The following is a 127,779-nucleotide window of genomic DNA, read 5'->3' as shown; positions in this document are numbered from 1 at the left end:
GCAATTACAATAGTGTTGTGGTATCAATAACAAGTAACATTGTTTTACTTTATCAAATCTGAGCTCTTGGAAGTTTGCGTATTTAATCCAACAGCGTCCCAAAAGATTGGTCAGTTTCTCCTTATGCTGTTCATTCAATCCTTCTACTGGTTTCAAGGAAGCTCTTCAAAGCAAAGTTTTCTTTGTAAAAAACAAGATTTTCCAGTGTTTAAAATGAAAACCCAAGAAATCTCATTGGATGAAAAGTTGATAAGGCTTTGCTAGTTTGTAGCATAGCTATTTCTACAATATGCTGCAGAACAAAGTGAGGGTTTTGCATTTATAAGCAAAATGGTCTTCAGGTCTTTATAGAATTCATAAATGCCAGTATCCTTAATACATTATTAAAATTCAGAAGTCATATGTAGAATAATTAATTAAAAATTCAACGTTCATGAATGTTTTTCACCACCTTTCTGCATCATGTAAGGTGGCCACAGCAGACACAGATTCAGGACTGCATTGCCATAACTTTGTACTAAAGAGAGAAAAAATATTAGAAACAAGTGTCCAAGGCCATAAGCCTATTCAATCCTTCATCTGGAATTATCAAATATAGATTTCATTTTCACAGTCATGAATTGTATAAAATGTCCTTCTCTCTCCTGTGTAGTACTGGAGAAAAATTATAACTGTGTTAAATAACCATATTTCAACCTCTGCATCTATCAGGAGGAAAGCAATTATGCGGTAATGGAGTATTCTTGCCTGATGTGGAATTCTGGTCTCTGAATTCAAACTAACCCCTTTATTCACATCCATCAGGACATACTCTTATCTACACCACATAAAACAAAGCTACTTTTCATGTGAAAGTAATGGAGATTCACCTGAAATGCAGTTCCTCTTAAAGATTTTATAATATAGCCTCATTCAGGAAAAAGCTGTGCCTTTGCATTAACTTCACAGCAACTTTGTCGCTAGAACGGCTGATCCCAAGTGGCATGTGAGTGTAAACATTTTCAGCACAGCCCTGCATCTGGCAATCTGGTGAGATTTTATGACCTGCAGGGTTCTTTTCTTTACAATTTTTTAAATAATAGATGGCAAACATTATTATTTCTGCAAAGAAAAATTGCTATTGTCAGCCACCAGCATGACAGCAACACAACTGCTCAAATATGACATTTTTTTCTATTGCTTTACTTGCTAGCACTTAACTGATTTATAAGCTGCTTTGCTTTGCTTTTGAAAAGAAAGGCATGAGTCACAGAACGAAAATAATAGGCTCTTGGGGGTAATTAGTACCAGTCTGGTTTTGCCACTGCTGCCATGACCTCTAGGAGTTTTTAGAAGGATTTTTTAATACAAAATTACTGTAAGTTTTGGTATCTCAAGAGATGAAAGAAATACACAGGTAGAAAGGACGAAATATCAGCATTATCTGCATTTCTGAGGGCTTAAAAAAAAGCAGCAACTGTATCTGTATGGAAAGCCCAAAGGAAGACCACCCTATTAAAGAAGTAGAAAATGCTAGCGTCTACAACAGTGTCCCTGTTTTACTGCATCAAACACTTAATGGTAAATAAATCATACTGACATCAGGCCATGTAAAATGCAGGTTTCTTCACCGTTCCTTCACACAGACACTAAGCAGACAAAGAATATTTTCTTCTCAAAATCTGGGCTGACAAAACTGGGAGGGGTTACACCAAGCTAAATAAGGAATTTTGGTTCCCTTCCACAGTAAATCTACAGGGGAAAAAGAGAATTACTCTTCAGACACATACAGCACATTACTCAAAAACATTGCAGAAGATTATCTGGAAAGCAGGCAACAATACAGTGAGCTTTTCTTGTGCAAGCACATTTGGGATTTGCAGCATTTTACCATGACTTTGTCCAATATAAAGCATAACCAGTGTACTAGTCGGGGATATAAATCCTCACACAAATACAGACACACACCCCCCTACGTAGCACAGCTGAGGAAGAGTGGGACTCCCACTCATCAGTACTATTCTAGATCTAAAATCACGTGTGCTGGCCACTCCAAGGTTCATCTCCACGCAGCCCCAGTTTGTCTTTTGTGTGAGAAAATCACATGCAAAAATCCAGAACTGAGGCTCTTCCGATAATGTTCAAAAAAATGAGCCAAACGTGTCCGCTTTCTAATTGTGAGACATGTTATGAACGTGGGAACGAATTAGCTCACATGAATCAGTGCCTCACCTTAGCTGCAAAACAAACCCAGTGGTTTGTTTGAGATTTTCACAGTACATTCCTCTGCTACAGATGTTTCAACATTAGCAGCTGGATGCAATCACCGATCAGCATCTAGATCAGAATTCCTGCAGCAGTCAATGGGGAAGATGAAAAAAAACTTATACAACCGACCAAGAAAATGACTCAGTTTGGAGGGCTCTTACATAAACACTCAGCCAGCAGAAGTTATTAGGTCGAAGCTTTAAGAACCAGGGGCATATAATTTCATCTTGGATTGCACATGTTTCTTCCACAGTTTGTTTTCCCATTGATGTTAATGTCATCTGGCTTTCTTTTCTTTAATCTTTTACTACGTTTCTTTGAAAATTAGGCCCTTTTATGATTAGTTTAGTTTAGTTGGGCCAAATCGTAACAGGCAAAACTCCTATCGACTTTAAAATTGAGCAACAGCTTTAGGATTATTTTTCCAGAAGATTAGATCAAATTTGGCTCTAGTCATGCACATCTTTTTTCCTTAATTCCTTTTTCAAATCTTCAACATCTGTACAGAACATGGGTGGACCTCCTCCATCATTTTCAATGGGACTGAAGCCTATTGCTTCTGTTTATGGGATTCATTTTTGATGTAAAGGGTTCTGAGAAAACTACACTGAGGCTGTACAGAAAATAAAATGGTTGTTCTGTGTGGGGACAGATTTTGGACCATGCTCACAGCAAAGCAGGGAATTCCACCAGGTACACACATATGTGTATATGCAATGAATCAGCTTCAGACATACAGCTAAAGACAAATCTTGCCATCTCCTATTCTGCTAAGGACTCCAATTTAAAACCTTGGAAAAATCAGAATTGTAACATCTTCCGGGTGCCAGAGAGCAGTGCCACACAGCCACTGACTCACAGCAAACTAGGTGCTCTCTGGGCGGTGAAGACAGGCTTGATGAGGTAAAAAGAAATGGAGGGACTGCAGGAAGAAGTCTGTTACAATCAATTCTTTTGCTGAAACAGAGAAGCCACATCTCATTACATGTGCTACTCTGCTAGAACTCTCTTCCAAAACACAAATTGCTATTTCACCCTTGGCATCTCGATCCACAGCTATTTGTTGGCTGGCAAACACAGAATGATTGTCTGGGACTCCCAGGGCAGCAAGTATGTGACTTTAGACACTTGTGAGATGATTGTTGCAACAGTAATATTGGCTTGAAGTAACAGAATGCCTTACAGTCAAATAGAGGACACCTGACTAGATCAAAGATAACCATCAAATCCTACATTTCTCAATTTCAATAAATGTTTCTGAGGCTGCTCTTTCCTCTCAGGAAATGTCGACTGGACTCACTGCAAATTACATATCAGCACTGTCTTTTGGATATTACAGTATCAACTGTTATTTCATTTATTGATTCAGCTAAAGAAAAGCACTCTGTAGTTTGCTTTAGATCTGTGAGAAATTAGTTTGGGGATGCGCTGCTTAGACAACTCCAAGCTGGCATGCCTACATGGAGACTCAGTTAAGAGAGGATTGTTGGAGTGACAACACATGTAAGGATACAACTGAGTAAGAGTGCAGCAAAAGCCATGTAAGCATGCATTTCTCTTTGGTGAAAGGAATGTCTTTGAAGGAAGATCACTTTCTGGGCTCATCTCCCATCACTGTCCTTAATGACATCAGAAAGAGACTGATCACCTCAACTCAGAGACATAAGGACTCTCTGCACTATATCTTTCCCCATGCAGAACCACACAGTATCCTGCCCTCATTTTGTTTTCCTGATACACTTGCCTGACTGATGGCAAGAGGGTCATGTTCTTTGACAGCATCTGCTTCCCAGTGCCCCAGACACGCAACGTGCGTCTTCTGCCTCAAACGGGATCCTTCTGGCAGCCAAGTAAACTAAGTATCAACTCTTAACATTTCAATCAAAGAAAGGAGATGGCCTATGACTAAATATCTATGTCGTGGTCAACTTTGCTCTTTCAGTAGTGAACCCTTGATTATTTCTCTATATTCTTACAGCCTAAGAATTTTTATTGCAGAAAAACTTAAATAAGTCCAAATCAATGATAAGGAGATCCCACATACTTCTAAACAGAAGAGGTGGTTGCTGGTATGTCAACAAAAAGAGTATGTGAATGTCAGAAAGCAATGATGTTAGCCCTATTGCTACCACTAAAAATACTTTATTTCTAGATATAATAAAATCAGGAAAGCTGACTGGATTGTGCTACAGTATAGTTCAATTTGGACAGGTTTTTTTTTTAAACTGCTGCCTTTGAATGGAGTTACTTGATGTCCCTGTGAAAAAAAAAATAGTATAATGCTTTGTCTACGAGGAATGCAACACAGGATTAAACAACAGTAAAAATTAAAGTTAATCTAACAAGATTTGATTATCATATATTAAGTAAAAGTTTCTAATTAATCAAAGGTCTTTATATATGTCTCTTTTTTGGTATACATTGGTACTAAAGCTTTTTGGATTGACATACCATATAGATCTGTATTTCTTACCTCTATAGTGTTTGTTCTCACAGCAGCCAATCAACCAGAAATGCAAAAATGGAATCCAAAACATTTTCTTATGGATTTTTCAAATTAGCTTTTGGGACTTTTGTGTGAGCAGATACCACATGCTTCCTTATAATCAGCGTATTTTATTCATTCATGTTTAAAGACTGAATGTTTTATCAAACTTTGTTTAAAACATTCTGATAAAAAAAAAACCATGAAAAATCATGGTAGTCCTTGCCTTAATAATAAATGCAGCTTTTAAAGCATGTCCTTTTGGAATTACTACATAGCTAGGAATGTTAATGTAACACATAAATGTCTTCACAGAATTAAAATGCTGAATACTCAGTAGGATTAGAGGAAAAAACAGGGAGTCTGAACTTAATACTATGCAAACTACTGCTGGGTGAAATTTTCAATTCTAGACTGGAATCCACTCTCCAAAAGAAAAGCTGCCAAAACTTGCTAAGGGTTCAAGAAGTCTGAAATACATGCATTATCATGACAGGCTTTAAAAGTTTAATCTTAATTTATCAAAAAAAAAAAGTGATTGAGAGGTGACTTTAAAGTGATTTTCTTGTATTTAATTAGGAAAAAAGGATTTCTGACAACAGAAGGAATTTTACCGTATCAGGGAAACATGTAAGAAGGTATCATTGCTGGGAACTGGAGTCAGGCAAACTGATGAAAAATAAGACACATTTTATTCTGACTGTGAACAGTGAACTCTTTGGAATAGTCTGTCTATAGATGTAATAGATTAATACTCATTTGATATCTGTTAAATGTAAAGTTGATGCCTTCCCGTAAGATAATCATCACTCTTACAGGGTTTAAAATCATGACTACTGAGCGGATTATGTCGCCTGTATTATTCAACAGTGCAGACCAGATGGCCATAGCCATCTCTCTGGCCTCGAAATTACTGAAATGCTAGTAAGTACACTCAGAAAAGTTTGGAAAATGGGGATGAAGAAGAGAGAGGAGATACCGGTGCTTGGGAGCAGGCCAAAAGGTTAACGAGCCACTGGGAACATTTCAGTCCCATATTTCTACAGGGGTTAGTGCGGGGAGAGACACAGAGATTTGTTTAGGGACTGTTTGTTCTAGTTAAATTGTTTCCAGGATCTAGTTAGAAGTATTTAGAAAACCCTTTCAATAGCTAAGAATAGAAAGTAATCTACACAACTACAATAAGCAACATTTTTTCAGGTCCATGTAAGACAGCTCTGGGTTTTCCCATCTTCATCTGGCCTCTTGCTTAAGGAATCAGTTATACCTGGCCTCTTGACTACAGTCCCTTTGTAACCAGACCAGGACTTATCACAAAGCACGGTGAAAAAAATCTGACAGTTAAGAAGGAGCTTAGGTTTGTGGACAGTAGTAGATTTTACATATTCAGATGCTATTGCTAAACATTAACAATAAATATGTATATTATTATATGTTATTATATATTTTATATAATACAGAAATATTTTATATATATGTTTATGTGTGTGTATATAAAAAATAACAGAAATATTACGCAATAAGAATAAAAAGCTTTCTACAATTTCCAGTCTTCTGGTGAATTAAAAGTCTATTTGCTTTTGTTAATTCCTCACATAGTTTTCACCCACACTTCAGTCTCTGCTTGTTCACTTGCCATGTACCATAATTTCCTGTCATTGAAACCACTCAGTTGCAGTTTCATCTTCAGAGCTCCCTCTGAATAGCCTAAAAGCATCAGCAAAACTGTGAACAGCTGATCCCCTCCTCTTATGTCAATGAATGTCTCCAGCTGTTTTCTGAAGGTTTTACCTTTCTTGTAAGGTATTTCTGGTTGTCCCTCATATTCTGGTGTCCAAGCATGAACCATTGAAACCCACAGTGTCTAAATGACTTAAAACACTTTAAAATCCCACTTGGATCCCTCATCATATTCAAGCTTTCAAATACCTTTGGGCAATCTGACCCAGAGTATTTGTATTCTAATTTCTGTATGAATCCTCACAGAAAAATGTAAAAACTAATAGGGAAACCTACTCCTGATAGTGCTTCTGTAAAATTTTACCTGAAATTTTATGGTTTACATGTGATCGGTATATATTTCCAGCACGACCAAGATCAGCTTATACTGGTTTCCAGTACCAGCTGCCACACAAGAGCCTCATCTGTTTAAAATCAGTCAAAAGGCTGTTTTTGAAAGAACACGACTCTGTTAAGAATAAAGTTAAGAAATAATTAATGGAGCTGTCAGAAAATCTCACGGTATAATTAAGTTACAGCAAATTGAAGTCACTGAAATCTCTCCCACGACTGTTTGGCCAAACAGTGAAGGAAAGCAGATAATTGCTATTTACAATCCCATAACCAAGGACAACCATTTACCGTGAAGAGCTGAAACTCCTCCATAAAACTAAGAGTTTAGAAAAGAAGCAGATTTCCATAAAGGATTACATTTTGATATAAGATACAAAGACAAATTTTGCAAGATCTCTGTAAATGAAAAACGCCGTGCAGAAATTACTGTATAAAGAAATAGTTTCCTTCATACAAAGCTCACAGTTTTAACCCACTATCTGATCCAGGTTGACTAATTTTTACTGCTGGAAGCTAGATGTAAAATCAGGGTAACTAATACTAACAGGTTTAAATATTGGAATTTTAAGTGATTATGGCTAGAAATACCATTTTTTCATTAATTTCTCAGAATACTCCAAATAAAGAAGTGTTTCAGTCCCATCCATCAGGGTTCCTCCAATGAGCTGCAAGAAATTAGCCTATATGCATCTTGTATAAAGCATGATGTCAAATTACAATGTGTGTTCTCCGAAGAGTAAAATTCTTAAAGGTTGATGTAAATGTGCTGTTTCTTCAGTGCAATGAACCCTTAAGATAATTTTGTAATCAGACAGATAATGCTTGATTAATACTTGATTCAGGAAATAAATTCCAAACCAAATTCTTGCCTCTACTCTCTCCTAAGCTAGAACTTGAAATAGAAGTGATAGAAGGAAGTTTATAAAACTGTATATTATTTTAAAAGGTAAAAGATTTTTCTTTGGAAGAGGCTGAATTCTTCTGGTACTGAATATGGGGAAAATGAGCAAAGCCTCAGACTGCCTGATTTCTTCAGACAAAACAATCTCCAGAGATAGGCAGGAATTTCCTTGTACAGGGAATGAAAGTGACACCAAATGGGAAGTGCAATTGGAAAGCATAAAAGCAAGGTGGATTCTTAACTCCAAGTGAAAGTCAGGAGAATTCAGAGACTTCAGCCACCTCCAAACCTTGGAAAAACCTTGCACCAAGATATTTAAACTCTTGAAGAAATTTTAGCACAAGGCTTGCAAAAAGCAGCCTGCTTCTTCACCTGCATTAACAAAGGCAGAGTCTTTGCTGGTGAAGGGTCTAGAGCACAAGTCTTATGAGGAGTGGCTGAGGGAACTGTGATTGTTTAGCCTGGAGAAAAGGAGGCTGAGGGGAGACCTGATCACTCTCTACAACTACCTGAAAGGAGGTTGTAGCCAGGTGGGTGTTGGTCTCTTTTCGCAAGTAACAAGCAATAGGACAAGAGGAAACAGTCTGAAGTTGTGCCAGGGGAGGTTTAGATTGGATGTTAGGAAAAAATTCTTCACCGAAAGGGTTGTCAAGCACCAGAACAGGCTGCCCAGGGAAGTGGTTGAGTCACCATCCCTGGAGGTATTTAAAAGGTATATAGATGGGGTGCTTAGGGACATGGTTTAGTGGTTGGACTTGGCAGTGCTAGGTTAATGGTTGGAATTGATGATCTTAAAGGTCTTTTCCAACCTAAATGATGCTATGACCTTATGATATTTTGACACCTGTAGGTACCTTTCTCTACTGCAAGTAGTCCCACGAGTTGAGGACACTTATCAATATGAACAAGATATTAGCAAAGAACTCGGTTTTGTGATTATAATGCAACTGTACCAAAGATCAAATGGAGCAAAATTATAGTGCTTCCTTCAAAATAAGTAAAACAATTTGTACCAAGATGAGTTGCAAAATTAAAATTATTGCCCCACAACGTACAGATATTTGTTATATAAATTTAGCAGTACCTTCATTGCAAGGATTTTCTTTTCCTTTGTATACACACATTTCTTTGTCAGATTTTAATGCAATTTCTGCCAGCTGGATAAGAAGGGCTTACCTCCTCTTGCTCTTCTTACATGCCATAAGTTTTAATAATCTACCTTTTAAAAGGTTGTGAGGTTGTAAAGTCATCTATGGCATGCAAATAAAAGTGCTAAGAAGGAACAGCATCTAAGTTGTTATTATGCTGTTAGATTATGAAACATTATCAACAGGTGGGACAACTCAACACAGGTGTCAGCGGTAAGAGAAACATGAGGAACTGCTGCAACATAGCACAGCATTCCAACATTTTGTTATCTGTTGTGTCTATTGGTGATCAGCTAGTCAAAATCTTGCATAAGGTGATTGCAAAATCTTGCATCACATGAAGTGACACTAAATAGGAGACAAGACCAAAGATCACGAGACAAGAACGTATGTAGGGCTAAATGACGCTTTGACAGATGTGGTAACAGCTAACTTGTGGCTATCCTGCCAGCCCCCAAAACAGCACCAGCACAGTTTCAAATCCAGGAAGATGTTCTGCTTCAGGCTGGCTTGCACCATACCAGAGCTAATTCCCTTGAGTCTTGTTTTCTGAAGTGCTGAACACCTGCAGTTTCCTCTGATTTCAGTTGGTGTAGAGGGTACTCAGTGCTTCCGAAAACCAAGCATTATGCATGAACAGACCTGCTCTGAAGAAGCAGATGCTCCACAAAGCCAAAAAATGCCACCAATTACACGAGCTCTGTGAGTTTCCTTCAGAGCAGAGTTTGAAGTGTGCAGCTTTACAGAGATGTTTAAATACCTCCAGCAACGACAGAACAGGAATAGAGATAAGAAAATAAAAATGCCACCCTCACTACTGTCAGTCTTGCAGTATTTTAGTCATCCAAACAAAATGAGTGGTGCTCATTCTCTCCATGCTATTTGGCAGGTAAAGAAACAAACTGCAGCAGTTTCAACAGAACGAAACATTTTACATTTGGACAAGACTATTTCACACAAGAGGTGGATTTCTGAAACTGTGTCTGAGGAAATGGTCCGTCTTCTTACTGAAAAAAAAGAAAAATCAGAGGAGGGAACTGCACTGCTACCAACAGAGGAAACAGAATAGTGTGATGCTAAAAGCACATTGCTTTAGTGGTTTCACAGGAAAAAAAATTATTTAAGTAACATTTGCCTAAAATTCACAGAAATATAGATTAAATATAAACACAACTGTGTGAGGTAAAATCAATAGCAGCTACTATTGATTAGCCCACTAGTTAATTTTTATTAAAGTAAGTGCTCTGTTTTGTGCACTCTTAGAGTTAAGAGCTGGGTCTCTGTGAGCATGTGGCCATATTGCAGGGACTTAAGAGCTACAGCTTAGCCCTCTGAAACTGGCAACCAAATACAGGAGGATTTCAATTTATCTGGAACACAAACATTTTACATGTATTAGGGGTGTATTAGAGACGTAGGCATTACAGTGTTCTTGGTATTTCAGGTGATCCTTTTTTTAAAGGACAAACACCATTGTAAAGTCAGAATTACCAAAATCAAAACTAACTCTTACGTGATAAATTCTGTCAGGTTGCACCACTTTTTAGAGTCCACTTTCTTCATCATCTCTTCAAAGGATTTTCCACAGGCAGGCAACTTTTCTAACATGAGAGATTCATTGCAGAGATTAGTCTGTTGACGTGCACCTAGGTAAAATCAGAAAGCACCTTAAGTCTCAAACATTGAAACAGAAGTACATTACTCAAACTCCTTCACATAATTCTGCCTGCCACTTACATGGTTGTAAACCTAACATTCAACTTTCTAAAGAATTTTAGAAAATAGATTAAATATACCTTCATGTAAATTTATTAAAAACATAACAGTATAAAATACTATAGGTTACCATATATAGGATCATCTTTTAGACCTAGCATAGAGGAACCTACCTAGTCACTTTTCTAATCTTACTTACCTTCTACTCATACTAACTTACTACTGCCCATTTGCATTTTTAGTTAAACGCTAACTGGAGTTACTGATCATATACTTCAGTGTAGAAAGCACTTCTCAAGCTTACACAGATGCATCCCGTTCAACTAACTATATGACGGTAAATGTACTTCAACATCAGAAACATTTGTATATCTTATCAGTTAAATGGCCTGAATTCCCACAGTCACAATTAAGCTTTTTCTATATCCACTAAAGAAACTATTACCATTATCAGATGCTGAAGTTACAGCTACTTGCAAAGAAAGAGTTAACCGTGACTTGAGTAAGCCTGTATCTTTTGCAATCTGTAATGGCAACTCCACGATATTTAGAGTCAAAAGTCAAAGGTTTTTGTCATCCAGCCCAAGCCTGCACTGGAATACAAAGGTAGTATTTTGGTATTTCTTATAAAATTAAAATTCTGGAAAAAAAATCTATTCAGACTAACTAAAGCATTTGATTTTGATAAGGCTGAAACATTTTGATTAAGTAGTTAAATATGTCTTGCTTTATCTTTATAATTGCCACTATTTTGATTATTCTTCTGTATAGAAAATGCATACCTTTTGTAGAACATTAAAAATTATCTGTAAGTATATGTATGTCAACATATTTAATACAAATGCCTACATTAAATTAGTCAGGAAAAAACCCAGTGTGATTTCTTCTCTTTACGGCAGCACAAATCTGAGAAAAGGATTTACCTGAACAAAACTACAACCCTAACAAACCTGTGTGTCAGGCAACCCTCCTGAGAACTCTGGAGGAACAGCTTTTTTTAATAATAAAGCCAAGAAGAACAGACCACTTTGTCCTTTTCTATACATAGAAAAGGGAAATTGTTGCTGAAAAGAGCCAGTGGTTCCAATTTTGTACAGCAACAGCCAAACACACTGTCAGGTGAAGGGAGGTCAAAGGCGTGCAAGCCTTCGCTTGATGCGAAGTCAGGCGCAGCCCTCGCTCTCAACTGTTCCTTACTATTTAGTCCAAAAAAGAAAAACCCAAGTCAAGATGACTGGTTTCAGGCTTCACATCACGACCCAGCCGTCAATCAGAAACTTGAACGTCTCCATTCAAAATGGGGCGTGTGATTGTAAGACAGGCTCAAGTGCACATAAAGTGTCTTGCCCACCAAGGAGATGGCTCCGTTGGAGGCCGGGCAGGAGCCCTTGCAATTTAACTCCAGCTATCACCGCCGACTCCTTGGCTGGGGAAGTCACTGACTCAGTGATCCCATGTGCCAAACAAGAGACAGCCATTGCATCTGACCAAAGAAATACTTTGCTTTCACATACTTTCCAAGAGCAGCAGGTCCATTAACTGGACAGCCTGTGCCGCCCCTGAGACCCTAAGCCTACTATTTCATACAGGCCACAGACCTCTCCAGGCATATGGCTGACTCACCGGGACCTGACCCTACCTCCTTCGTCATGTCTGATTCTCAGAGCACTTAGAGCTGGTGCTAAGCCTTTACCCATGTCAGAAAAAAATCAGAACTACAATTAATAATAGAAATGGTAAAAGTTGCAAAACAGGGCTAGCGTACTTTTGTGTTTGGGAAGTTAACACGATAGCATGGACCCTGCCTATTTAAGCATTCTCGCCAATTCATCTGGCAGCGGCAGCAGCCGTAAGTTGTACTTTCCACAGCTATATCTGCAGAGGAACACTAAAGCTGGGCAGAACTCAAAACCAGATATGAAAATTGCATAGCTGGCAACTTAAATCCTGCATTGATGCTTTGACAAAAGTTAAGCAAAGCTGCCTTCCCTGGCAGGATATTCTAAACAGCCAGCTATCACTTGATTTATAACCCTGAAAATCCAACAGAATACAAGTTTCTCCTCCATTACATCATGTGCACTGACAATGTACTCCAGCCCCTTCCCAGCAGGGTGCTTAAATGAATTTTCCATGACCTTGGTGTTTTTGGTTGTCTCTCTTTAGAACTTCAATATTTTGCAGGGTTATAGAAAAAGCTCTGATAGAGTCATTTGACAGGAACAATCTGACTACACAAGAGTTTCTGTCTAAATCCCTGGCCAAAAGGGTTCAAAAATATGAATAATTCTACAATTTTACCGTCACTATTGAGACTGACTTTTACAAAACACTACAACACTCTCTGTTCATACAGTCAATGGACAAGACTAGTTGTAAAAAATGCATGATGGTTAACTAACTGAAATGAGATAGGATGGAAGTGCTTCTCAAATGGCTGTCATTAACAAAATAGAAATAGAAGTTTGAATTTTAGAAGTAAAGCTCACCTGCAAATCCAAGCGTCATTAGGCCATTAACTGGGGTGGGGGGAAAAGAGAGAGATGAGTTAGTTATCTCCATACTATTATATCAAATAATTAGTGCAGATACAAGGAAACTTGAGCATAATTTAGGTTTCAACAGAATACTCAAAATGTTCATTCGAACATTAGTTTCAGTTTTATTAAAGAGTGTGTCTGAATGGAAAAATGAATTTAGAGAATATTATGTTTTAAAATTCCTTTTTATCTATCTTTTAAATGGCTGAGTCATGCAGACTTGTTATGGGTCTGTCCACACCGCTCTTTCCTGTAGCTGCCAACATTAAGTATTAGGGACAGGGAAATTTTTACTTTAAGCTTCTTGAGGGTGAAGAAGTTGGAGAAGTTAACAAACACATTTGCTCAAAATGTAGGTGAACTGCACATTCTAAATTGTAGAGCAAAAACAAATAAACCTTTTGCTATTAACATTAAACAAGCACAGAATCATAAATAAGCGTATACTCTATTCATTTAGAAACATAATGCTGTGTTTCATGGTATCTACCTTTTGCACAGTGAAGTCATACATTTTGAAAAACATTACGTTTAAAAACTGTAAGCTTCTCACGCAGACGTTACGCTAACACAACTATGTCAGAAGAGCACCCTAATGGAAACACAGACTATGCCAACAGCAGGAGTCTTGTGATCAGCAATTTGCAGTACATCCAGATGGATTAAATTAACAGAAGGCCAGTGTGTTCACACAGCTCCAGCCACACTTAGGATTTTGCAAATACAGCTAAGAGGGATGTGGCTTCAATTATTTTTGATGTCCCACTGAAAAAAATTGCTGGCAAATATTTATAGTATTAAACCTTGCATCAGAAATGAAATTAGTAATTTCACACAGATGGGTGCCTCCTGCTCCTCATTTATACCCTATGCATCACTGCAGTAAAATGAATCAAGATATATGTAGCAGAGTATCAGTCCAAATCATATTGATCTAGATTGTGCATTCACTGAGATGCATCAAGCTCTCCACTGAGTTAACTGCAAATTGTTCCATACATACATCTGAGAAGAATTTAGATCCTTCTAAGGAACATACTTTTCTTCCAGAAAGCATTAATCTCTGTCTTAGTTACTAATGAGCCAGAATGTACTGAAACTGTGAAGAGCAGGAACCCATGTATGAGAAAATTCTGTTGCATCCAAACGCACAGAGCTGAAACTCCATTATACACTTGGATGGCTGTATCTCCTTCACAAATAGAGCACTTTTCTTTCCAGGTTATAAGCTGTTATACTAGTAAATATACTTGAGACCCTGGGTTGGTTTTTCTTTAATTCTCACTTGAAAATGTGCCTTATCGACTGCAGAAAACTGAAGATGAAATTAAAAGCACACACTTTCTGAGGAAGCCCAACCCACCCATTCTAAGGAAACAGTCTAGACGTACGTAAGTGCCCTAGATACTCCCCTTGAGGATGACAGACTGCACCTCCAATTCTTATTCTATCAATTCCTATCACTGATCCCTAGATCCTTCATAGATATTGCTGCAGTAAGCCTCACAAGACCATGGTGAGGCACATAAAACAGGATTTACGGCAAGACAGAACCAGGAAGCGAAAACAACACGTCCATGTTTTATAGATGAGAGGTTGAGTGACTATCCCAGTGTCAGGCAAGGAAGCTGTGATAAACCACGTACCAAATAAAGGCTCGTAGGTTTGTGCTCACAAATCCCTCTGCTCACAGGAAAATATGCTTTTTGCATTTTCTGATCTGCTCATAACAAAGTAACAGAGCATGTTTTGCACCTAGCCTCAATCGAAAGATCCGGATACCTTCAGAGAAGGATAAAACAACAATCCAGACCACCACATGCTATCATGCCCACCACTCTCTTTTCTTTGCTCCTAGATATCCAACTCATAACAAAGATGTAACCAGGAGACTACAGCTTGTTGGCCGTGATAGTTTACACAAAAAGTATGACCTCTCCAGCAGCTCTTTTAAGAAGGGGCAAGTTCAGCTTATTTCTTCAAAGGTCAATGCCATCACAACTCATTAGAAGACACATAGAGGAAGCAAAGTGGGTCACAGTGTTGGAAGATGTTGCCATGATCCCAAAACAAACAGTTGCCGTGCGCTCCTACCTGAACCAACATTGACGGAGGGCAAAGGAGGTTCAATTTAACTGTACCAGTTGCCTGCAGGTAAAATCATGTTAATAATGGACCACAGCAATGGCCTTTAAGTTTTATTTTCTCCATACACTGTTGCAGCATGTAAATCACCCCTAGCATTAGTGCAATCAGATGCGAAGGGATCAACCAGCTTGGAGCCAGAGTAAGAGGTGAAGAAAAGTACCGTCAACTGAAAGATGGGGGTAAATAGGTTTGAAGAGCCTTTGGAAAGAAAAAGAAAAGAAGCGCAAAATAGGATAAAGGAATAGAAAATAAGAAAACCAAGAAAAAAAACCCCACATTTTTATTAACAACCTACTTCAAAATCTTGTATATCAAAAAGAAAGAAAATGTGATCCTAGACCTTCACTGCAGCCTCTTATGATCTACTCTCTACTCTCCTTTTGTAAACAGATGTTCTTCTGAAAAAAAAAAGGGAATTCAGAATGGCATTCACAACAATACATAAATTCACTTGGGATATGTGAGAGGGTGACTGTCCTATAATATTTCAAGTATATAAACGTCTGTTTTTCTGTGAAATGGATAAATATTTATCAATGTTTATTTTTCTGCTATACTGTTATTATTCACTGGTATTTTTTCCCAGAGGCTTAAAAGTAGCACTGAAAGTCTTTGTATTGCAACTACTTCATAAATCTGAAGCAGCATATGAATTACTGTGTGTTCTTCCTACTGCATGTCCCTCCAGTTTGTAAGAATAATTTTTAAAACCTTGCATAAGTATGTAAGAGGGAAATGTTAGAATATTATTTTCCCTTGCCTGAACATTTCTTCAGGATGCTGCAATTACTGACAGAATAGTGAGATTTTTGGGCAGCTCCAATACTTTCTCAGAATACAGATATCCAATAAATCTTGTTTTACCTGACTGCTGTATGCAGTTTTTCACCAGCAATTACAGCAATGTAATCCTATGTATAGTCTTCAAAATTTGTGATGTCTGATTCAAAACCATATTTTTATCAATGATAATTTTCATAAGAAAAAAAGAACATATAATGACCTCAAGTTAAACCTCCTGTCAAGAACCTACTTCTACACCTCTTTTTAAGACAATCCTGCCAATTACCATCATCTAATCTTTCACTGTATGTCAGGACATCAGATCTATATGGGAAGTTATGCACTAAACAAACACCTGCCTCTCTGCAGAATCTGAAGTTTTATTGATAGCAGCACATAACTGTGCAAGAACTGCTGTGACATACAGTTCATGAAAGCAATTAAAACCGCAGTTTGAAATGGCAACTGCTGCACTGCAGTCATGCACCTGTGATTTGTTGGAAACACAGGAGAGAGATTAATACTCTATTAACATAATTTTGTCATATTGATCAAATTTCATTACCCACATTTCTTTTATAAATCTGATTTTAAATACTGAACAAATTGATTTTACAGAAGTGTACCGATGTTTCTTCAGGTATTTAAATGTTACATAAAGTTACCTGTTGCATAGGTGGTATTAAAGATCATGTTAAATTCACCAATCTTTTATGTAAACCCCAAGTTACACCATTACACAGGCAGGATACACAGACACTTCAGGGTATCAAATGCATAAGAAACTCCCATGGAAATAACTTCACCTATGTTCTGACACAATGTCAAGCAGCATCCTACTGCAGCAGAAAAACACTGGTTACATTTGGGGTGGAGTTTCTTTATTATCTGTATTCCTGGGCATTTAAGAGCCCAAGAGCCTCATTTCACTAGGGTCTGTATGAATACAGAAGGGAAAGATGAGCTAACGCAGACATCATGTGGCTGCCTTCCAAAGACTTCTCTAGAGACCCTCTATGGGGGCAAGTCAAATGTATGTGGCCAAGACACCTCAGACTCTGAAGAGGCTGAGCAATCCTGAAACTTGATGGGAAAGCTCACGAAGGTTCCCACAAAGGTCTGAGCCCTTATGCTTTGAGTAACAGGACTGTAAGATAAAACAGTGTCTTCAAATATATCTCATCAAACCCACTTTTTCCCCCTGCATAATCTCTATACCTAGCTTTAGTCAAACACAGTAAGCGTTTCTTAAAGGTGTATGAAGGTACATCTCTTCCAATTTTACACCACACTAGGACACGCAGTTGTGTATTGCCAGCTTAAGCACAGTGCTGGCAGGAGGCGCAGAGGTGACACCAAGTTAGGATATGGCCACAGAGCCAGGAGTGCAGAAACTGGTCCCCACAGTAAAAGAAACATGTGAAAGAACTTACCATGTCTGTCCTTTCAGCTGAAAGCCAAGGTTTGCTATGCCAGCTGTTAGGAGAAAAGGTACTGATCCTTAGCTAGTATAAAAGAGCAGTAACCGAGTTTTGACGATCTCAGTCCGCTGAGGAGCTGACCGACATACCTTGACTTACCAGACATAAAACTGAGTTACTGAAACAGATTTGGCTTGATACCCACAGTATCAACTGCAACTCAGAGAGAAAAGGCTTAACACAGATAGCTTCCTGTTAAGGAACATGGATAGGCTGTGGAAGCGTGAAGCAATGTATTTCTCAACAGCCACACAAGACACCTTGCTGAAGTGCCATAGGGAGCTGGCTGGTCCTCCCCCTGCTGCAGCCCGTGCTTAAGGATCTCAGCCTTGCTGCCCTTACAGGCCTACTGCGTACCCACACAAACTGCAGCTCCAGGTTATTTTTTACATGACAAATTGCTTCTCTGAGCCCAATCCTTATTCCATCTAATCACACCAGGATGCTAAACCCTCAACAGAGATAACGAAGTGATAATTTAGCATGAAATTCCTATATAGATGGGCAAAGCATAAACTTCTGCTAGGAAAAGTCTGAAACACACTCCAGGAAAAAAAAAAAAAATAGGTGATGACTGGTGATGAGCTGGGGTGACCCTGGCACCGTCCTCCCAGGCAGACAGAGCCACGGTGGGAAACGGGCTCCATTGACAGCTCCGATGTGGAAGGGGATGAACCAGGGAGTGCAGACAGCAGCAGCCGGAGATAGGGCCAGAGACAGGATGGGAGACAAGGTGACCCAGTACATAGGTCCAGAGCACATACAGAAAAAAAGGCCAGTAAGCCAGGACCACTTATGGTGTAGCTCAGGGCATGATGGAGGATCCAGGCCCAAACATGGGGGTGAGGGGGGGCCCAGCGAGCTGTTCAGGGCACTGTTAATGCACTGAGAGTCCTGACAGCACATCAGCAAGCGGACAGCAAAGCACACCCTTCCAGCCGGGCTTAATGAATATGATTCAAAAACTGGTCCAGCTGCATACTTCTACCTGCTACACAGTGAAATGCATGCATATATTTACAGAGAAAATAAAACATATCCTCTCAGGTGGCCTGTCCTCAGAGAGAAAGCTAACATGAATTACCATATCATCTCAAGTTTAGGGGCTGTTGCAAAAGTACAGAAAGGAAACATAATGCTATTGGTACAAAAACTAAAGCCCCACCTGCCTATCTTTAAATAACCCTTGACACAATATATATGGCTCATAAGGTCATCTTTTGTTCTCAGCTACTAACTGTTCCTTTGACACTTTTCTTTATAAGAGGAGCGGGACGGGGAGGGGCAGACAGGGACAGGACACAAGAACGTCATCACATAGAGTGAATGCAGCTGAGGAAATGAGGCAACTGAAGTTCATGGTGCCAGGCAACGACAGGAACCCAACACAAAGGAAGGATGCCAGGAATAAACAGAAGCTTGCAATAAATATAGCAAATGAAAAAAGCATTACACTTGCATTCAAAATTAGCCCAGAAAAACCATGCCTCAGCACATGGAGAGGCAGGAGCATAGTAAACCTGTTGGCAGGGTGGATTGATCTGTCCCTATGTTCAAGAAGTTATCTAGAGAGCTAGTGTAACACAGAAGTCAGCTTTGCATTATGCCCTGCTTTGATGCTGAATCCTTTTTAATACTTTTTTTTTTGTGTGTCAACTATATGGAAGATGTATATTAGCCATGGAAATGCAATATTCAAAACTAAAAGTGCAGTTCAGTGCTGTACTTTATCACAGTTTGAGGCATTACATTATTGCTTTTGAATTGGTAAGGTAATTTCAGACAGTTAACAATTTTGGACATTAGAGTCTTCTTCCTGCAGAGCAGAAAAGCATGAAAGGAAGCAATTTAAGCTTTTCATTTCATCAGTGCAAATCAACAGGGAACATTACTGAGGACATCAACTGTTCAGTCTCATGTTGGTTCAGAGTTCCCCAGCTTTCCAGTGACTGCAAAGAAATGTGACAGTTATTCTGAACTCATACTTCAATTGCGAACTTTTCAGAGCAGGAATACAAATGATTGTCCTTTCAATTCCTTTCTTAAATCACTGCTGGCAGCATAGAAATAATACTTCACAATTTCTGAACCACCTATGTCTACTTCCAGAGGTGTTGGATGGGTTTTCTGCTACTTTGTTTGAAACCAGTATGTTTTATTTAAATAAATATATAACCAGTATGTTCTATTTAAATATTTATTTACTATATGTTATTTATTAATTTATCAAATAAATATTTAAATTAACCACACCAATTCAATTACATAATTCGGGAGGGGATTACTTAGCACTCAACTGAATGCTAAGATCTGTATTGTAATAGAAGTTGCATGACTCAACCTGAAATGCCACATGATGTTTTCTTCACCTCTTTTCTGTCCCGTTATGTTTTTGATGAACCACAGTGTAACTGAAATATAAAACAGTATTTTTCACAGCCACTGACTTTCAGATATTGGATGAACTAACTATTCCAACAGCAGAATCAATTGCTTGGAGTAAATTCTCTTCATGCTCTTTTAGAAGAGTGGTACAGACAAATGCGCTTCTTGACAGAAATCCCAACTCAAGATTCTTCCAGAGAGTAAAACTGAAGAAGAGGAGTGCCTTTGTTTCTGTTTTGCAATAAATATAGCAAATGAAAAAAGCGTTACACTTGCATTCAAAATTAGCCCAGAAAAACCATGTCTCAGCACGTGGAGAGGCAGGAGCATAGTAAACCTGTTGGCAGGGTGGATTGAGCTGTCCCTCTGTTCAAGAAGTTATCTAGAGAGCTGTGTAACACAGAAAGAAATTTGTGGCACTAGCAACTGTTTAAAGATGATAATAACAATGCAGGGACCACAATCTGATTTAAGGTGGCAGGAAGAGAGTTCCAGAGGATTAAGCTACTCAGGAGGTACTACAGCCTACAGCTAGCAAAGACAAGCAGAACAGCCTTCCTAACAAACTCAAACCATTTCTGGTTGAATTCACTTCTGTGCATTTTCCCCAGGATCTTTGGGAAAGATTGTTATTCGGGATGTATCTACAGGCCTTCCAAAGGCTTCATGCTCCTCGTTGTCATCTAACTTCTACCTGGTCTTCTGGGTCTTGGGATACAGTGATTGTCACACAGATGTATAATCTCTAAACCAACAGAACATAGCTCTTAGTAATTTATGATTACAGATAAATACGCTTCTAGCAAGAGGAGATGAACATCTTTTTTTCACCCCCTAAGCATCTGCACTTCTTCAGGTTCATTATAGCCTAGTGATGTACCGCTACTGTGGTCTCCATTTTACATCAACTACAGAAATAATGACAGAACTAGTAAGAAATTTGTCTAAGGTCATAAGCAGGAACCAGCATCACGCTGAGTACAGTGTAACCCCAGTAGTGGTCCTGTGCCAGGACCTCTGTCTCATCACTACCTCCTTCTCAGAAAATGTTATCAAAGTAACTGAAGAACATGACCATCTCTCTCTCTGCCTAAAAGATAACTGTGAAACGTGACTGCTGTGTAAGTCATAGGAAAGGTAGTTCAACAAATGAGGCAGCATAGTTCAGATTTATTCCCCCCAAAGGGTCAGACAGCTTCCAATTACTGTGTAGAGACACACACCCTCAGTCTGCATGTGAACTGTGATCGCCACCGAAGTTGGTCATCCACACCCAGGACCTCAGTCTGACACTGTACCATCTGATCACCTGAAAGCACATATTTGATCTAATGAGTGTTCATTATTGTAACCCAGCTGCCCGTCATTATTCGAAAAGGCAGGGAAACAGAAAAGAAAATGTGATATGACATAAGGTTTCCCTGTAATAAGGAAACATAAGGTCAGCACTATACTGTCTTTATACCTATCCACCTGTGAATGAGTGTAAAAAACCAGTCCCTCAAGGCAAATAAGGACTCTAATCTGCTCCTGTGGAGTAGCCTGAAAGAGAAGCCAAACAACTTTTTTTTTTTTTTTTTTTTTTTTAAATAACTTTGGGAAGGGGAAATGACCTGTGAAGGTTTCACAGATAAGGGTCACAGCACACTCCCTCCTGAGGAAGTGTTTAAAACTATGGGATACTTGAAGACATTAAAAGTTTCTTCTTCCCTTGACAGGCAGAACTTTTAAATCAAGATACTGCCATCACAGAAGGCCTGGGAAAATGTTTTTTTTTCCTTTTCTGACCAGACAGCAAAAACCCCACCCTGCACATCCACCTTCTCTTGATGCTACGTGTACTCCTCTCACAGACTCCTAATGCCATTACATACCATGTCAAGTCATTACATTAGCATAATTTCAGTGGAGTCACACTTTCAGTGAACCTTACATCTACCATGAAATAATAATTCGGTCTGACCATTTAAATGTGGGGGTTTTTTTCTTCAGTAGTCCAGCTCGCCTACTAGTGTTCCAGAGCTCTGGATACTCAACTACATGACCACAGAATATTTTAAATGACATACTGCCATGAAGAACTCACAAGAGCAATAAAACACTAACAAAATCTCAGAGCTTCACATGTCTCCTTATACTGCTATATATGTACCTGCTCATAGTAGATGTGCGTGGCTCTGCACAATAGCATACTTGCTCCGAGGAAAAAACACTGAAAACAAATCCTTGCCAGCACAGCATGATCCCTGCACACCATAATTTTCCCTGGATGGATATCCACACAGGAAACCTTGCACAGCAGCAGACTGGCAGAGGAAATTACTTAGGCTAACCCTGGAGTAAATCATTACTCTCAGTGGATGTGAGGAGCAGAACTGAACCCCAGAGGAGCACAAATTCCCAGGCATCCCCTCTCAAGGCAAGGCACGTCTGGCTGCTCGTGCAGAACCCAGAGCTTCTCAGTTTGCACTTTCTGTATTTTCATTTCGTTTCTTAACACAGTTCTTTTGCTCTCTTTTTCAAATAGCATGTGCCACTAAAGGAGTAAGAGGATATGACAGTGAAAGGTTTAAACTTCTCTTTCTTCTTTCTACAATCTACAGTCTTCATAAATTAACTAACACCGTACTGGAAGTTGATTACAATTACTCCTAATAGAAACAAATCATTTTCTAGTAAGTGTTCCATAAAAAAACCTACAGTAACAAAGGTATACATAAAGTAAAAAGACAGTAAAACCTTTAAATCGAAGTTTTCTTCAGTCATTAATAATTTCTGTCCTGTTTTTCTTTCATGTCAGTATTTTATTAAGAAAATTTAAAGAGGGTAGTATGTCTGATCTTGTTTTCTCAACCAACCCAAGACAAAAACACATTTCAGCAACAGCAGATCAGCAGTGCTTACATTTACACAGGAAAATGAAGACTGTGCTAGGAATATGCCAGTTAACGAGCATGGAAAACCAAAAAAAGCAAACTGTACAGAAAAATGTTACATCATATTTCTTCTTGAGCTAAGAGAATTGCTATGGAGCGCAGAAGAAATCATTCATCGCTATTTGTGGAGCCAGGTTGAAACAGTGAACATGACCAACCCTGAAGAGCGGGTTCCTAAGATCTTCAGATCTGCACATGTTTGAGCTCTGGAACGGTTGATGCATATCCCTGAATCCCCTGCAGCACAGCCACGCTATTGTGGTCACTATCTAAACCTTTGCAGAATCTTTTTCTCAAGCTTTCACCCTATAAATAATAAAAATGTCTTAAATAACTGAAGAATAAAGCGAAAGCACCTTTCGGGGGTTACACAAATAAGCATCTGCGTAAAGCTAACTGCAAAAAAAATTATGTCCCACTACTCAAAAAAACCCCATCAGAGTTAACTCTATTATTGTGTGACTGTCTTCTCAGCTAACACTTCTCTTTTGTAACCAGGAATTTAATTAGTGGCATTAGAGCTGGCTGCTTAGTTTTGCATAAAACCAACCTCCCTGCATTGCTATGGGAGCCTTTTTATAACTCTTTACTGATGCCCTGAGGAGTAAGTGATGTGCTTTAACTCACCCTGGCTTAAAGAAAAGAGCACTCAATACACCTCCAGTCACTTCCCTGCGTATTCCGATCCTTCAACCCAAAAAACCATGAACTAAAAAGCAAGTGTAAACATAACCTGACCAATATTGGTTATTCTCTATTGATCTATAGAACATAGGCGTTTGTTTAACTCAAAAACCATCAGTGAAGCTGCAAAACAGTTCATCTAAACCTGACTGCTTTCACAGTCTCTTCTTGGGCTGAAATCTTCCGTAGTTTTGCTCCCATACTGGGGTGAACATTTTTTTTCAGCCTGAAGTCTGAGGAAAACCCCCTGAGGATTTGAGAGTCATACAAGAAATCAGTAGAAAAGGGACTAGGGAAGAATGAGGACTTCCCTCCCTCTCATTTTGCAAACGTCTCAACAATTGTTTTCCTCACAAACTTACAGTCATCTTTATTTTAAAATGCTGTGGAGTGATACACTCCAAGGCCAGAAGGAATCCCTCATACCATCCAGATCTACCCCTTTTGTAACACAAGGTAAACAAAGGCTTCCAATAATTTCTGCACCAAACCAATAACATCTACTCAAATGACAGGATATTCTTCATAAACATTTTCAGTGTAGATTTCGAGATTGCAAGTGATGGAGAATTCCCCACTTCCTACAGGAGATGTTTATTTTTTATTATTTCTGCCAACACTTTCTATTTCTTTGACAAGGTTTTTTTATATTTCATTGCATGATAAAGTATGAAGTAGCTGGGAGGAAAAGAAAACCCAAATATGTCTAAGGCATACTCAGCATGCAACAGCCAAAATCTTCAGCAGACCAGTATACGATCAAACATCCTTACAGTGTTGTAATGCATATTCTATCTGTTCTATACTACCCTACCAGAAAGGTAAGAAAAAGAGGAGTTTGAACCTACTTTATTTAAAATTCACTGACAATACCAGGTTTAAAATGATACATTACTACACAGAGGGAGATTTTTTTTCCCATTATTAAAAATAATTAATTAAACAGAAGAAAAGAGCATTAACATTTCTTTCCAAAATCCTAAAATGCAGAAAGACATGCAAATACAAATATTTTGAGGAGCTTAATTTTGCTTTGACCTCTTCTTCACACTGCTCTGACTTTCTTTGTGTTTCTGATTTACACTAGAGCTAGTTAAAGAGAAACTGGACCAATTGTTATTCCAGCAACACTACCTCTACTTCTTTGTGCATCACTAAGTATTTTACGGCAGAACACTTTCCACCCCAAATGCACCCCTGGAAATATGTTCAGCAGCAACATCAACTAACACCAAAGGTTGGCTTGCCGGAATGCAAATCCAGCCTAGGTTCACTAGTCAAAAATAAGGAAGGAGATTTCCATGATTTTTTTAATATGATGCAGTAAGTTCTAACTTTGAGTTATTTTGAAGTATGTATTTAGTTTATAACAAAACTATATATTGATCTGCTTTTTTAAAAATAAAATAGGAATAGAGGAGATTTCACACATACTGTATGACAATCAATGTTTTTATGGAAATATTCGTTTTGACTGTCTCCAAATTGAAAGTCAAATTTATTTTTTGTATTTCACTTGAACACATAAGCTTAACGCTGTATCATAGTTAGGTGTACATTTAAAGAAATCTCTTCTAATATTAAATTGGACAAGTTATGTTCTTGATACATGGAGGTCCTTGAGGAGTAAAGCTGGAATAGCTCATGAACTCAAAGGGTGCGGAAGGACAGCGTAACACTTGCAGCAATTCACCAAAAACAAATGTGAAGAAAATCTTTCCACAGACCCATGTGGCTACCAGGCAGCAAAGCTCCAATGCCAAGGCTGATATACCCTTCAAGCAAAGGGCCCCCTCCATTCCAAAGCTGCGGAACGTGTCCAGGTACCCCAGAGACAGCCGAGTCTCTTCAGACTCTCTTTCAGACTGAAAGCGCTCTGTGGGCTTTGCACCACCACATCAGGAGGACACCTTCCTCACAGCCTTGAAGATACTCTTCTGTGTGCAGAGGGTGAGCAAGAGAGCACTACAGACCAAAGATAAAGACCAAGAGCTTAAGTCTTGGAAGAAACCTGGACTTTGTGTCCTTTTGATGAGCACCTGAATGACTTCTACAAGATGCTATTTCTGTACCAGTATCTCCCAGTCTCTTCACAATACCCTATGGCTGTGAATTCTCTTTTCCTTTCTACCGAAGGCCGGAGGGCCATGCAGACAGAGAGTAGCACACCCTGTCAAATCATGAACTATGTATTTTGAGACAAGAAAAATGCAAGAATATTTTCTAAAGATTAGAGTCTTTAGCATTCAATCTCTCTGCACACAAAGGGATACAAAACAAAACCATCAGTTCTAACATTTGGAAGCAAAACTCTGAATTCCCATAGAAGTGACAGTCATCACTGACCAACGTCAATTACAGTATTTCCTCTCACATCACCCGCTGACTTTTTCCCCAAATCATGCTCTCCAAAATAAGGGCAAATTAGTCACATTTATTAGGGTGTGAAAGTAATAAGACAGATGCTTTACTGTAGGGTGCGGTGCCTCTGCATAGTCCTTTGCTTACTCAGCTTAATCTGCTTAGATGTGAACAAGATGTGCTTTTGTCAGCCCAGTGCTGCGCTAGGGCCCCAGCAGTGCCTATCACATTGTCCTCTGCAGATGAATCTCCCTGGCTTGGACCATAGGTGAAGCAAGTGACATCCCACCTGCAGAAAGCCATAAATCTGGCTTCACACAGACAAAATTCTGTATTCCAGGGGATAAATTGAGGCCACCAGCTGTTAGGCAGACATGCCCCTTGTTCAAGCCGATATGGTAGGTCACATCAAGCTGCTCTCAAGATGAAGGCTGTGACCCTCTCTAGCCTTTAGACCATTTCTAACAGCACCAACACATTTCCTTTTAAAGCCTAGAGAGAGAAACAAAGTTGCCTGCTCTTTTCAGACTGGTTTCAGGGAAGCTAGCATATCAACCGAGATCAAGCCTAAAAACTTGTGGAAAAGGCAACTTTCTCCTATTCTGCTTTCCTACTCCTCTCTTTGTTCATACCTGCACATCTTCCTCCCAAATAACCCAAAAGTGCTTCAGGCAGCTTCTTGGGTTGTTCTATTTATTAATTAATTAATTTAATTAATTAATTAAAATAATGTCTTTTTTTTTTCATTTATATTTTCCAGTGTATCTCAATGCAAGTCTGGCTGTGAAGAGACCCTTATTTTAGAAAAAAGCACAGATTGTTTTCATAAAACATGAAATAATACACTTCTACACTTCTATGCTGAAATAAGATGGTTCATGTGACAGCTTTCACCAAAATAAAAAGGTGTGAATTAAACCGGGGTTCATTATGTTTGTGAAAATTAATCTCTTTACGAGCCCTAAATGAAAACACAGTTTGCTTTCTTCATAACTCTCTCTCAAGCACTAATTTCAATAGCAAAGACAGAGATTGGTAGGAAATGTTGTTTTGTAAAGACCTCCTCATTCTATTTCCTTGGTAGAAGAACCTGGAATTTCATTCATTTGCCTCCAATCCAAGCCATGAATCATCTCTGTTATCAGTAGAGAGGTGCGAGAAACTGAAACAACAAACTGTACAAAAACCACCCGTGCTGCAATGTTTAAATACAACTTAATGGGCAAAACCTCCTAGAGTTCCCCTTGAGCCCACCCAGTCGTGCTCAAGACCTTTTCCTCAAAATTTCATGGTTTGCATGTATCTATACAGTACTTGTAGATCTCAGTATATATTTCTAGCTTCAGTTCACAGCCTCTGACAGTTTGCCTTGCAGGTTTGGCTAAAACAAACCTAAAAGCTAAGGCCTCTGACCTCAAAGGTATTTAAAAATCTAACCACTGTGTAGGTAGGAAAATCTTACTAACTTAAGAGATTACTAGCTAAATGGTTTCCAGGATCAGATCTCATTGGTGTAAATCAGGTTCGGAAAGCCCATTTTCTTCCTTCCCACCTTCAATTTGGAGTTACCTTCAAACACGGAGCACCATTCCTCCCGGGTGCTGGGACCAAGTCAGCTGGAGATGGCATTTGATGCTCTGTGCTACCACCTGCAGTCCACTTGCAGTCACCACAGACAACTGAACTCGGACAGAAAATACTGTCGTTCGCCCTGTCAAGTGCGCGTAGTATGAACCTGTCTCCTGTTGTCCCTGCAGACCTCAGGAAAAGGGCAACAGCTTCCCGAAAAAGGAATCAGGAGACACAAAAAGGGTGGGAAGGACGTCTGGATCCAACAGCAAGTTGGAACAGAGGATTGCATTTACACTCAACGCTGTGCTTTCAGGATGGATGCTGATGGGGTCTGCTGACTGTCTTCTTGTTAGCCTGGTGTTGAGAACTGTGTCTTCAGAAAATGAAGCATCGTTTTGGTAGAGAAGCGTTTTTGTTAAAACTCTTTGGTCTGTCTCAAAATCAGATATTCTGCTTTGCAAAGGTTTGTTTCTTTTACACGTGCACCCACCTGGGTCTATTAAATTCAGGATTCCCACAACTGTTTTCCCTTTCTTAGTTCCACCCTTTGCAGCTGCAGAACAGCATGATACATTCATAAGAAAATATGAAAAAACTTTATTTGGTTTTCAAACTTTAACCTAATAAAATTGTTTCCCGTTTGTTTTTTTTTCCTCATTACAGTCCAAACCCGCCAGGCGTTACGGACACTGTGTTCCGTGCAAGGGGAGCTCAGGACCTTACAGAATTCGGACTTTAATACCCAGCTTTTTCATTATTGTTTGCAGGATGAGGAATGGTCTTTAAAATAGAAAGTAAGAACAAGAGCCTGGAGCCAGGCTCTGTTCCCAGATTTCCAACTGTCCAGTTGTTCACCTCTGGCCAAAATGCTAAGCTTCACTAACTACTGTGAAACAGGATTATGAAATGCAAACAACTAGAGACGGTCTTTGAAATCTGCATAGGAAAACTGTTCCAGAGAAGAATCCCACCAACTCTCTCTACGGGTATACATACATATACGGAGAAAGATTCCTCCAGATTTTAAAAAAATATCCAGCTTTACTCTGGTAGAATCTTTCAACTCATATACAAACAGTACCACAGAAAGGTAGGCATTATGTAAAGGATGAAGGAGGAAATGTTTGGACAGGGATGCCGAAACGAAGACTTGTGTAAAAAACCTACTTAGTCTGTTAAAAATCTTGGTCAAGCCCTTAAGTTTCTCCTTGCCTCAGTTTCCATACATAGAAGTGGAATAAAAGAATCTGATATTATGGTAAATACATCATTCCTTCCGAGGCACTTAGATCCTGCAGTAAGTAGATATCTAAGTACCTACAGCGCTGCTAAGCAAAGTACAGAGAATTTCACCTGACAGCTGGCGTTTCCAGCTCTGCATCTCACCCCATTCTGGATGTTATCAGCACTTCACAGGGGAAACAGTACCAATGATGTGCCCATGTACCAGGTACCTCATTTCACACATTCCTTCTGCCCCAATACACACAGCCACACACCCAGAGCAAATCCAACTTCTCTTATAATCACTGAGCTTCCAGCAAGCAAACACACTGCCTTTTTTTCCATCCTCACTAAGGAGGGACAACACAGCAGATGGTTCTACATAGTGATAATGTTTCAAGAGCCCTAGGCAGAAAGATATGCAGAAAGCAGTGGTCTGAGGTTACAGAAGTACAGTCCCGGTCCCCACCCAGCCAGGCTTCACGCTGAATTCAGTGAGAGCTAACACGGACTTACCCTGGCAAGAGTTTTACCTTAACGACAGAGGTCACAGAGCTCTGGTTAATCAGAGGGAGGAAAGCACATTCAATTAAAGCAAAAATCCTCCCAAAATAACCGTTATTAAAAGTGTGTTTGTATTACACAAAAAAGAACTTTAGTTTTTACCACTTAAGGCTTTCCTTATTAAAAACCTCAATTTCACATCATAAAACTTTCAGGGCTTTTATACTACAAAATCAGTCTGATTACATTAGTCCTTGATTATACCTATACTTTCAAATTCCAATAAAAAGTAATGCACTATCAGTTAACAGATAACCTTAAAATCATTTTTTGGTGTTATTCTAGTAAGAAAGCAACTAGCACAGTCAAAAATGTCTAGCACAATTGATTTACCTGTGTCTCTAGCAAAAAATGTCTTTCTGTAGCTTTCTGAGCTATGGGGACATTGTCCCTCACTCCACTCTAAAAATAAATATTCTCTGAAAATAAATCTCCAGTGAAAAATTTTGCTTTGTAAAAGTCAGTAACATCAGGATGACTCCCCATACAAAAAGATTACTGTTTGGTTCCCAAAGTTCAAGACCGCATAAATCCTTCACATGTCAAGACAGGTGTTGGCCATTTTTTTATTCCTTTTCAGCTGGGAAATAACAAAAACATTGAGTGATCAAATAAGATTTCAGCAGTCCTCAAGCCAAAGAGAATCAGAAAATGTATGCATTTGACATGTCATTCTTCTGACAGACCAGATGAAGACAATGCTACTGAACACTGTCAATACAACTATCCATTTATTTGTGGGTCTTTTCATAGAAAGATGTCCAGTGTTTACCAGCTTTGTACTTTGGAAGGGGCATAAAGTTAGCAAACAAAGTTATAAAGTCCTCAGATAAACCTTCTAAACGTACAAGGCCTGATTTTCTTTTCCCCTATCTGTGACTCGAGGGGAATTAACTGCATCTCTGCGTTTACTGTTGAGTGAAGAAAATCAGAACTGACTTCTACCAGCAACTTTTGACCTGACTGCAACATATTAAATCTGGGACTCCTAAAGCAAGTTACCTGAGCAGGAAAAAAACCCATAGTTTTTATAGCAGTAGAGTGACTCTTACATTAAATGAAAGACGTGAAGGATATCTGCACTTCTACAACTGCTTGTTTGTAACTCGACCACTCTAACGGGAATTAGCCCCTCCGCCTGCAGCAGGAATACCCACCGGCCAAACCTGCCTCCCCAGAGTCAGATTTGGGATCCGAGACGGAAAGCCAGACTAATACTAGAAGTTGGTGAGATGGTTTTTCCCGGGGAGCTGCGCGCCCCGTGCCGCGTTTCGGGGCTCCCCTGCCGGCGGGATGCCGGACGGGACCAGCGGCGCAGATGCTGATCCCGGCCCCGCAGCCCGGCCCGCGCTGCCGAAACGCTCCTGCCGCGAAGCCGCCGCTCTGCTCGGGACGGAGAGCGCCGGAGGCAAAGCAGCCCCCCGCAACCCCCCGCGGCGCGGCCAGACCCACCCGCAAGGCCCTGCCTGCCTGCTCGCCGGGCGGCCTCCGCAAGAGACCCCCGAAGAAAATCCCCCTTCCCAAGGGATGCTCTTGCAAAGCGGGGGGGAAGAAGCTCGCACCTCCCCGAACTGCACTCCCACGCCCCGGCAGAAACCGCTGCCCGTGGGGGCCGGGCACACGCCGGGAGGATGCTCGGCCGGTCCCCGCCGCCCCCCGCGAGGCGGCCGCTGGTGTCCCGGGGCGGTAGCGGCGAGCCTGTCCCCACGCTGCCGGGACGCCCCCGGCCAGCTCCCCGCCACTTACCCCACAGCAGCAGGACGGGGAGCTGCCGCCGGCGGCAGCCGGGCGTCTCCATCCCGGCGCGGGCGGCAGCGGCGGCGGGAGGCCGCGGGGGACGGAGCCCGCATGGGGCGGCCGGTCCGCAACCGCGCAGGACCCAGAGCCACCTCAGCGCCCCCACCGAGGAGGCTCCTCTTCATGCCTCGGCGTCCAGCCCCGGGCGGCGGCGGCGGCGGGGGCGGGCGCGGAGGCGAGCAGCTCCCCCGCCCCCGGGGTGCTCCCAGCGCTGGCGGGGGCGGCCCCGCGGCCAGGCCGGGCAGGGCGGGCGGGGGGTGGGCTGCGTGGAGGGCTGCGCTGGGGAGGTGGCTGCCGGGGGAGGGGTGGGGGTGTATGCGCAGGAAGTGTGCATCTGTGAGTGTGTGTGCACGTGTGCGTGTGTGTGCGGGTGAGTGTGCCATGCCTGCGTGTGCCTCTGCATGCGCATGCATGTGTGCGAGTGCGTGTGTATATGCGTGTGAGTGTCCATGTGTGTGCGCGGGAGTGCGCGTGTGTGTGCGTACCAGGGCAGCCGTGCCTCCAGGCCCTCCAAAGGCCACAGCGAGAGGGATGCCTCTCCCAAGCCACGGGGCCGGGTGGGTGTTTGGGGGGGAAGCCCCCCCGGGAAGATTCTGGTCCCAAGTGTCCGAGGGACTCAGGGCCCCCTCACCCCCTGCCCTGGGAGCCAGAGCAGCCTCTCCCCTTCTGCCACAACATCCTGGCAGTGGAGGTGAAGGTGTGAGGGGCTGGAGGGCCACCTGTGTTAGCCCATCTGCAGCCCTTCCAGTTTGCCTTGCGTGGCAGCGACGTTAGCACGCTTAATATTTACAGCTGAACATGGGCAGTGAGCTAGCCTAACCCCACAGTGCGCCAGAGCAGAGCAGCCAGGAGCTCTAAGAAGATGCTTAATGTATTTTTATGTTGCCATTTCACCTCTGCATGGCTCTGTTCAGAGAATGGTACAGCTTGTCATTGTCATCAATATTTAAAGGCTGTGTTCCTGGAGCTCTCTCTCTAGGAATAGCATCTCCAGCAAGAAACACCAGACTGAGAAGCTGCACAAGAAGCCTTTTCTTAACTAAAAATAATTGTGTTGCTCAGTAATAAAGAGCCAGAGGGTGTTTCTAGGTACCTGGACACTCCACATCAGTAACTGCCTTTCAACAGAACATTAAATCACTGCCATTGTTAAAGGCCAAATGTACCATAAAACTTTAAATTTCAAAAAGATTTCCATGCCATACACAAGAACATAGGGTACTTTTATATATATCAGTTGGGTTGTTCCCATTGCCTTTGTACACTTGCATAGGAGGGTGCTTTCAAACACTTTGGAGAGTGGAACACCAACGCAGCAGCAGAATTATCCATTGCATGTGCCTCCAAAAGCAAACTACTCAATACACAAACTGTCAGATTCATGCTGTTATCTAAGCTGAAGGAAATGGAAAACTTGGGAAACCACAGAGAAGGCTGGGAATCCACAATATTGAAATAGCTCTGCAGACACTTGTGTCAATTATAACAAACCTCCTATCATTTGTGTGCCACATTTTCTGTAAGCTGAAAGCAAATCTTGTAAAATACCATAAACTATAAATAAACCATAGCTCAGGGAGATCATCCTTCCGCGGACGGGCTGCCACTTCTGCTTTGCAAGGAGCATTTGCAAGCTGCCCCTGCCAGAAGGAACTACAGTGAAGTGACAAGCATGAAGGTGTGTACACTGCAGACTTACATCCTTCCTAACAGTAAAATCTTTATTTCCTTCGTAAAATCTGTTGCTGACAATATCTGAGGTTACAGTTAGTATTTTCAAGAATTTGGACTGATCTTTAGGAGGTTTAGGACATATTGTGCTTTATATGCAATATTACATATTAAAAATATACAATATATTATATAATATACAGTACACAGGCCAGCATTTTTGTCACATAGGATATGGAGATGATGCTGATAATTTTCCTTTACATCTTTTGTATTTGTTTTCTTCACCTGTTTCAAACGAGAAACTGGCAAATTTTATAAGTTAACATTACTGCTTTCAACTAGCAAGATTCAGCAAGCACTTCCCATTTTATACTTGCAGCAGATAGTATGATGGTGCAAATAGTATCCCTGAGGTAGAACAACAGCCAAAATTTATAAGCAAATGCACTAATTTAGAGTGTTGTATTGAATCACAAGCCAACTATGCTAGGTGATGTCTTCAGCAATGTGATCTAAAATGTGTAAGCCTGATTCACAGGTGTATCTGAACAAAACTGTCATACCGTTAGAACTATCAGCAAGAGGCAACTTGGGCTGTTTGAAGGTTTTCCTTAAGACAGCTTCTCATCCTCCACTGCAGTAATGCCAACAAATTTACTTCAGAAAGGCTGCGAAGCTTTTTATTCTGCAAATCTGCTTTCGTAGCATCATGCCTCTATACCAGCAGTAGAAATCAGATTCACTTTCAGATAAGAAATGCTGTAAATTCCCTTTGCTATGCAGAGCTCTGAATCCTATCGCTGACAACATGCTGTAACGATAACCTCAAAGCCATAGTCGGCTGTAATTTCCAAACGTGCTACCTCCAGAGGCCACACAAACCCCTTTTCAGGTACGCTGCAGATGGTGCTGCAATCACATTACTTCAGGCATTGTTTTAAAATACTTAAATCTGCTAATAAGCCACTGACCAAAAAAATAATGATAGCAAAAGATAGGCAGGTAGTTTTTCAGTATAGAAAGTTCCCAAGGAGTCTGAGTCGAGAAAAGATGGAAGGAGTCAAGCCATCCAGGACAGGGATTATCATGAGCGCTAGAGAGTTCAGGGCAGTGAAGGATAAGGTAATAAACTCTCCTGCTCCAGAGGTTAAATTTTAAATTCACCTTACAAAAACTAAAAAATAAATTGAAAAATAAATTTAAAAAAAAAAAGAAAAGCTGAAGACATTACACTATGGAAAGCAACATTGCCTTTCCTAGTTGCCTCAAGTATCGTCCCAGATAGAGCGGCCAATCGCCTGCGTGGAGAGACCCTGCCCAGTGTTGGATGGAAAGTTTTCTTCTCCTCTTCCTAGTACTGCAATTTTGTATAAAAGATGCATTAAGATTTTAAGACCATGTTTTAATAGGATTGCTTGCTGGAGTGAGGTTTGAAAAAGTAGCTTCAGTTCATCTGTGATTTTAAACTAAAGTAGGTCATCTTTCCCATTCAGTGCTCCTAAGAGCATGCTTTCCCTGCTCCAGAATTTTAAAAAAACTAAAAGGCATCTGCAGGTCATTAAAATAATTTCCTCCTTTATATTCTGCTTGTGTAATTCCACACAGATCTTTTCTCCTGTCTTTTTACCATCAATATAAGAAATGTACAAACATGCTAAAAAAACATAGTTAAAAAAATGGCTTCTTCCTGTGACTCAAAGGCCATACTGTCGTATATTGACCGCACATAAAAGTCAAATTGATTTTAAGTCAGTCAAATTCGATGAGCTGAAACTCCTTATGTCTATATTACCTGAACTGAAGGGGGGAGAAAAAAAGGACATTTTTGTATGTAAAGATCTTCATTTTTTTACATAAGAGCAGACATGGAATAGAGGAACTCACAAATATTTTGCATCTAAAACTGCATTTTTTAAGTGATGTGTGAATGTGCTCCGTGATTTCAGCAGAGTTCCCATGTTCAGAGCAGTGCGTACATGTTCCAAACTGCACTCAATTTCAGAGGTGCCAAGCTGTGAGTGTTCAGCGCTCTAAGACCATTTTATTTTTCATATCCAGCTATGACATGACAGCCTTTCCACTGGCACAACGTGTGGGCTTTCTTTGAGGGAACCAGAACATTCAATTACTTTGCTTCCATACTAGTTTCTAGGAAGGAAAACTTGACAAGGGACATGAGCACGAATCTGTAAGAGCTGGGATGTCTCACTGATTCCCAGTTGTTTTTCTCTTATCAAAAGGAGCATCCCAAGGCTGCTGGTGACTGCATGTCATACATGTCGTGATCTTCTCTTCCTGTTGCGCGCGGCTATTCTTCTTTTTGTACATCAGGCAGAAGCTTTACCGTAACAGAAAGTCTTTGTAATTTGGCTCAGGCATGGGAAACAAGTCATGCCTTCATTTTTAATGTAAACATTAGCAAAATGCACACAACGCTCTATTCCTTCTAGACTAAATAAAGCCAAAATTAATTTATGGGTTTTTAAACACTTCACTGTCAGTTATGTTCTGGAGGCCCTGAATTTTTACTTAGAAAATGCATTTATTTTTTCATGACAGGCTGGCTGAGCAGCCTGGGAAATGCCAGCAAGGGAATATATACATACTGTCTCCATACATGGTTGTGTCTCTGAGAAATAACTCAGCTTGGAAAATCAGGGAGAAAGGTACAAGAAGACAGATGGAAACACACACCTCTATATTTTTCTTTTTAGAAATAATAAAGCTGTTAAGATTTCTCTTGATATAAAATCCTACAGAGCTGAGGTCTGAAATCTTACAGGACTGAGTCATCAATACTCTTGCAGCCATCTGAGGGAATATTCAAGGATCATTTTATAACCCTTGATATTCAGCTGACTCTGCAGAGCTTGGTGAAGCAGCACACAGTACCAACATAAACTTACCTGCAACAGAAAGCAACGCAGCCTATTCGAGTTCAGTCTGAGCCCAGGATTTCTGACTCCACACGTGAGCTCTGATCAGTACAATTATGAACCAGCCAGCATCTCCTTAACATGTAAACAAATTGTCCTTCTTAGGCACATGAAAGACTGGCTTTAGAGCTGAGCAGGACAGATACTAGGACACTTCTTAGGTGGGAAATTCCATACATTTCCATTCCATGGAAAAATGCAGCAGTCTATAAAATGGAAAATATTGCTATAGTAAATAAAGGGTTATTTGGAGGCACAAAATGAGTGCAATACATAACATTGCTAATTTTCTCCAATCCTAATTCCTACTCTAGCTCTCCTTCTAAAGTAAAACAGAAAATAAAAAGAAAACATGGTTTCATTAAGGCTGAGTTCAACTTGCTATTACATTCACACCATTAGATTTCTATCATAATAAATAATCTTATTAATTAAAATAATCAATTTTAATCTTGTCATTTTTACAGCCCAAGGCAACCCCAGTTCATGCACAGACCACTTACACCTCTTTCCACAGACACATCTCACAGCTTTTGCTACAAATTGCATAAAATGTGAACCCAGGCACAAAGATTTCCTCACAGAGTTTTACTTGCCCAGTTTCCCTTGCTGTGCAATGGTGCAGAGCTCCAGCTTCTATTACTTGAGAACAAGACCCAGAGAGCTTCCCCAGTGTCACACACTCACTTTACAAGTACTGCCTCACTCTCCCCTGATTGAGAAGCGATGCACAGTAAATACTTTTGCTTCTTAACGGGAAATTAGGAGAAAATCCACTGGCAGTGTGCCTAAAGCACATCACTGATCAGCACTACCATTGAAAAAGGGGGAGGAAAGAAAGATGATGTGTCAGAGACACATCATTGCTCGTGTTTTCTATCACTGTCATAGATCTTTCCAGAGATCACAAATGTATTCATTCGTGACGATTTTTTCACCCTTTGAACACATAGTTTCATAAGCTTTAGGATTCCCTCCAAATGACTTCAACAAAGGAGACCAATTTCCCTCGCGTAGCAATAAAACTACTGTTTGCATTGATGAGTGCATTAATTAAAAGTTTGAGCAAGTTTATTGCACTTACAGAAAAGACGGCATCTGCTCAGGTTCTGCTGACCCCAAACGACAGAGAGTAGATCAGTGTGCCAAGTGACCGTAACTCTCATTTGAGAAAGTGACGTGTCTCAAACACCTGGAGCAGCACAAAAATAAGAACAGGACATGGGTGGGAACAGTGAGTTGAAGACTGATCTTGGTAGTACTTGCTATCTTCGCTCTACATCAAACAGCACTGTATGCTGCTGAAACAGCTGTGCTCAGTCTCTGATTCACTGAGAATTAACCTACATTTTAAGGAAATTCCAGCTATTATTAAGAAAAGTAAAGTGTGTGCTTATGGATTAGTTAACATGAAATAATACCTATCCTCAAATAAAAGTACAAAATATAAAAGAAAGAAAGAAAAGAAGATTCTCTTTTCTAGCGTTCACTGTTTATGAAGGTTTTATTCTTCATATTTACCTTTAACAGAATATCTATCCCTTCATAGTTAATTGATTTGCTGTAAAAATGTCTCACTGTTTTTAACTCTAGTAGTGCAATGTTGCTGCATCTCATGGAAGTATCAGTGAAATCTTACACAGGATCTCTTCTTACCATCACTCCTTTTGTTTTCAACTTAGAAAAAATGAGAAACAAAATGAGATACCAATAGTCCCTACAACAAGTTGAATTTACCAGACATTAAATTGTTCCATGGAAAGGAAGTGAACAACTAATATAGATGAGTATGAATACTTTAAATAACTTAGATTAACTGAGATAGGCAGCTATTTTGTTGGTAGATACAGATGTGAAATATTCCAAAGGCGAGCTATCTTTACCATTGTCTCCTGAGATTTCTAAATCAGAGGAAGGATGTGAGTAAGTGGATGACAGGCAGAGCAGGTGGCGTACCACCGGCATGCATGCACACTCACCCTCTCCATCTACTGTATCAGCCGGTTGATTAATTAGTTGCAGCTCAATGATTCCAGGTGGAATTTACTGCTTGATGTTGGCAAGGATAACAGGAACACTTGAAGCAAAGCTCAGTGTAAAAAGTACAGCGCTGCACTAGGGGAAGCAAGAGGTATCAGATAATATGAAATCTCCCTTGGCCAAAAAGCCAAGCCAAGATTTAAAGTTTTAAAGTCAAGCGGTGTTGAACACATGCAAGGAGTTGGTTTTTTTACTGGCGTTGCAAGTGTGTTGTTTGCCTCAATCATCCATCAGAGGTTCAAATAAATGGGAGTTTCAAAATCAACCCCAAACAGAATACCCCAAAACAAAAATATAATTATACTTCCCCAAAAGTGCTTAAAGCACATGTTGGGGTGAAAAAAAGCATAAATATTTAACGAAAAACACATACCTGTGCACACCATAAATTAGGCAGCTACTTTTAAAAGACAGTATTATCTCCAAATATTTTTAACTTGTTCTGTCTTCTGCACATATCCCACTGTTCCTCTATTGGAACAATCTCTGTTTATTTTTTGTCCACTCTTCAGAACATTGCTATTCTAATTCTGAATAAAATACATGTCTATGATTGAGCTTGTGAGGAAAGCTGTTGTCATGGGTTGAGACATTTCCGTTAAGAGGTTTCTTGTAACATTTCTTCCTTTCCTCGAAGAAACGAATAAAAAGATCATAATTTCCTCAACAGCATTTATTTCATTTGTCTCTTTTGCTGAGTATGAAATCAGAATTTTGGTAGCATTGTGACAGTTTGTGGGATGGGGTCAGAAAGCCGAAGCATGAGACTGTTCCTCAGGTGAACACTCACATGGATTTAAATTAAATTGGACTGTGTAAGAAATGGGCACAGACGTTCCCTGCAATAATATCATATAGATTTACTTTTCTCCATTCATTCATTCTGGAACCTAGCAAATATTAATTAATTGATAGAAGGGCTTCCATTAAAGTAAACTGCAAAAGACACTGATCTTCCTTAATAGACTATAGAAAAATGTGCTGTCCAAACAGTAACTGAGAAGACTCAAGCAAAGCAGCATTAATATCATTTAGCCATCATATCATATCTAGAGATCAAAGAAATCCTTTGAAGTGAATTACGTTGACCAAATAAGAGAAAGTCATTATCGGCCTGGAGATGACATGGGTTATAACAGATACGATGCCAAACTCTACCAGAGAGAGACACCCTGTGGTAACAGCCTAAACTGTCACTCTTGCAGTAGCCTGCAAAGAAGCAGAAGAATGAATGATTTATGATGATTAAATAATAGATTATAAAGCCATCTCTTTTAATAATGTATGTAACAACAGTACGGATCTGATGTAAAAGTGGCAATTTCTGTTTCCAAACCACTGCTCACAAATTGAAGCTCATCTTTAAGCTCACAAATCAAAGTGTTGATCTTTTTCATGCCTTCCTCTCCCCCTGAGGTGTGACTGTCCATGCAGCTAGGGCTCTCCTTCTGGCTATCATATCCCCTATTAATTGAATTCACAATAGCCACTTTTGCCATCAGTTCATGCACATCCACCAGCTCATCACATTAAGAAAATCCTACTGCTTAAATTTGTTTTTTCAAGCTTCTTGTCTTAATTTACAAGATCCTTCAAAGCCCTCCCCTCCTCTGCCTTTTGCCGACACCTTTGTATGCTTACCTTACCCCTTGACCTCTCTGATCCCCAAAGAAATAAAGGATATGAAGGAAAACAAGGGTCTCCCAACTGTAAGAGCCACAAGGACTCCCATCCACGGAAGTCGCCGTGGCTTTGGTCAGATGTGGTATGATGTGCCCAAGCTGTGTGGTGAGACCTCCTCACCTCCTCTGTTCTCTGATCTACTCTGCTGCTCCCACCCAGGGGAGGCCATGCAGCAGACATGTCCTGAAAGGCATCAGGTTAAGCTGGCCCCTCTCTGCAATTAAGAAAGCAGCTGGGATCCAGCCGAATTGCACAAAAGTTCTGCCCTCAGCAGAGCAGAGAAGCCGCCCTGTGCTCCTCTACATATGTTCAGAGATGCCTCCAAAATGGCAGGATCGGGTAGGGCTGCTCCCAGGTAGGTCATTTTTCTAACCCAGCCAAAGGACAATGAAGAAAATGGGGCATTTTGTTTTTTGGAAGGTTTCTTGATCATTCTCCTGTGTGTTGGAAATAAACACCAATCGAGGGACTTTTCATTAGTGCGTGTGTGGTGCCTGTAGCTCTGGGAAGGCAAGAGATAAGAGTGGTTTATATTTTCTTCCAGATCTACCAGACCAGCTAAATATGCAGCCTCTCCTTTGCCCAGTTTTATCAAAATGGGCTTAGCATAAATAGTTTAATCCTATGCAGGTGGGAGAATGAGAGGTTAACTTGGATCATTTTCAGAAACAGGCTCAGGAACAAGTACATGTGCCTTTATACTGGCAGCTCTGTTGGACTGAATCTCAGCTTTACTGAAACTGGTCTGACAGCAACTAAAATACACAGATGAGAAAAACCCTCAACACTTAAAGAATCTGGAAAGAATATTTAATTCTTAAAGCATAAAAAAGTAACTGAAAAATTTCTCTTATACATATATATCTCATTTAAATTGTTCCCTTAGATGAATATTCCTGAACATAAACATCATCAAGGTAAGCTTAGTTTAATAAAATCAGCTACAAAGCATACAGTTGAGCAGCATGTTGCCTCTACTCTGCTGTCTTAGGTTCTGCATGATAGTGCTCCCAGGTAAGACCATTAACATCACTGACTTAAAATCCTCTGATTCATTTAACTCAATAGCTTGGAATAAATGTCCATCATCCTCCTGAACTGCAACGCTAAAACCTTATGCATTATTCCACCCACATTTTTCGTCTTTATAGGCAACAACATAGTGAATATATTTTTTAAAATTTCAGCTTCCTCTACTGTGCAATCATATTTTAAAAAGGTTAGTGGGTTTTTTATTTTAAAAAATGTAGGATTGAAAAGATTTAGACCAAAAATAATGTGAGAAAATACTTAAAGTTATTTTCTTGTTTTCCCCTGTGTTGAGCAGCTAGGTTTTGAGCTTGTTCTGTGCTGATATCCAGGAATCGGGCATTATGGACCTAATATTACATTACCCTCGAGCACGACATCCCAGTAGAGGAACTGGCCAAGCCTCACTACAGCCTCTGCATACTCTTTTAAAAGCTTAGACAGATGCACTGGGCATCAGTACTTAAAGAACTTCATGCAGCAGTCACGCGGTGATGGAACCACATCAATTTGCTTCAATATAGATGGTGTGTCTGTGAACAGCTGCCTCTATATACACCCTCACAAAATATCAAACGACTGCAGAAAACAAAAAATAAAGAATACATCTCTCACTAAGCATCAATGAAACTTATATTTCTGCTTCATTAGGAGCAGGTTAGCCAATACTCAAAATAAAAGTAAAAATAATGACAAGCATAACCAAGGTTGTCTTTCAGTCTGTAAAAACTCCTACAAATAAATAGCTCTAAGAAGTTAAACCAATTCTGAGTCTTGGATCTCAACCCCAAGAGAAACCTTCAGACCAATGATGAAAATGATGGAAAAAGACAGCAGTTCAGTGAGTGATTTGCCACAGTACACAGCAGAGGCATTAGCAGAAAGAAACAATTTCTAATTTAAAGCATTTAATCTAGAAATGATTAGGGGGGGGGGGGGAATTGCCACCATCTTCTTTTCATTATAATTTCCCAGAGCAGACATGTGCCTTTAGATGTGTGAACAAATATTCTCAGTTCTGCGAACAAATATTCTCAGTTCTGGAATTTAAAATACCTTATAGCTGGGAACAAGGTGAAGATTTGCTTATCTTCCATTCAAAGAGACATAATTAATCTTTGCTCTGGATGGGCAATGGTACTGTACTTACAATCTTGTGATACTACATTGCATAAAGTCTCCACATCCTACCTTGAGATTAGAACTATCTTTAGGATTATTCTGTAAAAATTCTTTGGATAAAATTAAGCAGCATCAGCAGAGTTGTACCTTAGACAGCAAACTATCTTTAACCTCAGGACCTGGAAGACTGCTGGAGAAGATTATGCTGAGTGCTATGGAAAGACTTTTAAAGAACAGTGCAGTCATCAGGGACAGTCAACATGGGTTCATAAATGCAAAGTCCTGTATAACTAATTTGATATCCTTCTACGATAAGGTCACCCACCCAGTGGATGAAGGGACGGTGGTGGATGTAGTTTTTCTGGATTTTAGTAAGACTTTTGATACTGTCCCTCACAGCATCCTTCTGGACAAGTTGTCCAGCGGTGAGATGAGCAGGTAGACGGTGCGCTGGGTGAAGAACTGGCTGAAGGGCAGGGCTCAAAGGGCTTTAGTGAATGGGGCTGCATCTGGCTGGTGACCAAGCACCAATGTTGTTCCCCAGGGCTAGTTCTGTTCAATCTTTATATCAATGATGTGGATACAGGAGTTGAATGCAAGGTTAGGAAGTCTACAGATGCTACTAAACTGGGAAGTGCTGTTGACTCTCTTGAGGGACAAAGGGCTTTGCAGAGGAATCTGGATAGATTGGAGCATTGGGCAATAATCAGTGGAATGAAAGTGAAAAAGACCAAATGCCAGATTGTGCACCTGGGATGAAGCAATGCCAGGCACAAGTCAAAACTGGGAGAGGAGTGGCTGGAGAGCAGCCCTGCAGAAAGGGCTCTGGGGGTGCTGGTTGACAGGAGGCTCGACAGGAGTCAGCAGTGTGCCCTGGCAGCCAAGAGGGGAAACTGCATCCTGGGATGCAGCAAACGCAGCAGCACCCAGCAAGTCAAACGAGGGGATTATCACACTGTATTTAGCCTTGGTGCAGCCTCACCATGAGTATTGTCTGTGGTTCTGGGACCCACCATTTAAAAAGGATGCAAAGGTACTTAAATGCATCCCGAGGAAGGCAACAAAGGTGGCGAAGGGGCTGTAAGGCATGTCCTCTGAGGAGCAGCTGAAGACTCTGGGCTTGTCTAGTTTGGAGAGAAGGGGGCTGCGGGGTGACCTCACTGCTCTCTCCAGCTTCCTGCGGAGGGGAAGTGCAGAGGGAGGTGCTGATCTCTTCTCCCTGGGACCCAGTGACACATGGAAATGGTTTAAAGCTGTGACAGGGGAGGTTTAGAGTGGACATTAGGAAGCACTTGTTTACTGAGAGGGTGGTCAGACACTGGAACAGGCTTCCTACAGGGGTGGTCAATGACCCATCCCTGTTAGTGTTTAAGAGGCACTTGCACAACGCCCTTAATGCCATGCTTTAACTGTAGTCAGCCCTAAAGTGGTCAGGCAGTTGGATCAGATGGTCATTGCAGGGCCCTTCCAACTCAGCTATTCCGTTCTATTCTGTTCCCTTCCATTCTCCTGTATTCTATTCCCTGCACTCACGATGAGTTGAATAACAACGAGACTGTTATTTGCCTGAATTCCCAGGGGATTTTCAGTTGTAAAACACTTTCAAGGAGACAAATCAAAATGATTAAAAGTGGAAACAGGACTTTATTTATTTTTATGGGTTTTATGTTCTCTTATTTTTCTCATAAGCATTAACACAATGCACACGTGTTGCCAGGAGCCAGCTGATGCATTCTTCAGTTGAGCTTGAAAAAACATCCCTTGCCGTCTGGCAAAAGAAACCCACAGAGCCACAGAAAGCAGTAACAGGAATACAGGCCAAGCAGTCCCTGGTCCTCTCCCAAGAGGGAGAACTTGAACTAGGAGCAGCAGTACCCACCACACACAAAAGTAGAAGAAGAAGAAGAGGAGGAGGAAGTGGTGTGTGGTACCGTGGAGTATTTTCCAAAGTATGACATGTAGCACTGACAAGCACACGTTTTGCCTTCCAAAACTTGCTCTGCCACTGTGCTTCTTGGCTGGTGACATAGGAAAATTGCTCTCATGGCTGCCTTGCATGTGTATTACATGCGGGGAGAGTGGAAAGTGGCAGTGCGGATGGTGCAGCAAGGCTGGAGCCCTTCCAAGCACCAGCTGTTTTGCACAAGCAAGAACCCCTGGGGAAATGGAGCCAAGGGAAGAGCAGAGCTCGCTCACGCTACAAAATGCACTAGGCAAGACAGCCCGAGAGCCAGGGCCCGACTGGCGCCTTGGAGGTGCAAGAGCAGCCAGTAAGAACGTAGCCAAAAGGGCCCAGAGGAGCCCTGACAGGGGGTTGTGCTCAGTTCTGCAGAGGAAAGGAAGCAACCCCCGGGGGGGCCTTCATTCCAGTCCTTTGGAATGGGAACCATTTCATGTGACCTTGCCTTCAAAATTGGTTCCTATTCCAGTTCCTAACACCACCACTTGTTTGTTCAGTTGTGATAATGTACGTGTCTTTGCTTTTACAGCCGTTGACCAAATAGAAAATACCTAACAGCCCTCTTCAGGTCTGTCTGACAAGATCTGTCGCTATTGGGTGTTATAAGAATCAGGTCAGACACAGGCATGCTTCAAGACTTGTATCACTTGGTCTCTTCCAAGTATTTTGGTTCTAATGATGCTTGTCTCTGTGTTCTTGCTAGTGGCTGAAACATGCTGAAATGGCATACGTGTCTCCAGTGGCTTGTCACGCAGATCAAACGATGGGATTTCTTCTTTGCAGTGACAAACACATACACATAACACTGCCTGTTTTGTACAGAGTGTCTTAGCACAGCAAATATTGAGCAGCTATACCATTCACACACAATGCTATGCACACAGTCATGGAGTCCCCATAAGGTACTCTCTAAGTCACTTGTGATAATTCACATTTTTATCCTGATAACAGCCCTCGGAAATTATTTCGTTTTCAGACAGGGCACTGCAGAAGAGAGGACTAACGTGCTTGGGAGCATGATTAAGCCCCTCTCTAATTGAGATGTCTACTTTGCAGCTGAGACTACAGGGAGACTGTCCCTAGGATACCTTTGATGGTTCCTAGAGAGCCTTTCTGGACATTAATCTGACCAAAAGCAGCTGTCTCCCTTAGAACGTGATGCAAATAAGATTAGAGAGCCTGCTCTCACCTAGATTCCAACCCTCTAAATAGCAATACCTAGAAAGAAAAAAATAACCTGGCCTGCAGGATTCAGACAGAATTCCCATCTCTCTGAATGACAAATCTTAAGGAGTCAGGACATTGCCTGAGGAAGGCTTTATGCACAAGGCAATCCAACAAGGCACATCTCTCAAAGCCAAGTGCAGTACCACGTTCACGTGGCTCCAGACTCTTCATGAAAGCAGAGTTAGCTTTCATGGCCAGTGCTAAGCAGATTGGCGCGTCTATGCTGCCGGTGACCCCCTGGGATCCAGAAACGTGGCATTTCCCCACGGGAAAATTTCCATGAGGGCCTTGGTCCAGTTGGTGTTGACAGAATATGCCCATGATGCACCATTACTAGTTCTCTCCTTGCCAAAGGTTCTGCTCAGCAGTTCCCTAAAAACAAGGGAGTAGCCTTGGTGCTCCGGAGCTCTAGTACTCTATAGCTCTCAGTACCTCACATTTCCATTTATGCAGAAAATCTGCTTTTCTTATCAACTTCACAGAGCTATTTTGGAGTCTCAGCTCGTTCTTGCAAAGTTCTCATAGCCTGGCAGTAACAAAAGAAACTCTTGGCCTTTGTCTTGCCCCGTCTTCTTCTATAGGCCCTCCATGCCTCAAATCAACCACTTTTAGTCTTTGTTTCCCTTCATCCCAGATGGGATTGATCTTTCTGGAACCTGGTGGGATGAGAAATGTCCCTTGTGGTACAGGAGAGCTCTCAGCAGGGCTTTGCACAATGTTTGCCTTTCCTGTGGGAAGGATTGTAGCACTTCAGAAATCTCTTTTGTATTTGTTACAGAGCGTGCTTAGAAATTTACTGCTATTTGTTAATGTTAGTAAGTGTCTAGTTTGGGTGTTTACCCATTGTATTACTACTATTGATCTTGAATGCAACACTTCACTGATTGCTGCTTAATTTCACGTTGTTGACAGATCAGTAAAGCACTTGGATCCCAATTTGGTTTGAGCCATGTGGACTGAGCAGGTTTTCTCTGCAACACTCAGGAGAAACATCTGACTCAGTTGTGTAGATCAGTTTAAAAAACCTGAGCTAAATATCACTGAAGGAAAGGGTACTGTATAGAGGGTAGAGATTGACAACAAATCACCCCAGCAAGTTTGTTCACAACCTTGAAATGCAGAAGGACTGTTGGTCTCCCTCCCATAAGGCTTATTTCTTCAGTGGTCTATCAGGGGAAAGGGGAAAGCCACCTAGTTTGTTATTGGAGATGTTGCTATAGGCTGCAGAAGATAGCCCCGGCTGGGTTCCTATCTGAAATGAGGGCATTTTTGTGTCTGTCTGAACAAACTGTTCTTTGAGGCAAAACACCATTATTCACATTGAAAACAACAGTAGAAAATGCTACTGCCTCTGCCCACTCCTGGTACAAAGCAAGCATAATCACCTCTTAGAAACAAGCAGGAAAAAATAATACGCACACGCACGCGCACAAGCAAACACATACCTATACTTCTTCCTATGTCTTTCCTATCTATGTCTTTACGGAGAGAAGGGGGCTGCGGGGCGACCTCGCTGCTCTCTCCAGCTTCCTGCGGAGGGGAAGCACAGAGGGAGGTGCTGCTCTCTTCTCCCTGGGACCCAGGGCCAGGGCGCGGGGGAATGGCTCCGAGCTGCGACCGTCAGGGGAGGGTCGGACGTGACACGCGGAACCATTTCTTTCCCAAGGGGGTTGCCAAACCCTGGAACAGGCTTCCGAGCGGGGTGCTCCACGCCCCACGCCGGTCAGTGTTGCAGAGGCATTTGCACAGCGCCTTTAGTGCCGTGCTTGAACTTTGGTCAGCCCTGAAGTGCTCAGGCACTTGGACGAGATGGTCGTTGTAGGTCCCTTCCAGCTGAAGTGCTGTGCTGTGCTCTGCTGTGTTCTGTTCTGTTCCCTGTGCTCACTAGAAGTCAGACAATGACGAGACCATCATTTGCCTGAAATTCCAGGGGGTATTCAACACCAAAAACACTTTCAAGATCACAAATCGCCACTGTGTTTATTTGATTTTATTTATTTAATTCTTTGCTATTGTTATGATATTTTCTGTCATGTTACACTATGTCATGTCATGTCATGTTATGTTATGTCATGTTATGTTATGCTACATCATGTTACATCATGCTATGCTACGTAATGTTATGTTACATCATGTTCTGTGTTATGTCCGGTTTTGTTATATGTGTTTACGGAATCCATTTGTTTTGTCTATTATTTCCTCTTTGCTTTGCTTTTGCTTTTACTGTTATTCTAAGTTACATTACTTTATATGATATTATTTTTTTGAATCCTTCTCTTTGCTTTTCTTTTGCCATTCTGTCCTGTTCATTATGTTATGTTGTTCATTTTACGTTATTTTATATTATGTAACATTGTTATAATTCTGTATAATTTTCATCTTTTTCTTTTCTCTTATTTTCTTTCGCTTTGCTTTGCTTTGCTTTGCTTTCAGTCTGTTCCTTCGCTTCGTTTCGCTTTGCATTTCCTTTGCTTTTCCTTTCTTTGCTTTGCTTTGCTTTGCTTTGTTCTGCTTTCCTTTGCTTTTCCTTTCTTTGCTTTGCTTTGATTTTTCTGTTATTCTATGGTACATTACCTTACGTGGTGCTACATTATTGTTTGGAATCCTTTTCTATTCTTCTCTTGACTTTTCATGGCTTTACTTACCTTTTATGTTCCGTTCTATTCGTTATGTTGTTTATTTCTTTTAGGTTGTGTTGTATTATGTAATGTTGTCTTCTTTTACGTTACTTTATATGTACAAGAATTCTTCTTTTCTCTTTTCTTTTTTCTTTTCTTTTTTCTTCTTTTCTTTTTTCTTCTTTTTTCTTTTTCTTTTCTCTTTTCTTTTCTTTTTTTTTATTTTCTCTTTTCGCTTTGCTTCGCTTTCAATCTGTTCCCTCTCCTCTTCTCTTCTCTTCTCTTCTCTTCTCTTCTCTTCTCTTCTCTTCTCTTCTCTTCTCTTTTTTTCTTTTATGCTATGTTTTATGTTTGGTTTTGTTATGTAATGTAATATAATGGAATGTAATGCTGTGGTATGGCATGGTGTGGTATGGTATAGTAAGGTATGGTATGGTATGTATTTTCATGGAATCCATTTGTCTTGTCTATTATTTTGTCTTTGCCCTGCTCTGCTTTGCTTTTTCTGTTATTCTGTGTTGCATTACTTTACATGATGCTATGTTATTTTTCTGAATCCTTTTCAATTCTTTTTTCTTTTATTGACTTTTCATGGCTTTTCTTTGCTTTTAAGTTCTGTTCTGTTCTGTTCGTTATGTTATTTGTTTCTTTTTGGTTGTTCTGCATTATGTAATGTTATCTTCTCTTACCTTAATTTATACATATGAGAATTCTTTTTTCTTCTCTTTTTTCTTCTCTTCTCTTTTTTTCCTCTTCTCTTCGCTTTACTTTGCTTTGCTTTTCCTTTGCTTTTCCTTTCTTTGCTTTGCTTTTCCTGTTATTCTATGGTACATTACCTTACATGACGCTACATTATTTTTCTGAATCCTTTTCTATTCTTTTCTCTCTTCTTTTCTGGACTTTTCATGGCTTTCCTCTTACGTACTGTTCTGTTTGTTATGTTGTTTATTTCTTTTAGGTTGTTTTGTATTATGTAATGTTGTCTTCTCTTACCTTACTTGATTCGGACGAGAATTCTCTTCTGGCTTTGCTTTGCTTTCCTTTGCTTTCCTTTGCTTTTCTGTGCTTTGCTTTTCCTTGCTTTGCTTTTCCTTTGCTTTTCCTTTGCTTTTCCTTTTTTTGCTTTGCTTTGCTCTGCTTTGCTCCTTCTGTTATTCTATGGTACATTACCTTACGTGATGCTACGTTACTTTTCAGAATCCTTTTCTAGTCTTCTCTTGACTTTTCATGGCTCTCCTTTCCTCTTATGTTCTGTTCTGTTTGTTATGTTGCTTATTTCTTTTAGGTTGTTTCGCATTATGTAATGTTGTCTTCTTTTACGTTACTTTATACGTATGAAAATTCTTCTCTTCCTTTTCTCTTTCCTCTTTTCTTTTCTTTTCTTTTCTTTTCTTTTCTTTTCTTCTCTTTTCTTTTCTTTTCTTTTCTTTTCTTTTCTTTTCTTTTCTTTTCTTTTCTTTTCTTTTCTCTTTTCTTTTCTCTTTTCTCTTTTCTTTTCTTCTCTTTTCTTCTCTTTTTTATTTTTTTTATTTTCTCCTTTTCTCTTTTCCTTTCTTTACTTTCCTTTCTTTTTCCTTTTTACTTTTTTCTTTTCTTTTCTTTTCCTTTTCTTGTTTCTCTTTTCTTTTCTTTTTTCTTTTCTTTTCCTTTTCTTTTTTTTCTTTTCTTTTCTTTTCTTTTCTTTTCTTTTCTTTTCTTTTCTTTTCTTTTCTTTTCTTTTCTTTTCTTTTCTTTTCTTTTCTTTTCTTTTCTTTTCTTTTCTTTTCTTTTCCGTTTCTCTTTTCTTTTCTTTTCTTTTCTTTTCTTTTCTTTTCTTTTCTTTTCTTTTCTTTTCTTTTCTTTTCTTTTCTTTTCTTTTCTTTTTTCTTCTCTTTTCTCTTTTCTCTTTTCTTCTCTTTTCTTCTTTTTTCTTCTCTTTTTTATTTTTTCTTTTTATTTTCTCCTTTTCTCTTTTCCTTTCTTTACTTTCCTTTCTTTTCTTTTTTCTTTTTTCTTTTTTCTTTTCTTTTCTTTTCCTTTTCTTTTTTCTCTTTTCTTTTCTTTTCTTTTCTTTTTTCTTTCTCTTGTCTTCTCTTCTCTTCTCTTTTCCTTTCTCAAATTTTTTTTTGTGGTCTTATGTTTTATGGGTTTTTTTGTTATGTAACCCTATGTAAAGCTATGTAATGTATTGTTATGTATATGTTTATGTTATGTTTGGTTCTGTTGTGTATGGTTGCATTGTTCTGTAGTATGTTATGTTATGTCATGTCTTGTTTGGTTAGACTTTGGTATTTTATGTTTTTTCATGTTACTTTACGGCAAACAAAAGCCACAGAGCCACAGAAAGCAGCAGCAGGAATACAGGCCAAGCAGTCCCTGGTCCCTGAAGAGCGAGAACTTGAACTAGGAGCAGCGGTACCCACCACACACAAACAAACAAGAAGAAAAGGAAGAAGAAGAGGAGGTGGGTGGAACCGTGGGGTATTTTCCAAAGTATGACACCGGCCGATGATAAGCATCCTTTTGGCCTTCCAAAACTCGCTCCGCCACTGTCCTTCTTGGCCAGCGATGCGGGAAAAGGGCTCTCGTGCCTGCCCTGCGCGTCTATTGCTGCAGCAAGGCTGGAGCCCTTCCAAGCGCCCGCTGTTTTGCCCAAGCTAGAAGCCCTGGGGAAATGGAGCCCTGACAAGGGGCTGTGCTCAGTGCCACAGAGGAGAAGAAGACACCCCCGCGGGCCTCCCTTGGGGCCCGCCCGGGGAGTCTAGAAAGCTTCCTCTCCCCGGACGCGGGGCACGAGGGCCACCTTCGTGGAGCATGAGCAGCAGGCACCTGGCCAAAGGGGCCCAAAGCAGGCCTGGCAAGGGGCCGGCGCTCAGTGCTGCAGAGGCAGGCAAAAAACCCCCGGCGACGCTTGCTAGCCCACCGGGGGGCAAAAAAAGCCTGCCTCCCCCCAGCTACAGGGCACGAGAGGCCATCTTCGTGGGGCAGGCATGAGCAGCATGGCAGTGACCGAGCCAAAATGGAGCAGAGGAGCCCTGACCACAAGCGGTCCTGCGCAGTGCTGCAGAGGAAGGCAAAAAACCCCCGGGGACCAGTGCCAATCTGCCCCGGGGGAAAATTCCTTCCTGACCCCAGCGGCGCTGGCGATCGGCTATTCCCTGAGCACCTGAGCAAGACCGGCCTCCTCCTCCTCCTCCTCCCCCACAGGTAGGCTGGCCACGCCTCCCAGGAGCTAGATGCCCAAGGCCTAATTCTCAGCCCTCAGCCTGGAGCCATCTCAGGGGCAAAAGGCCCCTGGCCTGATCTACTCTGGGGACAAGAAGCCCTCCCGCGCCTGCTCTGGGACCCCTGGCGACACCTCTGCATCCCATTTCTTTACTTGCTGCTGCCCCTGGCTCCGCAGGGGATGAGGACGGCCAGCTCTGCAGCGCTCCTCAGGAACCTCCATCAGCCTCGTCCTGCCCCTGCAGGGTGGTCCTCGCCCAGCCCCCTCCAAGCAATCCCACCGGCTCCTTAAGGACCCCCTCGGAGGTCTCTGGCCTGTCCCCGGGCCAGCTCTGGCAGTGGCACACAGGAGGATGCTCCTTTGCATCCTGCCCCGGGGCATTGTGACTGCTGCGTTGCCATGGTGGCGGCACTGTGACATGGGGGTGACAGGGCCCCCCATGCGCAGCCCTGCCCACTGCCCTTCTGCCCAGCATCCTTTGGAGGAAGGAAGGAAGGCAGGCAGGCTGGCTGGCCTTTGGCGTGTTGGCCCCGAGGCAGTCCCCGTGCCCAGGAGGCCCAGGGGCTGTCCCTGCCCTTGGTGGCCATGCAGCAGGCACAGCTGCTGGGCATCCCTGACGCCTCCTCAGCCATTTGGCTCCCAAGGACACTACAGGGCAAAAGCAAAAGCAGGACTGAAGAGCTTGCTGCTTAGACGCCCGCCAGAAATTGCCGCAGAATGTCGGTGTGATGAAATGACTGGCGACGTCACTCGGATACAGAGGAACTTCCTTCTCTGGGTTTTTTCATTAATAAATGAAGCTAGGAACAACAATCTCCCAGCACACACTTGGTCCTTACTTTGCAAAACTGGTGCAAGGAGTGCAGAAAGCTGCCAGACTCTGTCTATTCAGTGAACGAAGCTCCACATTGTGGGGCAAGCTCCGTGTGACCAGACAGGCCCTTGCCCGTGGCCTTGCCCATGGCTCTGAAGGCTCAGCAGGCAGAGGGAGGCTAGAGACAAATTCCCGGGCCAGGAGGGCCCCCCTGCCCAGAGGGCGCGTAGCAAAAAGACAGCCTTGAAGTCGCGAGGATTTCCAAGCTCGTGGCATTTGTGAGCTGCAGCCCATGTTTTGAGCTCCACTGGAAAAGGAACCGGTAGCCCGCGCATTTGAAGGCCATGCTTTCCTCTTTGCAAAGGGCCCAACAAGGCAAATGCAGGTGGGAACAGCACATCCTGAAAGAACTCGCTAGAGCTGCACTAATCGCGTTCCCCTACTTGGGCGGGGGGGGCGTGGGGGGGGCGGATCACAGTGTGGGAATGCAATCCCTGTCAATTGGGCCCCAGGCTTTCAAAAGGATGTGGATTGTGTACTTGAAAGCGTCTGGAGGTGGCCACCAAAGCAAGGTGGCGAAGGGGCTGTCAGGCATGTCCTCTGAGGAGTGGCTGAGGACTCTGGGCGTGTCTAGTTTGGAGAGAAGGGGGCTGCGGGGCGACCTCACTGCTCTCTCCAGCTTCCTGCGGAGGGGAAGCGCAGAGGGAGGTGCTGCTCTCTTCTCCCTGGGACCCAGGGCCGGGGCGCGGGGGGAATGGCTCCGAGCTGCGAACCAGTCAGGGGAGGGTCAGACGTGACACTGCAGGAACCATTTCTTTCCCAAGGGGGTTGCCAAACCCTGGAACAGGCTTCCGAGCGAGGTGCTCTAATGCCCCACGCCGGTCAGTGTTGCAGAGGCATTTGCACAGCGCCCTTAGTGCCGTGCTTGAACTTTGGTCAGCCCTGAAGTGCTCAGGCACTTGGACGAGATGGTCGTTGTAGGTCCCTTCCAGCTGAAGTGCTGTGCTGTGCTGTGCTCTGCTGTGTTCTGTTCTGTTCCCTGTGCTCACTAGAAGTCAGACAATGACGAGACCATCATTTGCCTGAAATTCCAGGGGGTATTCAGCACCAAAACCACTTTCAAGATCACAAATCGCAACTGTGTTTATTTGATTTTATTTATTTAATTCTTTGCTATTGTTATGATATTTTCTGTCATGTTACAATATGTCATGTCATGTCATGTTATGTTATGTCATGTTATGTTATGCTACATCATGTTACATCATGTTATGCTACGTAATGTTATGTTACAGCATGTTCTGTGTTATGTCCGGTTTTGTTATATGTGTTTACGGAATCCATTTGTTTTGTCTATTATTTCCTCTTTGCTTTGCTTTTGCTTTTACTGTTATTCTATGTTACATTACTTTATAGGATATTATTTTTTTGAATCCTTCTCTTTGCTTTTCTTTTGCCATTCTGTCCTGTTCATTATGTTATGTTGTTCATTTTACGTTATTTTATATTATGTAACATTGTTATAATTCTGTATAATTTTCATCTTTTTCTTTTCTCTTATTTTCCTTCGCTTTGCTTTGCTTTCAATCTGTTCCTTCGCTTCGTTTCGCTTTGCATTTCCTTTGCTTTTCCTTTCTTTGCTTTGCTTTGCTTTGCTTTGTTCTGCTTTCCTTTGCTTTTCCTTTCTTTGCTTTGCTTTGATTTTTCTGTTATTCTATGGTACATTACCTTACGTGGTGCTACATTACTGTTTGGAATCCTTTTCTATTCTTCTCTTGACTTTTCATGGCTTTACTTACCTTTTATGTTCCGTTCTATTCGTTATGTTGTTTATTTCTTTTAGGTTGTGTTGTATTATGTAATGTTGTCTTCTTTTACGTTACTTTATATGTACAAGAATTCTTCTTTTCTCTTTTCTTTTTTTCTTTTCTCTTTTCTTTTTTCTTTTCTTGTCCTTTTTCTTTTCTCTTTTCTTTTCTTTTTTTTTATTTTCTCTTTTCGCTTTGCTTCGCTTTCAATCTGTTCCCTCTTCTCTTCTCTTCTCTTCTCTTCTCTTCTCTTCTCTTCTCTTTTTTTCTTTTATGCTATGTTTTATGTTTGGTTTTGTTATGTAATGTAATATAATGGAATGTAATGCTGTGGTATGGCATGGTGTGGTATGGTATAGTAAGGTATGGTATGGTATGTATTTTCATGGAATCCATTTGTCTTGTCTATTATTTTGTCTTTGCCCTGCTCTGCTTTGCTTTTTCTGTTATTCTGTGTTGCATTACTTTACATGATGCTATGTTATTTTTCTGAATCCTTTTCAATTCTTTTTTCTTTTATTGACTTTTCATGGCTTTTCTTTGCTTTTAAGTTCTGTTCTGTTCTGTTCGTTATGTTATTTGTTTCTTTTTGGTTGTTCTGCATTATGTAATGTTATCTTCTCTTACCTTAATTTATACATATGAGAATTCTTTTTTCTTCTCTTTTTTCTTCTCTTCTCTTTTTTTCCTCTTCTCTTCTCTTTTCTTCGCTTTACTTTGCTTTGCTTTTCCTTTGCTTTTCCTTTCTTTGCTTTGCTTTTCCTGTTATTCTATGGTACATTACCTTACATGACGCTACATTATTTTTCTGAATCCTTTTCTATTCTTTTCTCTCTTCTTTTCTGGACTTTTCATGGCTTTCCTCTTACGTACTGTTCTGTTTGTTATGTTGTTTATTTCTTTTAGGTTGTTTTGTATTATGTAATGTTGTCTTCTCTTACCTTACTTGATTCGGACGAGAATTCTCTTCTGGCTTTGCTTTGCTTTCCTTTGCTTTCCTTTGCTTTTCTGTGCTTTGCTTTTCCTTGCTTTGCTTTTCCTTTGCTTTTCCTTTGCTTTTCCTTTTTTTTGCTTTGCTTTGCTCTGCTTTGCTCCTTCTGTTATTCTATGGTACATTACCTTACGTGATGCTACGTTACTTTTCAGAATCCTTTTCTAGTCTTCTCTTGACTTTTCATGGCTCTCCTTTCCTCTTATGTTCTGTTCTGTTTGTTATGTTGCTTATTTCTTTTAGGTTGTTTCGCATTATGTAATGTTGTCTTCTTTTACGTTACTTTATACGTATGAAAATTCTTCTCTTCCTTTTCTCTTTCCTCTTTTCTTTTCTTTTCTTTTCTTTTCTTTTCTTTTCTTTTCTTTTCTTTTCTTTTCTTTTCTTTTCTTTTCTTTTCTTTTCTCTTTTCTTTTCTCTTTTCTCTTTTCTTTTCTTCTCTTTTCTTCTCTTTTTTATTTTTTTTATTTTCTCCTTTTCTCTTTTCCTTTCTTTACTTTCCTTTCTTTTTCCTTTTTACTTTTTTCTTTTCTTTTCTTTTCCTTTTCTTGTTTCTCTTTTCTTTTCTTTTTTCTTTTCTTTTCCTTTTCTTTTTTCTCTTTTCTTTTCTTTTCTTTTCTTTTCTTTTCTTTTCTTTTCTTTTCTTTTCTTTTCTTTTCTTTTCCGTTTCTCTTTTCTTTTCTTTTCTTTTCTTTTCTTTTCTTTTCTTTTCTTTTCTTTTCTTTTCTTTTCTTTTCTTTTCTTTTCTTTTCTTTTTTCTTCTCTTTTCTCTTTTCTCTTTTCTTCTCTTTTCTTCTTTTTTCTTCTCTTTTTTATTTTTTCTTTTTTATTTTCTCCTTTTCTCTTTTCCTTTCTTTACTTTCCTTTCTTTTCTTTTTTCTTTTTTCTTTTTTCTTTTCTTTTCTTTTCCTTTTCTTTTTTCTCTTTTCTTTTCTTTTCTTTTCTTTTTTCTTTTCTCTTGTCTTCTCTTCTCTTCTCTTTTCCTTTCTCAAATTTTTTTTTGTGGTCTTATGTTTTATGGGTTTTTTTTGTTATGTAACCCTATGTAAAGCTATGTAATGTAATGTTATGTATATGTTTATGTTATGTTTGGTTCTGTTGTGTATGGTTGCATTGTTCTGTAGTATGTTATGTTATGTCATGTCTTGTTTGGTTAGACTTTGGTATTTTATGTTTTTTCATGTTACTTTACGGCAAACAAAAGCCACAGAGCCACAGAAAGCAGCAGCAGGAATACAGGCCAAGCAGTCCCTGGTCCCTGAAGAGCGAGAACTTGAACTAGGAGCAGCGGTACCCACCACACACAAACAAACAAGAAGAAAAGGAAGAAGAAGAGGAGGTGGGTGGAACCGTGGGGTATTTTCCAAAGTATGACACCGGCCGATGATAAGCATCCTTTTGGCCTTCCAAAACTCGCTCCGCCACTGTCCTTCTTGGCCAGCGATGCGGGAAAAGGGCTCTCGTGCCTGCCCTGCGCGTCTATTGCTGCAGCAAGGCTGGAGCCCTTCCAAGCGCCCGCTGTTTTGCCCAAGCTAGAAGCCCTGGGGAAATGGAGCCCTGACAAGGGGCTGTGCTCAGTGCCACAGAGGAGAAGAAGACACCCCCGCGGGCCTCCCTTGGGGCCCGCCCGGGGAGTCTAGAAAGCTTCCTCTCCCCGGACGCGGGGCACGAGGGCCACCTTCGTGGAGCATGAGCAGCAGGCACCTGGCCAAAGGGGCCCAAAGCAGGCCTGGCAAGGGGCCGGCGCTCAGTGCTGCAGAGGCAGGCAAAAAACCCCCAGCGACGCTTGCTAGCCCACCGGGGGGCAAAAAAAGCCTGCCTCCCCCCAGCTGCAGGGCACGAGAGGCCATCTTCGTGGGGCAGGCGTGAGCAGCAGGCAGTGACCGAGCCAAAATGGAGCAGAGGAGCCCTGACCACAAGCGGTCCTGCGCAGTGCTGCAGAGGAAGGCAAAAAACCCCCGGGGACCAGTGCCAATCTGCCCCGGGGGAAAATTCCTTCCTGACCCCAGCGGCGCTGGCGATCGGCTATTCCCTGAGCACCTGAGCAAGACCGGCCTCCTCCTCCTCCTCCTCCCCCCACAGGTAGGCTGGCCACGCCTCCCAGGAGCTAGATGCCCAAGGCCTAATTCTCAGCCCTCAGCCTGGAGCCATCTCAGGGGCAAAAGGCCCCTGGCCTGATCTACTCTGGGGACAAGAAGCCCTCCCGCGCCTGCTCTGGGACCCCTGGCGACACCTCTGCATCCCATTTCTTTACTTGCTGCTGCCCCTGGCTCCGCAGGGGATGAGGACGGCCAGCTCTGCAGCGCTCCTCAGGAACCTCCATCAGCCTCGTCCTGCCCCTGCAGGGTGGTCCTCGCCCAGCCCCCTCCAAGCAATCCCACCGGCTCCTTAAGGACCCCCTCGGAGGTCTCTGGCCTGTCCCCGGGCCAGCTCTGGCAGTGGCACACAGGAGGATGCTCCTTTGCATCCTGCCCCGGGGCATTGTGACTGCTGCGTTGCCATGGTGGCGGCACTGTGACATGGGGGTGACAGGGCCCCCCATGCGCAGCCCTGCCCACTGCCCTTCTGCCCAGCATCCTTTGGAGGAAGGAAGGAAGGCAGGCAGGCTGGCTGGCCTTTGGCGTGTTGGCCCCGAGGCAGTCCCCGTGCCCAGGAGGCCCAGGGGCTGTCCCTGCCCTTGGTGGCCATGCAGCAGGCACAGCTGCTGGGCATCCCTGACGCCTCCTCAGCCATTTGGCTCCCAAGGACACTACAGGGCAAAAGCAAAAGCAGGACTGAAGAGCTTGCTGCTTAGACGCCCGCCAGAAATTGCCGCAGAATGTCGGTGTGATGAAATGACTGGCGACGTCACTCGGATACAGAGGAACTTCCTTCTCTGGGTTTTTTCATTAATAAATGAAGCTAGGAACAACAATCTCCCAGCACACACTTGGTCCTTACTTTGCAAAACTGGTGCAAGGAGTGCAGAAAGCTGCCAGACTCTGTCTATTCAGTGAATGAAGCTCCACATTGTGGGGCAAGCTCCGTGTGACCAGACAGGCCCTTGCCCGTGGCCTTGCCCATGGCTCTGAAGGCTCAGCAGGCAGAGGGAGGCTAGAGACAAATTCCCGGGCCAGGAGGGCCCCCCGCCCAGAGGGCGCGTAGCAAAAAGACAGCCTTGAAGTCGCGAGGATTTCCAAGCTCGTGGCATTTGTGAGCTGCAGCCCATGTTTTGAGCTCCACTGGAAAAGGAACCGGTAGCCCGCGCATTTGAAGGCCATGCTTTCCTCTTTGCAAAGGGCCCAACAAGGCAAATGCAGGTGGGAACAGCACATCCTGAAAGAACTCGCTAGAGCTGCACTAATCGCGTTCCCCTACTTGGGCGGGGGGGCGTGGGGGGGGCGGATCACAGTGTGGGAATGCAATCCCGTCAATTGGGCCCCAGGCTTTCAAAAGGATGTGGAGGTACTTGAAAGCGTCTGGAGGTGGCCACCAAAGCAAGGTGGCGAAGGGGCTGTCAGGCATGTCCTCTGAGGAGCGGCTGAGGACTCTGGGCGTGTCTAGTTTGGAGAGAAGGGGGCTGCGGGGCGACCTCACTGCTCTCTCCAGCTTCCTGCGGAGGGGAAGCGCAGAGGGAGGTGCTGCTCTCTTCTCCCTGGGACCCAGGGCCGGGGCGCAGGGGAATGGCTCCGAGCTGCAACCATCAGGGGAGGGTCAGACGTGACATGCGGAACCATTTCTTTCCCAAGGGGGTTGCCAAACCCTGGAACAGGCTTCCGAGCGAGGTGCTCCACGCCCCACGCCGGTCAGTGTTGCAGAGGCATTTGCACAGCACCCTTAGTGCCGTGCTTGAACTTTGGTCAGCCCTGAAGTGCTCAGGCACTTGGACGAGATGGTCGTTGTAGGTCCCTTCCAGCTGAAGTGCTGTGCTGTGCTCTGCTGTGTTCTGTTCTGTTCCCTGTGCTCACTAGAAGTCAGACAATGACGAGACCATCATTTGCCTGAAATTCCAGGGGGTATTCAGCACCAAAACCACTTTCAAGATCACAAATCGCAACTGTGTTTATCTGATTTTATTTATTTAATTCTTTGCTATTGTTATGATATTTTCTGTCATGTTACAATATGTCATGTCATGTCATGTTATGTTATGTCATGTTATGTTATGCTACATCATGTTACATCATGTTATGCTACGTAATGTTATGTTACATCATGTTCTGTGTTATGTCCGGTTTTGTTATATGTGTTTACGGAATCCATTTGTTTTGTCTATTATTTCCTCTTTGCTTTGCTTTTGCTTTTACTGTTATTCTAAGTTACATTACTTTATAGGATATTATTTTTTTGAATCCTTCTCTTTGCTTTTCTTTTGCCATTCTGTCCTGTTCATTATGTTATGTTGTTCATTTTACGTTATTTTATATTATGTAACATTGTTATAATTCTGTATAATTTTCATCTTTTTCTTTTCTCTTATTTTCTTTCGCTTTGCTTTGCTTTGCTTTCAGTCTGTTCCTTCGCTTCGTTTCGCTTTGCATTTCCTTTGCTTTTCCTTTCTTTGCTTTGCTTTGCTTTGCTTTGTTCTGCTTTCCTTTGCTTTTCCTTTCTTTGCTTTGCTTTGATTTTTCTGTTATTCTATGGTACATTACCTTACGTGGTGCTACATTACTGTTTGGAATCCTTTTCTATTCTTCTCTTGACTTTTCATGGCTTTACTTACCTTTTATGTTCCGTTCTATTCGTTATGTTGTTTATTTCTTTTAGGTTGTGTTGTATTATGTAATGTTGTCTTCTTTTACGTTACTTTATATGTACAAGAATTCTTCTTTTCTCTTTTCTTTTTTTCTTTTCTTTTTTCTTTTCTCTTTTTTCTTTTTTCTTTGTCTTTTCTCTTTTCTTTTCTTTTTTTTTTATTTTCTCTTTTCGCTTTGCTTCGCTTTCAATCTGTTCCCTCTCCTCTTCTCTTCTCTTCTCTTCTCTTCTCTTCTCTTCTCTTCTCTTCTCTTCTCTTCTCTTCTCTTCTCTTTTTTTTTCTTTTATGCTATGTTTTATGTTTGGTTTTGTTATGTAATGTAATATAATGGAATGTAATGCTGTGGTATGGCATGGTGTGGTATGGTATAGTAAGGTATGGTATGGTATGTATTTTCATGGAATCCATTTGTCTTGTCTATTATTTTGTCTTTGCCCTGCTCTGCTTTGCTTTTTCTGTTATTCTGTGTTGCATTACTTTACATGATGCTATGTTATTTTTCTGAATCCTTTTCAATTCTTTTTTCTTTTATTGACTTTTCATGGCTTTTCTTTGCTTTTAAGTTCTGTTCTGTTCTGTTCGTTATGTTATTTGTTTCTTTTTGGTTGTTCTGCATTATGTAATGTTATCTTCTCTTACCTTAATTTATACATATGAGAATTCTTTTTTCTTCTCTTTTTTCTTCTCTTCTCTTTTTTTCCTCTTCTCTTCTCTTTTCTTCGCTTTACTTTGCTTTGCTTTTCCTTTGCTTTTCCTTTCTTTGCTTTGCTTTTCCTGTTATTCTATGGTACATTACCTTACATGACGCTACATTATTTTTCTGAATCCTTTTCTATTCTTTTCTCTCTTCTTTTCTGGACTTTTCATGGCTTTCCTCTTACGTACTGTTCTGTTTGTTATGTTGTTTATTTCTTTTAGGTTGTTTTGTATTATGTAATGTTGTCTTCTCTTACCTTACTTGATTCGGACGAGAATTCTCTTCTGGCTTTGCTTTGCTTTCCTTTGCTTTCCTTTGCTTTTCTGTGCTTTGCTTTTCCTTGCTTTGCTTTTCCTTTGCTTTTCTGTGCTTTGCTTTTCCTTTGCTTTTCCTTTGCTTTTCCTTTGCTTTTCCTTTTTTTGCTTTGCTTTGCTCTGCTTTGCTCCTTCTGTTATTCTATGGTACATTACCTTACGTGATGCTACGTTATTTTTCAGAATCCTTTTCTAGTCTTCTCTTGACTTTTCATGGCTCTCCTTTCCTTTTATGTTCTGTTCTGTTTGTTATGTTGCTTATTTCTTTTAGGTTGTTTCGCATTATGTAATGTTGTCTTCTTTTACGTTACTTTATACGTATGAAAATTCTTCTCTTCCTTTTCTCTTTCCTCTTTTCTTTTCTTTTCTTTTCTTTTTCTTTTCTTTTCTCTTTTCTTTTCTCTTTTCTCTTTTCTTCTCTTTTCTTCTCTTTTCTTCTCTTTTCTTCTCTTTATTTTTTCTTTTTTATTTTCTCCTTTTCTCTTTTCCTTTCTTTCCTTTCCTTTTTCTTTTTCCTTTTTACTTTTTTCTTTTCTTTTCTTTTCCTTTTCTTGTTTCTCTTTTCTTTTCTTTTTTCTTTTCTTTTCCTTTTCTTTTTTCTCTTTTCTTTTCTTTTCTTTTCCTTTTGTTTCTCTTTTCTTTTCTTTTCTTTTCTTTTTTCTTTTCTCTTGTCTTCTCTTCTCTTCTCTTTTCCTTTCTCAAATTTTTTTTTGTGGTCTTATGTTTTATGGGTTTTTTTGTTATGTAACCCTATGTAAAGCTATGTAATGTAATGTTATGTATATGTTTATGTTATGTTTGGTTCTGTTGTGTATGGTTGCATTGTTCTGTAGTATGTTATGTTATGTCATGTCTTGTTTGGTTAGACTTTGGTATTTTATGTTTTTTCATGTTACTTTACGGCAAACAAAAGCCACAGAGCCACAGAAAGCAGCAGCAGGAATACAGGCCAAGCAGTCCCTGGTCCCTGAAGAGCGAGAACTTGAACTAGGAGCAGCGGTACCCACCACACACAAACAAACAAGAAGAAAAGGAAGAAGAAGAGGAGGTGGGTGGAACCGTGGGGTATTTTCCAAAGTATGACACCGGCCGATGATAAGCATCCTTTTGGCCTTCCAAAACTCGCTCCGCCACTGTCCTTCTTGGCCAGCGATGCGGGAAAAGGGCTCTCGTGCCTGCCCTGCGCGTCTATTGCTGCAGCAAGGCTGGAGCCCTTCCAAGCGCCCGCTGTTTTGCCCAAGCTAGAAGCCCTGGGGAAATGGAGCCCTGACAAGGGGCTGTGCTCAGTGCCACAGAGGAGAAGAAGACACCCCCGCGGGCCTCCCTTGGGGCCCGCCCGGGGAGTCTAGAAAGCTTCCTCTCCCCGGACGCGGGGCACGAGGGCCACCTTCGTGGAGCATGAGCAGCAGGCACCTGGCCAAAGGGGCCCAAAGCAGGCCTGGCAAGGGGCCGGCGCTCAGTGCTGCAGAGGCAGGCAAAAAACCCCCGGCGACGCTTGCTAGCCCACCGGGGGGCAAAAAAAGCCTGCCTCCCCCCAGCTGCAGGGCACGAGAGGCCATCTTCGTGGGGCAGGCATGAGCAGCTGGCAGTGACCAAGCCAAAATGGAGCAGAGGAGCCCTGACCACAAGCGGTCCTGCGCAGTGCTGCAGAGGAAGGCAAAAAACCCCCGGGGACCAGTGCCAATCTGCCCCGGGGGAAAATTCCTTCCTGACCCCAGCGGCGCTGGCGATCGGCTATTCCCTGAGCACCTGAGCAAGACCGGCCTCCTCCTCCTCCTCCTCCCCCCACAGGTAGGCTGGCCACGCCTCCCAGGAGCTAGATGCCCAAGCCCTAATTCCTGGCCCTCAGCCTGGAGCCATCTCAGGGGCAAAAGGCCCCTGGCCTGATCTACTCTGGGGACAAGAAGCCCTCCCGCGCCTGCTCTGGGACCCCTGGCGACACCTCTGCATCCCATTTCTTTACTTGCTGCTGCCCCTGGCTCCGCAGGGGATGAGGACGGCCAGCTCTGCAGCGCTCCTCAGGAACCTCCATCAGCCTCGTCCTGCCCCCGCAGGGTGGTCCTCGCCCAGCCCCCTCCAAGCAATCCCACGGGCTCCTTGAGGACCCCCTCGGAGGTCTCTGGCCTGTCCCCGGGCCAGCTCTGGCAGTGGCACACAGGAGGATGCTCCTTTGCATCCTGCCCCGGGGCATTGTGACTGCTGCGTTGCCATGGTGGCGGCACTGTGACATGGGGGTGACAGGGCCCCCCATGCGCAGCCCTGCCCACTGCCCTTCTGCCCAGCATCCTTTGGAGGAAGGAAGGAAGGCAGGCAGGCTGGCTGGCCTTTGGCGTGTTGGCCCCGAGGCAGTCCCCGTGCCCAGGAGGCCCAGGGGCTGTCCCTGCCCTTGGTGGCCATGCAGCAGGCACAGCTGCTGGGCATCCCTGACGCCTCCTCAGCCATTTGGCTCCCAAGGACACTACAGGGCAAAAAGCAAAAGCAGGACTGAAGAGCTTGCTGCTTAGACGCCCGCCAGAAATTGCCGCAGAATGTCGGTGTGATGAAATGACTGGCGACGTCACTCAGATACAGAGGAACTTCCTTCTCTGGGTTTTTTCATTAATAAGTGAAGCTAGGAACAACAATCTCCCAGCACACGCTTGGTCCTTACTTTGCAAAACTGGTGCAAGGAGTGCAGAAAGCTGCCAGACTCTGTCTATTCAGTGAATGAAGCTCCACATTGTGGGGCAAGCTCCGTGTGACCAGACAGGCCCTTGCCCGTGGCCTTGCCCATGGCTCTGAAGGCTCAGCAGGCAGAGGGAGGCTAGAGACAAATTCCCGGGCCAGGAGGGCCCCCTGCCCAGAGGGCGCGTAGCAAAAAGACAGCCTTGAAGTCGCGAGGATTTCCAAGCTCGTGGCATTTGTGAGCTGCAGCCCATGTTTTGAGCTCCACTGGAAAAGGAACCGGTAGCCCGCGCATTTGAAGGCCATGCTTTCCTCTTTGCAAAGGGCCCAACAAGGCAAATGCAGGTGGGAACAGCACATCCTGAAAGAACTCGCTAGAGCTGCACTAATCGCGTTCCCCTACTTGGGCGGGGGGGCGTGGGGGGGGCGGATCACAGTGTGGGAATGCAATCCCGTCAATTGGGCCCCAGGCTTTCAAAAGGATGTGGAGGTACTTGAAAGCGTCTGGAGGTGGCCACCAAAGCAAGGTGGCGAAGGGGCTGTCAGGCATGTCCTCTGAGGAGCGGCTGAGGACTCTGGGCGTGTCTAGTTTGGAGAGAAGGGGGCTGCGGGGCGACCTCACTGCTCTCTCCAGCTTCCTGCGGAGGGGAAGCGCAGAGGGAGGTGCTGCTCTCTTCTCTCTGGGACCCAGGGCCGGGGCGCAGGGGAATGGCTCCGAGCTGCAACCATCAGGGGAGGGTCAGACGTGACATGCGGAACCATTTCTTTCCCAAGGGGGTTGCCAAACCCTGGAACAGGCTTCCGAGCGGGGTGCTCTATGCCCCACGCCGGTCAGTGTTGCAGAGGCATTTGCACAGCGCCCTTAGTGCCGTGCTTGAACTTTGGTCAGCCCTGAAGTGCTCAGGTATTTGGACGAGATGGTCGTTGTAGGTCCCTTCCAACTCTTCTCCCTTCCCTTCCTTTCCCTTGCCTTCCCTTCCTTCTGTTCTATTCAATGTATTTTCTTTTAAAAGTGTTATTGCACTGCATAACAAATAAAAAAGTTGGAGGAGAGAGGGGCAGAAATAACGTCCTGCTGCAACAAATAAAGTTTCCAAATAGAAAACTGTACCACAGAGAAACAAACGTTTCAGTATCCCTGTTTGCTAATGAAATTAATTACATCATTGCTTTAGAAGGGAAAAGCTAAAACATCTGTGTTCAAGTGGTCAATTCATTAAAATGCAAGGACTGTGTGGAGAGCTTTTAAAGACTAGGCAAGCTAACCATTTACCTAGTAAAGAAATTAAGAATTTCATGAAAATCCATCTCTTCAGGTTTTTTTTAAGTTGAATGTGTTCATACCTATAATGAAATCACAGAGAGAAATATGGTAACATGGAGATATCAAAGCAGACAGCAGTTGAAAATTCCCATCTGACAACAGCATGAAAATGGAAGAAACAGGCAGACCTACAGCTCTTTAAGACAAAGTAAGCCATTACCAATGACAGGTACAACACTAATGATGAAAGATTTTTAAATATCCAAATGCATTCCCAGAGCCTCTGAGGTTTCTTTTTCCCCTCAGCTCATGTAGAGTCCATCAGGTACTCTTTTTGAATTGACCTGAGTACAGAGGGTTAGTGAAGAAAAATCCAGAACTGGAAGCTGACCTGACCTAAACTTACTTCCTGTCCCTTCAGCATGTCTACACTGCTAGTCCTGTAGCACTCTCACATCTCCCAGCAGATAACCTGCTCTCCTCCTGCTCTGCCCTTGCATTTGGTATTTTCCAGAAAGGTTCACCAGACTCTAGAGTGCTGTCGGATCCATCTATCTAAAGACTTTTTATCACACCCAGCTCTCTCCCTCTGAGAGCCCCCTAACACTGTACCAGCTTCTAACTTTCTAATCGTCTGGGAGAAGGAGGGAACATTCCTGGTGTTTGCAGTAACATCAAAGCACTCTGCCCAACTTAAGCCTCTCTGTCTCTTGTGCTTTCCTGAAAGAGATGTAGATTTCAAAGCCCATTCTTTGAAGCAACAACCGTCACAAAATTCAGTGTCTTCATCCATTTCAGCAGAACTTAGGAATGGAATGGGGCTCATGGCTTAACAGTCCCACTTGTCCTGAAGTTGTCTGAAGTTTACAAAAGAAAAATCAGAAAATCTCTTTTTTGCAACTGTGTCATCCCCCAGATTGGATGCAGGTATCTCCACTTGTACAAGAGGGAACTTTATCCAATAAGAAGGGCGCACAAATCCCCAGAGAGAACCATCTCTTACACTGTGACTGGCTGTTCTGCAGGCACATCTGAAGACAGCTGTTGGGAAGGTATCTTTCAAGGTGACTCCTGCCAGATTCATAAATGGAGTGAGACATACTGAAGCTTCTTCTTCCTCTTGGGGTCTTGGTCCACCACAGAAATCAATCATTATCTTACTTTGCACTTCCACATTCACTTGCAGATTGTCAAGGATCTCAAAACGCAGCTCATGTACCTTTTTTTTTTTCCTTTTGTTCCCATTGCAGGAATTGTCAATTTGAAGATCACTTACTATGACCTGCAATCCAGTCTCCTCCACGGAGACCAGTAGGACTGCTAAGTAAGAAGTGTTCATCTTCAGTACCACACAGATTAATGTATTAGAGACAATAATGAAATTTGCAGTGTAAAAGAATTGTTCAAATCCATCATAATTAAAAAAGACAAAGCTTTAAACAGAGGGCAGAAAAAAGACTAATACTGGTAACAAAAACAGACCACAGAGATTTAAAAAAAATTAGTAGTATGAGGTAGACATGAAATCATGATTATAGGGTAAAGGTCAAGAAAGAATTTTTAAACTCATTGGAAAAGAAGGGAATTCTTGCAGTTCTTACAAATTTAGAAGTACAATATGCAAATAGCATTAATGAGAAAAAATGGTTGAGTGTGAAGAAGATAAGCTAGGGACCTATCACACTACTGTATAATTTTCTATTACAAATAACTAACACCTTTGTATCTTTTGATATTTAAAAATAGATGAAGTACTGAAAAATACTAGGTAGGGAACAAAGCCACAATAGTCTGAGGGAATTGGACTAGGTGACTTCCGTTTTTCTTTCATGATGTGCACTTTAACAAAAGTCAGGATGACTCTCTGAACAAAGAGTCTGACAGGAAGAATATAAAAGATACTGAAGATGAAAGTCAAGAGGTTCAGTGCTTGAAGAAAGGCTCTGCTTAGATTACGGGGAAAAAAATCATGCAACCTGTAGAACAAAAAACAGGTATTATGAGGAGAAGAGTGAGGGGAAAGCTATTATATGTGGTTTATAAATCAATGTAACAGAGACAAGAGATTCAATGTAAAATTGATCAATTTTCAAAACTGACTAAACCAAGGTTAGTCTAATGATAATAAACTAAAGGAAAAAAAGATGAAAACCAAAGAAATGAAGAAAACCAGAATAATTTTGGAATAAGTGTCTCTGGGAGTTGTGGGGTGTTAGTCACTGACTCAAATTGATCTGTCAGTAACTGTTATGTTAAGCACAAGTTTTAGCACTTCAATGCTAGCAAAATGATAGGAAAAAAATTAGGCACTTTTTTCTTTCATTTTTATTTTTTAACTCCTGTGTTTACCAATGAATGTGCACATTTGGAAAAATATGTATCTTAGGACTTAGTTTTCAAATGGAGTTTTGATTTTGGTGGAAACAGTTTTTCCAGAAAGGAGCGCTGCACACAGAGAATACATAATGATACCTAACCAATGACATGAATCCAAAGCAACAAGATTATGTAGCTCACAAAATGCAAAGAAGCAAAAGTGCTTCTGTTCATGAATGTGTCACTCCATGTGTGGTCTGCTTCCCTCATCTGCTAGACAGTAAGGTTCATCCAGCACGTTTTTCTATTTAACTGATGTTTACAGGCCTTGTGCCTACGCAGCAGAACAGGTGGCTGAGAAAAGTATTCAGGTAAGAGAACTGAAAAGAGGACAGTGAAAGTAGGAATTAGGGCAGGGAAGGAAAGAGAGGAAAATAACTATCACACAAAAAACCTACAGTGATCAGTGAAAAGTTTAAAAGATTTTAAAAGAAAGTTGAGAAGTAAACATAACCTGTTAGCAAATCTAATAGAAACAAACCAAACAGAATTATAAAGAGATTTAAGAAACAGGAAATTCACTTAGACTGCATGACAGAAAAAGAAATAATAATATCACAGAAAACGAATATCACTGTTCCCCTTGATGAGCCTGGAGGTCCAACCAGTCCAACCAATACTTAATTACACTAACCAAAGAATAGCTGTCAAGGTGATGAATGCCAGAACTATTCAGTACCACTCAGTGGCTAAAACAGAAAGGTACTCAATTTTTATCAGATCTGTTTCAAACTCCGAAGGAATGCTAGAAAGCAATGAAGTAATCAGTCTGTAGAGCATCAAAAACAAAATTGCAAGGATTCAGTCCTTGAAACCTGTACCCTGGCCTACAGGAGTCCCTGTACCCTGAAAGAGTACATTCATAAATAATCAGAAAGCTTGAGATCTAAAAATCTGATGGAATTCCAGGGGACTCAGTGGAACTAGGAATACTTTCTATTAAACACTAGGGAAAGGCTTAAAGCAGAGACTGTTAGCAATATAAACTTAATATACACACCCAATAATGTTTGCTGCAACCAAACCCAGTATGGAAAAGGTGCTCTAGGGCAACATGGCAGAAGTCCTTTTCCTCTTGATGAAAAATCCTTGCTGCTAGGCAGCCTTGAGGCAGGCTGTCCCCCTGCAGCCCATGGAGGATGACTGGGGTGCAGAGATTCCCCTGAAGCCCATGGAGGACCCCACACCAGAGGAGGTGAATGTGCCCAAAGGAGGCTGTGACACCATGGGAAGCCTGTGCTGGAGCAAGCTCCTGGCAGGACCTGTGGCCCCGTGGAGAGAGGAGCCCACGCTGGAGCAGGTTTGCTGGCAGGACTTGTGACCCCGTGGGGGACCCACGCTGGAGCAGTCTGTTCCTGAAGGACTGCACCCCGTGGAAGGAACCCACATTGGAACAGTTAGTGAAGACCCGTGGGAAGGACTCACGTTGGAGAAGTTGGTGGAGGACTGTCTCCAGTGGGAGGGACCCCATGTTGGAGCAGGGGAAAGAATGTGAGGAGTCCTCCCCATAAGGAGGAAGGAGCGGCAGAGACAACACGTGATGAACTGACCGCAACCCCCATTCCCCATCCCCCTATGCTGCTGGGGGGAGGAGGAAAAGAAAACTGGGAGTAAATTTAAGCCTGTAAAGAAGGAAGGGGTGGGAGGAAGGTGTTTTAAGGTTTGGTTTTCTTTTCTCATTACCCTACTGTCCTGGTTTCAGCAGGGATAGAGTTAATTTCCTTTCTGGCAGCTGGTATAGTGCTGTGTTTTGGATTTAGGCTGAGAATAATGTTGATAACACACTGATGTTTTCAGTTGTTGCCAAGCAGTCAAGGACTTTTCAGCTTCTCATACTGCCCTGCTAACGAGAAGGCGAGAGGCACCCAAGAAGCTGGGAGGGGACACAGCCAGGACAGCTGATCGAAACTGGCCGAAGGGATATTCCATACCATATGGTGTCATGTCCCGTTTGTCAGCTGGGGGCCTGGCGTGGTAGCTGGGGGTCTTGTGCAGCATCAACTTTGGAGTGATGGCATTTGTCTTCCCAAGTAACTGTTACGCATAACAGAGCCCTGTTTTCCTGGGGATGGCTGAACACCTGCCTGCTGATGGGAAATGGTGAATGAATTCCTTGTCTTGCTTTGCTTGTGCGTATGGGCTGGGAGGCTGGGCAGCTGGGGGTCGTGTGTAGCATTGACTTCGGGTGATAAGACATTGTGCTGTTCATCACCTGTTTATTATTATATATATTATATATATATTATTATTTTCCTTTTTTGTGTTTTGTCCTATTAAACTGGTTTTATCTCAAGCCACGAGTTCTCTCACTTTCACTCTTCCGATTCTCTCCCCCATCCCGTTGGGGGATGGGCAGGAGTGAGCGAGCAGCGGCATGGTGCTTGGTTGCCAGCCAGGGCTAAACCACGACACCTATTCTGATTCCATTGTTAAGAAATTAGTTTTTTTCCCAAGTCGAGTCTTTTTTGCCCATGACGGTAATTGGTGAGTGAACTCTCCCCATCCTTAACTCAACCTACAAGCCTTTTGTGATATTTTCTCTCCCCTGTCCAGTTAAGGAGGGGGAGTGATAGAGCAGCTTTGTTGGGCACCTGGTGTCCAGCCAGGGTCAGCCCACCACACCTGTTTATTCCAAATGAGCAAGATTTGTTCACTTATGAACAGATAACAAAGCACCCTGAGATCTTTCCATGATTCCAAATAGAAAGCAGTGCTTACTGAAATTAATAAGTAATTATTAAAGTCACCTGTAGGGTCTGATTCAAACAGCTTTACCATCACATTTTACAAAAAGGGAACTTACCCTCCCCGTCTTCCTCTGCTTTAATCTTCATCATAGATATGAAATATATTTAATAACATATTTCAGAATTGCCATTGATAATGTGTAAAGTAAACTGTGGCATAAGACAAATCAAAGAAAGTAGTCATTATTTTGCCCTTCGTAATGATTGGTTCCCTTGTGGTGGCAGAAAAGCTGGTGGACCACATCCTTTCTTGGTTACCTGGGAAGAGTTCAGACTTTCCCCTTGAGGCGAGAACTGGTGCGGAGTTTTGTTATGACACAGGTATGTCCAAGTCAAAACACAGAGGAAGAATTCAGCTCTGATCAGCTGACAAATACTGCTGCATCCCAAAGAAGTGGTCACATTGACCTTTTCAAACATTGTTCTAAAATGCCCACACTGATCTCTATGACAGTCTTACCTCATGCATCTTTCCAACCTATTTCTTGAAAATTACTTGCTTAAACACAGTCTGGCTGCCAGTATGGACAGGGTAGGTTACCAGGCTCCACCCACAGTATTAACCTATTTCTAATGAACACTGTCTCTCTCCTTCCTTCTTCCCGCTGCAAACTACTGTAACTGCTTAAAAAGAAAAGGAAAAAAAATATCACGATACGGAAGTTTTCTTCCTAAAATACAATAAAACCACAATGCTGGAATCCAGAGGTGATCTAATTCTCTCTCTGGTACCCAAAGGCAGGCACCACAATATTTATAGCACATTTGTAAAACACTTCCAAAAATGAAGGCTTCAAAACCTTCTCAATCTCTTTCAATACTTCAGTATCTTTATCACAAATGCTGGTTTTCCCCAAATCTAACCTGAATTTCCTTTTGTTGCAATGTACATTCATTACTTCCTGTGCTGTCCATTGTTGATAAGGGGAACAGGCTGGAAAACAGCCAGAAGCTGTAGCTACATCTAGTGCTAACAGTCTGTTAAAAGACCTTACAAAGAGGTCACTGATATTTAAGGAAAGCTAAATGCTAGTATGTCAATATGTCAGCTCTGAAAACTATATATTGGACATAATAGCAGTGTCAGATGTTTTGGGGTACTGGTCATGAACAACTTTTCAGGAGATGGAGGAGATAACACCTTAAGTGTGGGAAGAAACTGATAAAGACAACTGGAGAAGCAGAAAGCCCTAGCTATAATACATGATTTTATACAGTACTTTTTTTTTTTTAGAAATGGAGCTGCACACTTAAGTCTGAGTTGGAAGCTAAAACTCATAAAAATACAGAAGAAATTGGTTCCAGGTCCTGTTTTGTGGGAAGTTTGATCCAGTACGTAGATCCCCATGCAGGGAAAGCCTATGCAGTCTCTTGCTGCCAGACATGAGTTTGCTCTGCCCATGTTCCAAAGCAATCAAGAAGCTGCGTGGCTATAGTAAGGGTGGCATTTAGCCCATACCTGCCTAAAACCATGATGTACATAAACACAAAATCAAGGGCAGCGAACTGGCTTAGGGTATTTGCCCCTTGGCTTCCTTTTCTAAACAGCCTCAGAACACAAAACATATGGTGTCAAGAATTACAGAAGTGTTGGCTGAGAAAGTACTGAAGTAACTGGAAAAAAATTGTGATGAGAACGCAGAAATTACATAGCCTGGAAATTTTGCAGTAAAGAATAAGCTTGCCTTAAGACATAAAAATAAACACACAGACTAAGAACCCAGGAAAGTATAATAGCAAACTGACATGCAGTGCTCGGCTACTAGCATCATCATTGTTTTCTCCAGTATTTGTGGTTTTAATAGCAAAGTAGCATGATGACATCCATCTGCACACCATTAGCTCTGGAAAAGAATGGGTTTATTAAACAAGATAAGTAATAAAAATACTTTAAACAAGAAAAAAAATATTTTCGGCATGGAACTGTTACAGTGCAGCACAAGTTATTAGATGTGAGCCAGGCAATCTTAACAATAGATGGCACTGATCCTTGAATTGGGTTGCTAAACATAGGACATTACTATACCTATGCAAAATGGTAAGGAATTATTTTCAAAACAAAAGCATGCCAGATTCTATATATGAACAGTGTAGCCAAAGGATAGACTCCAAGGCATGAGTATATCTATGAGTATATATCTAGAGTTCATATAAAACAGGTTTTTACCAGAATTGTCGGATGGAAAGACTAAAGAGGGGAGTTAAAAGAAAAAAAAACCAAAACCAAACCCAAAACATCTCTGGCAGAGGAATAATTTTGGATGGAGTAATGTATTAAACACTGCACTCCCTTCAGGCACCTGCCCACTCAGTTTTCTCTCTTGCTGACTGTAAGGTGCTCTGCTTTCACAGTCCCCTCAACGCACTTGCAGACCTCCTGCTTCTCCCCCCTGTTATGGTTTCCCATCTCTACTGGCATCTCCTCAGGCCTGAACCCAGGTTTTACCCTCGTGGTTTTCTCCTTTCCCCTCTTCTTACACAAATTCTGGTCATCATTCTCTTTCAATATCCTGCCTTTTAACCTCATTTTCACTAGAAAACAGTTTCTACGTGCAAGAAAAGGTGGAAGCTTTTGATAGTACCTCTAGGATATTTCCTAAGGCCACTCAGCTTTTTGTTACCTCTCTTCTTCACTGCCAGAAGGTGGTGCTCTTGTTACTCCAGGAGGTTTTTGTTAGTTTTACTGTGGCTTTAATATTGAGGAAAACCACATTGCTCTGGACTCAGTCTACTAATACCATTAAGTTTTGTGTATGCTCCTGTATTCACCTGCATTCTTAGGTGAATGCACAGCAATGTGATTTTCAATAAAAAGCTGCAGAGCATCTCTAATTCCTGAAACTCAGTCAAATGTGATTATTCGTGACTGAATGAGTACAAAAGTAATCTGTACCTGTTTACTGTCAAGAGGGACAAAATTAAGATTATTAAATCTTTTGAGAGCACAAGGGCACAAGCCTGACAAAAGACTGAAATGTTACTGCAAAAATAAATTGCTGAAAATATTAGTGCTAAGAAACAGATGTGCAGAGGAAGATAAAGCTGTGTTAGCTGAGGCTGTAGACATTTTCCATGGAATATATCACCATTCCTACCTCTAGGCACACTGTGGATTAAAACTGTTCATAAAATGTTTCCTGATTCAAATATAGTGCAAAAACTTCCTGTGGGAAAACTGAGTGCAAGACAATTTGCTGTAATCTGTTACCACCGCAGATGGGTGGAAACTGCATTAGAACAGCATGGAGCTTCCAATGATTCTTCAGCTGATGCATATAAAAAGTTGTTCCTACCTTGAAAGGGCTCTTGAAATCAAAGAAAGGTTTTTAGGTTTCTTAAGGTATGGTGAAATCTCTTTGTCTGGACACTGGATTTTCTAGATTTTAAAATGATGCTTATAAAACTGAACAAATGCTTATAATCCAGGTCCTTCAGCATTTCCCTAAAGTTCAGAGATGTGGATCTACAGAGATAACCACTACCTGTGTTTTACAGAGCTAAAAGAAACATTATTCATAAAAGAAGAGAGGCTGGCAGCCTCACATGTCCCTCACATGTCCCACAGAGAATGAAAGCACGTGCCAAATACATGTGAGTGTTTTGTCATCTCTTGTCATGGATATTGCTTTGTGCACGTTTGGGTCAAGGGAGGAGGGCAAGAAAATAGCCATAAAGAGAAGAAAGAAGGAAAAAAGAGGCACAGGCTTACTAAAGGACACTTGACTCTGAAAAGAAGCTTTGAAATAGTTGGGGGATTTTTTACATAACTAATTATCTGGGGGAACAAGGAACCAAAAGACTTGACTTTTAGCCTGGGGTCCAGGACTTGGCAGATTCCTTTTAAAAGGCCATGGTTACATTTTAAATCTTCAAACTCGAAGAACTAGATTTTATCCTTAACTCCTTGTTTACCTGCAAGACCATACAATTTGTCCAACTCCTCATGTCAAAAGGGATAACTTTTTCTAGTCATCCTTGACGGATAAAATGGTTTCCTAAGATTATATTTTAGAGTAACAAAACAGGCTATGGGTCCAACAGTCAAACACCCTGATACTTTCAAATGTCTCCGATTTTAGATGGATAAACAGCATCATCTATATTGAACAGCGCAGTGAGCTACTTTGTTCATTTATATACAGCATTGAAATGCTCAGAGAAATGTGTTACACCTTCAGCAGGAAAAATGTTTTAAAATTTCCACCCACGCACTCTTTTTTTTAACACATAGAAGTCATTAGTAGTTTCTAGCTCAGGTTTTAGCATTAATTGGATGTGCAGATTGAGCTCAGAATAGGCTGACAAACTGATATAATTTATTCAATTACATGATTCTTAATGATTAGCCTAATATGATCCTAATAAAAACTATACCTGACCCCTTGATATATTGTTATGACTCTGATTAACATTGGGTTTATACATATGTCTACTTCAGGTAGCATAATCTTACACATTTGTTTAGTGACTGCGCACACTAGAAAAAAGTTTAAAAAACACCAACAGTAAATGACTCAGTAGTATTTTTAGTTCAGCTGATGTGTCTGGAGTTATTCTCATGTAATGAAGAACAGAGCTAGAGCAGCAGCTCACCACCAGTCCAAAAGAGTACAAGCATTCAGATTTCAGTGGTGATGCTGGCTGCAAAAAGCCCTTTCATTGACACATGGTCCCTTTTGGCACTCACGGGCAGACTTTTTGAGGCCAAGAAGGCATATATATGACCTCTCTTGTGACTTTTGCCTTAGATTTGGCCAGAGGAAGTTAAGAACATGGGATGAAAATAAACACGCTGTGGACCACACTTACTAAACAATGGTCTTCCCTCTCCTCAACCCACCGGGAAACTCAAAAAAGAAAAATAAATGCAAGGATAACTAAACTCAATGCACATACCTAAGCATCCCTAAGGTCACCGTAAGAGATTTTCACCCTTTTTAAAATAACTGTTTCTTAAGTGTAGTGCAGTGTAAACCTGGCAAATGACTGTAACGGAGCAGGAAACAAACAATAGCTAGGTAAGCCTAAAGTTTTAATATTACCCTTAAAAGGAGCTAGAAAAATGCCATCAAGGAAGGCCATAGAAGTCTTAATGTTTATCTCTGCCCACATCTGAGTACAATGGTACTTCTGAAAACCAAACTAGTAAGACAGACCCTGCATGGAAGAGCAAGCAGAACGGGGAGCTCACCCATGACTGGTGTCACAGAGCCATCCTCTGATGTTTCACCCAGGCCAGAGCCCAGGGGAATGGAGACATCAAAGGATCCTGAGCAAGCGCATAGGTAATGACAACAAAATATTACCCTTGTGCCCCACTTCCAAAACCAGGTCCAGCCCCAAATAATGATCAGCATCAACATGTTTCCTTCTTAAATTACATTACAAATAAATACTTGCTTTCTTCTACTTTAAAGCAGACAGATCAAGTGCTTTGGTTCAAAAACTACCACCACCAACCCCATCAACACATGTGACAGTGGGCTAGGATTCAGTATACCTGAGGAGCAGGCTCCTGAGAAGTTTCATATTTTCACTGGCATTTGAGTATCTCAAGCAGAGGATTTGTGCTACAAATAGCAAGGAGGAAAAGCTTTCTGCCACATACAGAACACTCTGGAGAACAAAGCCTCCCCAGTCATCTCCACACGGACACCAGGTGGTGAAATCAGACGCTGAAATTGGTGTCTACGTCTCACCACTAAAAAAGTTGGCTCAGACAGACCAAGATGATGGAAAAAGTGAATATAATAACAATAGCAATTCCCAGTACAAGGAGAAAATAAACCTTCCAATACCTTATGGTTCTCTAAAACTAATTTTGTATTCTTTCATATTTCTCCTCTTATTTTTATTTCTGGTATTTGGTATATCTAAGCATGTTTATGGACAGCTTCTTTTGCCTGTCCTGACTCTGAGGCTTGACAAAATAATAAAAACATACTTAAAAATGTAATAAGATCACTATTTTAAAAATCTTAAATCCAAACCAGAAGAGAGCTAAAGGTATACAGGACAAGAAAACACAGCAATGGAAAAAGTATTAACTATGTTCTTCATTGCAGTGTTCATTGTCTTCTATGTTGTGTTTTATGTGGTGCAGTCAGCCAGTATTCAGAGCCATTCATGTGAAAACAAGTGAATTTCAAATGCTAATGTGGTGACTGATTGACAACTAGTGTACACAAAGTCCTGCTTCTTCAAACACATGAAGAAAGCAATTATTACTTTGCTTAGAAACCCCAAAGTTTACCACTTAAAACAAGCTCTTTACTCAAAAAATGAGTAAAGATGTAAATAGACCTGTATCTTCTATGAACAGACTTGGTTTATTCTTCCTCCTCTCCCAACAGACATTATCAACTCCTCAGATTACCTCTGCACCCTGAGCTGTTTATGTATCCACTCCTAAAATGAAGACTGCATTACCAAGCAGCATGGGTCAATGGCCTGAACAGTTGGTGATAAAGTCCCAGTCTCCACACTACACACATTTCAGAAGTTTTAGCCAGATCCTATGGATCAAATGCCGACTGGCATCCTGAATTCACGAGGTATGCACCTGGACCACACCTTCCAGCTTGCTTTCTTCCCAGTCTCTTCTCCCAGTTCCCAGACTGCTCTACAATGGGAACTGAAGTGCAGTAAGGGGACAGAGTCAGGAGATCCAGTTAAAAAAATGTGTGAGCTCTACCTTTTGACTAAAACACTAATGTACCTGCACCCAAAAGGACCTGGGATAGCAAACTCTTACTACTTCATCTGTTTAAGCTAACTATAACTTCTTCAGGTGGCACAGGCTCAGCCAGAACAGAAGGCTTTTCAAAACCCTCTGTCTTCCACTCTTTCAGATTTTACTCACAACCTCTTGCATAAGCTTTGGTATCTCTGAGAACCAGTATGCTAGCCCATCTGCCTATTCAGTCAAGGAACACTTTCATGCCAAACTGAAGCAGGAACTGCCACTATTTGCAGCTGAATTGAGCACTCCTGGCATGCTCTTCAGTTTTCAAGCCATCACACATCAATCAATCTGAGCTTTTGAGGTAAAAGGCACCATGAGTTTCAACAGAATAAATATACCCATGGAGAAAAATTGGTTCAAAACAGTAAAAGCTGCAATAGAAGACCAAATCATATCAAACTCAGGAAAAGATTAGATACCTGCCACACTAAGAAAAATAACCTTCTAAGGTGAAGCCTTAGCCAATGCTAGGTTTTCTGGCAAGACAGCCAAAAAGACATCTGAAGCGAATTGTACATGGCGTTGGTCAGTCCTCCTTGCTTTCAGTCTCTGTTTTCCCATTCTTCTACCAGGGAAAGCGCTCAAGAGATTTCACATTTCCTATTATATCTTTAATTTAATGTGAGTTTACTACTTCCCATTCCTTATTCTGATTACATTATTTTCAAATTTAAAAAAATCCTCTATATATTTATTGAATAAATTGCCTATTTTATTAACTGTTGTTACTAAGGCTGTATGTATTAGTATTAAAAGATGTTATTAAACATTAAAAGATGTTTAAAAAGTGGAATTTAAGCAAGAAGTATTTTTGTGCAAAAAGTATTTTTGTGCAAATAATACAAATACAATTCCTTAGGGCTGATACTGGAAACAAACTATACATTTGATAAGTAACTTGCTTTGCAGTGACACATTAAAATAATATTCATAAATGTAAAAGGTTAATGTAGAATACCTCTAAAGCAAAAAAAAAAACAAAAAAAAGGTAGAAAGAGCTTTTGTAGAAGTATACTAATGAAAAAAATAAATACACAAAGCTCTTATAAAATAACTAGCTTTAAGGATACAAAATATTGTGTTCCACATTCTCCTGCACATTCTTTTTAAATGATTGCATTCTTGAAAATCTTTAATCACATTAACCAAAGAATCATACAATGGTTGAAGTTGGAAGGGACCTCTGGAGGTCCCCTGATCCCACTCCACTAATCAAACAGGGCCACAGAGAGCCAATTGCCTAGGACTGGGTCGAGATGGCTTTTTAATATCTCCAGGCATGGAGACTCCGCAACCTCCCTGGGCAACCTGTGCCAGTGCTCAGTCACCCTCACAGTAAAAAAGTGTTTCCTGATGTTCAGAGGGAACCTCCTGTGTTTCAGTTGGTGCCCATTGCCTCTGGTCCTGTCACTGGGCACCACTGAAAAGAGCCTGGCTCTGTCCTCTTTGCATCCTCCATGCAGGTATTTATATACATTAGCAAGATGCCCCTGAGCCTTCTCTTCTCCAGGCTGAACAGTCCCAGCTCTCTCAGCCTTTCCTCACAGGAGAGATGCTCCAGTCCCTTCATCATCTTTATGGCCCTGTGCTGGACTCTCTCCAGTATGGAGCCCAGAACTGGACCCAGCACTCCAGGTGTGGCCCCACCAGTGCTGAGTAGAGAGGAAGCATCACCTCCCTCAATCTGGTGGCAATACTTGGCCTAAGGCAGCCCAGGATACCAGTAGCCGCCTTTGCCACAGGGGCACATTGCTGGCTCATGTCCAACTTGGTGTCCACCAGGACACGCAGGTCCTTTTCCGCAAAGCTGCTTTCCAGCTGGGTGGTCCCCAGCATGTACTGGTGCATGAGGTTGTTCCTTACCAGGTGCAGGACTTTGCACTTCCTCTTGTTGAACTTCATCAGGTTCCTATCAGCCCATTTCTCCAGCCCTCTGGATGGCAGCACAACCCTCCAGTATATCAGTCACTCCTCCCAGTTTTGTGTCATCTTGCTGTTGTGACAAACTTGATGAGGGTAGACTCTGCCCCATCATACAGATCACTAACAAAGATGTTAAACAGGACTGGACCCAATACTGACCCCAGGACACACCGCTAGTTACTGGCCTCCAGCTGGACTTCATGCCACTGATCACCGCCCTCTGGCCCTAGTCTTTCAGCCAGTTTTCAATGCACATCACTGTCTGCACATCCAGGCCCTACAACAACAGCTTCTCTATGAGGATCTTACGGGAGATAGTGTCAAAGGTCCTACTGAATCCAGGTGGACACTAACCACCGCTCTCCCCTCATCTACCAAGCCAGTCATTTCATCATGGAAGTTTATCAAATTGATCAAGCATTACTTCTCCTTGGTGAAGCCATGCTGACTACTCCTGATGATTTTTTTGTCCTTGTGCCTGGAAATGGTTTCAAGGAGTAGTTGCTCCATCACCTTCCCAGGGATAGAAGTGAGGCTGACCAGCCTGTAGTTCCCTAGATCTTCCTTCTTGCCTTCCTTGAAAATAGGAGTGACATTTACTTTCTTCCAGTCTTTGGGCACTGGAGCAAAGATTATCAAGAGTGGCCTTGCAATGACATCAGCCAGCTCCCTCAGCACTCATGTGTGCATCCTATCAGGGCCTATGGACTTATGTACATCCAGTTTGCTTAAGTATTCCCTGACTGGATCCCCTTCCACCAAGGGTGCATCTTCCTTACTCCAGTTTCCCCCTGGTGCATGGTGTCCAGGATTCCTTAAGGCTCGTCTTGCTAGTAAAGACTGAGGCAAAGAAAGCATTGAGTACCTCAGCTTTTTCCATGCCCTGTGTAACCAGGTCTCCCATCTTTTTGAGCAGTGGGCTCACATTTTCCCTAATCTTCCTTTTGTCACCTGTGTACCTACAGAAGCCCTTCTTCTTGTCTTTGACACCCCCAGCCAGATACAATTCCATTTAGTTTTCCTAACTTCATCCCTGGATGCCCAGACAATGCTTCTGTATTCCTTCCAGGTTACTGGTCCTTGCCTCCACCCTTTGTATGTTTTCTTTTTGTGTTTGAGTTTGGTTAGGAGCTCCTCGTTCCCCTACCTAAGCCCCTATATATTTTTGCCTGACTTCATATTCATTGGGGTGGAGCTCTCTTGAGTTCAGAGGAGGTGATCCTTGAATAGTAACCAGCTTTCTTAGGCTCCTCAGAGCCTTATCCTATGGGACTCTCCCAAGCAGATCCCTGAAGGGGCCAAAGTCTGCTCTCCCAAAATCCAGGGTGGTGAGCTTGCTTTTCATCCTCCTCCCTTCCCTCAGGATCCTGAACTCCACCATCTCATTAAGTAAATTTCTATTAATCTTGAGTTACCATTTACATTTTGCTGTGTTATATTTGTATCAAATATTTTTTTAGCTTTTCCTTACAGTGCAGAATATATCTTCTATGTTATTTTTCAAGTTGAGGGCAATGTCTTAATTGTATCTATATTTAGGAAAGATATTTTTTCCATAGGCAATAAATAATAAATCGTGTGTTCTATGGAATGAATCTTTTAATAAATATGTATTCTAAAAATGTAACACTACAGTATTGACTTATTCTATGATATTATGTCTGTTTCACAAAAATCAAGCACATCATATAAACAAAAGTAATTTCATAAATTTCTTTGTTTTTAAAAGAGAGTTCCAGTGACATGAAAGGAAAATAATAATAAAAAATGTTTCACATTATTTGAAAAATAAATAAATACCATTTTGACATTGCAGCAACTTCTATTTGCTTTTGTAACGCAGAGTGAAGACATACATATAATTTCCTGCTCTTTCATAAAAACAAACATTCTGTAACTCATGATCTTCAACATGTAAAAGCACAAATACAAAAGAGAGTTATAATTTATATATATTTTATTAATTCAGGTTTGGGGGGTTTTTTTAACACTCCTGAAAAATAATTACATTTTAAACAAAACCAGTAAAACATGGCATTTTGTTTATGGAGGGGAAACATAGAACTGTGGAACACTGCAGTTCTGCAGATATTTCTGTACAAGTGTGGTGTATATAAGCTATTCTCTCACTAAGACACTTTGGAGGAGAAAGGCAAATTTAAATCACTGGGATAATTGTTATAATAGTTTAATGTTACTTAGAATTATAGGAGAAACTGTGCTGCTTCAAAATATTGAAGATACATGGATGAAATCTAGCAGGATGGCAAAAGAGAACAAAGCACTGGAAACAAATAAAATGTGATGGTGTCAATATTTACCTTGTTTTCAAGTTAAGTATCGGAAAACACGAGAGCACAGAACAGGAGCTTCTTTGACTGAAGAGACAACTGCAGATGATTTATCAACACAGAATGGTAAAAAGATTCATATTGTTTTCAGTGAAATTTCCATCTCCAGAATAAAATATAGTAGTGTAAATAGCCTGAAAAGTGCAGTATCTTCTGGCAGCATTAGCTGCAGATGCCCCATTTTCCTTCTTTCAGTACTAAGAAGCAACTTTTTTCCTCCTAAGGCCCACTCGGTATCAAAATGAACCTGATGCAAGTCCAACCTGTTCTGTAGTTGGGAAGATACATTCTTGTTCATGCCATAGAGTTCCCTTAGCTTAAGAAGTGTTTGGGGAGACAAGAGATAAACCTTCTGGCTACAGCCTAACTAGCACTTCCAACCCTTTCAAGAGTAAATCTGTGCCAGCACTGTCCACTGTTTCCAAGTAGAAATGTAATTATGATTTTAGTCACGTCAAGTTGGAAAATCTCAGTTTAAGAATACAGATCCTTAACCTTTCTGGACTTTTGCCATGAAAATAAAGAAAACATTTTGACTTTTGTAAAGCACTGTGAACCACAGAGGAAGATGCTAAATAATATATATTATTGAATAATTTATTTTACCACAGCCATTGCATTCTTACTGAATAGGTAAATTGGTAGCCATGGGTCAGGCCCCAGCACATTGCAGTGATTTGTGTCTCTTTGGAATTGCCAGGGTGACGGCATACTTTTTCCAAACATTCCACTAGTTTTTCAGGATTCTGAAAAACTAGTTCAAGGGTGAAGTTCCAAAACACTGGAGGTGCCCACTGTTCTAGGTACTTGCTCATGCTATCCCACACACCCTGCCACTCATAACTATCCAGCCTTGGGGCAGATCTCTGGGTCGTATTTTTAAATAGTTATTTAACCCCACAAGACCTGAAACACATTCAGGAGACATAGCAATAGGAGCATGCTGGCTTGAACATCCCAAGGATACTCAAAATACTCAAGAGCTGTTGTAACTAGTCTGAAGGAGAAAGGGAAGGTGAAGGTGAAGATGAAAGAGTGGGGGAAAGTATTCCCCCCAGTCTTGCCCACAGATTGGTTCTCTGGGGAAAAAAGACGAAGAGTGTGATTATTAATAATTCCCAGGAGATGGCGCCCGAGGTGTGGAAACGACAGCAATGCCAAGTGCAAATACCAGCTTAGTCTCATGGCCAATAATGTTACCATATCGTAAACGGATATTACACAGTGCAACAAAATGAAAATCCTCATCCAGCTCCCAGAGGTGATAAATAGCACTGTAGGGAATACATAAGGCAAATAAGGATTTACATGACTCAGATCTCTTGTTATCTCAACACTTCAAGCCCCATGTTGGGTGCCAGAAAGGACTGTTGTGGTTTAACCCCAGCCAGCAATTAAACACCATGCAGCTGCTTGCTCACTCCCCCTCACCCCCAGTGGGACAGGGAGGATAATTAGAAAAAAAAGTGACATGGGTTGAGATAAAGACAGTTTAACAGGACAGAAAAGGAAGAAATAATAACAACAAGAGAGTAACAACAACAAGAGAATAACAACAACAACAACAGAATATACAAAACAGGTGATGCACAGCACAATTGCTCACCACCCACTAACCGATGCTCAGCTGAGCCGCGGCCCTCCCTGGCCAACTCCCCCAGTTTATATAACGAGCGTGATGTCACATTGTATGGAATATCCCTTTGGCCGGTTTGGGTCAGCTGTCCTGGCTATGCTTCCTCCTGCTTTTTGTGCACCTCCTCACTGGCAAAGCATGGGAAGCTGAAAAGTCCTTGACTTAGTGTAACTTAGCAACAACCAAAACATTAGTGTGTTATCAACACTATTCTCATCCACCTAAATCCAAAACACAGCACTATACCAGCTACTAGTAAGAAAATTAACTCTATCCCAGCCGAAACCAGGACAATAACATACACATACACATATACACACAGATGGCATATTCTTTGGAAAAACAGCGGAATATTGCACCTAGCTTAGAAACATTATCAGCTTGCACGGACAGTAGTGTTGAGAAAGGTCTGAGATCCCTACAAGTCCTAAAGAAGGCTGCAGAAAAGAAATTGCTACACTTGAAAGAAATTCCTTTGCCATCTTTTAAATAAATACAACATGTACATTTCCTCTGCCCAAGAAGCTTCACTGGCTAGTTAGCAAGTAAAACTTCCCCTCTGAGCTGAACCTTGCTAGCTCAAGTCGTGACTCTGGGTCAGAGGAGCGGACTCATATCCCAGCCGCAGCACACCTGCCCATATGGTTCAGAGCACGATGCCTTAATGGCCTCCTCATGAACACAAAGGAAAGAGGAGGGTATCTAAAACATTATTCACACCATAAAAGAAACAAGAAAAGTCTGAGTCTTTCCCTTCAAAGTGTTACAGATTTAAAATACACCATGCAGACCATTTGCAAAATCTGAATTAAATAACATTCTCTCCACTCTCCCAAGACTCAAACCTGTACATTATTGATAAAATGATGACTTAAGGGGGGAAAAAAAACCCAACCAAAACATACATAAACAAGCACAATCCTTTGGAAGCCTCTCCTCATACCTGAAGGCAGTTATAGAAGGACCAGCTGGTTTAAGTCAACTATAATTTGTTGAAAAGTACCATCTAGTGGTGATTTTATATTACACAAACACACTGAATTCTACACACTAAAATGTTCTTTGGCCTGTTAATGTCAGAGCACAGATTCACCAAAACTGAATTTTGCATTATGATACCACCCCATATAACACTTTCACTCAAAACAAAGAAATATATTATCCTTTGCTCTTACCTTTGTTCACATACCAGTTTGTGGAAAGGCATGATATTCCTGAAGAGAAATGAAACGTCTGCAACCTCGTTGCTGAGTTTGGCTCATTTTCAGGACTGGAGTAGTAAAGACTTCTGGAAAGAACATTATAATAATTACCAAAAGTGTTTTTTGCTCCCTTAGCAGAAACCTCAGATGGTGCTATCAAATTAACTAAGAGAGCAACCCAGGAAAAAAGCAGCACCTTTATCTTTTTCATGTTGCCAATTCTTGGTGTAACCAGGGACATGTTTACTGTAAATAAAAATACAAAAGGGTTTATTGAAATTTTTGGTATATTTTTGCTGTAATTCAGAACCCTTTCACCTCTCTTGGGAAGTCTAATCCACATCAAGTCTGATGTCAAAGCATAGACTAAATTGTTCAACACACAGTTTATCATAAATATGACTGCAGACCACATTAATAAGCCCCATGTTTTCCTGAAAGCAGCAGGAGCCAAGGAACAAAAACAAAATAAGAAGTAATGGCCGTTCACAGTGCTACTATGATTTTTTGGGGTCTTTAGAAAATAGGGTAGCAAAGCAGTAGGTGGTAACCAAAAGTAGTAATGTTTGTTGTAGTCCCTGGTTACTCCAAGCCTGTGGACCCTGCAAATGGACAGAACATCTAGTATTGTATTCACCTACATAGCCCAAAGATTCAGCCCAAATGCTCAGCCTCACGCGTCTGGTGGCCCTGGCTAAGGTTATTAAATACTTCTGTAGGAATGTCAAGACCCACATCAACTTAAGGAAGGAATAAAAGTCAGGACAAACTTTAAACTTGCACTTAAGCCCATGACGTCAAGGTTAGAAATGTCAGGTAAAGGATTCTCAGGCAGACTGAAAACAGCAACAGTTTGCACACCAGTAGTGGATTTACTCTTGGTCACTGATCTGTGGGGAGCAGGAAGGAGAGCATATGCAACTCGAAATAGTTTGCCTTCGCCTATCCTTGTAATTTTGTTTTGCCATGCAGTTAATGAACTGTCACATTGGCCTTTCTTTTCCTAGCCCAATTCTTTACATTCCTGGGCTTGCAGATGCAAATAATATCTTACAATAACTTATTTTTTCAAAACTCCTCCCAAAGGAGGACTCTCTTTCAACATTCATTTTGTTGCTCCAAATCCCACCCATTGTGAGTATGTAAATGCTATGGCAAGAATTTCTTTTCTGTGTACACACAATCTTTCAAAGTGGTTTGAGTTTTGAAATTGTTTAATCACTAAATGTAAATGTATAAATGTATAAATTACTAAATGTAAATGTATAAATCACTGAATGCAAAAAATGTTTAGTCACCACACCATAAAATACGCTACCTCACAGAATTGTGTGTCATATGTTACATAGGTCCTCCTCATACAGATGATCTAAAACCACATTCTTTTCCTAAAAGAAAAAAGTAATCACTCATTTTTATATCTGCCAGTTCCTGCTCCCCTTACGTTATTCAATTAGTTCTTCAATCCATCCTAATAGTTTATGTTATGATTAAACCATCAGAATATACTCCATCAGGTTCAGTTTATCTTTATTCTACCATGTCACAGTTTCATGGTTTAATTATCCGATGTTGAAAACAGCTCTTGCAGAAAATCTTGATTATTCCAACTGCTTGACAAATTCAGTTCAAAGAGAGCTTGTCAGTGCTTTTAAATATAGTCTGCATAACAGAAATTTGAGTTTATTTCAGTTTTTACAATAGTGGGTCAAATACAATTACTTCTGCTATATGTTGTACAGATATTTTTGAAACCTAAAGCATATAGCATCACTTTCTCAGACAGTTCTTCTGGAGGCCAATTTAGAATCACATGGTGTGAAATTGGACAGAATTATTCCTTATTGTTTTACATGCGAATTACTTCCAGTTATTTCTTGTTAAGTGCATTGTTATTTGCATGAGCTAGAATTGTGCTGAGTATTTTAAAGGATAAATATTCAATCCCTTGTAAATGTTAAAAAACCCCCAAACAAGATAGTAAAAATGGAGGAAAATATTTCAACTGCTTCAGATGGATAAAGTAGGGAAATGAAAGCCAGAAATTTGAATGATAAAAATACCCGAGAGATTTACTTTACAGATGTAAATAGATATGATTAATTTAGTGATTATGATTAATTTCAACAGGAGAATCACAAATAATTTGACTTCCTTGCCTTGGTATGATATGAAGTATATCTGCATTTTCTAGCCTTAATATTTTCTAGCTTAAATTTCATATGCTACTTTCCTCTGTTACAGATTTACATTGTTAATATGCAAAGCAGTACTGCACAGTTCCAAACCATAAAGAAAAAGGTGATAAACTTCACAATACCTATAAATGGAAAATTACTGATTTTTCTACAGCCTGCAGACATATGCAGCTCTGCATAATGCACTCTTGCCTACTCTGTGCTGATATTGCATGGCGCCCCACATTTGGGAAAGATGTTTCTGATTGAGATGCAAATATGGTTTGAACTCAGTGGGTGTTCTGGAATTTAAAAGCAGCAAAGCCTCAGAATGTCAGTCATGTCCATGCAGGGTCCTATTCAGATGGGGCATGGCACAGCGGGAGGTTTTTAATGACAATACTGCCACAGATGACCGACTCCGCCTCTCTTCCTGGCTCATCCCACCGAAACAATGAGCTCCTCCCAGAGAAGCTAGGTGAGGTGAGGCTGGCACTCCCCGACTGGAGGAGGAACACAGGATTTTGAAGAAAGAACTGTTTTTAACCATAGTTAGAAGGCAAAAAGAAAGGAGACGATGCACCTCAGGACCCCTTCTTGCTTTTCCAAAGTGTAAATACCTATGACTTCCAAGCCTACATGTGACTGCATTTCAGACACGCTCCTCTTAATTCTTGCTCAACTACCACAATCCATCTGAGATTAAACACAAGTTGGTAGCAGTTGGCACCCACTGAAAGAGGTGACAAGAGTAATATATTTTCATATGGGAAAGTTCTAGGCATAAAAATGTTTTCACCACCTGGATTACATACAAGCGAACCATGACTGAAATCTGGTAGAATTACAGAGGGTCACTCTTACTGTACTGCACTGGCAAAAGACTCTGAAAAGGGAGAAGTGGAAATCACCAGAGCAACACTCACATGAATGTAGTGTATGATTATGCAGGCTTTCAGACGAAAATTCAGACTTGCTTGTACTTCCAGTAGCTTTAAGCTGCGCAGTAGTGAAGCTGGGTCAGGACAAGTTGTAGAAGCCTAGCCAAGACCTTCATACTGGTAGCTTCTCAACAGCTTTGTCACTGCTGGTACCCAAACCAGTGAGCTTAGGTATGCCCATATGGGCTGGAACAGCAGCTCTGGATTGCAGGGAGGGTATTCTTATGGCAATAATGTGACTCTTAGTCCAGCAAACTGTACATATATGAGGAAAATGGATGTAAGCTAGTCAATGTAATTATTTAAGAATTTGAGATTTCAGCACAACTTATATCTTGATTTTGTTTGAAAGCAGAAGACTGAGAAGATGCATCTCTTAGTGCTTTTACTCCTACAAAAGCTAGAAGCACAACAGGAATGACACAGCTTTCAAGCATGTAATATACAACAAACTGCAACTGCAAGTCTGCCCTTGGAAATATAAATAGGAGAAAAATACATTAGCAGAGCCTTTAAAGCATACAAAACCAAGAGCATCTTGGGAAAAAAAATAGTGCTAGGTGTATATCTATATCTCTCTCAGTTCAAGGATTCTGGTTCTGATTTGCTATAAATAGAAGGGATTTTTGTTCTACTGTAGTGCTGTTTTGTTATTCAGTTTTAGTCAGTGGTAGAAGAGAGAGAATTAGGACTTCTAATCTTCCTTCATAACCCTTTTTCAAGGGTTTGCCATGAAGGAAGTACTGAACATCTAACTGAACCCAAGCTATGCCATACCTACAGTTCTGGAAAATGATGTTTCAGCATGAACCATGAGTTATCCTGACTTTTTTTCTGTCTGGAAAACAACTACTTCCCAAAGCTCCTGTTTGATAAGAACTAAATCAGGGGCCAAAAAATTCCAAAGGGTTATTGGCTACAAACACTTGGTTGGCTGCCCCTCAAAAGGCAAGGTTATTTATTCAGACAGAATTCTTAGGCCAGTGACCTAAGGATGTGCGGCAGAAACATCAGTCCTTGACTTGCAGTTGATAGCCACAAGATTGCTACAGCTCTTTAGCTGTGACAGGCTCAATATGTCATGACAGTACCTATTGAATGGAAGAGATAACAATGGCATCTAACCTAAAAGTTCAAGCCAAAACAGTGGTAATCAGAACTTTGAGAACATGGGGCAATCATATCAGCAACTAGTAATTCATCTTATGGACTAGGTTAAGAGATGCACTCACTCTGAATGTCTCCAGACAGTGTTACCTTCCACAGTTTCAATTTGTTAGGTTTTTCTTAAATACATCCCTGACCTAGAAAAGCAAAATTTGTTGAAAGTCTTTTTAGTTGTCTTTTTCTGTTATCAAACCATTCTCTAAATCAGCATTTTTGTAATAATATTTTTCACACCCTGCAGTGTTTCCTCTTCAGCTTTCTCAAATTTCCTCTCATTCTGGACATTGAGGTACATTCATCTTCTTTTAATCAATCTTCTTTTAAGGGGTATCTTCTATTTCCATTTCAGACATAGGATTTTTTATCTATGCAATACCAATCCCGATCTTGATCTCTGCAATTTATAATTGAGATCACAACAATCAGAATTAATTTTTCTTATTTTATACTTTGTTCTAGATAATTTTTTTTATTTCTAGATAAAGACAGTCAAACAATGGCTTCATACGGTCAGCCAATACATAATATTCAAGTATAAACTCTTATTTCTGTTCCATATTCTCATATTATTAGCTAGTTGAGCACTGATAGACACTTTAGCCTGCAGTTTAAGTTTGACCAGCTTTAGGCAAACAGATCAACATTCTGCATTGCACAGAGACCATCTCTGCTTGACTCATGAGCCAAATGAAAACCATTAGCTAATCAGAAAAAGGACCCTTAGCTGTTCAGTCAGACTGCTCTTGCACACTTGTAGTTTGGGATCACCCAATAATCTCTGTAATTCACAGTGACTAGCCAAACCAGCAAACTCGTCTCAGTGCTCCCAAAAGGTAGACCTGCTTGGGTTACAAATGCCTGTAGCAGACTGAAGGAAGTTTTGCAGTACCGCAGAAGAGGCTGTCAGCAATGGAAAGCGCTGGCACAGCCCAAAGGGCTATTGCAGTCTGTAAAGGTGCAAGAAGAGGTAGGTTAGTGTGAATTTTAGACTACGGGCTGCAGCCCAAAATAAGATTTTGGTCAGATACTGACCAAAAAATAACCAGTTCTTATTGATAACAATTGCTAGGCTTGCTTTCTTAAATTGACAGAAAGTTATGGAGAAATACTTTTATTTCAATTTAATTTCATATATTCACCAAGTTTAAGCTCTGAATCAATATTCTGTAACACAAATACCAAAGAAAAATTAAAATACCAAGTTTTGTGATAAACAGATTCACAGAAAAATATCTGTTAGTTAGATTAATATTCTGTAATGTAGGTAGACCATTAAGCAGAGGAATCCTCCCTTTCATAAGAAAACACTGCAAACCTTGTAGTTCACATGGTTTTGATAAGAAATTCATAAACACTGACTCTTTTCTGAAGTTGACCTTGTATTTACAGCTTTTTTCAGAGGACAGTTTGGCATATTAGCAAAAAAATTCAGTTTGGTATCATGTCACAGTAATTTTGATATGTTGTGTTCTGAATTAATACTCACACTTGGTTTGTGATTTATTAAAACAAAAATCTAATTCTTTCCATTATTTGGTTTCTATTTTTACAAACTATTACTATATGTTACATAGGTCATTTTAAGAGTTGGTAAAAAGATTTTCTGGAGAATTTGAAATTAAAACAAATAAATTGTTTCCCAGAAATGTGTTTTTTGAAAGCTTTCTTATTTTCCCTTTTAAAAAGAAATTACTGTAATAATTTCTTCAGATAGTTTTTAGTGAACTATGTGAAAGGATTCACGTGACAGATGTGGCAAAGAAACAGCTGCACTGTTTGTGTATGTTAATTTGCACTCATCCAAAGCTACTACAGGCCACGAGGTAAGGCAGTAAAATACGTCTAAGAATGAACACAGAGTTAGAGCAAAAAACCCTCAAATGTCTCGCTGCTTTTCACATTTCAACAATCCATCTTTTTTTTGGGCACTGTTACACATGCAAGTCTTTACCTAGGCCTTTTGTCCCTGACCTTCCATCCTATGAAGCAATTTATCAACAGTCACTAGCACCTAATATGTCATTTTATCTATGTTGTTTTCTAGAGGAAAGGAAAGACAAACTTACATTTGCTCCTGCGACATCTGGTGTAATCACTGTCTCCCACTCCAAGCCTCACATGACATCAGCAGACACTGAGGACTGAGGTTGCGTGTGAAGTAGAGTCACCAATCATCATCAGAGAGAGAGCAAGAAAAGGAAGTTATTCAGGAAGCCATCAGAGCAAGTAGCACATGACCAGGCAGGGCTTTGGGGTGTGCAATGAGGGCACTGCACAAAGAGGAAAGGCATCCTCTGCAGTTGTTGATCAGGCACGTGTTGCTAAAGAACCAGGCAGCATGACAAGGGTTGTGAGCAAATATAAAAATGTCTAACCACAAAAAAGCAAAGTGTACTAGGTTTGCATGGCAAGGTCTTGGTAGCAGGGGGGCTACAGGGTTGGCTTTCTGTAAGAAGCTGCTAGAAACTTCCCCCATGTCCGACAAAGCCAATGCCAGCTGGCTTCAAGTCAGACTCACTGCTGGCAAAGGCCGAGCCCAGCAGTGATGGTGGTAGCGCCTCTGGGATAACGTAGTTAAAGGGCGGGGGGGGGGGGGGGGGGAGGAGAAACTGCTGCAGAACAGCAGCCAGGAGAGAGGAGTGAGAATATGTAAGAAGAATAACTCTGTAGACATGAAGGTCAGCGAAGAAGGAGGGGAGCAGGTGCTCCAGCAAACAGAGCAGGAGAGATTCCCCTGCAGCCCCTGAAGAAGACCACAGTGAGGCAGGCTGTCCCCTTGCACCCCATGGAGGATGACAGGGAGCAGAGATTCACCTGAAGCACATGGAGGACCCCATGCCAGAGGAGGTGGATGCACCTGAAGCAGGCTGTGACCCTATGGGAAGCCCACACCAGAGCAGGTTTGCTGGCAGGACTTGTGACCCTGGGGGGAACCCACACTGGAGCAGTCTGGTCCTGAAGGTCTGCACCCTGTGGAAGGGACCCATGCTGGAGCAATTTGTGAAGAACTGCAGCCTGTGGGAAGGACTCAAATTGGAGAAGTGGTGGAGGACTGTGTCCCACGTGGTGAGGGATCCCAGACTGGAGCGGGAGAGGAGTGTGAGGAGTCCTCCTCCTGAGGAGGAAGGAGCTGCAGAGAAACATCTGATGAAATCACAACCCCCATTCCCCGTCCCCCTGAGCCATGAGGGGGAGAGGTAGAGAATTCGGGAGTAAAGTCTGTACCTGAGAGGAAGGGAGAGGTGGGGGAGGTGTTTTTAAGATTTAGGTTTTATTCTTATTATCCTAGTCTGATCAGTAATAAATTGAATTAATTTTTCCCCAAGTCAAGTCTGGTTTTTGCCTGTGACGGTAACTGGTGAATGATCTCTCCCTGTCCTTATCTTGACCCAAAAACCTTTTGTTATATTTTCTCTCCCCTGTCCAGTTGAGGAGGGAGTGATAGAGCAGCTCTGGTGGGCACCTGGTGTCCTGCCAGGGTCAGCCCACCACACAAAGCTATGCATCCTGTCAGTTTCTCAGGAAAAAAAAATATGATGATGACTTCCTTTTTTCTAAGATGGGACTGTGCAGTTTATGTTACCAAAATGTTCTGTTATAACCTGGCGAGCATTTCAATACCCATTTTCAAATCAAACATGAAAACTAATTTAGTAATACCCAGGACAAATTGAAGAAAGAAGGTAGCACATGAAAAGACAGTGTTCTGACACATTTAGAAACAAACTAAAATTAAAAAAAAAGAGATATTACAGAAATGAGTTACTAGATTACAACAAAAACACTCCTGCATTTACAGATGGAGTTCTGGGGAAAAAACACCCTTTCCTCGGAAGTACTGAATGGTTTGCTTAATAATCATCCAAATGATGACTTAACATTTGTTCCTGAACAGAAAATTGCCAGTTTCTGTAGAAACTGTATGAACAGCAGCACAAGAAATGGAAATTATTAGACTATAACAAACAGTGAGGAAAAGACAGAGAGCACTTTATTAGTTTTATACTCGATGAAAACATGAATTTAGATGATACATCACATATGGCTATTCCTTCAAGACCTCATCCTCTGGAAGAAACCCAAGAGGAACTGTGTTGTCCTTACAACAGAGGGAATAGATACAATGGAAGCTCCTGAGTAACATTTCAAAGAGGGTAGGGAAAAAAAGTATTCTTATATAACCATTGATGGTATTTCTGTCTATACGGACAGCAAAGCGGAAGAGTTCAAATGCTTATTACACTCACAAATTTCACTGCTTGACTCACCAAAAGATAATTTGTTTTAAATACTCCCAATTCTCAACCTAATGACATGATACACACAATGAAGGAAACAGAGAATTTTCTCACTTTGAACGCCAAGAAAGACTCAAGCAATTTAAATATGTGATAAATAAATTAGATGGTTTTAGGGAAAATATTTCTTTCTCTATTTGACAGCTAAGCCACAGCAAAAAATTTGGACTGATACACAAACTGCCTTGACGCAATCACACTGGCTTTGCCTGAAAAAAAAGACAAAGTTATACTTAACTGAATCATGAAAAGTAGCTGGGCAAGTTCACAGTCATGACTGGCGTGCTACAGTTAAAAATGCTGGGACAGCCATACCATTTGGAAGGCATAGGTTTCAAAACTGATGGATTCCCTAGGGTCTGGCTCCTGTTTGTGGCCATAATAATTTGTCCTCTGCAGTGCTGCTTAATACCATCCATACCATACCTACACTACTGCTGCAGTCATCGCAGTATATGTTGCCTGCCAAAAGCAGTGATGCTCGGTTTGACACTCTAATAAGCCTTGCCAAGAAACTTCCACTGCAGAACTACTTGCCCCTGGCTACAGGGATCCAGACAACAAACCAGGGTAGTGAGGTTTTAATAATATCATCATCATCAACAACCACTGTATGAATTTCCTGAGCTCAAACAAGAAGCTCTGCTAGCACAACCCTAGCTGGGCTGGTGAGGTTTCTACTCAGACAGAATAGGGGAAGCTTTTACATAGAACACAAAAGCAGCTTCCCCCGTCATCAGAGGTGGTCCAGTCCCCACTAAAAGCAAGCCTGTTTTCCACCTTAACCCACCCTAAGCCAGCTGCTGGTACTGCTGCTGTAAGTGGATTTCTCTGGGATTCTTGGCAACAACTCAGATCAAAACTAAACACCAGGAGCACAGAAAACTTCGGGGAAATTTTTAGCAGTCTCCTACACAACAGGGCATCACACATGGTGCTGCAATTTCTTTGAACTTCTCTAGCTTTTGTTTATTTTTTCCTCAAGATCCCCAAGAAGTAGTATTAAGGCTTCCTAATTGTATTCCACCTTTTGAAGTTCTTCACGGACATTAACCAACAAGTCCTTCCAGATCCCTAACATTCTCCTCATTACAGATTTCTAATCATAAAATAAATACTTGCATTAGATGTATTTTTTTTTCCTGCTGCAAGACAGGGGTTCTTGCAGCCTGTATTTTTGTACTTTCTGTAATAATCCACTCCAAAGACAGAAATAGTGGTATATAGCCTAAGTGGACTGGAACTACAGATTCAAAACATCTTTTTGCTGTATACTTGTTACAGAAGACAGTGATAGTAAATGAAACAAGGAATTATGTAAACAAAAATCCACAAATGGATACTGAAGCAAGAGCTTTAGAATCTCAATGAGTTTAAAGAAACTGAATAGCCCTTTTGTTCAACAGACTGATAGTCTTCTGCATTTACAAGAACTTGCCAGATACAGGGAATAGTTTCAACAGACATGATATCACTTACCATTGCTTCAAATTTGCACGGTATTGTGGTGAATCTCAAAATGCTGCCACAACTGCATTTTTAAAATACACGTATCAGCAGCTAGAAAACATCATCATAAAAACACTGACAGGAGTAGCCTCGTATTTGTAGCCTCGGTAAGATTGCAGAAGCTATAAGCTCTTCTAAGAGAAATAAAACTGCCATGATTAATTTGTTATGGGCTGTCATAGAATGACATGACATGTAAATGAAAACAAAGTTGCTAGGCATTTTCGTATTTCTTTTTCAAAACAAACAGGCACAGAAAAGCTGCAAATAAGAAGAAACACATTTCAAGTTATTTTCAGGTGCTATAGTAACAAAATATTATTTTCTTTCTTTCCCTTGATGACAGCACAAATATCACAAACATTAAAGAGCTAATATTGATAAAAGTAGTAGCAAAGACTTTGCCATACAAAAAAGAGCTGGTCTACATTGCTACTTGGTGCCCTCTGTAGCAATGTTGCTATTTGCGAAGTAGTTCATCATGCCATAGGTGAATATGGTGGCTTTGGCACTATATCTGACTTTTTAGAAGAGAAATAGAGTTCTGTGATATGGCTTTGTTGGGCTATTAAGGCATAAATCGAATAAAGCCCAAACAGTACATTACATTTTAAAGCAGGAAGCCTTTCACAGTCAATTTTTAAAAGTTAACAAATGTTATGAAATGGTCATGAAATCTGTTACTGTCTTCAAAAATGGTAACCCAGGATGTTCTCATCAGAATTTTGTTAGGGGTTTTTTTTCCAGGGTTGAATACTGCATCCAAAAAATTATTACTGCATGCAGAAGACTGACAGTTGAGCTGTAAAAACTGTTTTAGGGGGACTTCTTCAGAAAAGAGTTGATTAGATTTCTGTGGGATTTAAATTCCCTGCTGCTCATCAAGGAGAGGAGTGGTGGGACTCCAAATGCCTATGCCTCTTTCTTACGAACTTAGCAAGCATCTTATTTGAACTGAAACTGCAGAGACATGACCAAAACCAACATATCTCAACACCTTTAAGTTACGTTACCTTGTTTTGTAGAAAGCTGAAGCTTCACAATAAAGTCATGATTTTGAACAATGACAACAACTTCTTCCCACTTGCAAAGTCTGCTCTGAAGAGTATGATGAAGTTGACTTGAGCTCTTTGCCTAGCACTGGAGATCTGACTTCCAAGATCCTTTTCCAAGACTTCAAAAACATGCCCTTAGCTGACTCTTTTCAACAAATCTTTTGAACATGAAATAAACTTCAACAGATCAGTTGCCAGTTAGAACTTGGTGGCTTAGAGGGTGAGCCATTTCTTAGAGCTCACAAAGAACAATGCCTTGCTTTATTTAAAAATCTTCTCATCATTGTCACAATCTTGTATCGAGGATGTTGTCACACAGTATTGACTTCTGTGTTTTCACCTAGAACTGTGACCAGTCACACAGAACCCCTGAGTTAAAATTTGTATTAAAAATATTATTAATATCTCTGAAATATTTTACTTAGTAGAATAACTTTTTTCCCCTCCTCTGAAATTCCTGTAGCATTGATACAATATAATATTTGCACTCCTTGTTTAGCTATTCATATTAGGCACCTGGCTGCAGGGTTATCTTTAGGCATAGGCAAAGTGCCCTGCAGCTGAGGGAAGCCTTTGGAGGTGCAAAATGATGGTGTCATGCAGCACAGAAACACTGATGGAGTTAGACCACTCAGACCGAGAACAACTTTCTACAGAGACGTGTTTTATAATGATCCCCCCGAACTGGATTTCACATGATACTCTTCCCTTCTCCACTCCTCCGTGCTCTCACGCTTACATTTAACAGAGGTGATGTGGAAAACCATGTGTGCAGAGGCTGATTGTACTGTAGCCACTGACGACTCTGCCAGCAGATACTCAGGTTGCTGACAGTAACCATTTGTTTAAAGAACCTTCTCCTCTCTCAATTTGCATAACACACAATAGAAAGGGACATTTTTTCTTTAAATACTTTCAAAATTAGAAAGTACAGATGTTTTACCTTTTTACAAGTGCAACCATTCAAATCTTGTCTCTAGTATTATCAGAGACACTGTTACTAATATTAAATAACCAACTGAACTACTGAACAATTAATAAAAGCAAAAGCTTATGAATCTGTTTCCTAAGGTGGTAAGTTGGCAGAACCATAATAATACTATAGGAAAGCTGTGCATCCACATCAGCCTCTCAGAACAAAAACATAGTGTGAAAGAAACATTAATTTATTTTCCCCTCCTCAAATATGGCTTATCTGATTATGATGCTACAGCAAAGAGCATCTAGTGGCCTGAGAAAAGTAAGCAAGACCTGGATTTTAGTCAGGTATTACATCCCAAAATAAAAAGTTTGGATAAAAAAAAAAAAAATCCTGAAGCATATATTGTAAAGCAATACATCAGAAAAACCCTACAGAGCAGCTAGCTATTGATGCAAAAACTAGACAAACTACTCAACGTGTTATTCAAATAAGAAACTGTTCATTTATGAAGACAGCAATAGAAGGCTATGAAGACAGAAATAGAAGGCTATGAAGACAGTAACCGCTTATTGTGACACTGCCAAATAGTCAACACAGAGAATCTTAGGCATAGTCCACATAACATAAAATCAAGTTGAATTTCAGCATAAAATCATGTCATGAAGATGAATCTAAAGACAGAGCAATTAATGACCCTAAAAAGACTTAGCAACTCCTTTACCCTGTCATAAAACTCCAATCAGTCTAATGAAGAGATTTTTACTGCTAAGAAAACACAACTTTTTTCTCGAGTACTGCACAATGTTTCCTTAGTCCCTGAAATGCTTCCAGGTGACATTAGGAAACATCACTGTGACCTTGAGAATGTTTTTTTGTCTGACAAACCATCATCAAACATTTTTGATGAAAGAAATGCCCTAGCAGACAATAAGCAAGAAAAAACAAGTATGCAAAAGAGCAAAACAGAAATCAAAATGAGCCATGGGATATTCTTTTCTAGCTACCATTTGTCCAGAAATTTCCAAAGGAATGCTTCAGCATCATCCCTGCTTTATAACTAGTGGATAGTATCCCGCTGCTCAGTTATTTTTATAATGGCACACCACTTCCCCCTGCTGGTATTCCTGCTTCCTCTGAAAGCAGCTCCAGCTGCAGACTTCTCGCAAGCCACTTGTACTCAGCAGTCTTCATGCCAGATTATTAATCACAATCGCAGGAAAGCTGCTGCCTGTCAAGTTTTAACATAAATATCCACTAGTATTATAATGCTTACCAAGCCATATTACAACGCCCCACCTGTAAGCAAAGAGAGGCTTTGGCTGGCTGAGGTACAGGCTTGTAGCCTGTTGGGGTTGGGTTGTCCTGAATTGAGTTTTAGATTTCTCCCCTCACTCTGTTTTACCAGGAGAAGGATCATGAGGCAAACCCCTGTGTTACCCATCTCCTCACCTGAGGTATGGGAGACCCTGGGTAGAGCACTCCGTTATTTGGGTAAAAGAAAGAAAGAGAAGGACTTACATACATACAATCACTGAAAAACAGCCCCCTTTACCTCCAGAGCTTCAGGAAACAGTGGAGCACCTGCACTGCTACCTGCCCTGACCCCCAAATGAACCAGGAGTCCCATCGCAGCAGGGTCCCTGGGGAAGCAATGGCCTCCTTTCCCAGGCTGCCCAGCCTTTCCCACACCACTGCACCTCGGCTGCCTTGGGCTAACGTATTCCTCCCTTTTCTCTGAGGAGAAAAACCAAAAGGTGCCACCTTAGCATCCTCCTCTTCCCCAGCCACTGTGTACCCTTCGCCTCCTATCTAGATGCTGTGCAAAGCCAGTGCTGCTCCCTCTTTGCAAGGCACCACATGATTCTTGCTTTTTCATTTTCCTCTGAGGTGATCCCATCTCCTCAGCTGGCTTGTCTCCCAGCTCCTGACTTTAGCTCATAGCTTTGGCTGTAAATTTGATAAACCACTGGGGCTGAATGGCCTTCTCCCTATGAAGTCCCAATGGCAGGGAAGGAAAGAGTTATGTAGAAGCGTCCTCTTCACTGTGACAGTCACTGTGGCTGCAAGGACAAACTGCACACTTTCCAGTCGCCACTCAGGAAAGAAAGGGAGCAAAAAAAGCAACAGTCAAGCAACTACTTACCAGGAAGGGTATTTTTGAGCTCTGCTGCCTTGTAGGGTATTTTCTGATGGACAACTAGAACCCTTTGGGGCCATTACAAGGGAGTTCAGGGAAGTAAAGGGATATCTGGAGACATGACAAATGCATTTCTCCATAGCAATCAGAGCATAAGGGAGACAAAATTTTCTAGTCCAGTCACATAAATTTGGTGGGCTGAGATTTGTGGTGTATTTCAAGAGCAAATGGCATAGCCACATGGCAACCACAGATACAGACCCATGTGGACATTACAAGAGATACCAAACTTCTACAATTTTTCCCACTATTGTAGCCAAAAAGATATGACAAAGCAGACTTCACCAACAAACAGATTTTTGTGCAGTACCTGCACTGCTTCTGCAACTTATTAATGAAAAAACAGCATGATTCATGAAATAAATTGATAGAAGTGTTTATGCCTTTGGTTTGTCTCCTATGAGCAGATCACAAAACAGCTGCACAACTATATACCAAGTGCTTTCTCTGGATTTCAAGAGCACACATTCAGGAAGGCTCCTATTCAAGCTTCTTGGGAGCTCAGCACAACTTCTGCACATCTGTGAAACCCCAGGTGAGTGTAGTACTGCTGAAGATGTAGAGTTCTCTTCCACTAGAGATGCTTAGATCTTCTAAAATAATTTTCAAGTTACTGAATTTCTGGGAAGGGATGGGATTTGAGAGAAAATGGCCCCACATGATTTATGAGCAGCATGTTGCCCAGGCCTTCTCAAAGTCAGCACCAAGTAGTACTGACTGTATCTATGTCTAACTGATAACCAGCTGATACTTTACAAATCTGCGTACACAAATCCCGATCTAGAGTCTGACAGAGGAATTGCCTTGACAAGATGGGCGTACACTTCCAGCCATCCCAAATACAGGCAATGTATTATGCAGGGCGTTGGCATCCTGTTTACAGTTCGTACCTCAGGGGGAACAATAAGTGCTAAGTGAGTTGATGCTGATCCCACTATCTATAGGGGCTAGCTCAGGCAGAGCCATAATAGAAGCCATACAATGGATTACAAGCCAGTGGAGATACTATTCGGATGGTCGAAGACTAATTGCAAAGGAAAAAAACACCTCTCCAGTGCAAAAGTTGAGGGATTTCTTAGCAAGAAAAACAGAGAGGACAGGTTGCCGATTTCTACACAGTACTGGGAGTCTCTCTTGGTTTTCATTTGCTGTAGTGAAGAAAATGGCACTGAGCTATGCGCGGGGATAGTGGTACTAAGCACACGAGTCTAGCACTGACTCATCTAAAACAGGGACAGCCATGTCAGTTGCCAAGGCACGGTTTTGTCAGAAGCAGGTACATCTATTAATCAATGTACCCATCAGACCTCTGTTACTCTCAAACTCTAAATGGGCAACTGCAGCTGAGACTACGATATTTCTCTGTGTCACAGGTCAAATAGGGTTTGTTAATAGTATGTATCTGTGACTCATGGCTTTCACCCAGATTATTCTGCTCTCCTTCTCCCTTGGCTTCAAGGATTTGGACGCACTGATATTTTCTCCAGCAGCAAGATTAGCTTGAAGTACCAAACCTCTTCTGTCTAGTGAAGTTTAATTCCACTGCACTACCATAGTTTATGTCCTCAGGTACGCCAGGTCAACCGGTTTATTAAGGTGCTTGATAAAATGGACCTTTGAAATAATTCTGGTTAAAATCAAAGCCTTTTTGGTTTTGGTTTTAATCAAAAGGGAGACAGAAACATGGAAGAAAATGGAAATAGAGACATGAGGTTCTCTGGCTTATCCTCTCACCCAAATTCTGTGTAGAAAAAGTTCTCTGAGCCTGGTAAGATTTTAAGATGCATTACTATGTGTCTGCATGGACTAATGTCCAACTCTATTTTGTTATCTTCCCAAAAAGAAGCCCAGTGGGCAGTCACAGCATGCACTTCATCAGAAAGAAAGTTTCTAATTGTTTCACACAAAAATGCTTTGATTTTCAGAATTCTTCCGCCACCACATAACTCTGCCACTTCATATCGTATGACCATTGATACTTAGAAGTCATGTGTAATAATGAACAACAGAAAATGAACAATATATAGCCTCATCATGTCTTGGGAAGCCAACGTTCTCAAACTCTACTACTGTCAGAGACATCAGTCATTACTTTTCATGCGTGAGCCACATGAATTTGTGTTTTTTCATACCACCTGCTGCTGATTTGATGAAAAACTGATTGGTGGTTATTTTCAGCATGGGGTAATCCACTTTCAGATGAAAAATCTGGTTTAATATAGCCTTCTGGAAACAGAAATTATATGGAACCTTGGCCAGCTGCCAAGGGCAGCCTTGGCTGCAGTGACCACAAAATGGTGGAATTCAGGATCCTCAGGGCAGCGAGGAGGGCGTGCAGCAAGCTCACTACCCTGGACTTCAGCAGAGCAGACTTTGGCCTCTTCAGGGATCTCCTTGGTAGAATACCATGGGACAATGCCCTGGAAGGAAGAAGGGCCCAAGACAGCTGGCTAATATTCAAGGGTCATCTCCTCCAAGCTCAGCAGCGATGCATCCCAACAAAAAGGCAGTCAAGCAAAACCACCAAGAGGCCCCCATGGATGAACAAGAGCTCCTGGGCAAAGTCAAACAAAAAAAGGAAGCCTGCAGAGGGTGGAAGCAAGGGCAGGTAGCCTGGGAGGAATACAGAGAAACTGTCCAAGCAGCCAGGGAGCAGGTTAGGAAAGCCAAAGCCCTGATAGAAATTAGTCTGGCCAGGGATGTGAAGGACAACAAGAAAAGCTTCTATAGGTATGTCAGTGATAAAAGGAGGAGGAGGAGGGAAAATGTGGGTCCCCTCCAGAATGAAACGAGTGACCTGGTTACCCAGGATATGGAGAAGGCTGAGGTACTCAATGACTTCTTTGCCTCAGTCTTCACTGGCAAATCCTTGAGCCACACTGCCCAGGTCACAGAAGGCAGGGACTGGGAGAATGCAGAACCGCCCACTGTAGGAGAAGATCAGGTTTGAGAATATCTAAGGAACCTGAAGGTGCACAAGTCCATGGGACCTGATGAGATGCATCTGTGGGTCTTGAGGGAACTGGCGGATGAAGTGGCCAGGCCACTCGCCATCATATTTGAGAAGTCCTGGCAGTCTGGTGAAGTTCCCACTGACTGGAAAAGGGGAAACATAACCCCCATTTTTAAGAAGGGAAAAAAGGAAGACCCAGGGAACTACAGGCCGGTCAGTCTCACCTCCGTGCCTGGCAAGATTATGGAGCAGACCCTCCTGGAGACTATGCTCAGGCACATGGAAAATAAGGAGGTGACTGGTGACAGCCAACACGGCTTCACTAGGGGCAAATCATCCCTGACAAACTTGGTGGCCTTCTATGATGGGGTTACAGCGTCGGTGGATAAGGGAAGGACAACTGACATCATCTGCCTGGACTTGTGCAAGGCATTTGACACTGTCCCACATGACATCCTTGTCTCTAAATTGGAGAGACATGGATTCGATAGATGGACCACGCGGTGGATAAGGAATTGGCTGGATGGTCACACTCAAAGAGTTGTGGTCAACAGCTCAATGTCCAAGTGGAGAACGGTGACGAGTGGTGTTCCTCAGGGGTCGGTACTGGGACCGGTGCTGTTCAACATCTTTGTCAGTGACAAGGACAGCGGGATCGAGTGCACCCTCAGCACGTTTGCCGACGACACCAAGCTGTGTGGTGTGGTCGACACGCTGGAGGGAAGGGATGCCATCCAGAGGGACCTTGACAGGCTGGAGAGGTGGGCCTGTGCAAACTGCATGAAGTTCAACAAGGCCAAGTGCAAGGTCCTGCACATGGGTCGGTGCAATCCCAAGCACGACTATAGGCTGGGCGAGGAATGGATTGAAAGCAGCCCCGAGGAGAAGGACTGGGGGGTATTGATTGATGAGAAGCTCACCATGAGCCGGCAGTGTGCACTTGCAGCCCAGAAAGCCAACCGTGTCCTGGGCTGCATCAAGAGGCGTGACCAGCAGGTCGAGGGAGGTGATCCTGCCCCTCTACTCCACTCTCGTGAGACCCCACCTGGAGTACTGTGTCCAGCTCTGGGGGCCCCATTACAAGAGAGACATGGAGCTGTTGGAGCGAGTCCAGAGGAGGACCACGAAGCTGATCGGAGGGCTGGAGCACCTCTCCTATGAGGACAGGCTGAGAGAGTTGGGATTGTTCAGCCTGGAGAAGAAAAGGCTCCGGGGAGATCTAATTGCGGCTTACCAGTATCTGAAGAGGGCCTACAGAAAAGATGGTGAGGGACTGTTTATGAGGGAGTGTAGTGACAGGACAAGGGGTAATGGGTTCAAGCTGAAGGAGGCTCGATTTAGATTACATGTTGGAAAGAAATTCTTTAGAGTGGTGAGGCACTGGAACAGGCTGCCCAGAGTGGTTGTGGATGCCCCCTCCCTGGAAGCGTTCAAGGCCAGGTTGGATGAGGCTTTGGGCAACGTGGTCTAGTGGAGGGTGTCCCTGCCCTTAGCAGAGGGGTTGGAACTAGATGATCTTTAAGGTCCCTTCCAACCCAAATCATTCTATGATTCTATGATTCTATATACACCAAGCCACTCTCTCACTCCCTCTCCTCAACAGGACATGAAGAGAAAATAAGATTAAGAACCTGGTGGGTCAAGACAAACACAGGGAGATCATGTACCAGTTGCCATCACAGGCAAAACAGACTAGACTTGGGGAAATTAATTTAATTTATTGCCAGTTAAGATAGAGTTGGATAGTGAGAAATAAACATAAACCCAAAAACATCACCTTCCTCTTTTGCTCCTTTTTTCCCCAGGCTCAACTTCATTACCAACTCTTTTACCAAATGGCACAGGGACATGGGGAATGGGGAGGGGGGTGCTACAGTCAGTCTGTAAGCTCACACTCTTCCCCTGCTCCAGCGTGGGTCCTTTCCACAGGCTGCAGTCCTTCAGGACTAAATCTGCTCCAAGCACGGGTTCTCTCTCCCTGGGCTGCAGTGTGGGCACCTGTTCCACCATAGTCCTCTCCACAGCAGAAAAGGAAATACCTGCTCTACTGTGGTCCTCTCCAGGCTGCAAGGGAATCTCTGCGGGATGCCTGGAGCCCCTCTCCCCTCAGGGCTCACAGGGCTGTTTCTCACACTTCTCGCCTCTCACCACTGGGGAGCATTCTGCCCTTTCTTAGCAGCACCTTTCCCAACGTGCCCGAAGGGCTCAGCTGTGCCCTGCAGTGGGTCTGGCAGTGGGCAGTGCCTAGCCTCTCCTCACAGAGGCCACCCCTGTGCCCCCCTGCTGCCACCCCTGTGCTCTCCCTGCTGCCAGCACCTTGCCATGTACACCCAATACAAACCAGTAGCTAATGCTAGTAGTAATTGCAGTTGGGAAAAGTTGTCTCTGCATGTCGCTGTAATGCAGAAATACAGCACCTAGATCATGTATTGCCAAATCATTGCTTGCACACAATATGTGGATTATGAAAATGTAAATATTTTTTAAAAATGCAAAATACTTGTGTGAAATTCTTCTACAACGCCAGAGGTGAGCACAGCTATACCTGTGAAAAACACTGCCACTGCACAGCTTGTCATCAGAAACAGACAGTGAGGCACTGCAACACCATAATCTACAGCACTGTTATGAAGTAGCTGACATACCACCCATGCCAAGGAGGTTAAATGTCATGCTTGTGCTGCAAAGGATGTATCAACCACATGCAAGTGACAAGAAACCTTAAGCTGTTAGAGGATCCGTTAGAGGCTAGTGGTATTGGATAATGTTTGAAGATGCACTATTTTTTAACAAACATCCTACATCTCTGCAGTTGCACATGTGCCCAAGACATACAACTCTAAGGAGGAGGATGGCAGTTACACTGTTCCTCCTTTCTCAGTGCATCTGTCACTTAAGCTACTTACAGTCAATATGGCACTATACGCATTAAACTGGGGTTGGAAGTGGAATAACTTGACAGGTTATAATGAAACTATTGTGAGAGTGGGTCCCTCACGGCATACAGGCCTCACAAGCTCCCCTTCCCTTCACTCCCATGCAGCACATTCTAGGATGGAAAAGCTGTGCCATCTTCTGACAGCTACACAGAGCAGTTTTCTTTAGGAAGTTTTTCACTGATGTAATCTGCAACAGACACTACCAAACCAGTTCAGGCTTAAACCCCTTAATCATCCCCCTGGATAAAAAAATGGGCTTTTTACAGGTGACAACCTGGAAGGCCTGTGCTTTCATGTGTCAGCCAAAAGCTGTATGCAAGATACTTACCTTTGACTAGTGGAGTACTGTACCACACAGGATAGCTGCTCAAAGGGGAACAGCCTCCTCCTCAGGCCAGAATCTGTTCTCACTCCTAATCCTGTCTGCTTCCTGCTCTTGCCTTGCCTCAGAGAGTTCTCAGCTTTCTCCTGGATCTGATGCACAAACCCAACCAAAACCACCCTGCAAAGAGCAGGAAAAATTCCTGACCTGCGATGTGACCTCAAGCCCCAACAATACCACACCAGTTTCCAACACCAGGCACCAGTGCAGCAATTGTTCCTTGCAGCGTTCCCAGAACAGGGAACATGGAGATCTCCACTCCATGTTCAACCTCCCAGGCCCTTCAGTTCAACTTGCTCTCTGGCAATGACTTCTTCAGACCAACCGGGTATATGACAACATTCTTGTTTTGATGGAGACGGGACCTTCATTTCAAGGCGATGCTCATTCCATGTTATATCCCCTTCTTTTTCCTGTGGGATCAGTGGATCTCTTCACAGGTGTCATGGTTTAACCCAGCAAGCAGCTAAAACAACCACACAGCCATTTGCTCACTCCCCCACATCCCAGTGGGATGGGGGAGAGAACTGAAAATGGAAAAAAAACCAACCCAAACTCATGGGTTGAGACAAAGACAATTTAATAGGACAAAAAAAGGAAGATTATAATAATAATAATAATAAAAGAATATACAAAACAAGTGATGCACAGCACAATTTCTCACCACCTGAAGTCAATGCTCTGCAAGACCCTGAGCTGACCCACCTCCTGGCCCACCCCCCAGTTATATACAGAACATGACACCATATGGTATGGAATATTCCTTTGGCCAGTTTGGGTCAGCTGTCCTGGCCACGTCCCCTCCCAGCTTCTTGGGTGCCCCCCACCTTCTCCTTGGCAGGGCAGTATGAGAAGCAGAAAAGTCCTTGACTGCTTGGCAAGACCTAAAAACATCAGTGTGCTGTCAACATTATTCTCATCCTAAATTCAAAACACAGCACTATACCAGCTGCTAGGAAGAAAATTAACTCCATCCCAGCCGAAACCAGGACAGCAGGCCAGATGGATCAGAGTCAGAGCTAAATGAAGACTAGAGACAAATCCAGCAAGTGCTAAAGTATAAACAGACAATCTTGTGAAATCTGCATTTCCATCAGCCTCGCTAACCCCAAACATAATCCCAAAATGAAGCCAGTGCTTCCAGTGACTGCGCAGCACCATTAGCACAACTGTTCTTCCACACAGGTCCCTCCCCAGCACCTTTGCTGAAAAGAACACAGTTCCTCTTCCTGTCTGCTGCTTATTTAAGATGTATCCTTCAATACTTGCCTCTCAAAGCTTTTTCTGCTCCCTGTTTGGGCAGCACCTATCAGGCAGGTCCTGCCCTAACCTGGGGTCCTTTATGGCAGGACACACTGGAAGCAACAGAGGTGTCTCTGGCTGCAAGGAAGTGTTTCAACTTTCCAGGCTGGACTCAGGCCAGGTGAAACCAACTAGGAATCTTTTTCCTTGCTGCATGAAATTATTTCATCCTCCCTTGCTTCTTCAGATGGAAAGATGCACCCATACACTGCGGCACTTCTGATCTTTGGAAAAGTTACAACACTCTCCGCAAGGTAATTACTACTTTTTTCCAGTTTTCCAACATAAAACAACTAACTATTCTCATCTTGTTAGGTCAACCATTATCAAAATACTACTATACACTTCTGTACTTTCACAGTACTGTCCTCTTAAATCACCACTGTGCTATATGCACACATAAATCTTCTACAATTTTTTTCTAATGAGATCCAAATATGCTAAAAAACATTAGAGTAAGCAATGCACTGAACTTCACCAAGTTTAACTGTCCCTTACAGGAGGCAGGACAAACATTCAGTCATTTCAAAACTGTGAAAAAGTAAGTAATTCTAGCAGCAGTCACCATCAAGGTCCTGTTACATCCATTCTGTTACATCCAAGCTGTCAACACATTGTAGTGTTGATACTGATAAGACTGCTTTTGCACATGGAAAGTGCTAGAATGTGACCTTGCTGAAAGTTTTCGATGTTTACTCCATATTCATTTACAATTAAACTCCATTAAAGTGGAGTTTCAGTTTTCAGCTGAAAAACAAAATGTTATGAACTACAATTTGGATATAAACTACACTTACAGAGTTGTAGTGGATTCGTGGTCATCCAAATTTAGGAGCCTTGTAACTACACAGACATCTGAAGTAATCTCTTCTGATCCATTACCCGTTGCATCTTGTGATACAGAACTCTGAAGAAAAATAATGTAAGGGACAGCATTTAGGCCCCTTATCTCAATGAGGACATATTTTCACACGTCCTCTGCTCTTCTTGGCACCAACTAACAAATCACTGAAATGCCACATCTGTACCAGTAAATTAGACATGTCTGGGATATTCCTAGGCACTCAGACCAACCAACGTGGAAGTGCTTGCGCCTGTGCTAGTAAATTCTCTCATTCTCCAAGTTGGCTGGCTGCACACAAACAGCTCCAAAGCACATGCCAGCTCCAGCATAATGCCCAGAAGTCCTTGAAAGTGCTCTACTTGGCACAGGCCAGCAAGCATCTAACAGTTTACTAGAGTAATCACATTCCCTTGCCTGGGCACTGTTTAACTTACACCCGTGAATCTTGCCAAATCGTACTAGCAGGGAGTGTCCAAATACACTTGATACATGTAATATAAAACACTTGTTCAAATACACTTGATACACTTGAGGGAAGGGATGCCATCCAGAGGGACCTTGACAGGCTAGAGGAGTGGGCCCCTGTGAACCTCATGAAGTTCAGCAAGGTCAGGTGCAAGGTCCTGCACATGGGTCAGGGCAATTCCCCAGAATGGACTGCAAGCAGCCCTGCAGAGAAGGACTTTGGGGTACTGGTGGATGAAAAATTGGACATAAGCCACCAATGTGTAGCCAGAAAGCAAATCTTTTCCTGGACTGCATAAAAAGAACCATGGCTAGCAGGTCGAGGGAGGTGATTCTGCCCCTCTACTCCACTCTCTCGAGACCCCACCTGGAGTACTGCGTCCAGCTCTGGGGGCCTCATTACAAGACAGACATAGACCTGCTGGAGTGAGGTCAGAGGAGGCCATGAAGATGACCAGAGGGCTGAAGCACCTCTCTTATGAAGACAGTCTGAGAGAGCTGGAGTTGTTGAGCCTGGAGAAGAGAAGGCTACGGGGAGATGTTACAGCAGCCTTCCAGTACCCAAAGGGGGCCTACAAGAAAGATGGAAAGAGACTTTTTACCAAGGCCTCTACTGACAGGACAAGGAGCAACAGTTTTAAACTAAAATAGGGTAGATTTAGATTAGATGTTAGAAATAAATTCTTTACTGTGAGGGTGGTGAGGCACTGTAACAGGTTGCCCAGAGAAGTTGTGGATGTCCCCTCCCTGGAAGTGTTCAAGGCCAGGCTGGGCAACCTGGTCTAGAGGAGGGTGTCCCTGCCCATGGCAGGGAGGTTGGAACTAGACGATCTTTAAAGGTCCCTTCCAACCCAAACCATTCCATGATTCTGTGATTCTACACATTAGACACTGCAATCCATACTGGCTGAAGTCAGCCGCAAGAATTTTATTAACAGTTGTAATTTTAAATTGTCAAATGTTTTTGAAGACCTAGATCATTTTTTTTTTAATTCTATCAGAATAATAACTGAAGGTAGACAGTTTATATATGCTACTTTTAGCAGTATTTGTATCATTTGCTTCTGAAATGAGGTCTGAATATTACCTACCAATATATTCATGTTTTAATTTAGAGATGGTACACCATTCTTAAAAAGTTTCCACTTCCAGATGGAATGACCCAGAATTTTATCATAACAGACACTAAACTTAGGCTGAAATGTTTGTAAAAGTTTCTTTGCGCTGAGCACATCAAATGATAGTAAGTATGAACTCATTTAATATGGCACAGAGATTCAAGAGCTAAGCCACAAGTCCCCCAAAAAAAACCCAAGCAAAAAAAGAGAGAAAAAATGTCGTAAGAAAACCTGGAAAAAAGAAGCCATCCAGACTGACACTCAAAATCATTGCAGCAAAACAAGACTGCAATAAAGGAATCAATAGTATTTATATTACTGTGACTTACCATATTTCATTAACTTGCAAGAATTTAGTAGTATTGGAGTGGGACATTTTTACATCAAACTTTTTATCATGTTTCTACAATGATGACTGAAAATTATTGAAAGGTATTTTAGAATAAGCATCATAATACATGAATTGACTGCTAATAAAAAACCCACAATGAGTTCTACAAGTGTTTTCTCTTGGTCCCTAAATTGTTTCTAGATTTAGATGAAATGCACAACAGGATGGATATTTTAAGCGTTGTTCTGAGAGTCACTGAAGTCATTTATGTGAAGAGCACGTGCAACACAACTCAGCATTACTTGCTGTGAAAGTTTAGATATTACACAAAAAAGATAACTGAGGTTCACAAGAAAACTACCATAAAAAATCATTCAAAAGACCTGTGTGACACTGTGCCATTTTAAAACTGGCAGATCATATAAAAGAAAGGTTTTGCAACTGAACTTTTTTTTTAGAAAAAAAGTTTTGAGAGCATTGTCCCAAAACTATTCAGAACCGTGCATGTGCTGCACTGTCAAGTGTACACTAGCAGCATTTCGGATGTATTTTAGATTGCCAGTGGGTGGCATGAAGAGTGCTGTTAGCTCATGCTGTATGGAATAAATACTCTATTCAAAAAAAAATTGCAGAAAGACAAAGTGGTCTGTCACACAGTCCTACTGAAAATGCAGTCCAACACCTTAATTAACTAGCATGGTGCTGTGGCTGCATACATCCTATTAAAATCAATTTCCAATCCTTTAAGCACCATCAGCAACTGACTATAGCACCCAGACACAAAATTCATATTTAAAAATAGTAAATTTATTTGTTGCACCTCTATTCAGACAATATCAGTCAGCATCTAGTCAGTATGACTCTGTGATATCAAGGATTACAATAAATGAAAGAAGCTACCACATATGTGAGACCATTACAATTGCTCAGTATCTTTACAGATAGCCACTCAGTATCATCAGGCTGTGAAAGTCCAAGTAGGTTCAAATCTACTTTGGAAACTATAATATAATTTAACAGCAGAAGTTAGATTAACATAGCTTAGTCTGGCATACCTTGCAATTTTCATAATTTTTGTGAAAGAACACTGGCTTTTTCTTCTTTGACATTTACTGCTGAATATGACTCTTCTAAGATCAATAATTGTACCCCACAGAATTTGCAGAATGATGTACAGAAGATGACTAGCATCTAGGCCATCTTTTGAAGCAGAAAATTACAGTATGGAACAAAGAGGTATTTCCACAGTCCACCATTTAATGGTGCTGGAAAACACAGGTGCAACCTTTAAGGTAGCCATTGACAACTTAAACCAACAGGAAACACACTTACTGAATGCTCCTGAGGAAAAGCATATTTAAGGAGTATGATTGTTCACTTGTTCGTGAGGAAGTAAGTCTGTCAATGGTGATGCTAACAAGCTTATCAGGATATGAAAACACAGTATGCACAAAACGTAATCCATTTTCAAATAACCAAAGTGTGCCAACACCTGGATTTTTCTGCAGGACAGCAGATATTATCAGATAGAAATGCCTTTTACCCAGAAACTGCTCCTTAGATGCTCTGTGAGGTCTCATACTTTCAGTGCTTGTTTGCTCTCTAGTATGTATGGGGCAGAAGTATGGCCAATTTCTCACATCAGACATGCCGCAAGGGACCTCTGCCATTCACTCTCCCATGCACCTAACCTACAGATGACCCTATACTTAGCTACCTGTTCTAGGCTCTGTTCCATCTGCCTAGAGACCCTCCTGGTAAAGAGGAGGGTTTTCCTGTTATTAACTCATATAAAAAATGAGTACTTGACAAAAGATAGCAGTGCTCTTACCAGGAATACTTAGTTCAGAGAACTTTCAGCTTCATAGGGTCATCCCCACAGGTAAGCAAGCCTTTGGAGAGCCGGAAGGAATACCTTGGAAAAGCTGCACAGCTAGCACACTCTTTCCAGTGCCAAGTGTATTTCACAATTGCATTGAGCTGACACCCTAGCTGGTCTATGATGAATTCCACTTCTGCTTGGTGTGCAATTCATGACTTGCTGTGCTATCCTGTGTTACCCCAAGCTAGCAAGACAGGCACAGCCACATTGGCTGGAAGACAGACCAAACTATGGTGCTTTGCCAAGGCTCTGTTTGTCCAGTGGGATGCACCTAAGATCCGGGCTACCAATACTGTAACTACCCACACGATGAACCTACAATTTAGCAAATCTCTCAATTAGATGACCAGGCTGTCTGTGGCTGAACAGGCATTCTGACTGGCAGGCTTTCCTCCTGCTGTTGAAACAAGTAACAATAAAAAACCCCAACCCTATATTTGTACTATTTGCACTTCCTTTTCACTGCCTAGCTGGATGTTGATGCTTGACACTTTTGACTGCCTAGCAAACCTACTGATGTCATTTTTCAACTTGGTTAACTTGTATAGACATAAAACACAATAATCATAAAACAGCCATCACAAAAGAAAAAAAATATTGAATCCTGTATTTCACATTCTAACAGACAAAAGCAATACTCACATCACTTCCCCATTTTACATCCTGGTTTTTATGCAAGCTTTTTTAACCCATTTTCCAATGACCTAAACAATGTCAGTCATGAAGTACTGGGCCTGACAGAACTCCTCTACCTTGACAGGTCACTGTCAGGTGGATAATCTCCAACCTAAATCAGAATAAAATGGATTACAATAGCCACTGTTTCTCTTATAAACTTTGATGACAAAGGCAGTAAATATTTCACACACCAACACAATATTCAGATAAAGGGTTGTGCTAACCAGTGAACAGACTCTAAATAAAAACCTTCCATACTCTTAATTTTTCCCATTCAGAACACTGAGTGTCCAATCTAATTGTGTGCTATCATCAAATTACTGAATATCTATGTTAATCAAACTGATTATCAAAACAAGTTCTGGTTTTTTATACTGATACCAAAACCAGACAGGACCAGGATCAAGATCGTGACAGGATCAAGACAGTTTTAACCCTCTTCAGATCAGGTCTCACTTGATTATAGTGGTATGCAGATAAGTTGAAAAATTGCTACTGTATCAGCCTCTGTATTTTCAAAATACTGTTTGGCAGCTGAGTTGAGGGAAGGCACGGACTCCCATTCTATAACTCAGCAATGTAGAACAAGGCAGGTTTTTAATGCCTTTTTCCAATCTATTTGCTACAGACCACTGACAAATGCCGAATGACAACCTAGACGCATCAATAGTCTTTCAGAGCAACACAATGTCTTCTGAGTTCCCTAAAATCATGGTTTTCATATTTTAAGCTGGCACTTCAAGGTCTTGAAGATATTTGCTTATCACAAGCTACTGCTACCACTTCAGAGTATGACTACTATGCACTAAATTTAACAGTGCTTTATGTTTACGAACTATCTGTTAAAGGGTCAGAAATATTGTTAAAAATAAAATAATTGTTTCATGAACCTATGGACAGCTGCCATTTGTCCAAGTATGTGCCCAAACTGGCAATTTGAGCATCAAAAGCCCAGCTTTTAGCACTGTCTTGTTAGATCTTAGATGTTCACCAGATAAGCATTTGAACAAACATTGCTAGAAATTATGCTGATCTCTCTCCTCACAGGCACCATCAGTAAGCAAAAGAGAAGAATGCAATTATTACAGGGAAAAAAAAAAAAAAAGTGCCATAGCTATGTAGGGACGGGGAAAGAAGAATCAACCATCCCAAGGCCTGCTTATGTTTGTGGGTTTGTTGAATAGGAGGCCGATACACTTGGAAAAACCTGACTCAGCAAATCACTCCTCTCTTACAACCTGGAGAAATGACTCCAACTTCACCACAGCTTTTTGGAAATACAAAAAAGTTAAGCATAAGACATTCAGACAGGCAGCAACACGCACCCTTATTCTGCCCAAGGCCTGTAACGCCTTTGCTTACAGCCGTTAATTACGGCATTACAGACGGACTTGCTGCGCCCGAGCCCCGAGCCCTACGGGAGCCCCCAAGCACAACGGCACTGTCAAACACTTGAGGTAGACGGCAATAAGTTTAAGACTTAAATAATAAGCACAACTTCGCGGCCTCCACTACCTCCTGGCGCCCCAACGACGACAAGCCGCAGCTACGGCGGCGCAGGCCGGCCCCAATCCCCCTCAACGGCCGCCGGACAGCAGGCGACCCCCCGGCCGCCCCACCCCCGCCTCCACCGGCAGACCGACGCCACGCCCCCGCGCGGGGGAACCCACGCCCCGAGCACGCGGCGCGTCCTCACAGGCTGCCACCGCCGGCTGGTACCGCCCAGCTGGTACCGCCCCACTCACCCCGCCCCGGCCCCGCCTTCCGCCCGCCCCCTGGCGGCAGCCCGCCAATCCCGAAGGGCGATGTGGCTTCTCGCCCTTGGGGGCGGGGGCGGGAGCCCCGCCTCGCCACCTCCTCCCGCTCCCAGGGCGGCTGCGCCTGAACCGCGTGTCAGCCGGCGGTTGGTGGCCCCCGGACAGCCAATGGGGGAGAGGCACCTCAGAGCAGGCGTCTGATTTTACGCACGGAGGCGCGCACGCCCTCCGCTTCGGTCGATCGGGCTGGTCTCCCGCCGTGGCGCAGCGGCGGCTGCTGGGGGACCGGGGGCGCTGGGAACGCAGCGCTCGAGCGCTTCGTGACGCGCGCCCGGGCCTTGCGCGGCGGAGCCGCTTCGGAGGGGCGCGCGAGGCGATTGGCGGCCGCGTCGCAGGGCAGCAGCCAATCAGGGGGCGCGGCGTCCTGCGAGGGGCGCGGCGAGCCGTGCGGGCCGGAGCGGGGAGCGGAGCGGGACGGGACGGGACGGCGGCGGGATGAGGCTGAGCGGGCTGTGGGTGTTGGTGCTGCTGCTAGGGCTGGCCCAGGTCGCCCTCCTGGCTCGGGGCGCGGCGGCTGAGGAGGACGACGACGACGACGGAGGTGAGTGCGGGTGAGGTGGGTGGCGGGCTGGCGGCGGCGGCCGTTGGGCGCGTGGGTGCCTCGGCCTCCGGTGCGCGGCCTGGCTCCCCCCGCGAGACGCGGGTGCGTGGCCCCAGCGCCGGGCTGAGCCGGCGGAGGCAGAGCGCTGATCCCTCTCCGTGAAGGCGCTGGTGTCTCGGAGAGCCCGCTTGTCATAGCGCTGTTCGGTTCTCCTTCGCTGCGCGGCAGCGCTGCCTCGCCCCTTCATAACGCGGAATTAAAAGCTGGTAATTAGCCACGTTAGCAGTTACTGACTCTTAAATTACCGGTAAGTTTGCAATTTCATTATCTGACGGATCGCTCTTTTCCTTACCCCTTAATTCAGAGGATCTGTGCGTTCCGTGTGTTTCAAACTGATTGTTTATTTTTTCCCAGCAGGAAGGCCGTGTGTTGCTAAGTTTCTTGGTGTTTGTTCCCATTGAATTTCACTGATGCGTGTTTTCTACTTTCCAAAATTAGCCAAAAAGCTGATCTGACTTACCAAGTACATAGGAGGCAGGCATTTGAAAATGCTTGTTTTTAAGTGGCTTTCACGTGGATTTTGAGAAATACTATATCTTTTGTATTTTCTACATTAACACTGCTGTATGTGAAGTATTAGAGGGCGTTCAGGGAGATGGGATTATGAATGACCTCCTGAACTCCTGTCTTGCAAATTCTCGCTCAGTGAAAAGGCACTGAATTTTGAATAAATGCATTTATGTCAGGTCCCTTGTCTGTGTGACCAACTGTGTGATCTGTAGGATAAAGATCAAAAGAGTTTTTGTAGTATGTAGCCTCTGCAGTAAGGAGATACAGCTCAGAATTTTAAAAAAAAGAGCTTCACAGGAAGATTCTGTATTATGTCTATTTCTCTGCTTTTAGCTAGAACACTTGGTTGTCATTGGTTTGTAGCATGTGACAAAGCCCACTACTGATTCCCCCTCGTACCTTCAAATGATGAAGTAACACCTGTGATGTTACAGCGAAGCGTGGGTCCTGTGGCTGACAGCAGTAGCTCAGCTTCTCATGGGCCAGGCTCTCATCAGTATTTCCCATGAGTGCTGTTCTTCTCATTATATGAGTTCTTGGGATCAAAGATGCACAGTGATGAAAGTATTTCCTCCTGTGTGCAAGTTGAACAGTAATCCATTGCACAACTTGAATCATTTTCCTATTTCTATTGTGTATCTCAAAATCGTATAGAAATGAACTAAGTTTTATCAAGCCTGTGCTTTAAAAATGCATGTAGTTAGGGATTTCCATTTTTGTCCTTGAAATGCAGAGCTCTATGAAGTGGAACAAATTTACATTGCAACAAGCAAGTACCCTTATGTAAATTGATTGTTCAGAAGATGAAAAATTCAGATGAAACCATGCTTGTTGCACTGTATGGTTTTGGAAGTGAAGTTTGACTAAGGCAGTGAGGCAAATACGCTCGCAGCCAGGTTAGCCTAGGTCATGACCATTACACCCTTTGCATCCTGATGAAGGAAAAGGAGGGATTGTGTAGAGGACCCACTACAGAAAAGATTGATGAAGACTGCTTTCATAAAAAGGCTTTTGAATGCCCTGGCAACAGATTACAAGTCTTGACTTATGTTTCTGAAAACTGAGCTCATCCAATTGAGAAACAGACACTGCAGTGCCCTCCTCAAAAGAAAATTTTCAGGTGAAATCCAGAAGTCATTGATGCCTGGATGCGGCTTTTTCATGCGGGATTCATCCTACTTGAAGAAAAGTTACTAGGCTAGACTTCCAATAAATGCTGAAAGTTCAGTGAAGTTACTATAGGAATTAATTTCAGTTAGAGTAGCGGTCATCCTGAAGAAGGCCTGCTAGCCAGCATCATGTACCTGAAGTCTTAAGATGTGTGTCATCTTCATCGGGTTTTTTGACTTGCACAATAATGTGTGGAACTTGTCAGAATGCTTTGCTGAAGTCAAAGGGAGTGGCCTGTATTTTACTAGTGGGCAGGTTTTAGCCACAGCTGTCACTTGTTTGTTTGTCCACCTGCTTTACAAGTAGCTTTAAGAAACAAAGACACTTCATTTTGGGTGCAGCTATTTTATTTTTGTGAGCTGTCTTATGCAAATATTTATTAGCTACTTCTGCCATTTCAGGTGTCAGAGTTAAACTCATTCTGTATCTGTTCTATTCAAATTGTAAATCACTAATGCAAAGGAAGGTTTCTTGCTCCTACTGAAAAAAATCCAGCTTATCTCTACCATACTCGGTCAGGCCCTTGAAGCAGGCCATTCAGTCCCAACACTAAAGGGGACATTAGAGGTAGCTGTGATAGCACTAAGTGTCAGTGGAGCTGGAGACTACAGAGGGTGACTTTGTACTCTTAAGGGACCAATTTATAGGTGTGGGGGTGTTTTTTTTATTATTTAAATGCACATTCTCTGTAAGCTAGTTGGAAAGAGCTGGAGTCCTGCTGTTACCTGCTACTCTCCTGCCTCCATCCCTGAGAGGGAGGAAGTGGGTGTCTATAATGCCCATGACAATATATCACTGTCAAGGAAGCTTTATTATGGCAGGCTATGCAGATACTTGCAGTGAAAGATACAAAAGTATTTCAGTGATGGACGTTAGATCTAGTGGTAACATTTTCCACTTGTGCTGGATATTTTTGTAGGTGATGCTTTGTTCTTGGCGTTCTAAACTGTGAGCCTATGCCACAGTTGCTAGTGGTCGTCTTCTGTGCCAGTGGTGGGTAGTTAGTGTAGTAAGCAGGAATGAGAGTCACAGCCTGGTGGTTAGTTTGAGATGCATGAGCAGAATTGGCTGGCTAGTTTTGCTCAAATTCTTTTTTGTCAAGAAAAATCAAGTCTGAAGTGACTTGCTTGGAAAAGAAATGGGCATTGCGCAACTTGCTGGGAATTCAGACACAGACCAAACGTGAACACCCTGCGGTGAAATGTAGTCCTGAAAAATGCTGGACATGCATGTAAGCAGAATTTTTGACTGCTGAAATCCCCAGAAAACTAGCTTTTTCACCAATGCAGTCCCGTAGGTACGTGACTCCTGTAGATTCACTTCAAGGGTGTTTGACAGTTCAGCCCTTTCATTGCAAGTGCTCAGAGGCAGCAACACAGGAGGCATTGTCCACTGGCAAATAGTGCTTTTAGCTGCTTCATAGATCAGATGACACAGTAATAGTAAAGAAACTTAATCCAGGTGTCTTACTGTTGTGTGATAAATGATCTCCTGTGATCTCTCTCCTCATCAGAAGCTTTAATATTGTGGTCATATTGGTTGGATTCTAATTCATTCTCTCCAGGGGCACATATTGTTTTCTGAGAGTATATAGACTTATTTTTTAAGACCTTCTTCTAACAGAAAAATGGCTATTGCAATTCACCATCATAATTATGTCCACAGTGAGCTTGTTCCTATGGTCTGCTATTGGTCTGAGAATAGTGGGTTTTGGTTTTAATCACTTTTTCATACCTGGAATATTTATCATTGTTCCAGGTGAAATCAGAGTATTTTCAGAATTCTTGTCCTGAATAAGTAACTTGCATGTACATGGTTTGCTGTCCTACTGCAGTAACTCCTGTCAGCTTAGTCAAAAGTCAATTAAAGTTAAGTAGAGAATAGTTTTGAACAAGAAACCTTAATCTCTTTTTTTTATTATTTAATCCTGAAACTCCCAGTAGTTGAAAGGGCCTTAGCTTCATTGTTGTACAGTTTTCATTTGGGATGAGGTATTTTCATGACTTGTTCTGTGGCTGAAATACCTTTAAAGCCATTCAGGAATGTTTGCTTGTCTCAAATGGTAGTAGTTTAACAAAAATGTTTAAAGGAGCGTGTGAAAGATGCTCCTTTAAACATGTTGAAGAAAACATCTCAAATTCTAAGCCAGTAAAGATTGAACCAGTTGAAATGTCCTGGCTTCAGATTGCACCTGCTAACTTTACTTTGGTAATTTAGTAAATCTGCGTTCTCCTTGAAAGGCCTGTTCTGGACTAGCGGTTTTGGTCTCCTTAAATCAAAGGCCTCCCCAGAAGTTCTTGAAAGAAGTTTTCACTCCATTTATTTCAGAAGAATGCCTTGCATCAGCCAAATGTATGGGAGTGGGTTTATGTGGGACTTCTGTGACAGTCACTTACTTACTCGCTTTTACACTCGCTCTGCAGCCTGGTGCTGTTCCAGAGCAGAGTGATGCTCCTGTGGGTGAAAAATCTCTTCAATGAATTGCAAACCCGAAACATCGCTGTAACTGAAAGCAAGATCTATTGAGGTGGCAGGAGTAGGATTGAGCAGTCAGGAACAGAAGCATAATTTTTGAAGTGCTGCCTCTAAACCGCATTGGTAGTAGTGAAAGGATAGTATTTGAGTTTATAGCAAGCCTGTCTGTTTATTAGACCTTCAGATAGGCAGTGCATAGCAGTTGTGGTGTTACAGGTGTAGTGAGTAAGGGTACAAGGAAGGCATTGGGGACAGATAACATCTGCCTTTTTTTGGTACAAGATACCTAATTTTTGCAATCACAAGCTGCTGCACTTGAAGGACAGCTGTTTTGCTGCATGATGGAGGACTTCTGTTTTAATTCAGATATCATTTGTGTGTGCCTTTCTTGCCCAACAAAACATGTCTGGTGCCTTGCTTCCACATTTCAACAAGATACCCAACAGACCTTGGTAGCAACTGTCATAGGTCTGCATTAATTCTTCTTGTGACCATTTTGTTAGTTTGCCCTGAAGAGCAAAATACATGTTGACACTTTACTGAAATATTGTTAGGTGGCATAGTGTGGACAGAAACAAAATAGGACCGGTCAAACATCAGAGTCCAAGCTCTTTGCAAACTGAGGTAGCTGTCATTGTATGTGAAGCAGGAACTAACCTATATTGATACTTTTTTTTAACCACAGGATATACTTAATCCATCTTTAACCTGGTAGTATTATTTTAATGTTAAACTTGACACAATCTAATCCGCATTGCATTTTTAATTTTACTTTTCCAGAATCTGTTACAAAAGAAGCTGATGATGATGGTGATGATGATGATGATGAAGATGAAGATGATGATGATGATGATTCTGAAGTTAAAGAAGAAAATGGTGTGTTAGTCTTGAATGATGCAAACTTTGACACCTTTACTGCAGACAAGGACACTGTGCTACTGGAGTTCTATGCACCATGGTAGGTTCACAGCCTGTGGTACCTCCTTAGGTGCAGGATAGGGTGGCTGTCAGAGGCTCCTCTGACAGGACACGCTCCTAAAAAGTGAGCTTGGGTTGCAATTTTAAAGATGATGTAGGAGTAGCTTGCCTGCAGAAGCACTGGACTGTGTCATAGTCCAGGATAGGAGACTGTTCTGGTGGTGGGAGGTACCCTTTTCCCTGCCCCTATACCATGCAACAGACACCAGCCTGCTCTTTTCCCACGCATGTGGGTCATGCTGAGGGATTGCATGCCAAGGGAGACACAGCCCTGGTTCCCTCTGCTCTGCGCCTGTCAGGGAACAGAGACGGTCCCAGTGAGCCCCAGAAAAGTCACACAGTGTGGTCTCACTGCCTGCTGTCATGTCTTTGTGCTGTTCCACTGAAAACTTGTGCACTTCCTCATCTGGATGGAGGAATGGATGAGGCTTCTCTAGCAGGGGAATTGCTAGAAGGTTTTCCTTCTCAAGATCAAATCTCTGCCCTTGCCAGAAGGGTGTGGTGTGAGTAAAGACATAGCTTGTCCGTATTATCTGATTTAAACAGTGCCTTATACATCTACCTAATGATGGTAATTCTGCTGGCTTACCAGGGTACACAGAGTTACACCAGTGTGCTCAGGGGAGCTACAATGGGTTTACCTGCATACAACTGAGACAAAGACTTTTGGCCAGAATGCATCTTCCCTTGCATTCTTATGGACAAAAATAATAGGGATGGTTAGTGGGGAGAAACAGGAGTAGAATATATTTGCAGTCAAGTTGCTGAGTTAGTGTTGCAGCCAGAACCTCTCTTCTTTTGTGGCTTAGTGATATAAAGATGACTTACTCGTTGTCCTTTTCTAGTCTTTGAATAGAAGGGAGAATATGGTCTTGGTTGAGGTGGAGTTGTGTTTTAATTAATGCTACTCATTAGAGAATCCCATCCCTGCTTGACTGTAGGTACTATTTCTGCAGCTGTAGTTTGCATGGAAACTGAACATGAAGTTTAATTTATCTGAGCAGAAAGATGTGTGGTCATCACAGGCTGAACACATCTTTTTTGTTTTCTACTCCCCCTCCTGCCAGTTGAGAGGCTAAGGAGTACAGGCTGTGCTACACACAGCTTTCCCTATTTTTTTTTTCCTGGCTTCATCTTTAGCTCATCAAGGTAAATCCAGCTTTTCTTTTGCTGGTATCCTCTATCATGCCAGCTTTTGCATCAGGAGCCTCTGTTTATCCCAGAGTTCTGGTATAGCCAGAGAGAGAGTGAGCAGGTGCTGCAACACTGTGGTGGGCGAGAGATTTCGTTAGGCCAACTTAACTACTGGTTCATTTTTCCCTTTAGTTGAATTTAAGGTGCTGAATAGAGAAGATGCACCTAAATTAAGGAGAAGCTGGTCTGAGTGAGACCATATTTGGGGGACCAGGGAGGAAGAAGCAGCACAGTACGAGGTTTGCAATTTTGTTTTAAAAGGAATTGTTGAAATTTTTAAAATGGCTTTATAAAACATATGGAAATGTGTTGCCTTTTGAATGGGAAAAAGAAAAGTTGGAATTTGAACAAACAGCCCATTAGCTACAACTACTCTCTACCTTCCAGTGGTCTGAAAACATAGCAAGACAAACATTCTTGTGTTGATGTTGTGAACACCTGTCAGAAGGCATCCTGGAAATGCAGAATAGCAAAATACCCTTGTGGGTCTGTCATACGCTTAGGTATCTACTTGTGTCTTTCTCTGACAGGTGCGGGCATTGCAAGCAGTTTGCTCCTGAATATGAAAAGATAGCTAAAACTCTGAAGGAAAATGACCCTCCTATTCCAGTTGCCAAAGTAGATGCTACAGCAGCCACTTCACTAGCAAGTCGTTTTGACGTCAGTGGCTACCCAACCATCAAAATCCTGAAAAAAGGCCAACCTGTTGACTATGACGGTTCTCGGACAGAAGATGGTAAGCACCAGTTCTTTGCAGTTCTCTGTAGGAAAGCAAAGTATGTGGTCTTGCTTCTTCATGTGACTATTTTGAAGGACTTTGTTCTCATGTTAATTTATCTTCAGCAGAGTAATATTATGAAGGCTGAAATGTTGCCAGTCTTCTCAATTGGCTGCATGCTAGAGGACAAATTTGCACATAGGGGTAGCGCTTTTACTGATGGAAGGTTTCTAGAAATATGACTTGACTAGAAGAGGAGGTAGTCTCATGCTTGCTGAAGGATCAGCTAATAAAAAATGCCTGATCTGTATATGAACTATATAAAACCACTTGTTTCTTGCTTAATGAATGTGTCCAACTTCAGTCAGAGGGGAAAAACTACCTTTTCTTTTTTGAGATGGAATTCATGTGCTACAGTGCTGCTAAGTAGGAATCTGTGCTCTGCATAAGTAAGATGCTGTATGGTATTAAGACAAGACCTTGGTGATACAAACAATGAAGTAAAGCATAAAGGACATTGATTAAGAAAGTGTTCTTCTGTAAATTTGACATAAGCTTTGGTCCAAGCCCATGCTTGCCACTGATTTTTAATTCTTGATACCAACTCTTGTATTTGATATGCTACTGTTATGATAATGCAAACTTGCTAATTGGGCTGTTGAATTGTATTTCAGCAATTGTGGCCAAAGTCAAGGAGGTTTCTGACCCCAATTGGACCCCTCCACCAGAAGCTACCCTGGTATTGACACAGGATAATTTTGATGACGTCGTGAATGGTGCCGACATAATCCTGGTGGAGTTCTATGCTCCATGGTAAGCAAGAAGGCAGTCATCTGTACTTTCCTAGCACAGCTGGCCTGAACACATTTGGTGAACCTGTTTTCTGTCGTTATGCCTCTTTTAAAGAGGCTTGCCTTGTGGAAATGTGTGTAGCTCTGGTGTACCTTAGTTCTAATGTGCACCTAGGATCACATTACAAATCACTTGAAGACTAGACTGGATCTGTGTCTCAGCAAGGGGTGGTCTCCAAAAAGTCACTGAAGATTCTCCTTATTTACTAATTTGGGAACACGTTGAGAGATACTGAAAACCAAAGGGAGTTGGTCCTTAGTTTAAAAATGGCCTCGAAAAATGAAAGTACCTATAGTAATGTGGGGCCAGACATAGAGGCTAGCTTCAGGTTGGAGAGACAAGTCTTCAGAGGTAGAAGGTACCTAGCAGGACTCATGGTTTGTAAAAACTGCCCTCCTCTCACCTTTCCTAGGTGTGGACACTGCAAAAGGCTTGCTCCAGAATACGAGAAGGCTGCCCAGGAGCTTAGCAAGCGCACGCCTCCTATTCCCCTGGCTAAAGTCGATGCCACTGCTGAAACTGAGCTTGCAAAGAAGTTTGATGTTACTGGCTACCCAACTCTGAAAATCTTCCGCAAGGGCAAACCTTATGACTACAGTGGTCCACGGGAAAAATACGGTACTGCAATTTCTTCTTTTTCTTACTTTGAGCGCCAGATCACAAATGTTTTGACATATCTATAGGACTTGCACACTTGTTAACATCATAGCAGTGGTAGTTGGGGAAACCTGAAAAACTGTGCTCTCATACCTACATAGGCCAGCAGTATAAATTTGTCTCTAATCTTTATAACATCTTATGGTGGTACTATAAGCTCCTTTTGAATATAAAGTAAGCTAAATACACGTGGTGAAGCAGTGGCAGTATGAGTAAATGGGCAGCTTTTAATTGCACTGGAATGCACCATAAAGGCTGGCAAAGTGCTCAATATTAGGTTTTAATGAGAGGGAAGACTTAAGACTATTCAAATAGAACTTTTACTCATAGCAGGGTCAGGAGACAGTGAAGGGTCTGAAATTTCAGAAAGGAGGGGTACTTGAAAGATCAGCTGATACCTGTGGTACTCATGCTTGGTTGCCTTTTGTGAAACCATCCTGAAAGAGAATATCCAGAACTGCAGCTTTAAAAACTTGGACTGAGGTCTTGCTGATTTGATCTTTTAGTTGTTGGGGGAGGGGGGCTGAACAGAGAGGAAGGTGTTCACCGGAAACGCGGTATTAAATAATGTCATAGAGGGAATGCCTGAATCTTTCAGTTCAATAAATGTTCTAAACAACTTTTTTGGGGTGGGTTTGTTTCACAGGTATTGTCGACTACATGATTGAACAGGCTGGTCCTCCATCCAAACAGATTCAGGCTACCAAGCAGGTACAGGAATTTCTGCGGGATGGGGATGATGTCATCATCATTGGTGTCTTTAGTGGAGAGAATGACAAAGCCTATCAGCTCTATCAGGAAGCAGGTAAAGAACATACTTTAAAATATTAATGGAACACATGTTTTGCTGAGATTCTGCCCAGGGCTTTGGGCATGGAGAGATCCTTTATTTCTGCTCATAGTTCAGTGAGGGAGGCAGGAGAGGAGTAAGAGGAAGGAGATGGAAGGGTGATCTTCCACTTGTACTCAAGAAAAAAAACTCGCACCAGATTTTGAGGCTATAGCTAAAGTATCAGCCAGTCACAGGAGATACTTCTTGGTTTCTAGGGACACAATACATGTGAACTAGAGAGGAGGGAAAATTCCTAACTGAGGAACAAATAGCAACTTCTTGGCTTAAAGCCTTGCTAGCTTTGCCATCTGCTATTGCTTGTTTCATATCTGACAGTTCCAGGGGCTGGGCTCTGCCAAACTTGTTTGGAGTGTTGGGCCTGGAGAAAAAATCATCATCAGTTTAGCTAGACCATTCCTGGCAATGTTTATTCTTAAAAAAAACCTTTGATGTGACACATTGATGGTCCTGTTAATGATATTTGCTACCATACAGAAGAGGCTGAGCACTTGAAGTGCTTGGTCCCTTTAATCAATCTGTCTCGCATGATTGAACCAGTCGCAGCCACTCTTGGTTTCTGCCAGAGCCTTGAGCTCAGTGTGGCAATTTCCTTCCCCTGGCTATGCCTGCTTCTGGGGCTGCTGCTGTTTATAGCTGGATTAGGAGCTGATTGGGTTGTTCCAGCATGGCAGATAACAGAACTGTTTCCCAGGCTGCCCCAAAGCAGATAGATTGACTAGGTGACCTTGTGAATTCCTTTCCAGCTCTACTTTCTGTTATCTGGAGGAAGGCTACGAGGTAGGAGACTGATAAACAAATGACTGTTTCACTGTTTTGGAAGCTGTTCAAGGTTTTTGAATATGTAGAATAACTCATCAAGTAGACAGGGCGTTGAACAGCATTTAAGTAGTGCTACTTGAATTGTGTGTATTTTTACATGCTTTTCACTCCTGGGTGAGAGCTGTTCCCCAAGCTGACATGGTTGTTCGGTGTCCCACTGAGAATAGAAAGAGTTTCCTTGCAGTGCAGTCTCAAGATTTCAGTCAGAGGCTGTCAGTTCACTACCTGAATGACTTTTCCTTATCCCTAACCTTAATTTTTCAGCTAACAGTTTAAGAGAAGATTATAAGTTCCATCACACCTTCAGCAATGAGATTGCAAAACTATTGAAAGCATCTCCAGGAAAACTGGTTGTCATGCAGCCAGAAAAATTTCAGTCAAAGCACGAGTCCAAGATGCATGTTCTGGATCTTAAAGTGAGTAGCTAGAAAGTTTGTGCATGATTTGGAGGTTCTCTTTCTTTGTATATATGAGCAGTTGGTAACTTCCTGTTGGAAGTACTGCACTAGATATTTGAGCAACTTGTTTGTCCCTTGGAACTGTATTGCTTTGTTCAAGAAAGCTTTACGAAATTAACCCAGAGCTTACATATTCAAATAATAATTTACCATTACAATATTCAGTGTAAGAGTAGAATACTAAATTAGTGCTCAGTGATATGAAAAATATGGTGACAGCATTGTTTATAACATGCCCCTCTTTCTTATTCATGCATGCATCACTATTAGTTTTCAGGAGTGTATAATAGAAATGCCACTGAAATCCATTTGTCTGAACTTTTTTCCAATTTTTGAAGCAGGACTCTACAGATGGATCAGAAATTAAAGAACACGTGCTAAAACATGCTTTGCCTCTAGTTGGTCATCGCAAGCCTTCCAATGATGCTAAAAGATACGCTAAGCGTCCTCTAGTGGTTGTCTATTATTCTGTAGACTTCAGTTTTGACTATCGTGTTGGTAAGTTTGCTAAGATTACCGTTGTTCCACTTTGGGAGGAAGCAAGCAGTAAGTAACTAGAAATTACTAATCCCATTGTGTTCTGTTTTTTCAGCTACCCAGTACTGGAGAGGCAAAGTCCTGGAAGTGGCGAAAGACTTCCCTGAATATGTGTTTGCTGTTTCTGATGAGGAAGATTATTCTTCTGAAATAAAAGATTTGGGCCTGCTTGAGAGTGGAGAGGATGTCAATGTTGCCATTTTGGATGAAGGTGGCAAGAAATATGCCATGGAGCCAGAAGAGTTTGATTCTGATGTACTCAGGCAATTTGTGCTGGCATTCAAAAAAGGTACAGCTTCTAAAATAGGGTTTTCTAAGCTGTTTGCTTTGTTTCCTCGTTACAAGAGTTTTTCCTGAGGCAGTGGTTACAATAAAGTCACACGTGCAACCTCACAGTGCTCTGTGGCTTAAAGCTTTTGGATGTTTCTTGCCTTTTTTTTTTTTAATCTCAGTTCATTAACTTTGTTGCTTGGACTATGCTGTGGCATCTAGCTATATTCTAAAACTGAGCGTGTTTGGCAAGCCTAAAATGTTCATGTAGCTTTGAAGTGTGAGCTGATCATTCATATTTGGGACTAGTGTAATAAATCACTGTCTAACACATTGTGGATGGACAGCAATAAAGAGGGAGAGAGGTTCTAGGGAATTGTGAAATTCCCATATTTCGCAAGGTGGTTATGCTAAAAGGTGACCAGCAAGCTAGCCTATGTTTCATGCAGAGGTAAGTTCATTTACTGGTGCAGTGCTCTTCCCTGGTGGGAGGATGTAATTCTGCCTTTTCTTGTGGGAGATGGTAAGGACTGCCCTTACTGTATTCTAACAACGGTATGTATTTTCCTTCCTTCTAGGAAAACTGAAGCCTATTGTGAAGTCCCAGCCAGTGCCAAAAAATAACAAAGGGCCTGTGAAAGTGGTAGTGGGTAAAACTTTTGATACCATAGTAATGGATCCAAAGAATGATGTTCTCATAGAGTTCTATGCCCCATGGTGTGGACACTGCAAGAAACTAGAACCAGTGTATACCGAGCTAGGCAAAAAATACAAGAATGAGAAAAATCTAGTCATAGCCAAGATGGATGCTACTGCCAACGATGTGACAAATGACCACTACAAAGTAGAGGGATTCCCCACTATCTACTTTGCTCCGAGGGACAAGAAGAACAACCCTATTAAATTTGAAGGCGGGGACAGAGATTTAGAGCATTTGAGCAAATTTATAGAGGAGCATGCAACAAAACTCTCCAGAGCAAAAGAAGAGCTATAGATAAGATGAGGGTGGTGAAGAAAAATTGTTTGTACGTTGTAGTTAAAAGCAAGTTACTGACAAAACTTCGTGGGAGAAGAATTAAGCAGTTTGAGCAAGGAAATTCTTGAGCAGTAAAGCAATTACAGTATCTTTTTTTTATATGGCAGAAGTTTTTCTGGACACTGAACTTCTCTGATATGAATGTCTTTCGTTAGTTATGGTTTTGATCTTTGAAGAAAAATACATCCTTTATTTTTTTGTGACTATCTTAAGCTTGATTCTTTGACTCCAATGCGACTGTTGTGTGTGGGTTTTTTAAAAGTTAAAAGATGCTACCAAAAAGAGAAGGAAAACCAAATGCCCTTACCACACAGATTTCTTTCTCTTATTTATTGGTATGGTTACTGGAGGGAAGGGTGTTTTGAGCCAATATCTCATCAGTTATATTTGTGTATACTTAGTCATGTGACTATATCACTGTATTCATTGCTGAGGGTAAGAATAGAGGTTTTTCTAAAGTGTGGGTGAATTTTTCAGTCCTATTCAGATAAGACACAGTTACTTGCTAACTAAACGTGCTCTAGACCTGTCTGCTTTTGCTTTGTGCCCCTCTATAGAGAGGGTAATGCTAAAATAGCAAGTTTTTTCTAATTCACCTCTCTTTACTAATCCATATTGATCTATTTATATCTTAGTCTTCCCAAGTATATTTTGGAGTAATTGCAGTGTGGTAGAAAGAGCATCTAGTGGGTGGTAATGCTTGGATTCTGGTATCAGATCTGTTACTGTTTCCTTTCCTTTTGCAGAGAGGAAAGTGTTTGGTAGTGATTCTTTCTTGGGTAAGCAGACCGAGACCTTCTGATGGACTTTATTCCTGTGGCAGTTACTGCAGGTGCAAAGGATGATCACATCTGCTCTGTCCTCCACTTGGCAGGATGTGCATTTAGAAGTGGATTTTGATCTTGAATGTCCCAGTTTAGATATGTCCATAAATTTATGGGACATGTTGGGGTGGCAGACTTACATATTCCAGAAGCACTGTCTGCCTCTTCTCAGAGCTGTGATGCTGTGGTGTGTGTGACTTGTGTGTCACTGAGGCAGTTTTGATACATATTTCGTTTTATGGGCAGTGCTGCTTTGCTAGCAGCACTGTTTTCTGTCTTGCAAAAGACAAATATCAGTCGTCTTTCAGCATTTCCTTCTTGCATGAGTTTGCAATCTTCTCTGTAGAAAGGGTAAACTCATGTCCAGGAGGTGGCTGTCAAGGTATAGTCTAAGAACCCCAAAGGGCCTGCAAGAGGGTACATAATCCTTATCCTTTCCTACTGCACTTTGCATCACTGTTGAAGGGATGTGCCTCCCTTAGATCTTAACAGAGGACTGTGCCCCACTGACTGTTAGCCCCACTGACTGTTAGCCACACTTTGCTGTCTAGGTTGTTATCTAATTGTTCTTGCAAAGGTGTATGCAACTTCATGAAGGCTTACTCTTGATTAACGATTTATCTGAAGCTAGTGAACACAGCTCACAAGCAGATAATGAAAGAAAAGGATGGTATCAAATCTCCACAGAGTGCTGGGTTGTGCTTGAATGCCATTCAGCTCCTGTTGTTTATCAGCAAAAGCTAGGAAGTGCTAAGCGACTATTCAGGATCAGATCTCAATTGCTGCTTTGTGTTAAAGCAGTGTAATAATTCACCTCAGACCCTGGCATTGTCAGTCTCCTCTCTTCATAGTAGAAGGCTTTTTCTCTACTGTCCTTTAAACATACAGATATGTGTTGAGCTTGGGCAATATTTCACCTACAAGACTCCTACCAAGTGTGTTATCTTCCCATCACTTTTGATTTCTGTTTGCAGCTTTTCTGTAGAGCCTTCAAAGGTCATGATCTGTGATTAAATTGTCTGTGCATAGGCAACAAGACTGAGATTAGACTTAGCTGAGCACCAGCTTATGTTAGAGATTATTTTTTTCAGTTTTGAAAGTATACATAAGCCAAGTAGCAAGTTCTGTCCTGTCTGCCAGTTGACCTCAATTCAGTTCTTCAAAGAAATAAGCACACTTTTTAAATCAGTTCTTCAACATTGTTCAGTTTCTCTCATTAAGCAAATACCTCATGTAATGCTGCAGGGAACTAAATTACTCCTGCTTATTAGTTAGTTGCAGGCTTGTAGGGATTTATTCCAAGACAGATGTTGTCTAACCAACAGGAGGACATGGATAAATACGGAACATGCAGAACGGAGGATGAAAAGTCCCTTATTCGTGGTGGGGACTACTATCAGGGCTGAAGCTCCATTCTTCTCAGGACACTAAGTGTCAAAGTTGACTACGAGTTTCTCATCTCTCTTGCAGGTGCAAACTTACTAGTATTGTCATTGCTAATGCTGTGCTGTTTCTGTAGATTTCTTCATCCCAGCAGGAGCTGACACCACTCTGGGTCACCACTCTCCAGCCTGCTGGGAGCCCTCATGGCAATAAAAGGCACAAGGCCCAGGGCAGCATCTGAGGTGTGCTTGCACAGCTCATGCTGCCTTTCTTTTCCCTGCCTTTGCAGGTGGAGGCAGCCTGGTACACAGTTACTTTGGGGCTGTGCTCAAAGACCTGAATTTTGTTCTGGAGCAGCAGTGCTTTAGTCAGAGCTGAATACAGAAGAGGAATACACTAGTTGTAGCATTGCTAACTTAATTTCTTGACACCTGTGAGCTGCAAGAGCAGGCATCGTTACCTCAAGTAGGTTATGGGTTTGTGTTACAAGCAGAAGAGGGAACGAGGAATTGATCCATCCTTACATTGCTGTTCTGTGGTTGCATTTCCTGTGAGCCCTTGACTGTGCCACACACCTTGGCATCTGCACACCATAATTGATGTATTTATCTTGATCGCTTCCCAGGAAGATCGGAGGGTACTGTTGCCTTTCAGCTTTGGG

The 127,779-nt window shown here is 41.9% G+C and overlaps 1 protein-coding gene and 2 long non-coding RNA genes across 3 annotated transcripts; 1 reads left to right on the top strand and 2 right to left on the bottom strand.

Moving 5' to 3' along the window:
- Positions 1–8,052: 8,052 nt before the first annotated feature.
- On the bottom strand, positions 8,053–31,334 carry LOC142600493 (uncharacterized). The gene is made up of 3 exons (XR_012833999.1): positions 30,995–31,334; positions 13,060–13,089; positions 8,053–10,500 (listed from the first exon to the last, which is right to left on the bottom strand). It is a non-coding gene; the product is annotated as an uncharacterized LOC142600493 (long non-coding RNA).
- Positions 31,335–35,627: 4,293 nt separating this feature from the next.
- LOC142600496 (uncharacterized) lies at positions 35,628–112,012 on the bottom strand. Its single transcript, XR_012834006.1, has 5 exons — positions 111,907–112,012; positions 105,446–105,555; positions 82,780–82,892; positions 36,740–36,847; positions 35,628–35,861 (listed from the first exon to the last, which is right to left on the bottom strand). It is a non-coding gene; the product is annotated as an uncharacterized LOC142600496 (long non-coding RNA).
- Positions 111,858–125,117, top strand: PDIA4 (protein disulfide isomerase family A member 4). The gene is made up of 10 exons (XM_075745294.1): positions 111,858–112,324; positions 117,320–117,497; positions 119,242–119,447; positions 120,104–120,242; positions 120,694–120,899; positions 121,585–121,743; positions 122,875–123,026; positions 123,410–123,566; positions 123,661–123,894; positions 124,454–125,117. The coding sequence occupies exons 1-10, from the start codon at positions 112,219–112,221 to the stop codon at positions 124,867–124,869; spliced, it is 1,953 nt and encodes a 650-aa protein (XP_075601409.1). The 5' UTR covers positions 111,858–112,218; the 3' UTR covers positions 124,870–125,117.
- The last annotated feature ends 2,662 nt before the right edge of the window (positions 125,118–127,779 follow it).

Source organism: Balearica regulorum, chromosome 2, assembly GCF_011004875.1.
Source record: "Balearica regulorum gibbericeps isolate bBalReg1 chromosome 2, bBalReg1.pri, whole genome shotgun sequence".
NCBI lineage: Eukaryota > Metazoa > Chordata > Aves > Gruiformes > Gruidae > Balearica > Balearica regulorum.
This window is presented reverse-complemented; position numbering and strand designations above follow the sequence as displayed.

Coding starts and splice junctions, on each gene's coding strand:
- PDIA4 (XM_075745294.1), top strand. CDS start 112,219: ATGAGGCTGAGCGGGCTGTGGGTGTTGGTGCTGCTGCTAGGGCTGGCC. Junction 120,900..121,584: donor TGGTCCACGGGAAAAATACG/GTACTGCAATTT, acceptor TTTGTTTCACAG/GTATTGTCGACTACATGATT. Junction 123,895..124,453: donor TGTGCTGGCATTCAAAAAAG/GTACAGCTTCTA, acceptor CCTTCCTTCTAG/GAAAACTGAAGCCTATTGTG.